General features: G+C 45.0%; 6 protein-coding genes across 9 annotated transcripts in view; 1 reads left to right on the top strand and 5 right to left on the bottom strand.

Moving 5' to 3' along the window:
• Window positions 1-21,702, bottom strand: part of LOC133543804 (nardilysin-like) — a 46,583-nt gene extending 24,881 nt beyond the window's left edge. The window contains exons 1-10 of the mRNA XM_061888598.1: window positions 21,574-21,702; window positions 19,157-19,369; window positions 18,862-19,096; window positions 18,673-18,754; window positions 13,397-13,550; window positions 13,262-13,335; window positions 13,073-13,168; window positions 2,445-2,567; window positions 2,310-2,367; window positions 1,488-1,561 (exon numbers count right to left, since the gene is read on the bottom strand). Of these exons, the coding sequence (XP_061744582.1) occupies window positions 1,488-1,561; window positions 2,310-2,367; window positions 2,445-2,567; window positions 13,073-13,168; window positions 13,262-13,335; window positions 13,397-13,550; window positions 18,673-18,754; window positions 18,862-19,096; window positions 19,157-19,359 (1,099 nt within the window). The 5' untranslated portion in view covers window positions 19,360-19,369; window positions 21,574-21,702. The remainder of the gene's footprint in view (window positions 1-1,487; window positions 1,562-2,309; window positions 2,368-2,444; window positions 2,568-13,072; window positions 13,169-13,261; window positions 13,336-13,396; window positions 13,551-18,672; window positions 18,755-18,861; window positions 19,097-19,156; window positions 19,370-21,573) is intronic.
• Window positions 21,703-23,194: 1,492 nt separating this feature from the next.
• On the bottom strand, window positions 23,195-50,213 carry rab3b (RAB3B, member RAS oncogene family). Its single transcript, XM_061888234.1, has 5 exons — window positions 49,976-50,213; window positions 47,697-47,921; window positions 39,546-39,664; window positions 39,365-39,489; window positions 23,195-24,967 (listed from the first exon to the last, which is right to left on the bottom strand). Exons 2-5 carry the CDS (start codon window positions 47,919-47,921, stop codon window positions 24,783-24,785), a joined length of 654 nt encoding a protein of 217 aa, XP_061744218.1. The 5' UTR covers window positions 49,976-50,213; the 3' UTR covers window positions 23,195-24,782.
• Window positions 50,214-59,609: 9,396 nt separating this feature from the next.
• si:ch73-389b16.1 (coiled-coil domain-containing protein 18) lies at window positions 59,610-60,221 on the top strand. The gene is made up of 2 exons (XM_061888300.1): window positions 59,610-59,836; window positions 59,896-60,221. The coding sequence occupies exons 1-2, from the start codon at window positions 59,662-59,664 to the stop codon at window positions 60,111-60,113; spliced, it is 393 nt and encodes a 130-aa protein (XP_061744284.1). The 5' UTR covers window positions 59,610-59,661; the 3' UTR covers window positions 60,114-60,221.
• A 2,389-nt stretch (window positions 60,222-62,610) lies between these two features.
• Window positions 62,611-100,821, bottom strand: LOC133543863 (NACHT domain- and WD repeat-containing protein 1-like). 2 transcript variants are annotated; one of them, XM_061888720.1, is made up of 20 exons: window positions 100,675-100,821; window positions 100,194-100,388; window positions 94,804-94,889; window positions 94,617-94,733; window positions 94,201-94,555; window positions 92,728-94,015; window positions 91,764-91,967; window positions 91,537-91,690; window positions 91,359-91,476; window positions 90,730-90,894; window positions 90,464-90,661; window positions 89,860-89,982; window positions 88,526-88,725; window positions 88,200-88,460; window positions 88,055-88,145; window positions 87,836-87,984; window positions 87,435-87,699; window positions 73,720-74,276; window positions 73,551-73,656; window positions 62,611-63,191 (listed from the first exon to the last, which is right to left on the bottom strand). In XM_061888720.1, exons 2-20 carry the CDS (start codon window positions 100,306-100,308, stop codon window positions 62,893-62,895), a joined length of 4,851 nt encoding a protein of 1,616 aa, XP_061744704.1. In that variant the 5' UTR covers window positions 100,309-100,388; window positions 100,675-100,821; the 3' UTR covers window positions 62,611-62,892. The 2 variants fall into 2 exon arrangements, with proteins under 2 accessions (XP_061744704.1, XP_061744705.1); XM_061888721.1 differs by having other exon boundaries at window positions 100,194-100,391; window positions 100,675-100,820.
• Window positions 100,822-100,858: 37 nt separating this feature from the next.
• On the bottom strand, window positions 100,859-120,475 carry LOC133543864 (thimet oligopeptidase-like). Of its 2 annotated transcripts, XM_061888723.1 has the most exons (14): window positions 120,320-120,475; window positions 119,404-119,610; window positions 118,846-118,994; window positions 117,123-117,230; window positions 116,893-116,995; window positions 116,660-116,817; window positions 116,459-116,594; window positions 113,475-113,617; window positions 108,147-108,370; window positions 107,872-108,073; window positions 104,101-104,287; window positions 101,381-101,509; window positions 101,179-101,315; window positions 100,859-101,118 (listed from the first exon to the last, which is right to left on the bottom strand). In XM_061888723.1, the coding sequence occupies exons 1-14, from the start codon at window positions 120,330-120,332 to the stop codon at window positions 100,957-100,959; spliced, it is 2,058 nt and encodes a 685-aa protein (XP_061744707.1). In that variant the 5' UTR covers window positions 120,333-120,475; the 3' UTR covers window positions 100,859-100,956. The 2 variants fall into 2 exon arrangements, with proteins under 2 accessions (XP_061744707.1, XP_061744706.1); XM_061888722.1 differs by lacking the exons at window positions 100,859-101,118; window positions 101,179-101,315; window positions 101,381-101,509 and adding an exon at window positions 102,021-103,297.
• Window positions 120,476-130,581: 10,106 nt separating this feature from the next.
• Window positions 130,582-133,051, bottom strand: LOC133543472 (receptor expression-enhancing protein 6-like). Of its 2 annotated transcripts, XM_061888048.1 has the most exons (7): window positions 132,817-133,051; window positions 132,571-132,664; window positions 132,365-132,503; window positions 132,125-132,293; window positions 131,009-131,142; window positions 130,902-130,924; window positions 130,582-130,835 (listed from the first exon to the last, which is right to left on the bottom strand). In XM_061888048.1, the coding sequence occupies exons 1-6, from the start codon at window positions 132,947-132,949 to the stop codon at window positions 130,910-130,912; spliced, it is 684 nt and encodes a 227-aa protein (XP_061744032.1). In that variant the 5' UTR covers window positions 132,950-133,051; the 3' UTR covers window positions 130,582-130,835; window positions 130,902-130,909. The 2 variants fall into 2 exon arrangements, with proteins under 2 accessions (XP_061744032.1, XP_061744031.1); XM_061888047.1 differs by having other exon boundaries at window positions 130,902-131,142.
• Window positions 133,052-144,179: the final 11,128 nt, after the last annotated feature.

Raw genomic sequence — 144,179 nt, 5'->3', positions numbered from 1 at the left:
CTGCGCTGCTGATCAGCCTCCGCTTGGGATGGTTTCCTACTGGCTCCGCTGTGAACGGGACTCTCGCTGCTGTGTTGGATCCGCTTTGGACTGGACTCTCGCGACTGTGTTGGATCCATTATGGATTGATCTTTCACAGTATCATGTTCTCATATGTTCTCATAGTCATCAGTATCATCAGTATCACAGTATCATGTTCTCATAGTCATCATTGTCACCGACGTCCCACTGGGTCATTATTGTCACCGATGTCCCGCTGGGTGTGAGTTTTCCTTGCCCTTATGTGGGCCTACCGAGGATGTCGTAGTGGTTTGTGCAGCCCTTTGAGACACTAGTGATTTAGGGCTATATAAGTAAACATTGATTGATTGATTGATTGATCCATCCATCCATCTTCTTCCGCTTATCCAAGGTCGGGTCGCGGGGGCAGCAGCCTCAGCAAGGAAGCCCAGACTTCCCTCTCCCCAGCCACTTTGTCCAGCTCTTCCCGGGGGATCCTGAGGCGTTCCCAAGCCAGCTGGGAGACATAGTCTTCCCATCGTGTCCTGGGTTTTCCCCGTCGCCTCCTACCGGTTGGACGTGCCCTAAACACCTCCCTAGAGAGGCGTTTGGGTGGCATCCTGACCAGATGCCCGAACCACCTCATCTGGCTCCTCTCGATGTAGAGGAGCATCGGCTTTACTTTGAGTTCCTCCCGGATAGCAGAGCTTCTCACCCTATCTCTAAGGGAGAGCCCCGCCACCTGGCAAGGGAAACTCATTTAGGCCGCTTGTACCCGTGATCTTGTCCTTTCGGTCATGACCCAAAGCTTGTGACCATAGGTGAGGATGGGAACGTAGATCGACCGGTAAATTGAGAGCTTTGCCTTCCGGCTCAGCTCTTTCTTTATCCTCTGTGATAAAGAGGAGATAAACAAGGCAGCCCTTCTTTAGTTGCCACCTTGTTTTATAAGATAGTATTGCCTTTGCACATGTCAAGTGTTTAATATCAACACAAAAACCGGGCTTTGGAGCAATGTTCATGGACTGTAGTATTTGGCTTGTTAGCTTCCCTTCGCAGGTAAGCGATGATGGTCATGGAAAGAGTTGTTTGTTGCCAAGTATTGAACATTTTCTGGCATCCAAAATCAATCAGTTTAAATGCATTGTTGCAGCTCAATGATCTATGAGCACGTCATGTAATGCGCATTTGCGAGACTGGCGGATGTAGACCGCGGCTGTTTGGGGGGTTGTGTCCGCTGTGTGGAGAATCTGCCAGTCATTCTCCAGGTGGGTGTGTCACTGCTGTAATATTCTTTTTTTTTTACATATATATTTTCGCGATCCACCTGTCGGGTCCCAAATATCAACTGGTCAATTGCGCTCCACGGGTTGGCGACCCCTGCTGTTCACTATATAACTGTGATGCAAACCATTTTACGCTGCATTTCAAGTGTTCTAGTCTTAGTTTACCCTGGAGGCAGTAACGCCTAAAAAGACATGTCATACCTTTGTACAGTTTGTTGAAAGCCGGCGTGTCGAAGGGCCGCTGCAGGTGAGAAAAGTCGACTGAAGGTTCCGCGCTGCAAAAACAGCAACATTAAGCAATTATTGTTTTCCTGATGTCAAGGATTAGTATTTTGCTTTGTTTCTTCTTTTGTCCAGTGCAGTAATATTTTAAAGTGTAAATGCTAGGAGTGAAATGTATAAACATAACAAGGTTTCATAAACAGTTTCAAAAACACAGCTGAGGTTTCTCAAAAAGGTTCATTATGTCTTCTTACTGAAAATACTTTTTAGTTTCTTCTTGTCGGACAAGATATATCGTATTTTTTTGACTATATGTCACAGTTTTTTCATAGTTTGGCCAATGCGACTTATACTCAGGAGCAACTTATGTGTGAAATTATTCACACATTACCGTAAAATATTAAATAATATTATTTATCTCATTCACGTAAGAGACTAGACGTATAAGATTTCATGGGATTTATGGATTAGGAGTGACAGATAGTTTGGTAAAGGTATAGCATGTTCTATGTGTTATAGTTATTTGAATGACTCTTAGCATAATATGTTAGGTTAACATAGCAGGCACCTTCTCAGTTGGTTATTTATGCCTCATATAACGTACACTTATTCAGCCTGTTGTTCACTATTTTTTATTTATTTTAAATTGCCTTTCAAATGTCTATTCCTGCTGTTGGATTTTATCAAATAAATTTCCCCCAAAAATGTGACTTATACTCCAATGCGACTTATGTGTTTTTTTTCCTTCATTATTATGCATTTTCGGGAGCTGAGAGTGATGATGTTATGAAAGCTTCTTACTTGTTGGGGATATGAATGAAGATCTCTCTAACCCACTGCTCCAGTGTGTCCAGTGTCTCTGAACAGGAAGAAGATGATGTCAATGGATGGTGGCAGGCCTCTCTGGAGGAGGTGTTGGTGTTGGCAAAAACAAACCTTTAGACTGAACAGCGAGCGTCATGTAATGAGCGGAGTAGTATCTCCTCCAGAAGTCTCGCAGCCGCTGGTACGTGTTGATTCCCTTCTCTTTGGGCTCCTGTTTCAATGTCTGAGCATTTCCTAAAAGGAAATCACACTTTTTTTGTCATTCCACCACAAAGCAAGATTGGGGAGAAAGTGTGCATGCGAGGCAGCTGCAGGGCGGAGAATCTTTCACACAAGACCAAAGGCAGCGAGACAGTCTTATTTTGTGGTCTAAAATTGTTGGCCTTAGTTATCGTCAATGACTTATTTTCCACTAATTAAATCAGGAGGATAACTAATCAAAACATACTGCACCTAATTACTGTTACTCTTGAAGACTGTAGAGCAGGAGCAAGACAACTTACTTTACCACTACTTTTGTAGTAAACCATGGGCGAGCTTGCCTGTCAATTTAATGAGTGCACTTTAACTGATGTGTTTGGCACACTGTTGAGCAATTATTTGCACAACGCAAAAGAGCAGATTTGTCATTTTTGTCACAAAGAAAGACGGGTATGTGAGATATATATATCTAATCAGGTCCTAGATCTACAACACTGGTTGCTGTACTTAAACAGGACAGTAGCCAAGACACAAATTGTGAACACCCTGGGTAGTTATACACGAGGGCTGGGAATCTTTGGTCATTCAATGCAATTCCATTCTTGGGGTAACGATTTGATTCAGAATAGATACCTGATTCAAAACGATTCTCGAGTCACAATCCATACTTTTTAATGCTATTGGGAGCCAGTTCTATGATTAACTACATTTCTCCATAAAAAAGATAAACAGCTGGAATACATTTCTATATTACTTAGAAAAAGATATTTTTTGTTGAATACAATTTTACCCAAACATCTAATAAAGGCAAATAATAGTAAGGCAACAAGAGAAGTATGCAACACTTCTCCTTTTCTAAACTAAATCTGTACCTTCAAACAACATGGACATCCACATCAACAATAGGATTTGCCTGAGATGCTGCACAGGGCAGATCAAATACACAAACACATTTTTTGTTTTTCTCGATTAAGAATCATTACAAATAAGAATCGCGACTCAACCGCAAATCTATTTTATTTTATCTTGTGACACCCCTGTTAAAACTAGTTTATTTCTTGGTAGGACTATAATACATGCACTGTACACTGGCATTGGGAGGGATCTTTTTGTCTTCAACTCCTAATTAGCTAAATAACTAGTAGACCTACATGACAGAATGTACACATTACATTTCAATGATAGAACAGAAAATAGGTAGTGCCTGAACATCATAGTCATACTTGCCAACCTTGAGACCTCCGATTTCGGGAGGTGGGGGCATGGACGTGGTTAAGACTCAAATATTGAATATATATATATAAGAAATACTTAACTTTCAGTTTCAATTCTAGCTATATATATATATATATATATAAATAAAAGAAATACTTGAATTTCAGAGTTCATTTATTTACACATATACACACACAACACTCATTTACTCATTGTTGAGTTAAGGGTTGAAATGTCCATCTTTGTTCTATTCTCTGTCTATTCTACATTCTATTCTATTCTATTCTATGTACAGTAGATGGCAGTATTGTCCTGTTTAAGAGTGTCACAAGTTCACAACATTGCTGTTTAGGCAGACGAACTGCTTTACGGTAGACGAAAAAACGTGACTGCTGTTGTTGTGTGTTATTACCGGGCTGGGAGGACTTTAAAGGGGAACATTATCACCAGACCTATGTAAGCGTATGCAGAAAAAAATACCTTTTTTTTAAACCGAATTCCGAAAAATCTTTTCTCTCGGTTTAGCTCGGTTGGTAGAGTGGCTGTGCCAGCAACTTGAGGGTTGCAGGTTCGATCCCCGCTTCCGCCATCCTCGTCACTGCCGTTGTGTCCTTGGGCAAGACACTTTACCCACCTGCTCCCAGTGCCACCCACACTGGTTTGAATGTAACTTAGATATTGGGTTTCACTATGTAAAGCGCTTTGAGTCACTAGAGAAAAAGCGCTATATAAATATAATTCACTTCACTCTTGCACTCACCGAGGGTGGACGCTCCCCTTTCCTCTCCCTTATCTCTCCTGCTTGCTTCTTTGTTTTGTCTTGTCTTAAATTTCTTGTTGCCTCTTTTTTGCACTGCTCTCCAAATCTAAACATTGGAACTATTTAACTGGCCTCAACAAAATTGACAAGATCTTGGGTTTGGGGGAACCTGCTGTCGTGACGAAGCGGTTGTTGCTGGACACACGACGGACTCTTGGGAGAAGAAGGAGGGCCGCGTGCCTGGCGACACTTTTCTGTCGAGGACGTGAAGATATCCACCTATTCGGAATGATGACAACAGGACATCTGCTGATTGGAGTAAGCGTTGCTCTGGTTTTTCCAAAAATTGGAAGTTGCTGGCAGTCTTCAAAGTACCCCAAAGCTGCCACAAATGATTGGAGGATGCGGGAAGAACTGTGGATTACATCGGACTGTCTACCCCACAGTTTTTGAGGACCAGTCATAGACAATTTTAGAGTGAAAAGCAAATTTTGTTTCCACTCGCATACAAATCATTTTAACTTGGATTGTTTCCCTGGCGTCGAGACTCTACCGAAGATCGCTGCAGCGAAGACACAACAAACTCCCTTTTTCGTCTCTCATGGACACACACCTGTTGTTTTGAACTTTGGATTAGTGACGGAAAATACATCAAGGCCGCGGAACAGAGACACATTATGGGCTTATACACACACACACACACACACACACATCCACAAAAAAATATACGCCACACGTACTCCCCCCCAACCCCCTAATCCCCCTATTCCAACGCCCTCGACGCAAATCCCGCTAAAATTCGCTCCATTCTGTCCACTAAAGACGCTGAGATCATTATCCATGCGTTTGTAACGTCTCGCCTCGATTACTGTAACGTATTATTTTGGGGTCTCCCCATGTCTAGCATTAAAAGATTACAGTTGGTACAAAATGCGGCTGCTAGACTTTTGACAAGAACAAGAAAGTTTGATCATATTACGCCTATACTGTATATACCTTTATATACATACATATATACCTATACTGTATATACCTTTATATACATATATACATACATATATACCTATACTGTATATACCTTTATATACATACATATATACCTATACTGGCTCACCTGCACTGGCTTCCTGTGCACTTAAGATGTGACTTTAAGGTTTTACTACTTACGTATAAAATACTACACGGTCTAGCTCCATCCTATCTTGCCGATTGTATTGTACCATATGTCCCGGCAAGAAATCTGCGTTCAAAAGACTCCGGCTTATTAGTGATTCCTAGGGCCCAAAAAAAGTCTGCGGGCTATAGAGCGTTTTCCGTTCGGGCTCCAGTATTCTGGAATGCCCTCCCGGTAACAGTTCGAGAATGTACCTCAGTAGGAGCATTTAAGTCTCACCTTAAAACTCATTTGTATACTTTAGCCTTTAAATAGACCTCCTTTTTAGACCAGTTGATCTGCCGCTTCTTTTCTTTTTCTCCTATGTCCCACTCTCCCTTGTGGAGGGGGTCCGGTCCGATGACCATGGATGACGTACTGGCTGTTCAGAGTCGGGACCCAGGATGGACAGCTTGCCTGTGTATCAGCTTGGGACATCCCTGCGCTGCTGATCAAATTATTACCAATTATTACTTTGATCCGCCTCCGCCTGGGATGGTTTCCTGCTGGCTCCGCTGTGAACGGGACTCTCGCTGCTGTATTAGATCCGCTTTGGATTGGACTCTCGCGGCTGTGTTGGATCCATTATGGATTGAACTTTCACAGTATCATGTTAGACCCGCTCGACATCCATTGCATTCGTCCTCTCCAAGGTTCTCATAGTCATCATTGTCACCGACGTCCCACTGGGTGTGAGTTTTCCTTGCCCTTAAGTGGGCGTACCGAGGATGTCGTAGTGGTTTGTGTTGTGGTTTGTGCAGCCCTTTGAGACACTAGTGATTTAGGGCTATATAAGTAAACATTGATTGATTGATTGATTGATGGTCAGCGCCTGAGAGCTGCGACCTACCACCATGACCTTGAACTACCTTCCCTCTGTTGCTAGATATCTGGAGATGTATGTTGTAGTATGTATATGTGCTTTGCTATGGAGGTTTTTTCTCACTCCGAACTGGGCCCCCTTAGTAGCCCTGTCTGGATTGTGTTTTTTTACTCATCCTTCCCCAGCATTTACCTTTTTCCCATCTTTTACGGGGCGCCTCACGGCGACCCATCAGCGTTCTTGTTCTGTAACCCTGTACACTGTTTGTTTGTCTAATCTGGAACAGGTTTGTGCTGAAAACAAAGTTTTGTTGTACTTGTTGCAATGACAATAAAGACCTACCAACCTGAACTCTGAATGGGTGAATTTTGGCGGAATAAACGCCTTTCTATTTATCGCTCTCGGAGCGATGACGTCAGAACGTGACGTCACCTAGGTAGTCAATCGGCCATTTTGTCAACCACATTATACACATCGAGTCAAATCAGCTCTGTTATTTTCCATTTTTTCGACTGTTTTCCGTACCTTGGAGACATCATGCCTCTTCGGTGTGTTGTCGGAGGGTGTAACTGTTAACATGTTTCTCCATATACTGGGTTAACGCATGCGCAGTGTTTATGGGCGGGATACGGAGTTAACGCATGCGCAGTGTTGATTGGCGGGAAGGAAAAAGTGTTTCCGGTTTTTCCTCTGTGCGGCAGTTGATTAAAAGTTGTGAACCAGAATAGACGTCGTGTTTATTCACCCATATTTAACATTGGTAGCAGAGGATGGTTGAGGATGGCTGCAAACTATAAAATACCGCCGAGGTTTGACGAGTCCAAGCCATACGAGTGCTGGAAAAATGAAGTTAACATTTGGATGCGCGTTACAGAACTCAATAAGAAAAAGCAAGCACTGGCTGTGGCTTTGGGACTTGAAGGGAGAGCCAGAGAAATCGCAATGGAGATATCTGCGGAGGAGTTGGACAATGACAACGGTATGACGACATTATTTGCAAAACTGGATGACGTTTTCCTGAAAGAGGAAAAGGATCGTGCATATGAAGCATACACGTACTTCGACCGCATCACCAAAAATATTTCCGTTTCAATGGTGGACTATATTATTGACTTTGAACAGCACTACAAGCGGATGAAAATGTACAATATGACACTCCCTGATGCGGTGTTAGCCTTCAAACTTCTTGACACAGCCTGCCTCGATGAGAAAGACAGGCAGCTAGCACTGACGGCTAACACGGAGCTAAGCTTCTCGTCAATGAAGTCCGCTCTCAAACGGATATTCGGAGGCAAAACAACGGGCAAGTCAAGCGAGATACAACTGAACCAGGACACAGCTTTCCTCACAGAACAGCCACAATGGAGAGGAAGACCAAACACACCGTTTCCACGTGGTCAACGAAGATCGGTGACGCCGTTACCGGGTACAAACCCACTGGATAAGTACGGTAAACGATCACGATGTGCCGTCTGTCAAAGCACATGCCACTGGGCAAAGGACTGCCCGCACAAAAAGCACGAACAAGTAAGATTGACTGAAAATGACAATTTGGATGAAGTTAATATCACGCTGTTAACGAATGATCCCCAGTCTAAAGCTGAGATTTCTATGACTGAAGCAGCAAGCTCAGCGATCATAGACACCGCCTGCACTCGCACAGTGTGTGGAGAAAAGTGGCTTGAAAGTTTTGTACAAAATCCCAATTAAAAGCAGGTAAATAAGCTAAGAAGTACAGAAAGGTCTAGCAACAGAATGTTTCGTTTTGGAGATGGAAATGTGATTCATTCCACCAGAAAAGTGCATCTACCTGCTAAAATAGGATGGACAAAGTGTAACATTGAGACAGAAGTCGTCAAAGTCAATATTCCACTCCTGCTGAGTAAAACATCATTAAAAAAGGCAGGAACTACGTTAGACATAGAAAACGACAGGGTAGTGATGTTTGAGCAGCAGATACCTCTTCAGTTTACCAGCTCAGGACATTACTGTGTAGACATAAGAGACAAAGATGACATGGAATATCAGATTCAAGATTTATGTGCTGAAGATGAAGTCCTGATTGTAACAGAAAACATGTCCACAATCAAGAAGAACAAGGTCCTCCTTAAACTTCACAGACAATTTGGCCATGCATCAGCAGATCGCCTGCATAGGCTAAATCAAAGTTCAGGGAACAAAGACCAGGACTGTCTCAATATTTTGCAACAAATAGTGGATGCATGTCACACGTGCCAAAGATATAGCAAGACAAAGCCAAAGCTAGATGTTGGTTTGCCTCTTGCTTCGGAATACAATGAAACTGTGGCGGTGGACCTGCACGAGCTTGAGTCAGGCATTTGGTATTTACATATAATGGACCATTTCACACGTTTCAGCGCTGGAAATATTGTGAAAACCAAGAAATCTTCTGTAATTGTCAACTCTTTCATCCACACATGGATAAGTGTCCTTGGTCCTCCCAAGAAGCTCTTCAGTGACAACGGAGGAGAATTTAACAATGTAGAGTTCAGGGACATGGCAGAAAACTTCAATATCGAGATCAAAACAACCGCAGGATACAGCCCATGGAGCAACGGACTGTTGGAACGTCATAATCAGACACTCACGAACATCATCCAGAAAGTTAAACACGAAAAAGATTGTGACTGGAGTACTGCCTTGGACTGGGCCTTAATGGCTAAGAACTGCATGCACAGTGTACATGGTTATAGTCCACATCAACTGGTATTTGGTCAAAATCCTAATCTTCCCAATGTATTGGTAAATGAGCTACCTGCACTACAGTGAGCACAAGAGTAGGAGAACACATATCAGCTCTGCATGCCTCAAGGAAGGCTTTTACTGAAGTTGAATGTCCAGAGAGGATAAGAAGGGCATTAAGAAAACAGCTTAGACACACAGATGAAAAATATGAGACAGGAGAAAAGGTTTACTATAAACGAGGAGATAGTGCAGAGTGGAAGGGACCAGGAGTGGTGATTGGTCAAGATGGAGCTGTTGTGTTTGGAAGACATGGAGGTACTCTAGTTAGAGTTCATCATTCACGACTTGATAAGGTGCACACACAGATTAAAGACAAGGAAATGACACAAAGTAAAGTTCACACTGAAACAGGATGTGAAAAACATGAAGAGAACATAACCGCTGATAGTGACACAGATGCTTTACACATACCATCATGTAGCTCAGATAATGAAAAAAACACAGACAGTGAAAGTGAACATGACAGTGATGGAGAGGGAAACACAAGTGAAGGTGTAATTCAAAGTGATGCACCTCAAATTAATCACAGTGCCTGTGATAATCTTCTCCCTGCTTCTAATGTGAAGTTTAAAACAGGACATATTGTAACTTACGTGAAAAGAGATACAAGTGTAACATGTAGGGCTAAAGTACTCAGTAGAGCAGGTAAAGCAACAGGAAGCTATAAAAACTGGTATAATGTGCAGCATATTGAGCCGGATGGCAGTACTGGACTAAAAGAGGCTGTTGACATGTCGTGTGTACAGCATCTTAACACTGAGTCAGCTGTCGGGGAGGCTGATGTACTCATAACAAAAGACATATCATTTGATGCAGCCAAACAGGCAGAGATAGAAAGCTGGAAAAGCAATAATGTTTTTGAAGAGACTGAAAATACAGGACAAAAGTGTATCTCCACTAGGTGGGTCTGTAGTCTCAAAGAAAGTGACACTGGTATTGTACCCAAAGCCAGACTTGTAGCAAGGGGGTTTGAAGAACTTAATTTAAAAAATCTACAAAAAGATTCACCAACCTGTGCTTCTGAATCTCTACGGCTATTGCTAAGTGTCATTTGTCAAAATCATTGGAAAGTCCATTCCATGGACATTAAGTCTGCCTTTTTACAGGGTATGGAGTTGTCGAGAGACATTTATGTCCACCCTCCTCCAGAAACTAACTGTAAGGGGGTTATTTGGAAACTAAAGAAGTGTGTGTATGGGCTTGCTGATGCATCTCTCTATTCATACAACAAGGTGAAGGAAATCATGCTGAGCACAGGTGGTAAAGTGTCACAGGTAGACCCAGCAGTATTTTATTGGCTGGATGATGAAAACACAGTGACAGGTGTACTCGCATGTCACGTAGATGATTTTATGTGGGCAGGCTCATCAAACTTTTCAGAAAATGTGATCCCTAAACTGAAGTCTGAGTTCCAAGTGGGACGTGAGGAACATGACAATTTCTGCTATTTGGGAATGGATATTGAAACTGTTAATGATTGTGTAGAGTTGCATCAGCACAGCTACATTGAAAGTCTGCACCCCATTCACTTACAGCCAGTCCGTGCTCTAGAAAGAGATGCTCCTCTTAATGAAACAGAAAAAGAACAACTCAGATCAAAAATAGGACAGATACTCTGGGTTGCAAAACAGACAAGACCTGACGTAATGTTTGATTCTTGTAGTCTGGCCTCTAGTCTAAAGAATGCGACTGTGCAATCAATTCACAATGCTAATAAGTTAGTTCGTAAACTTAAAGCTGAAAAAGTGACTTTAAAATTTCAACATTTGGGAAATGATAGTGCCTTAAACCTAACTGTATTCAGCGATGCTTCATTAGGAAATCTTCCTGATGGAGGTACACAAGAGGGCATGTTGATCACCCTAATGGGAAAAGGAGGTAAATTCTTCCCCCTTTTCTGGCAGTCCAAGAGAATTCGACGTGTGGTTCGAAGCACCCTTGCCGGAGAAACTTTGGCCATGTCGGATGGAATAGACAATGCAGTGTTTCTTGCCACCCTCTATTCTGAGCTCACTACTGGCACCGCTGGTCTAAATGCTCCAGCGTTACTTTGTGTGACTGATAATCATTCTCTCTATGATGCTCTTCGATCAACAAAACAGGTAACAGAGAAAAGGCTTCGGTTAGATATAAGTGGCATCAAAGAACTTATTCACAACAAAAAAAATACAAAAGGTACTTTGGTCAGCAACAAAAGCTCAACTGGCTGACTGTCTTACGAAAAAGGGGGCATCACCCTTGATGCTTTCGAAAGCATTGAGTGAAGGAAGATGGGTTCTTACCTAAGTTGATTGTATTGTTTCTGTTGTTTAAAAGACATGTATTTGTTCTTAAGAAACATGTGCTATTTATTTTTTTTATATAAAAGATAGGGAGATTGTTAACATGTTTCTCCATATACTGGGTTAGCGCATGCGCAGTGTTTATGGGCGGGATACGGAGTTAACGCATGCGCAGTGTTGATTGGCGGGAAGGAAAAAGTGTTTCCGGTTTTTCCTCTGTGCGGCAGTTGATTAAAAGTTGTGAACCAGAATAGACGTGTTTATTCACCCATATTTAACAGTAACAACACCATCAAGGACGGATTCAAGTTGATTTACGTAGAATGTGCATCGATTAGCAAGGCATGCTAATCGATGCTAACATGCTATTTACCGGCGATGCTAAGACAGACATGGCACAGAGATGTATGGATAACCTGCAGATACATTTCCAACGATAAAGTCAAATAAATCACAAAGGTGAGTTTTGTTGATGTTGTTGACTTATGTGCTAATCAAACATATTTGGTCGCTGCATGACTGCTATTTAGGCTAGCTGCATGTACATTTGTAGCTATATTTACATCCAGCGTTTCCTTCCACCCACATTTAATGCCAAACAAACACTTACCAATCGACAGATTTAAGTTGATCCAGTGTCACAAGATGCGAAACTTCCGATCGTTGGTCTGCACATTTTACCGGCGATGCTAAGGCAAACATGGTCGAAGAGCGTCAATAGCTATTCGCTCAATAGCTTCCGTTTCTTCTTCAATTTCGTTTTCGCTATCTGCCTCCATACTCCAACCATCCGTTTCAATACATGCGTAATCTGTTGAATCGCTTAATCCGCTGAAATCTGAGTCTGAATCCGAGCTAATAGCTTGCTGTCCTATCCACCATTTGTTTGTATTGGCATCGCTATGTGACGTCACAGGAAAATGGACAGTATCTTCGCAGATAGCGAAAATCAGGGACTTTAAAGCATTTTTTAGGGATATTCCGGGACGGGTAAAATTTGGGAAAAAAATTCCAAAAATAAAATAAGCTACTGAGAACTGATTTTTATTGGTTTTAACCCTTTTGAAATTGTGATAATGTTCCCCTTTAATGAAACTGCCTAACAATAAACCCACATAAGAAACCAAGAACTCGCCCTCGATCATTCTAGTTATGACGTCATTGGGTAGGCTTGCTCTTCATATTGTGGGAAAGACTGTCGACGCGTCACTCAGGTCGCATGGAGCTGAAGGGGGTGTGGCCTCCAGCTCCGCCTGAATTTTGGGAGATTTTCAGGAGAGGCGCTGAATTTCGGGAGTCTCCCGGAAAATCCGGGAGGATTGGCAATTATGATCATAGTTCACATAGGATTTCTCCAAGTTGTGTACTCCAAATTGCCAACAGTTAACGTATACAACTTTTTAATGCTCAACTTTATATTTTAGTCGACTAAAACTTGACTAAAGCTACAGTAAATCCATTTAGATGACTAAAATATGACTGAAACATTTTTGTGGCTAAAATCTGCTGTCACAACTAAGATGACCAAGCGGTTCTTACCCCAGCAGAACTTGCTCATCGGATGTCCCGGGACGGCCAAGCTTCCAAATAACATCTCCTTACGATGTGAGTCCGAAGGCCTGGCTAACTGATATTCTGAGCACGACAGGAGAGAATACACAACCTTAAAAAGGTATTACATGCATGCCGTAAGTGGACCGACAATGAATGATGTCATCACGGACTAACCGCTGTCCACCGCCTCCACCTCCCTGTCGATGGCGTCTTCAATCATCAGAGGACAGATGAAGAACTGCGCCCACCTGGAACACAAAAAGGTATCCAGCAGACACTAGTAAGTTCTGGAGGAGGTGGCGAGCTCACCTGTCGAGCGCCTCCCTGAAATGTTTCTTCTGTACGTCAAACTGGAAGATGGTTCTCTCGCAGTCCGTGGAGGCATTGTCACTTCCACCGTGCTTCTTGAGGAAGGCGTCGAAGCCGTTCTCCGCCGGATACTTCTCGCTACCCATGAACACCACTGAAGAGGAAGAGAAGGGAAAATGAGGAGGTGAAGGAACAGAGGAACGACGCCACTGCATATATTGAAGACAGTCTGAGGCCATTAAATGGCAACAAGGACTTTAGATTGAAGATGTTCCTCTTTAACAAGCCTGATATTTTTTACAATGACTAAATCTTCTTCCTTGGCCATTATTTTCCACAACAAAAATAATAACTTAATAAAAGAGATTTATGTCCACGCTCTTCCAATTGGCTAACCATGGCTTGTCCACCTAGCCCAAAATCCAAACCAAAAGTAGCCGCTGCCTTAACATTTACATGTGACAAAAAGAAAAATAGGCGCTAAAGGTTTTTAATCTTGACGACAAAAACAGTAAACACTTGGTTCATGCGCAAATAGCAAATCAAAAGAAAGTTGTTAGTGGATGTGGTAAAATCATGCTGTGCGACAAGGCAGTAGTAATTTCAACTTACAGGGTTTCCCTTTAATGTAATTGAATGTGGCGCATTTTTATTATCGCCACACCTTGAAAATAAGGGCTTTTTTCTACTCAAAAACTAATTCAAGTAATATATTGTAACCCCCAGAAGAAATCACACAAAGTCTTATGCTATTTTTAACTTTTATTACCAATCTTACGGCCCAACTCCAACAGGTTTTACCGCCCATGAAAAGACTTTAGTTTCCTTCCCCGCCGGACACACAACAACACATCCTCATTCTCCGCTAATCACCTTTCAGGCACAGACGGTGTTTTTGTAAACATGGGACAAACTGACATCTAATCCAAACCACACGAACATAAAACGTCAACATTAGCTGGTCATTACAGTATGATTTGATATACACATAGCCTATTATTTGTGCACTATTGAAACTTGACCACCAAAAAAAGACTTTGATCACCAAAAACCATGCTACCGAAACCGAATGTAAAAAAAAAAAAATGCACTGGAGCGTTGTCAGCATGTCTGCAATGTGGACGTGATTTTTATATATATTGCAGATATACCTGCACGTAGGGTGTGGCGGTATATGGAGTTTGTAAGATATATATATATATTTTTTTTAAACGAGATATGAATTAAGAAAATATCGTAATACCAATATCATTTATTTCACGTTAAAATGACCAATATAAGGGAATATTCAAGCAAGCGATTTATATGTTTAAAAAAGTAGTGGAATATGGCAATACAGTGACATTAAAAAATATTTTTTATTAATTTGTCAATAAAATTGTTATATCTAAACCTCTGTATAACAACATAAGCTTATTAAGCTTAAAAGAAACAACACAGCAGTCTTTCCTGGTCTCCCAGCGTGGTTCTAGTGAAGCTAGGTGCTACACACGCTCCATCATATCCTGCTATGGCAAAAACATCATTGTCCCTGAGGTCACAAGTGGTCATTAAAAGTCATTAAAAGTCTGTCAACACTTGAAAAAATCTCAATAAAGTACCTTGTACAAAAAGCAGCAACAATTGAAAAGCTAGCAAAATTATTTCAAATAGTGTGTCAAACAAGTGACTGATTATTTTTTGGGAGAGGGGTCAAGTTATACCAGGGATTGGCAACCCAAAATTTTGAAAGAGCCACATTGGACCAAAAATACAAAAACACATCTGTCTGGAGCCGCAAAAAATGAAAAACCGTATGTAAGTGTTAAAATGAAGTAGGGGTGTAACGGTACACAAAAATTTCGGTTTGGTACGTACCTCGGTTTAGAGGTCACGGTTCGGTTCATTTTCGGTACAGTAAGAAAACAACAAAGTATACATTTTTGGGTTATTTATTTACCAAATTTGTAAACAATGGCTTCATCCTTTTAACATTGGGAACACTATAATAATTCTGCCCACGTTAATCCACATTAAACTGCCTCAAGTTGTTGCTTTGATTAAATACAATGGCAAAAAACTTTCTTCTACATATAAAAAGTGCAACATTAAACAGTTTCCATTGAAACTGTTTAATGTCAACTCATCATGCTTAATTTATTACAGCATTTGGGAAGCCTGTAGTTGACTTTTATTATGTAAATGTTGTATTTTTATCAACATGTGATAGCAGGGACCATGCTATTCAAAACTAGGCTGCTACATTACTAATGATTCATGTAACTATAGCTGCAAAATAGTACAATAGAAATAGGAGAGACTATTCATCCCTAAACACAATAGAGTTCAATGAAATAACAGACAGACAGGGCTTTGCTACCCCTAACACACACACACACACACACACACACACACACACTGCTGCTCCTAACAGACACACACACACACACACACACACACACACACACACACACACGCACGCACACACTAACACACACACACAGCAAAATGAGCTAACGTTACGCTAAAAGCTAATTAGCCTTCACCTCAAGCCTATACTGTGAGCTAGCTGAGCTGCAGTTTAAGTTTCTAGAAGGTCAACGGGCTCATAGTGATGTTTGTAATAGTTGTGACTGGGAAGTGTTTAGTATAATTTGGGTAGAGTCCGCTGCTCCCCTGCTAAAGAAATATCTGCTCGACGCTAAAGCATGGACTACATCGCTCTGAAAATGCACTGCTGATTGGCTTTGTATGTAACCAATCAGATGGTTGTGTGGGCGGGACAATGCTGGGTGCTCACTACTCAGACAGAGGCAGAAAGCAGAGCAGCTTGTGAAGACTTCTGCTTCCAAACTCGTTCCGTACGCCCGCCTGCCGAACTGAAACCCCCGTACCGAAACGGTTCAATACAAATACATGTACCGTGACACATGATGTAAGTGTCCATATTAGCGTACTATCAAAATGCCTTTGATGATGTAAGTGTCTATATTAGTTATATTAGCCTACTATCAAAATGACTTTAAAAGTCTTATATAAGTGTTATAATGAAGACAACACATGATGTAAGTGTCTATATTAGCCTACTATCAAAATGCCTTTAAAAGTCTTATATAAGTGTTATAATGGCTATGAGTTGTTGTTTTTTTCCCTTGGCCTCAGTCTGCACCCCCACTCCAGGGCCTAGGCTAAGACCGATTTTTTATTTTATTTTAATCTTCTATTTTTTCCTCCTCCCCCCCTTGTTTACCTGTATGTCATCTTTTTTGTAAGGGGCGCTGGAAGCTGGCAGACCCGTCAGCGATCCTGTTCTGTCTCCCTGTAATGTTTGTCTGATCTTGAATGGGATAGTGCTGAAAATTGTAATTTTCCTGAAGGAACTCTCCTGACGGAATAAATAAAGTACTATCTATCTATCTAATGAAGACAACACATGATGTAAGTGTCTATATTAGCCTACTATCAAAATGCCTTTAAAAGTCTTATATAAGTGTTATAATGAAGACAACACATAATGTAAGTGTCTATGCCCTGTCATGGTCCAAGTGTAATGCCCCCACTCGACATCTATTTCATAAATATCATCTCTTAAGACAGACAGAGTTCAATATTTATCAAAATGCTTGTTTAACCTATCAAGTCATTTACAGGCTGAATCTTAGGCTCTGTAGTTTGGTTCCTATCTACCATCCCCAGCATGCCCACAACACTCCTAACTTAGATCTGATAACAGGTAAACATGGTCTACTGGCTTGTACCGCTCACAGTGTCGTATGCAGGGGACCAAAGATCTGGAACCAGCTTAATGAGAGCCTCAAGATGCTGTATCCATTCTCCAACTTCAAAAAGAAACTGAAAACTTACCGATTAACCACATATCTTTAATGCCTCATGTGGGGTAGACTGCTGTTGGGTTTTGCATGGTTGAATGAATGTATGTATGTATGTATGTATGTATGTGTGTGTGTGTGTGTGTATGTATGTATGTATGTATGTGTGTGTGTGTGTGTATGTATGTATGTATGTATGTATGTATGTGTGTGTGTATGTATGTATGTATGTGCTTGCTTTGGTACTATTATCTTGTGTTTATCATATAGCGTTGTTGTTGTTTTGTTTTTGTTGTTGTGCTTGCTACCATGTTTCATCTTTCCATGTATATACTGTCCTTTGGACCCCCTGTCAAAAGCTTCTTCTCGCTTATTTGGGGGACCCTTTCACGTACCAACATCTTTAAATGATGACATTCACCACTATTGTAAATGTTGTATGGTTTTGTGAATAAACTTGTAAACTTATATTGGCCTACTATCAAAATGCCTTTAAAAGTCTTATATAAGTGTTATAATGAAGACAACACATGATGTAAGTGTCTATATTAGCTATATTAGCCTACTATCAAAATGATTACAAGTCGCAGGCTGACGCAAATCTTCGTTGACAGAAAGGTTGATATGTAATATTTATTCTACACATTTTTTCAACATTGGAACCCATTAGCAAATCAGAGGCTAATCAGAAGGTGAGATAACTCCTGCAAATGAGTGTCTCAGAATGGCTAAAGGTATAGATGTGTGTGTCCAAGTTAAAGAAAACAGCGGACTGTCTTCTTCTAATATATTAGTTACAATCTTTGCAAGCAAGGTAACGTATGCTGTGGTCTGGAACAACATGGCACACAAACAACTATGAGAAACGCAGACAATATAATACAGATAATGTGTCATGACACATGCAAATATAAATTACACACAGAGAGGATAAAAGTAAAGGATATTAAATGAGCTCAATTATAGCTAAAAACGAGGCATAATGATGCAATATGTACATACAGCTAGCCTAAATAGCATGTTAGCAGTGAATAGCTTGCAGTTTTGCAGTGACCAAATATGTCTGATTAGCACTCCAACAAGTCAATAACATCAACAAGGTTCAGCTTTGTGCATTCAGGCACAGCATAAAACGTTTGGTGGACAAAATGAGACAAGGAACGAGTGCATGTAAACAAACTGTTGCATCACAGTCCATACTATGGTGAGTTCAAGGACCGCCAAAAGGAGGACAAAAGTGTGATGAGTGAAGCAGACACACCAACATATTCAACAGTGCTAGCTCTAACAATTGGGAAGCTTTGTGTCATGTTTGTTCTCAAACTAAAAACAAAAACATAATTTTTCCGCCATCTTTTTCTATTTTCAATCCTTTTTCAAAAATGCTCCAGGGAGACACTGGGGCAGCACTAAAGAGCCACGGGCTGCTTTGTGGGAAGTGTGAATGATTTATGGAGCAGGACTTACTGTGCTCAAGGAAGTGGGCGAGGCCAGGGAGGTCGTCAGGGTCACTGAAGCTACCCACATTGATGCACAATGCAGCCGCAGCCTGGACACACACACACACACACACACACACACACACACACACACACACACACACACACACACACACACATTAAATCTATGATAATTCATCCATTATTTGTCTCCCACCTGCTTCTCTTTCTTCTTCTTGGCTACATTGTCCTCATCCAGCTCGTCAAAGTCGCTGTCCTGTTCCTCCTCTTCATTTTCCTCCTCTTCCTCTTCTGATCCCTCACCAGAATCTTCTTCACTGTCCTCCCCCTCGTCCCCAGCCTCCCCCTGGCCCACTTCCTCTCCGTTGCCATCAGTCCTGCTGAAGTCGGAGATGAGCAAGGCTCTCAGGCCGTTACTGAGCTGGATAAATCTGCATGGGAAAGCACACACCAGATGAAGATTGCTCACTTCATCCCACGCTCCCTCCCACCTGTATTTCTTAGGGTCACTGGGCGATTTGATGATCTCCGGGTCTCCCTGGTCGTCAGACTCCGCAGTCCTAAAATCCTGCTGAGTTGGGGGCTCACCTTGGTCTGGAGCACAGACCTGCTGAGGTGGGGGTTGACCTAGGTCTGGAGCACAGACCTGACCTGACGTGTTGCCAGCGCCGACTGACTTGTTGGTCTGAGGCATTCTCACAGTGCTGCAACATGGAGAGATTCTTTACTGTTGTTTCTTACATTCTCACACAGTGCTGCAACATGCAGACATTCACACATTCTTTACTGTTGTTTCTTACATTCTCACACAGTGCTGCAACATGCAGATATTCTTTACTGTTGTTTCTTACATTCTCACACAGTGCTGCAACATGCAGATATTCACACATTCTTTACTGTTGTTTCTTACATTCTCACACAGTGCTGCAACATGCAGATATTCTTTACTGTTATTTCTTACATTCTCACACAGTGCTGCAACATGCAGATATTCACACATTCTTTACTGTTGTTTCTTACATTCTCACACAGTGCTGCAACATGCAGATATTCACACATTCTTTACTGTTGTTTCTTACATTCTCACACAGTGCTGCAACATGCAGATATTCTTTACTGTTATTTCTTACATTCTCACACAGTGCTGCAACATGCAGATATTCACACATTCTTTACTGTTGTTTCTTACATTCTCACACAGTGCTGCAACATGCAGATATTCTTTACTGTTATTTCTTACATTCTCACACAGTGCTGCAACATGCAGATATTCTTTACTGTTGTTTCTTACATTCTCACACAGTGCTGCAACATGCAGATATTCACACATTCTTTACTGTTGTTTCTTACATTCTCACACAGTGCTGCAACATGCAGATATTCTTTACTGTTATTTCTTACATTCTCACACAGTGCTGCAACATGCAGATATTCACACATTCTTTACTGTTGTTTCTTACATTCTCACACAGTGCTGCAACATGCAGATATTCACACATTCTTTACTGTTGTTTCTTACATTCTCACACAGTGCTGCAACATGCAGATATTCTTTACTGTTATTTCTTACATTCTCACACAGTGCTGCAACATGCAGATATTCTTTACTGTTGTTTCTTACATTCTCACACAGTGCTGCAACATGCAGATATTCACACATTCTTTACTGTTGTTTCTTACATTCTCACACAGTGCTGCAACATGCAGATATTCTTTACTGTTGTTTCTTACATTCTCACACAGTGCTGCAACATGCAGATATTCTTTACTGTTGTTTCTTACATTCTCACACAGTGCTGCAACATGCAGATATTCACACATTCTTTACTGTTGTTTCTTACATTCTCACACAGTGCTGCAACATGCAGATATTCACACATTCTTTACTGTTGTTTCTTACATTCTCACACAGTGCTGCAACATGCAGATATTCACACATTCTTTACTGTTGTTTCTTACATTCTCACACAGTGCTGCAACATGCAGATATTCACACATTCTTTACTGTTGTTTCTTACATTTACACACAGTGCTGCAACATGCAGATATTCTTTACTGTTGTTTCTTACATTATCACAGAGTGCTGCACATGCAGATATTCACACATTCTTTACTGTTGTTTCTTACATTCTCACACAGTGCTGCAACATGCAGATATTCACACATTCTTTACTGTTGTTTCTTACATTCTCACACAGTGCTGCAACATGCAGATATTCACACATTCTTTACTGTTGTTTCTTACATTTACACACAGTGCTGCAACATGCAGATATTCTTTACTGTTGTTTCTTACATTATCACAGAGTGCTGCACATGCAGATATTCACACATTCTTTACTGTTGTTTCTTACATTCTCACACAGTGCTGCAACATGCAGATATTCACACATTCTTTACTGTTGTTTCTTACATTCTCACACAGTGCTGCAACATGCAGATATTCACACATTCTTTACTGTTGTTTCTTACATTCTCACACAGTGCTGCAACATGCAGATATTCACACATTCTTTACTGTTGTTTCTTACATTTACACACAGTGCTGCAACATGCAGATATTCTTTACTGTTGTTTCTTACATTCTCACAGAGTGCTGCACATGCAGATATTCACACATATTCTTTACTATTGTTTCTTCGACAAACATCCCATCTTCAGTTTTCAGCTACTGTATTAAGATGCATTATATGTTTAAACGAGATGAATTGTGTAAAAAAGAAGACAAGAGGCTTGAGTTTGTCATGTTAGCTTTGACTTAATCCCGGTGCCGAATCAAGCTAGCTATCTTAAATCTGCCTTGAAAAGACGCGTGGATTCCGTGGCTCAGCAGCCTATTACGTCACATGTCGTCCACAATACGACACAGCACTTGGAAATCAATCAAATAGATCATTAAGGGACTTACCGACGATTATTTGATGTTGTTGGAGTTAAAGAAGCGCCCAGGCCAACGCAGTCAGGAGCCTCATTGGGAGCCGAAAGGAAGCCTGTGATTGGCTGAGGACGAGCCTTCTCCGCTACAAGGAAGCCTGTGATTGGCTGAGAACGAGCCTTCTCGCTACAACAAGGAAGCCTGTGATTGGCTGAGAACGAGCCATCTCGTTGCAACAAGGAAGCCTGTGATTGGCTGAGAACGAGACTTTCCTGCTACAAGGAAGCCTGTGATTGGCTGAAAACGAGCCTTCTCGCAACAAGGAAGCCTGTGATTGGCTGAGGACGAGCCTTCTCTGCTTCAACAAGGAAGCCTGTGATTGGCTGAAGACGAGCCTTCTCAGCTACAACAGGGCACCTGATTGGTGAACTGATTGACCACTTCCGCTTCTTTCTCACGATTTCAGCAGGTTTTTTTCTGGGTGTGCTTTATTTATCTATTCATTTATTTCAAGTGCAGGAATTGTCTCCAGCACTCCCGCCACCCCGAAAGTGACAAGCGGTAGAAACATGGATGGATGGAATTGTACAGAGAAAGAATTCCAATGTAAAACATGAGTACCAATTGTCACATATGCATGTCCACTAGATGGCACTATTGTCCTGTTTAAAAGGTGTCACAACATGGCTGTTTACGGCAGACCAACTGCTTTACGGTAGACGGAAACGTGACTGTTGTTGTGTGTTGTTCCCGCGCTGGGAGGACGTGAATGAAAACTGCCTAACAATACATTAATTAATGAAAACTGACTAACAATAAATTAATTAATGAAAACTGCCTAACAATAATTTAATTAATGAAAACCGCCTAACAATAAATCAATGAAAACTGCCTAACAATAAATTAATGAAAACTGCCTAACAATAAATTAATTATTGAAAACTGCCTAACAATAAAGTTTATTGTAGGCAGTTTATTGAATAAACCCACATAAAGAAACCGAGACCTCGCCCTCGATCATTCTACACTAATTATAAGATGAGAGGTGCCTTTTAATAAAGAATCACATCTATGAATGTCAAAGTCATAATGAAATAAAAAAGGTCAAATAAAATGAAAAGTTACAAATGTTAGAAGAAAAGGTCATAAATATGGAAATTATGAGATCAACAAATTTACCATTTAACATTGTAGGCAATAATCGTATATAAATTGAGTCGAAATGAAAAGAAAGTCAAGATTATGAGATAAAAAGTAAATTGTGAGATAATACATCGAAATAATGAGATAATAAAGTTAAAACTTTGAGATTATCAATCGACTTTCTTTTTTAGGGCTTCCATAGATTTTGGCTTTTCAAAATTAGGCAATTCTTATCTTATAAATTGAGTCAAAATTATAAGATAAAAGTGGACTTTGTATGACTTACTTTTAGGGTGTTTTTTTTTTTTTTTTGAGACAAAAAAATCTGACTGTGCCAACATTTTATGTTCTATTACATTTTTGGGAAAAATTAATAAAAAACATTGAAGCTCAGTTTGGTCAGAACTACCACATGAATATGAAATCATATATAAAAAATGAATTGAGGAGGATCTTTCTTCTCCTTTAAATGTACTATTTGTGTAAAAGTCAAATCAGACAAACACTACAATTAAAGATTGTTAATATTTTACTACACTGTACTAAATTGCATCTATGATATACAAACATTGACAATATTTGTACAATCACTTTGTGCTTGTCTTCCAAATGGGACTGAAACTGTAAGACAACAAGTGTACATCAACTTTCTCAACACAGCAAATAAAAAAACTTTTACAGCATTACAACTTCTAAATCTATCGTGTACAAAGTCACCGGAATGAATCAACAACATAGTCATCGGTTACGCACAAATCGTGAGCTGTGAGACGCATTTTTGGCAGAAGATTGGACCGGAAATGCACTCAAAGTTGTATCTTTTCTTTGCTGTTTTGTTAGCACACCCACGTTATTTCATCAGCTCAAAGATACTGTGCACAAACACAACAGTTAATATCAAGATTATTAAATGCAGCACACACACACACACACACACACACACAGGGAGGGAACCACAACAAGGTCTTCTCCACCGCCATGTGGACCCCAGAGTACAAGCTACATGACACTCCTCCATCGAGTTTCACGCCCTTTTTCATTCTTTGTTTGCTAAGTGTGATTATTGACGCCTGATGCGGGCTTACAATGGCGGCTGCGACTCGGCCTGAGAGTTGTGCGTTGGTGACAACCAAAGAAATGAAAAGTTTTGCCTGAAGAGACAAAAAAAGAAAGAGGGAGGCTACCCGGGCAAAAGGACAGTCAAGGGTCAACATTGCCCTGGCATTCAGGCTGACGATGGCGGCTGCGACTCGGCCTGAGAGTTGTGCGTTGGTGACAACCAAAGAAATGAAAAGTTTTGCCTGAAGAGACAAAAAAAGAAAGAGGGAGGCTACCCGGGCAAAAGGACAGTCAAGGGTCAACATTGCCCTGGCATTCGGGCTGAGGATGGCGGCTGCGACTTGGCCCGAAAGTTGTGCGTTGGTGACGCGGCCTGAGGGCGCCCTTCAAGTCGAATAAGGATTGTTCTAAAACGTGGCGGCCAGTCAAAATGCGGAAATAGTATTTGTCCTTTTGTTGGTTTGTTTTAAGTTTGCTCCAAAACAAACAAAGAAATGATAAGTTTTGCCTGAAGAGACAAAAAGAAGAAAGAGGGAGGCTACCCGGGCAAAAGGACAGTCAAGGATCAACATTGCCCCGGCCTTTGGGCTGAGGATGGCGGCTGCGACTCGGCCTGAGAGTTGTGCGTTGGTGACGCGGCCTGGGGGCGCCCTTCAAGTCGACTACGGATTGTTCTAGAACGTAGCTCAGTGAGAAGCGGCCAGTCAAAGGGTGAAAACAGTATTTCTCCTTCCGTTGGTTTGTTCTAAGTTTGCTTCGTTTTTCAAAAATGGCGCGAGAATAAGTTCAATGAGTTCCTATGGCGTGAATGTGAAGACAAAAGCTTTTTTGATTCGTCTCCTTGGCCAGCTCGTCGGCCATCTTTCCCTTCCTCATTGGAACAAATTGAAGTGGCGGATGAAGTAACTTGCGTTGTTCCTCGGCGGAGGGAGGCTGACACAATGACAACAACAAGAAGACAGATGGCAGGCAAACAAGTGGAAGTGTGTGTGAGACTGAGGAATGTGAGCACACTTGATCCACGCCATGGCGGCGACTCATCAGCAGCACTTCTGAGGTAGCTGGGCCGGCTTGTCGCTCAGTCTGGCCGTCTTGGTGCCGGGGGCCGCCGGGGCCTCCACGTCCACCCGCTCGGACATCTTGACGCAGATGACGTCCACCAGGCGCTCGAAGACTTGCCGCACGTTGATGTTCTCCTTGGCGCTGGCCTCGTAATATTCCAGACCTGGATGCACAAAGACAACGTGGCCCCCCGCTGGTCAGTGCTGGGAACTTCATGCTGACGCTAAAGTCCTGGGTTGGTTTTTGTTCATTTATCACGGCTGACACAAGTCTCTCACACCCACATATGAACAACACAAGTCTCTCACACCCACATGTGAACAACACAAGTCTCTCACACCCACATGTGAACAACACAAGTCTCTCACACCCACATATGAACAACACAAGTCTCTCACACCCACATATGAACAACACAAGTCTCTCACACCCACATGTGAACAACACAAGTCTCTCACACCCACATATGAACAACACAAGTCTCTCACACCCACATGTGAACAACACAAGTCTCTCACACCCATATATGAACAACACAAGTCTCTCACACCCACATATGAACAACACAAGTCTCTCACACCCACATATGAACAACACAAGTCTCTCACACCCACATGTGAACAACACAAGTCTCTCACACCCACATGTGAACAACACAAGTCTCTCACACCCACATGTGAACAACACAAGTCTCTCACACCCACATGTGAACAACACAAGTCTCTCACACCCACATATGAACAACACAAGTCTCTCACACCCACATATGAACAACACAAGTCTCTCACACCCACATGTGAACAACACAAGTCTCTCACACCCACATATGAACAACACAAGTCTCTCACACCCACATGTGAACAACACAAGTCTCTCACACCCACATGTGAACAACACAAGTCTCTCACACCCACATGTGAACAACACAAGTCTCTCACACCCACATGTGAACAACACAAGTCTCTCACACCCACATATGAACAACACAAGTCTCTCACACCCACATATGAACAACACAAGTCTCTCACACCCACATATGAACAACACAAGTCTCTCACACCCACATTAGAACAACACAAGTCTCTCACACCCACATATGAACAACACAAGTCTCTCACACCCACATGTGAACAACACAAGTCTCTCACATCCACATGTGAACAACACAAGTCTCTCACACCCACATGTGAACAACACAAGTCTCTCACACCCACATATGAACAACACAAGTCTCTCACACCCACATATGAACAACACAAGTCTCTCACACCCACATGTGAACAACACAAGTCTCTCACACCCACATATGAACAACACAAGTCTCTCACACCCACATATGAACAACACAAGTCTCTCACACCCACATATGAACAACACAAGTCTCTCACACCCACATATGAACAACACAAGTCTCTCACACCCACATATGAACAACACAAGTCTCTCACACCCACATGTGAACAACACAAGTCTCTCACACCCACATGTGAACAACACAAGTCTCTCACACCCACATGTGAACAACACAAGTCTCTCACACCCACATGTGAACAACACAAGTCTCTCACACCCACATATGAACAACACAAGTCTCTCACACCCACATATGAACAACACAAGTCTCTCACACCCACATATGAACAACACAAGTCTCTCACACCCACATATGAACAACACAAGTCTCTCACACCCACATATGAACAACACAAGTCTCTCACACCCACATATGAACAACACAAGTCTCTCACACCCACATATGAACAACACAAGTCTCTCACACCCACATATGAACAACACAAGTCTCTCACACCCACATATGAACAACACAAGTCTCTCACACCCACATATGAACAACACAAGTCTCTCACACCCACATATGAACAACACAAGTCTCTCACACCCACATATGAACAACACAAGTCTCTCACACCCACATATGAACAACACAAGTCTCTCACACCCACATATGAACAACACAAGTCTCTCACACCCACATGTGAACAACACAAGTCTCTCACACCCACATATGAACAACACAAGTCTCTCACACCCACATGTGAACAACACAAGTCTCTCACACCCACATATGAACAACACAAGTCTCTCACACCCACATATGAACAACACAAGTCTCTCACACCCACATGTGAACAACACAAGTCTCTCACACCCACATATGAACAACACAAGTCTCTCACACCCACATATGAACAACACAAGTCTCTCACACCCACATATGAACAACACAAGTCTCTCACACCCACATGTGAACAACACAAGTCTCTCACACCCACATGTGAACAACACAAGTCTCTCACACCCACATGTGAACAACACAAGTCTCTCACACCCACATATGAACAACACAAGTCTCTCACACCCACATATGAACAACACAAGTCTCTCACACCCACATATGAACAACACAAGTCTCTCACACCCACATTAGAACAACACAAGTCTCTCACACCCACATATGAACAACACAAGTCTCTCACACCCACATGTGAACAACACAAGTCTCTCACATCCACATGTGAACAACACAAGTCTCTCACACCCACATGTGAACAACACAAGTCTCTCACACCCACATATGAACAACACAAGTCTCTCACACCCACATATGAACAACACAAGTCTCTCACACCCACATGTGAACAACACAAGTCTCTCACACCCACATATGAACAACACAAGTCTCTCACACCCACATATGAACAACACAAGTCTCTCACACCCACATATGAACAACACAAGTCTCTCACACCCACATATGAACAACACAAGTCTCTCACACCCACATATGAACAACACAAGTCTCTCACACCCACATGTGAACAACACAAGTCTCTCACACCCACATATGAACAACACAAGTCTCTCACACCCACATGTGAACAACACAAGTCTCTCACACCCACATATGAACAACACAAGTCTCTCACACCCACATATGAACAACACAAGTCTCTCACACCCACATATGAACAACACAAGTCTCTCACACCCACATATGAACAACACAAGTCTCTCACACCCACATGTGAACAACACAAGTCTCTCACACCCACATGTGAACAACACAAGTCTCTCACACCCACATATGAACAACACAAGTCTCTCACACCCACATGTGAACAACACAAGTCTCTCACACCCACATATGAACAACACAAGTCTCTCACACCCACATATGAACAACACAAGTCTCTCACACCCACATGTGAACAACACAAGTCTCTCACACCCACATATGAACAACACAAGTCTCTCACACCCACATATGAACAACACAAGTCTCTCACACCCACATATGAACAACACAAGTCTCTCACACCCACATGTGAACAACACAAGTCTCTCACACCCACATATGAACAACAAAAGTCTCTCACACCCACATGTGAACAACACAAGTCTCTCACACCCACATATGAACAACACAAGTCTCTCACACCCACATATGAACAACACAAGTCTCTCACACCCACATGTGAACAACACAAGTCTCTCACACCCACATGTGAACAACACAAGTCTCTCACACCCACATGTGAACAACACAAGTCTCTCACACCCACATATGAACAACACAAGTCTCTCACACCCACATATGAACAACACAAGTCTCTCACACCCACATGTGAACAACACAAGTCTCTCACACCCACATGTGAACAACACAAGTCTCTCACACCCACATATGAACAACACAAGTCTCTCACACCCACATGTGAACAACACAAGTCTCTCACACCCACATATGAACAACACAAGTCTCTCACACCCACATGTGAACAACACAAGTCTCTCACACCCACATATGAACAACACAAGTCTCTCACACCCACATGTGAACAACACAAGTCTCTCACACCCACATGTGAACAACACAAGTCTCTCACACCCACATGTGAACAACACAAGTCTCTCACACCCACATGTGAACAACACAAGTCTCTCACACCCACATATGAACAACACAAGTCTCTCACACCCACATATGAACAACACAAGTCTCTCACACCCACATGTGAACAACACAAGTCTCTCACACCCACATATGAACAACACAAGTCTCTCACACCCACATATGAACAACACAAGTCTCTCACACCCACATGTGAACAACACAAGTCTCTCACACCCACATATGAACAACACAAGTCTCTCACACCCACATATGAACAACACAAGTCTCTCACACCCACATGTGAACAACACAAGTCTCTCACACCCACATGTGAACAACACAAGTCTCTCACACCCACATATGAACAACACAAGTCTCTCACACCCACATATGAACAACACAAGTCTCTCACACCCACATATGAACAACACAAGTCTCTCACACCCACATATGAACAACACAAGTCTCTCACACCCACATGTGAACAACACAAGTCTCTCACACCCACATGTGAACAACACAAGTCTCTCACACCCACATATGAACAACACAAGTCTCTCACACCCACATATGAACAACACAAGTCTCTCACACCCACATATGAACAACACAAGTCTCTCACACCCACATGTGAACAACACAAGTCTCTCACACCCACATGTGAACAACACAAGTCTCTCACACCCACATGTGAACAACACAAGTCTCTCACACCCACATATGAACAACACAAGTCTCTCACACCCACATATGAACAACACAAGTCTCTCACACCCACATGTGAACAACACAAGTCTCTCACACCCACATGTGAACAACACAAGTCTCTCACACCCACATGTGAACAACACAAGTCTCTCACACCCACATATGAACAACACAAGTCTCTCACACCCACATATGAACAACACAAGTCTCTCACACCCACATATGAACAACACAAGTCTCTCACACCCACATATGAACAACACAAGTCTCTCACACCCACATATGAACAACACAAGTCTCTCACACCCACATATGAACAACACAAGTCTCTCACACCCACATATGAACAACACAAGTCTCTCACACCCACATGTGAACAACACAAGTCTCTCACACCCACATGTGAACAACACAAGTCTCTCACACCCACATGTGAACAAGAAAAGAAAGACGGTGTTGCTAACAAAATTGGTTCTAATGCTAAACAGTTTTAATAATAAATGTTGACCCTTAAAATCGGTTTTGTTTTATTTTGTTGTATGTGAATGCATGGTGCAATGATAAGTTCGCAATATGTGTCCAGCAGGGGTCACCAACCTTTTTGAAAGCAAATGCTACTTCTTGGGTACTGATCAGGGGCGTCGCCAGACATATTTCACTGGGGCACGTGCCCCACTGTTGATCTGCAGTGCCCCAGTAAAAATTTCACCAATAAAAAAAAACAAAACGCTTCAGAGTTTTAAGTCTACATAACATAGACAACAGCACACATACTACTTAGTATGGTCATTGATTGCTACTGTATTCACTTCACTAACAATGAGCACATGGCTAATTAATATGGTAATTTATTCACGTGTGGATGAGACTTCGAGAGAGAGTGAGAGAGAGAGAGAGAGAGAGAGAGAGAGAGAGAGAGAGAGAGAGAGAGAGAGAGAGAGAGAGAGAGAGAGAATGAGAATCACTGCTGAGGTAGGTAACGTTAGCCAACAACAATTTGTTAATTACATTATTTTGATTTTGATTTGACTCAAACTGTAACTCCTAGATGGAATTAAGAAAGTTATTGTCCCGCAGCAGAGAAGAAGCAGCAGGAATGAGAGATGTAAGTGAAGTCCTAGCTAGCTACGCAACATCATTGTCTTAAGTTGATGCTAAGTTAGCTAACATTATTCCTTGTATCAAGACAAACATATTTATTAAGTTGATGCTAAGTTAGCAAACATTATTCCTTGTATCAAGACAAACATATTCATTAAGTTGATGCTAAGTTAGCTAACATTATTCCTTGTATCAAGACAAACATATTCATTAAGTTGATGCTAAGTGAGCTAACATTATTCCTTGTATCAAGACAAACATATTCATTAAGTTGATGCTAAGTTAGCTAACATTATTCCTTGTATCAAGACAAACATATTCATTAAGTTGATGCTAAGTGAGCTAACATTATTCCTTGTATCAAGACCAACATATTCATTAAGTTGATGCTAAGTGAGCTAACATTATTCCTTGTATCAAGACAAACATATTCATTAAGTTGATGCTAAGTGAGCTAACATTATTCCTTGTATCAAGACAAACATATTCATTAAGTTGATGCTAAGTTAGCTAACATTATTCCTTGTATCAAGACAAACATATTCATTAAGTTGATGCTAAGTGAGCTAACATTATTCCTTGTATCAAGACAAACATATTCATTAAGTTGATGCTAAGTTAGCTAACATTATTCCTTGTATCAAGACAAACATATTCATTAAGTTGATGCTAAGTGAGCTAACATTATTCCTTGTATCAAGACAAACATATTCATTAAGTTGATGCTAAGTGAGCTAACATTATTCCTTGTATCAAGACAAACATATTCATTAAGTTGATGCTAAGTGAGCTAACATTATTCCTTGTATCAAGACAAACATATTCATTAAGTTGATGCTAAGTTAGCTAACATTATTCCTTGTATCAAGACAAACATATTCATTAAGTTGATGCTAAGTGAGCTAACATTATTCCTTGTATCAAGACAAACATATTCATTAAGTTGATGCTAAGTGAGCTAACATTATTCCTTGTATCAAGACAAACATATTCATTAAGTTGATGCTAAGTGAGCTAACATTATTCCTTGTATCAAGACAAACATATTCATTAAGTTGATGCTAAGTTAGCTAACATTATTCCTTGTATCAAGACAAACATATTCATTAAGTTGATGCTAAGTGAGCTAACATTATTCCTTGTATCAAGACAAACATATTCATTAAGTTGATGCTAAGTTAGCTAACATTATTCCTTGTATCAAGACAAACATATTCATTAAGTTGATGCTAAGTTAGCTAACATTATTCCTTGTATCAAGACAAACATATTCATTTGCTGTACGAGCTGTCGGGGGAATTTCCAATGAAGATGAAACATCATGTTGGTTATTGTCTGCTGCTTCTGCATCAAAGATGATTTGGAGTCAGCATGTGTGAGTTGAGTGCTTCTCAAATGCTTTATCTTCAGGAAGAAAAACATTTTTCCATATCATCAAGTCGTGAGCCAAATTTTTAAATCATTCATGTTTATTTCCCAGAAAAATAGCAGAGTAGACTTGTCTTGTTAATCGCTGTGACTTTGACTAAAATAATCTTGTTTTGTCAGCAGAAAAATGGCTACAGCTAAAGCATCTGCTTTTGTTTCCAGAAAAAATAGTAACATTTCTGTATTTGTTTTCAGAAAGATGGCTGAAAATATCGGGTTTTGTTGCCCCATTTAGATTTTTAAACAATATATTTCCATGTCTGTCCTGAGTCCTCCTCCAACTTGTTAGTCGCTTTGCCTTTTGCTAAAATACTCACTAATAGTCATTAGAAAAATGGCTAAAAATATCTGGTTTTGTTGCCACAATTTGATTTTTTTCTCCCTAAACTTTTTTTTTTCATGCACACATGTGACTGCGACTCACTGAAAATGACACACAATCCACTTTTATGTCGCGTCACAGCAGTTGGGAACCACTGGTCAACTGTATAACAGTTACTGTAATATTTGCATGTCTGTCCAGAGTGATTGAGCACTTTGCAAAAATGAAAAGGAGACGTTACAGTGGGGCGGCATAGCTCGGTTGGTAGAGCGGCTGTGCCAGCAACTTGAGGGTTGCAGGTTCGATTCCTGCTTGTGCCATCCTAGTTACTGCCGTTGTGTCCTTGGGCAAGACACTTTACCCACCTGCTCCCAGTGCCACCCACACTGGTTTAAATGTAACTTAGATATTGGGTGTCACTATGGAAAGCGCTTTGAGTCACTTGAGAAAAGCGCTATATAAATATAATTCACTTCACTTCACTTCTCAGAAAATGATTCCCTGAACAGACACACAACAGTTGTTCATTTATTCTACTACTGTGGCTTTATTGTTTTGTGAATATTTGATAGTTTTGTGTATCTGAAATAGGATTAGCCACATTGCCAGAAATGGAAATTAAATAATATAAAAGAACTCAGAGATGTAGGGCTGCTTTATTTTTTGTTTTACTTTTGTAGATGTTAAATTTGCAGATGATTACTGCAATAAATATTTCAAAAAGATTCATTGCTCTTCCTTTTTGCTTTTACCAGTAGCAGTTTAGAAGTCTGGAGTCAAAAAGTGCACAAGTAGGTCAAATGCATGAGTTCATTTCAGGTGGTTCATCAAAGATCCATACAACAAAAAGCACTATTTATGTATTTTTTATGATAAATAAGTGCTAAAAATGTTTTTGCTTGCGCGCTTTGCACGCTCACATGAATTGTTTGTGCCCCAGGTGTGCCCCAGGTGTGCCCCAGTCCAGTATTAGGTCTAGTGACGCCCCTGCTACTGATTCATGCCAAGGACTACAAGTTTGATACACACTTAAATAAATTGCCAGAAATAGCCAATTTGCTCAATTTACCTTTAATAAATAAATCTATAAATATAAAAAAAATGGGTACTTCTGTCCGTCATTCCGTTGTACATTTTTATTACTTTTACAGAAGGTTTTTTGTAGAGAATAAATGATGAAAAATTGAACGGTTTAAAAGAGGAGAAAACAAGGGATAAAAAGAAAATTAAATTTTGAAACATAGTTTATCTACAATTTCAACTCTTTAAAATTCAAAATTAAACCGAAAAAAAGAAGAGAAAACTAGCTAATTCGAATCTTGTTGAAAAAAAAAAAAAAATAATTTATGGAACATCATTAGTCATTTTTCCTGATTAAGATTAATTTTAGAATTTTGATGACATGTTTTAAATAGGTTAAAATCCAATCTGCACTTTGTTAGAATATATAACAAATTGGACCAAGCTATATTTCCAACAAAAACAAATCATTATTTCTTCTAGATTTTCCAGAACAAAAATTTTAAAAGAAATTCAAAATACTTTGAAATAAGATTTAAATTTGAGTCTACAGATTTTCTAGATTTGCCAGAATATTTTTTGGGAATTTTAATCATAACATGTTTGAAGAAATATTTCACAAATATTCTTTGTCGAAAAAAACAGAAGCTAAAATGAAGAATTAAATTAAAATGTATTCATTATTCTTTACAATAAAAAAATAAAAGTACTTGAACATTGATTTAAATTGTCAGGAAAGAAGAGGAAGGAATTTAAAAGGTAAAAAGGTATATGTGTTTAAAAATCTTAAAATAATTTTTAAGGTTGTATTTTTTCTCTAAAGTTGTTTTTCTGATAGTTATAAGAAGCAAAGTAAAAAAATAAATGAATTCATCCAAACAAGTGAAGACCAAGTCTTTCAAATATTTTCCTGGATTTTCAAATTCTATTTGAGTTTTGTTTCTCTTAGAATTAAAAATATCGAGCAAAGCGAGACCAGCTTGCTAGTAAATAAATACAATTAAAAAAAATAGAGGCAGCTCACTGGTAAGTGCTGCCATTTGAGCTATTTTTAGAACAGGCCAGCGGGCGACTCATCTGGTCCTTACGGGCAACCTGGTGCCCGCGGTCATCGCGTTGGTGACCCCTGCTGTATGGTATTTTTCAGACCGTAGAGCGCATTAAAAAGGTCACAATATGATTATTTTCTAAATGTAAAAGACTTGCTTGTGGTCTAGATAACATGTAATGGTGCTTCTTTGCTCAAAATGTTGCATAGATGATGTTTTACACATCATCTTCAAGCCGCTTCAAGGTGCGCCTTTTTGTGGGCGGTCTTATTTACGTGCCTCTACTTGGACAGCGTCATCTTTATTGTAGCGGTGTAGCGTGCAAGGACGGGAGTGGAAGAAGTGTCAAAAGATGGAGCTAATAACTGTTTTAAAGATATTCACACTTTACTTCAATCAATAACGGAGCAGCATCTCCTCATCCGCAAACAACAACACAGGAAATGTGTCCCGTGAAAAAACGTCCGACCGGAACTCTCTACTAACTAAAGTTCCTTGGGTGAATAATGTAAAGTCACTATACCGGTTATTTTTTTGTGCTTTTTTGGTGAGTTTACTGACAGATATAAGTAAGAACTTGACACTACTTTATATTAGAAATGGCAACAGTGGAGGATGAATGTCACAAAAGGAGAAAATAGAGAAAAAGAAGAAGATTATCCACTACGGTGTCAGCACGGACTACAAAGGCCGACTACAATTGCAGTCTACACGTATCTCTTATGTGTGACTGCCATCATAGTGCAGACTGCATGTATCTCTTAGGTGTGACTGCCATCACAGTGCAGTCTACATGTATCTCTTATGTGTGACTGCCATCACAGTGCAGTCTACATGTATCTCTTATGTGTGACTGCCATCATAGTGCAGACTGCACGTATCTCTTAGGTGTGACTGCCATCATATTGCAGTCTACACGTATCTCTTATGTGTGACTGCCATCATATTGCAGTCTACACGTATCTCTTATGTGTGACTGCCATCATATTGCAGTCTACACGTATCTCTTATGTGTGACTGCCATCATAGTGCAGCCTACACGTATCTCTTATGTGTGACTGCCATCATATTGCAGTCTACACGTATCTCTTATGTGTGACTGCCATCATAGTGCAGTCTACACGTATCTCTTATGTGTGACTGCCATCATAGTGCAGACAGCAACTTATCTCTTATGTGTGAGTGCCATCTACTGGTCACACTTATCATTAGACCATGTACCAAATAAAATAGCTTCCAGGTCGGTAAGCACAACCAAAATCATTCCGTACATTAGGCACACCAGGTTATAAGGGGCACTCTCCAGTTTTGAGAAAATGTAAATATTTTAAGTGCGCCTTATAGTCAGAAAAAAACGGTATGTATTTCTGGCCTAAATTAGGCATTTTCAATCATACATAAAAAAGGCTAAATGGAGTAAAACTAACACTACAGTATTGTGGGCTCATTGTCTCAGCCTCTGGCAGTATCACTATAACAGATTAAAGGACAGTAAAGGTGACCACGGTCTTGTTTGCACTGCAGGTCAATTCCAATTTTTGAAATGATTTTCCTCCTGGCTGTGTCTTTAGGATGCACAGTTTTTGGAGCAGCCTTATTTACGTGCCTCCACTTCGACAGCGCCCTCTCGCCACCATTTTTGTGGTAGTATTTATGGCTTCCGGAGCAAGTCTACTGACTGTTCAGCAGTTGAGAGCACAAATGAGGACCTAAAAGAGAACCCTGAGGAATGGCACTACTATGATTTGATGAGCTGAACAAATGAAAAGGTTTTGCAGCCGAAGTAAACAAAGTACAGTAGTTAGATAAATCCCATGAAGAAAAGATGTGTAACGATGATAAAAGGGAGCCTTGAGGTCAAGTCAACCACAAGTCTGGACCCAGGTTCCATGTTTGCTAGCAAGGTCAACGTAAGGAAGTGCCAATAATGAGTTCCCACGGGTCCAAGCAGTAGCACTCTAGTCTTTTTAGGAATTTGCTGCAAAAATATTTCTCTTCCAACTTTTCAACGGAACTATGGTGTCATTCGCTGGTGGGATTTGGCCCCCAGGCCACTAGTTGAATAAAGTTTTGCTGCATATCTTCAGCGTTATAAAAGGCCCTCTGAGGGCAGCCGTGAATAATAATATGGCCATCAATAGGAAAAAACTTTAAAAGCAAAGCGGAGGAGAAAGTCCACACAACTCCCAGTAGATCACCAAAACACCACCGGACAATTCACTTTGATCTTGTGCAATAAAATAATGTTACGTTATCATTATTATTGTAGTATTGGCATACATTTAACCCAACAGCAGTCAAGTGGTCAGCTTGTGTAAATGCTAAAGAAAAAGAGAATACGACAAATACTTTTCAACTTATATTTAATTGAATAGACTGCAAAGACAAGATATTTCATCTTCACACTGACAAACTTTGTTATACTTTGCAAATATTAGCTCCTTTGGAATTTGATGCCTGCAACATGTTTCAAAAAAGCTGGCACAAGTGGCAAAAAAGAGAGAGAAAGTTGAGAAATGCTCATCAAAGACTTATTTGGAACATGCCACAGGTGTGCAGGCTAATTGGGAACAGGTAGGTCCATGATTGGCTATAAAAGCAGCATCCATGAAATGCTCACTCGTTCACAAACAAGGACGGGGCGAGGGTCACCACTTTGTCAACAAATGCCTGAGCAAATTGTTTAAGAACAACATTTCTCAAGCAGCTATTGCAAGGAATTTAGGGATTTCACCATCTATGCTCTGTAATATCATCAAAAGGTTCAGAGAATGTGGAGAAATCACTGCACATAAGCGGCATGGCTGAAAACCAACATTGAATGCCCGTGACCTTTGATCCCTCAAGCGGTACTGCATCAAAAAGCCAGAACAGTGTGTAAAGGATATCACCACATGGGCTCAGGAACACTTCAGAAAAGCACTGTCAGTAACTACAGTTGGTCGCTACATGTGTAAGTGCAAGTTAAAACTCTACTATGCAAAGTCAACAACACCCAGAAACACTGCCGGCTCCGCTGAGCCCGAGTTCATCTAAGATGTACTGAAGCAAAGTGTTCACTGGTTTTGTATCATTGGTGGAGCATTAGTGTGGTATAAGTAGTATTGACATAGTACATATGGATGTATACTTCAGCAGTACTGTGTTGCACTTCATGTGTACTGTGTGCATATCTGTGTTGCACTTCATGTGTACTGTGTGTATGTCTGTGTTGCACTTCATGTGTACTGTGTGCATGTCTGTGTTGCACTTCATGTGTACTGTGTGCATGTCTGTGTTGCACTTCATGTGTACTGTGTGCATGTCTGTGTTGCACTTCATGTGTACTGTGTGTATGTCTGTGTTGCACTTCATGTGTACTGTGTGCATATCTGGGTTGCACTTCATGTGTACTGTGTGCATGTCTGTGTTGCACTTCATGTGTGCTGTGTGTATGTCTGTGTTGCACTTTTTGTGTACTGTGTGTATGTCTGTGTTGCACTTCATGTGTACTGTGTGTATGTCTGTGTTGCACTTCATGTGTACTGTGTGCATATCTGTGTTGCACTTCATGTGTACTGTGTGTATGTCTGTGTTGCACTTCATGTGTACTGTGTGCATGTCTGTGTTGCACTTCATGTGTGCTGTGTGTATGTCTGTGTTGCACTTTTTGTGTACTGTGTGTATGTCTGTGTTGCACTTCATGTGTACTGTGTGTATGTCTGTGTTGCACTTCATGTGTACTGTGTGCATATCTGTGTTGCACTTCATGTGTACTGTGTGTATGTCTGTGTTGCACCTCATGTGTACTGTGTGCATGTCTGTGTTGCACTTCATGTGTACTGTGTGTATGTCTGTGTTGCACTTCATGTGTACTGTGTGCATATCTGTGTTGCACTTCATGTGTACTGTGTGCATATCTGGGTTGCACTTCATGTGTACTGTGTGCATGTCTGTGTTGCACTTCATGTGTACTGTGTGCATGTCTGTGTTGCACTTCATGTGTGCTGTGTGTATGTCTGTGTTGCACTTTTTGTGTACTGTGTGCATGTCTGTGTTGCACTTCATGTGTACTGTGTGTATGTCTGTGTTGCACTTCATGTGTACTGTGTGTATGTCTGTGTTGCACTTCATGTGTACTGTGTGTATGTTTGTGTTGCACTTCATGTGTACTGTGTGCATGTCTGTGTTGCACTTCATGTGTATTGTGTGTATGTCTGTGTTGCACTTCATGTGTACTGTGTGCATGTCTGTGTTGCACTTTATGTGTACTGTGTGTATGTTTGTGTTGCACTTCATGTGTACTGTGTGCATGTCTGTGTTGCACTTTATGTGTACTGTGTGCATGTCTGTGTTGCACTTTATGTGTACTGTGTGTATGTCTGTGTTGCACTTTATGTGTACTGTGTGTATGTCTGTGTTGCACTTTATGTGTACTGTGTGTATGTCTGTGTTGCACTTTATGTGTACTGTGTGTATGTCTGTGTTGCACTTCATGTGTACTGTGTGTATGTCTGTGTTGCACTTTATGTGTAGTGTGTGCATGTCTGTGTTGCACTTTATGTGTACTGTGTGCATGTCTGTGTTGCACTTTATGTGTACTGTGTGTATGTCTGTGTTGCACTTTATGTGTACTGTGTGTATGTCTGTGTTGCACTTTATGTGTACTGTGTGTATGTCTGTGTTGCACTTTATGTGTACTGTGTTGTGCTGGGAATGCTAACTTAAATTTTTTTCTTAAACTGCAGCTCTCAGCTGATTTTTTTCCGCTAAATATTCCACACAGTATTATCTGTTTTTCATTTTAGCTTTACTTCTATTTCATTTGTGTACTTAGTTGACTTCATGTTTGCAACCTGTGCCTTTTGCTGCTGTGATGTTGTACATTTCCTGGTTGTAGATGATCTCATCTTATCTTTTCTTGGCGCCTTGCAAAGTATTAAAGCATGAAGCAGCTGGCAACAAAATGTGTGTAAAAAGATGAGAAGAAGGCCAGCCAGCCAGGAAGTGAAATGAAAAGACTCTCATGCTCCTCACCCAGTTGGTCCGCCAAGTGTTTCCCTTTCTCAGGGGCGACCACTCTCTCCTCGTCCATGTCGCACTTGTTGCCCACCATGATGACCTGGGCGTTGTCCCAGGAGTACGTCTTGATCTGAGTGGCCCTGGAAGACAAAAGACGTGAAGAAGCAGGACACCCGTGCAGGGAGCCGTCACGCACCAGTCCTGCACGGCGTTGAAGGACTCCTCGTTGGTGATGTCATACATCAGGATGAAGCCCATGGCGCCGCGGTAGTACGCCGTGGTGATGGTGCGGTACCGCTCCTGTCCCGCCGTGTCCTGCACACACAAACACCAAGGATGGACCCATCATCCAACAGCTACTCCTCACGACCTTTCTGGAACATTCCTGGCTAACGTTCCTGAGGTCCAGGACACCGCCGCGTCATCAATATCAATGCTACATCAATAATACATGAACGGTGTACAAATACTACATCCATGCTATTCATACCACATCGGTACTACATTAGCACAACATCAATATCAATGCTACATCAATAATACACAAACGGTGTACAAATACTACATCCATGCTATTAATACCACATCAATACTACATTAGCACAACATCAATATCAATGCTACATCAATAATACACAAACGGTGTACAAATACTACATCCATGCTATTAATACCACATCAATACTACATTAGCACAACATCAATATCAATGCTACATCAATAATACACAAACAGTGTACAAATACTACATCCATGTTATTTATACCACATCAATACTACATTAGCACAACATCAATATCAATGCTACATCAATAATACACAAACGGTGTACAAATACTACATCCATGCTATTCATACCACATCAGTACTACATTAGCACAACATCAATATCAATGCTACATCAATAATACACAAACAGTGTACAAATACTACATCCATGCTATTAATACCACATCAATACTACATTAGCACAACATCAATATCAATGCTACATCAATAATACACAAACAGTGTACAAATACTACATCCATGCTATTAATACCACATCAATACTACATTAGCACAACATCAATATCAATGCTACATCAATAATACACAGACAATGTACAAATAATACATCCATGTTATTTATACCACATCAATACTACATTAGCACAACATCAATATCAATGCTACATCAATAATACACAAACAGTGTACAAATACTACATCCATGCTATTAATACCACATCAATACTACATTAGCACAACATTAATATCAATGCTACATCAATAATACACAAACAGTGTACAAATACTACATCCATGCTATTAATACCACATCAATACTACATTAGCACAACATCAATATCAATGCTACATCAATAATACACAAACGGTGTACAAATACTACATCCATGCTATTAATACCACATCAATACTACATTAGTACGACATCAATATTAATGATACATCAATAATACACAAATGGTGTACAAATGTAATAGTGTGATGTTGTTGCGCTATATTATGAACGAGACAGGGCGTTATGTTTTATTTTGAAGTATTTGTTTTATTTTGAAGAACCGGATGTCTGGTGCGGGAAGTGACTTTGCTGTTTTTTCGGCTATTTACTTCCTCTTCCTCCGGTCTTTTGGATGAGAAGGTAATAGTTCTTCACTGCTTCATGTTTCTTAGTGTAAATATTCTTTCTAAACGTTCTTAATACTTGAAAAGTTAAATCATTAATTTTGTAGGTATAAGTGATTGTTGTTTGAAGTACTTTTTTATGCACAAATTTGTTAATTAAGGAATAGAGCGTCGACTGTTTGGATTGTTTGGTCGTATTTACGCCACACAGGAGCAGATATCAGTCCGCCAGAAAGTAGACACCTGTGTATGTGTTTGGTGTTTTCAACACAGGTATGTGGATTTGTGCATTTTTTTTTTTTTGTGATAAAACATAAATGAACGTTGTTTATTTCCTCTTCTTTCGGACTTTTGGATGAGGAGGAGCAGATATCAGTCCGCCAGAAAGTAGACACCTGTGTATATGTTTGGTGTTTCCAACACAGGAAATGGCCAATAAATAATGAAACCACGGAACGGTGGAGTGTCTTTTATTCAAAAAAACTACACAAAGCAGAATAAGACTCACTACACAAATACAACATCCATGCTATTAATACCACATCAGCACTACATTAGCACAACATCAATTACTGCATAAATACTATCTATCAACACTACATCATTACTGCGTCTATACTATATCAACAATACAGCATTACTACTATCCATCCATCCATTTTCTACTGCTTATTCCCTTTGGGGTCGCGGGAGGCGCTGGTGCCTATCTCAGCTACAATTGGGCGGAAGTCGGTGTACACCCTGGACGAGTCGCTACCTCATCACAGGGCCAGCATTACAACATCAATACTGCATCAACACTACATCAGTACTGCATCAATAGTATATCAAAACTACATCAGTACTGCATCAATACTATATCAACACTACATCAGTACTGCATCAATACTGCATCAACACTACATCAGTACTGCATCAATAGTATATCAACACTACATCAGTACTGCATCAATACTATATCAACACTACATCAGTACTGCATCAATAGTATATCAACACTACATCAGTACTGCATCAATACTATATCAACACTACACCAGTACTGCATCAATACTATATCAACACTACATCAGTACTGCATCAATACTATATCAACACTACATCAGTACTGCATCAATACTATATCAACACTACATCAGTACTGCATCAATAGTATACCAACACTACATCAGTACTGCATCAATACTATATCAACACTACATCAGTACTGCATCAATAGTATATCAACACTACATCAGTACTGCATCAATACTATATCAACACTACATCAGTACTGCATCAATAGTATATCAACACTACATCAGTACTGCATCAATACTATATCAACACTACATCAGTACTACATCAATACTACATCAACACTACATCAGTACTGCATCAATACTATATCAACACTACATCAGTACTACATCAATACTACATCAACACTACATCAGTACTGCATCAATACTATATCAACACTACATCAGTACTGCATCAATATTATATCAACACTACATCAGTACTGCATCAATACTATATCAACACTACATCAGTACCGCATCAATACTATATCAACACTACATCAGTACTGCATCAATACTATATCAACACTACATCAGTACTGCATCAATACTATATCAACACTACATCAGTACTGCATCAATACTATATCAACACTACATCAGTACTGCATCAATACTATATCAACACTACATCAGTACCGCATCAATACTATATCAACACTACATCAGTACCGCATCAATACTATATCAACACTACATCAGTACTACATCAATACTACGTCAACACTACATCAGTACTGCATCAATACTATATCAACACTACATCAGTACTACATCAATACTACGTCAACACTACATCAGTACTGCATCAATACTATATCAACACTACATCAGTACCGCATCAATACTATATCAACACTACATCAGTACTGCATCAATACTATATCAACACTACATCAGTACTGCATCAATACTATATCAACACTACATCAGTACTGCACCAATACTATATCAACACTACACCAGTACTGCATCAATACTATATCAACACTACATCAGTACTGCATCAATACTATATCAACACTACATCAGTACTGCATCAATACTATATCAACACTACATCAGTACCGCATCAATACTATATCAACACTACATCAGTACTGCATCAATACTATATCAACACTACATCAGTACCGCATCAATACTATATCAACACTACATCAGTACCGCATCAATACTATATCAACACTACATCAGTGCTGCATCAATACTATATCAACACTACATCAGTACTGCATCAATACTATATCAACACTACATCAGTACTGCATCAATACTATATCAACACTACATCAGTACTGCATCAATACTATATCAACACTACATCAGTACTGCATCAATACTATATCAACACTACATCAGTACTGCATCAATATTATATCAACACTACATCAACACTACATCAACACTGCATCAACACTACATCAACACTACATCAACACTACATCAATGCTACATCGACGCTACATCAACGCTACATCGACACTACATCAATGCTACATCAACACTGCATCAACACTACATCAACACTACATCAACACTACATCAACACTACATCAACACTACATCAACGCAACATCAACACTACATCAACACTACATCAATGCTACATCAACACTGCATCAACACTACATCAACGCTACATCAACACTACATCAACGCTACATCGACACTACATCAACACTACATCAATGCTACATCAACACTGCATCAACACTGCATCAACACTACATCAACGCTACATCAACACTACATCAACGCTACATCAATGCTACATCAACACTGCATCAACACTACATCAACACTACATCAATGCTACATCAACACTGCATCAACACTACATCAATGTCAGCATCATCAACACAACTCTTAATACCACTTCAATATTACATCAATCCTACAAGCCTGCACAATGAAACTATAACAACACTACATCAACGCTACATCAACACTACATCAACACTACATCAACACTACATCAACACTACATCAACACTACATCAATGTCAGCATCATCAACACAACTCTTAATACCACTTCAATATTACATCAATCCTACAAGCCTGCACAATGACACTACATCAACACTACATCAACGCTACATCAACGCTACATCAACGCTACATCAACGCTACATCAACACTACATCAACACTACATCAATGTCAGCATCATCAACACAACTCTTAATACCACTTCAATATTACATCAATCCTACAAGCCTGCACAATGACACTATAACAACACTACATCAACGCTACATCAACGCTACATCAACGCTACATCAACGCTACATCAACACTACATCAACACTACATCAACACTACATCAACACTACATCAATGTCAGCATCATCAACACAACTCTTAATACCACTTCAATATTACATCAATCCTACAAGCCTGCACAATGACACTATAACAACACTACATCAACGCTACATCAACACTACATCAACACTACATCAACACTATATCAACACTACATCAACACTACATCAATGTCAGCATCATCAACACAACTCTTAATACCACTTCAATATTACATCAATCCTACAAGCCTGCACAATGACACTACATCAACACTACATCAACGCTACATCAACGCTACATCAACGCTACATCAACGCTACATCAACACTACATCAACACTACATCAACACTACATCAACACTACATCAATGTCAGCATCATCAACACAACTCTTAATACCACTTCAATATTACATCAATCCTACAAGCCTGCACAATGACACTATAACAACACTACATCAACACTACATCAACACTACATCAACACTACATCAACACTACATCAACACTACATCAACACTACATCAATGTCAGCATCATTAACACAACTCTTAATACCACTTCAATATTACATCAATCCTACAAGCCTGCACAATGACACTATAACAACACTACATCAACACTACATCAACACTACATCAACACTACATCAATGTCAGCATCATCAACACAACTCTTAATACCACTTCAATATTACATCAATCCTACAAGCCTGCACAATGACACTATAACAACACTACATCAACACTACATCAACACTACATCAACACTACATCAACACTACATCAACACTACATCAACACTACATCAACACTACATCAATGTCAGCATCATCAACACAACTCTTAATACCACTTCAATATTACATCAATCCTACAAGCCTGCACAATGACACTATAACAACACTACATCAACGCTACATCAACGCTACATCAACACTACATCAACACTACATCAACACTACATCAACACTACATCAACACTACATCAATGTCAGCATCATCAACACAACTCTTAATACCACTCCAATATTACATCAATCCTACAAGCCTGCACAATGACACTATAACAACACTACATCAACACTACATCAACGCTACATCAACACTACATCAACACTACATCAATGTCAGCATCATCAACACAACTCTTAATACCACTTCAATATTACATCAATCCTACAAGCCTGCACAATGACACTATAACAACACTACATCAACGCTACATCAACGCTACATCAACGCTACATCAACACTACATCAACACTACATCAATGTCAGCATCATCAACACAACTCTTAATACCACTCCAATATTACATCAATCCTACAAGCCTGCACAATGACACTATAACAACAATACATCAACGCTACATCAACACTACATCAACACTACATCAACACTACATCAACACTACATCAACACTACATCAACACTACATCAATGTCAGCATCATCAACACAACTCTTAATACCACTTCAATATTACATCAATCCTACAAGCCTGCACAATGACACTATAACAACACTACATCAACGCTACATCAACACTACATCAACACTACATCAACACTATATCAACACTACATCAACACTACATCAATGTCAGCATCATCAACACAACTCTTAATACCACTTCAATATTACATCAATCCTACAAGCCTGCACAATGACACTACATCAACACTACATCAACGCTACATCAACGCTACATCAACGCTACATCAACGCTACATCAACACTACATCAACACTACATCAACACTACATCAACACTACATCAATGTCAGCATCATCAACACAACTCTTAATACCACTTCAATATTACATCAATCCTACAAGCCTGCACAATGACACTATAACAACACTACATCAACACTACATCAACACTACATCAACACTACATCAACACTACATCAACACTACATCAACACTACATCAATGTCAGCATCATTAACACAACTCTTAATACCACTTCAATATTACATCAATCCTACAAGCCTGCACAATGACACTATAACAACACTACATCAACACTACATCAACACTACATCAACACTACATCAATGTCAGCATCATCAACACAACTCTTAATACCACTTCAATATTACATCAATCCTACAAGCCTGCACAATGACACTATAACAACACTACATCAACACTACATCAACACTACATCAACACTACATCAACACTACATCAACACTACATCAACACTACATCAACACTACATCAATGTCAGCATCATCAACACAACTCTTAATACCACTTCAATATTACATCAATCCTACAAGCCTGCACAATGACACTATAACAACACTACATCAACGCTACATCAACGCTACATCAACACTACATCAACACTACATCAACACTACATCAACACTACATCAACACTACATCAATGTCAGCATCATCAACACAACTCTTAATACCACTCCAATATTACATCAATCCTACAAGCCTGCACAATGACACTATAACAACACTACATCAACACTACATCAACGCTACATCAACACTACATCAACACTACATCAATGTCAGCATCATCAACACAACTCTTAATACCACTTCAATATTACATCAATCCTACAAGCCTGCACAATGACACTATAACAACACTACATCAACGCTACATCAACGCTACATCAACGCTACATCAACACTACATCAACACTACATCAATGTCAGCATCATCAACACAACTCTTAATACCACTCCAATATTACATCAATCCTACAAGCCTGCACAATGACACTATAACAACAATACATCAACGCTACATCAACACTACATCAACACTACATCAACACTACATCAACACTACATCAACACTACATCAACACTACATCAATGTCAGCATCATCAACACAACTCTTAATACCACTTCAATATTACATCAATCCTACAAGCCTGCACAATGACACTATAACAACACTACATCAACATTACATCAATATTACACTTGCTACTAGAGCAGAGAATGGAAGGATGGTGCGGTCGGGGTCAAAGGTCACAGCTATATTCCAGAACAAAGGCTGTGAAGGAGTTGATGTATGCAACAAGACCCACCCCCACCTACAAAGGCTTATTAAAGTGATAGCAACACACTGCGTGTCTGTGTCTGTGTGTGTGTGTGTGTGTGTGTGTCTGTGTGTGTCTGTGTGTGTGAGAGTGAGAGCTGCTGCCATGGCAACAACATCCCCATCCAAGCTGTGCAGTGATCACTGTGAAGTGTGTTACATTCATAAAGTCACACCAAGAGGTCACATGACACCATACAAACAGCAGTGTGTGTGTGTGTGTGTGTGTGTGTGTGTGTGTGTGTGTGTGTGCACGCTCACCCAAATCTGCAGCTTGATCCTCTTGTCGTTGCGGTAGACAGTCTTCACCTTGAAGTCGATGCCCACCGTGCTGACGAAGGAGTTACTGAAGGAGTCGTCGGCGTAGCGAAAGAGGAAGGAGGTCTTTCCCACACTGCTGTTGCCGATGATGAGCAGCTTGAACATGTAGTCAAAGTTCTGGTCCGAGCCGTCCCGCTGACCGTAGCGCTGGTCCGCTTTGGCCATCTGCCGTTTGGTGGAAACACAGAAAGGAAGACTTTCAGCAGCACTCCTCTTTCAGTCTATCTTCATGTTTACTACATCTACTTCATGTTTACTACATCTACTTCATGTTTACTACATCTACTTCATGTTTACTACATCTACTTCATGTTTACTACATCTACTTCATGTTTACTACATCTACTTCATGTTTACTACATCTACTTCATGTTTACTACATCTACTTCATGTTTACTACATCTACTTCATGTTTACTACATCTACTTCAGGTTTACTACATCTACTTCAGGTTTACTACATCTACTTCAGGTTTACTACATCTACTTCATGTTTACTGCATCTACTTCATGTTTACTACATCTACTTCATGTTTACTACATCCACGCGTCCCAACCTGTTAGCATTGAGCTAGCTCTGCAATGCACTTAATGACTTTAAAGGAGCATTTGTGTAATTTAACAAGATGGCGACCTAGCTTGTCAAGGAGCACAACAATGCTAATGTTGTGCTAACATCTACCAACCTTAAACTTCTTTCTGCTAAGTTAGCAAAACATGCTAAGTCATGTGGTAGTAAACAAAAGCACTGCCATCAGTAATTGTGTGTTTTTACGACATTTGACTTGCACTACATCCCCCATGATGCACCTGTGTACCTTGAGCATGAAATGTGTTTTTACGACATTTGACTTGCACTACATCCCCCATGATGCACCTGTGTACCTTGAGCATGAAATGTGTTTTTACGACATTTGACTTGCACTACATCCCCCATGATGCACCTGTGTACCTTGAGCATGAAATGTGTTTTTACGACATTTGACTTGCACTACATCCCCCATGATGCACCTGTGTACCTTGAGCATGAAATGTGTTTTTACTACATTTGACTTGCACTACATCTCCCATGATGCACCTGTGTACCTTGAGCATGAAATGTGTTTTTACTACAAATGACTTGCACTACATCCCCCATGATGCACCTGTGTACCTTGAGCATGAAATGTGTTTTTACGACATTTGACTTGCACTACATCCCCCATGATGCACCTGTGTACCTTGAGCATGAAATGTGTTTTTACTACATTTGACTTGCACTACATCCCCCATGATGCACCTGTGTACCTTGAGCATGAAATGTGTTTTTACTACATTTGACTTGCACTACATCTCCCATGATGCACCTGTGTACCTTGAGCATGAAATGTGTTTTTACTACAAATGACTTGCACTACATCCCCCGTGATGCACCTGTGTACCTTGAGCATGAAATGTGTTTTTACTACAAATGACTTGCACTACATCCCCCATGATGCACCTGTGTACCTTGAGCATGAAATGTGTTTTTACTACAAATGACTTGCACTCCATCCCCCATGATGCACCTGTGTACCTTGAGCATGAAATGTGTTTTTACTACAAATGACTTGCACTACATCCCCCATGATGCACCTGTGTACGTTGAGCATGAAATGTGTTTTTACTACATTTGACTTGCACTCCATCCCCCATGATGCACCTGTGTACCTTGAGCATGAAATGTGTTTTTACTACAAATGACTTGCACTCCATCCCCCATGATGCACCTGTGTACCTTGAGCATGAAATGTGTTTTTACTACAAATGACTTGCACTACATCCCCCATGATGCACCTGTGTACCTTGAGCATGAAATGTGTTTTTACTAAAAATGACTTGCACTCCATCCCCCATGATGCACCTGTGTACCTTGAGCATGAAATGTGTTTTTACTACAAATGACTTGCACTCCATCCCCCATGATGCACCTGTGTACCTTGAGCATGAAATGTGTTTTTACTACAAATGACTTGCACTCCATCCCCCATGATGCACCTGTGCACGCAGAGAAACAAAAGTATCATTGTCACAGAGCCTCTGATTGGCTCACACGGCTGCACGTGACCTTCCTGTGCATCTGATGACAGCCATGGCGTCTCCATGGCAACTGGACACCTGCTGAGGTGACATCATCACCTATGGCTGCTACAAGAGCAGTGTGATGATGAGGTTATTATGGGATGCACACACGTGTCCTACCTCTGATGGGCGTGTCTGCGAGGCAACAACGACGGTGCGCGAGTGGCGGGAAGCTGGCGTCGTCTGGCGGGTCTCCAGGCTCCCAAACGGCGGGGAAAAAGGTTCGCCTGCACGCGGGCTGAAGGTGGGGCGCGGGAACGGTTGCCTCCCTCCCACTTTGGCCCGCGGCGCGCGTGCACGGGGCTCCTCCTCTTTTACCAATGCGCGCTCCCGTGAGCAGGTGCTCGCGCGCCGATGTGACTCATCAGGTTGTGCGCATGCGCGGCGCAGGAGATGGAGCTCGTCAACGTCATGCTAAATAGAATGTTAAGAAGATGAACATTTCGGCCAGCATGACAAGTACGCACGTGACGAGTTACTTCTAAATAAAAATATTTCATATCGCGTCACGCCACCTTTCTTTGTACCACGTGACCCAATCATCCGCAGCTGCGTGCTGATTCTTTCAGAACATTCTGGAGGCTCGATCACGTGACTACTTTTTCAAGTTGAACAAGTGACGTATGTGAGGAGAAGTGTCCACGCGTGACAATTGACATGCGGGACACTTTAATGCTTCTTCTCATCTATTTATCTATCTGGAGTTGTATGTGAGGAGAAGTGTCCACACGTGACAATTGACATGCGGGACACTTTAATGCTTCTTCTCATCTATCTGGAGTTGTATGTGAGGAGAAGTGTCCACGCGTGACAATTGACATGCGGGACACTTTAATGCTTCTTCTCATCTATTTATCTATCTGGAGTTGTATGTGAGGAGAAGTGTCCACACGTGACAATTGACATGCGGGACACTTTAATGCTTCTTCTCATCTATTTATCTATCTGGAGTTGTATGTGAGGAGAAGTGTCCACGCGTGACAATTGACATGCGGGACACTTTAATGCTTCTTCTCATCTGTTTATCTATCTGGAGTTGTATGTGAGGAGAAGTGTCCACACGTGACAATTGACATGCGGGACACTTTAATGCTTCTTCTCATCTGTTTATCTATCTGGAGTTGAGCAGCATGACCTCCGCCAGGGGGAAGTGTCTTCTGAAGACAGTAAATGTCATTAATAAATGACAGCACATTACCTCTTAAAGGTAATTCCTTACAGTGCATTAACTTCACTGTTTATAATAAGTGAAAATCACATTCTTAAGTTAATGTTTGTGGTTAACAGATACTCCTCAGGTTAATTAAAGAAGCATATAACAATCAACTTAGATGATTTAACATCCTCCTTATTGTCCTTAATCCCTGCAACCCCTTGGCGTCCTACTTGTGTGCCCTGAGCGTCTCAAAGTCCTTGTCTCTGGGTCAGGTGGCCCAGGTTGGTCCAGCAGGAAAAGCGGTGGCCAAGGTACAACTCCAAAGTCACTCTCCTGCTCGGCTGACCGAGTTGCACCTTCAGGTTTCAGGATCAGGAAGGCCCTGAGTGTAGCGAGGCCTGAGCTGGTCCTCGTGGTGTCTGCACACCTGGTCAGTGGACTGGATCCTTGTACACTTGGTCAGTGGACTGGATCCCTGCACACTTGGTCAGTGGACTGGATCCTTGTACACTTGGTCAGTGGACTGGATCCCTGTACACTTGGTCAGTGGACTGGATCCCTGCACACTTGGTCAGTGGACTGGATCCCTGTACACTTGGTCAGTGGACTGGATCCTTGTACACTTGGTCAGTGGACTGGATCCCTGCACACCTGGTCAGTGGACTGGATCCCTGCACACTTGGTCAGTGGACTGGATCCTTGTACACTTGGTCAGTGGACTGGATCCCTGCACACCTGGTCAGTGGACTGGATCCCTGCACACTTGGTCAGTGGACTGGATCCCTGCACACTTGGTCAGTGGACTGGATCCCTGCACACTTGGTCAGTGGACTGGATCCCTGCACACCTGGTCTGTGGACTGGATCCCTGCACACTTGGTCAGTGGACTGGATCCTTGTACACTTGGTCAGTGGACTGGATCCCTGCACACCTGGTCAGTGGACTGGATCCTTGTACACTTGGTCAGTGGACTGGATCCCTGCACACCTGGTCAGTGGACTGGATCCCTGCACACTTGGTCAGTGGACTGGATCCCTGCACACTTGATCAGTGGACTGGATCCCTGCACACTTGGTCAGTGGACTGGATCCCTGCACACTTGGTCAGTGGACCGGATCCCTGCACACCTGGTCAGTGGACTGGATCCTTGTACACTTGGTCAGTGGACTGGATCCCTGCACACCTGGTCAGTGGACTGGATCCCTGCACACTTGGTCAGTGGACTGGATCCCTGCACACTTGATCAGTGGACTGGATCCCTGCACACTTGGTCAGTGGACTGGATCCCTGCACACTTGGTCAGTGCACTGGATCCCTGCACACTTGGTCAGTGGACTGGATCCCTGCACACTTGGTCAGTGGACTGGATCCCTGCACACTTGGTCAGTGGACTGGATCCCTGCACAATTGGTCAGTGGAGTGGATGCCTGCACACTTGGTCAGTGGACTGGATCCTTGTACACTTGGTCAGTGGACTGGATCCCTGCACACCTGGTCAGTGGACTGGATCCCTGCACACTTGGTCAGTGGACTGGATCCCTGCACACTTGGTCAGTGGACTGGATCCCTGCACACCTGGTCAGTGGACTGGATCCCTGCACACTTGGTCAGTGGACTGGATCCTTGTACACTTGGTCAGTGGACTGGATCCCTGCACACCTGGTCAGTGGACTGGATCCTTGTACACTTGGTCAGTGGACTGGATCCCTGCACACCTGGCCAGTGGACTGGATCCCTGCACACTTGGTCAGTGGACTGGATCCCTGCACACTTGGTCAGTGGACTGGATCCCTGCACACTTGGTCAGTGGACTGGATCCCTGCACACCTGGTCAGTGGACTGGATCCCTGCACACTTGGTCAGTGGACTGGATCCTTGTACACTTGGTCAGTGGACTGGATCCCTGCACACCTGGTCAGTGGACTGGACCCCTGCACACCTGGTCAGTGGACTGGATCCCTGCACACTTGGTCAGTCGACTGGATCCCTGCACACTTGGTCAGTGGACTGGATCCCTGCACACTTGGTCAGTGGACTGGATCCCTGCACACTTGGTCAGTGGACTGGATCCCTGCACACTTGGTCAGTGGACTGGATCCCTGCACACTTGGTCAGTGCACTGGATCCCTGCACACTTGGTCAGTGGACTGGATCCCTGCACACTTGGTCAGTGGACTGGATCCCTGCACACTTGGTCAGTGGACTGGATCCCTGCACAATTGGTCAGTGGAGTGGATGCCTGTACACTTGGTCAGTGGACTGGATCCCTGTACACTTGGTCAGTGGACTGGATCCCTGTACACTTGGTCAGTGGACTGGATCCCTGTACACTTGGTCTGTGGACTGGATCCCTGTACACTTGGTCAGTGGACTGGATCCCTGTACACTTGGTCAGTGGACTGGATCCCTGCACACCTGGTCAGTGGACTGGATCCCTGCACACTTGGTCAGTGGACTGGATCCCTGTACACTTGGCCAGTGGACTGGATCCCTGTACACTTGGTCAGTGGACTGGATCCCTGCACACTTGGTCAGTGGACTGGATCCCTGCACACTTGGTCAGTGGACTGGATCCCTGCACACTTGGTCAGTGGACTGGATCCCTGCACACTTAGTCAGTGGACTGGATCCCTGCACACTTGGTCAGTGGACTGGATCCCTGCACACTTGGTCAGTGGACTGGATCCCTGCACACTTGGTCAGTGGACTGGATCCCTGCACACTTGGTCAGTGGACTGGATCCCTGCACACTTGGTCAGTGGACTGGATCCCTGCACACTTGGTCAGTGGACTGGATCCCTGCACACTTGGTCAGTGGACTGGATCCCTGCACACTTGGTCAGTGGACTGGATCCCTGCACACTTGGTCAGTGGACTGGATGCCTGCACACTTGGTCAGTGGACTGGATCCCTGCACACTTGGTCAGTGGACTGGATGCCTGCACACCTGGTCAGTGGACTGGATCCTTGTACACTTGGTCAGTGGACTGGATCCCTGCACACTTGGTCAGTGGACTGGATCCTTGTACACTTGGTCAGTGGACTGGATCCCTGCACACTTGGTCAGTGGACTGGATCCCTGCACACTTGGTCAGTGGACTGGATCCCTGCACACTTGGTCAGTGGACTGGATGCCTGCACACTTGGTCAGTGGACTGGATCCTTGTACACTTGGTCAGTGGACTGGATCCCTGTACACTTGGTCAGTGGACTGGATCCCTGCACACTTGGTCAGTGGACTGGATCCCTGCACACTTGGTCAGTGGACTGGATCCCTGCACACTTGGTCAGTGGACTGGATGCCTGCACACTTGGTCAGTGGACTGGATCCTTGTACACTTGGTCAGTGGACTGGATCCCTGTACACTTGGTCAGTGGACTGGATCCCTGCACACTTGGTCAGTGGACTGGATCCCTGCACACTTGGTCAGTGGACTGGATCCTTGTACACTTGGTCAGTGGACTGGATCCCTGCACACTTGGTCAGTGGACTGGATCCTTGTAGACTTGGTCAGTGGACTGGATCCCTGCACACTTGGTCAGTGGACTGGATCCCTGCACACTTGGTCAGTGGACTGGATCCCTGCACACTTGGTCAGTGGACTGGATCCTTGTACACTTGGTCAGTGGACTGGATCCCTGCACACTTGGTCAGTGGACTGGATCCTTGTAGACTTGGTCAGTGGACTGGATCCCTGCACACTTGGTCAGTGGACTGGATCCCTGCACACTTGGTCAGTGGACTGGATCCCTGCACACTTGGTCAGTGGACTGGATCCCTGCACACTTGGTCAGTGGACTGGATGCCTGCACACTTGGTCAGTGGACTGGATGCCTGCACACTTGGTCAGTGGACTGGATCCTTGTACACTTGGTCAGTGGACTGGATCCCTGCACACTTGGTCAGTGGACTGGATCCCTGCACACTTGGTCAGTGGACTGGATCCTTGTACACTTGGTCAGTGGACTGGATCCCTGCACACTTGGTCAGTGGACTGGATCCCTGCACACTTGGTCAGTGGACTGGATCCCTGCACACCTGGTCAGTGGACTGGATCCCTGCACACTTGGTCAGTGGACTGGATCCCTGCACACTTGGTCAGTGGACTGGATCCCTGCACACTTGGTCAGTGGACTGGATCCCTGCACACTTGGTCAGTGGACTGGATCCCTGCACACTTGGTCAGTGGACTGGATCCCTGCACACTTGGTCAGTGGACTGGATCCTTGTACACTTGGTCAGTGGACTGGATCCCTGCACACTTGGTCAGTGGACTGGATCCTTGTACACTTAGTCAGTGGACTGGATCCCTGCACACTTGATCAGTGGACTGGATCCCTGCACACTTGGTCAGTGGACTGGATCCCTGCACACTTGGTCAGTGGACTGGATCCCTGCACACTTGGTCAGTGGACTGGATCCCTGCACACTTGGTCAGTGGACTGGATCCCTGCACACTTGGTCAGTGGACTGGATCCCTGCACACTTGGTCAGTGGACTGGATCCTTGTACACTTGGTCAGTGGACTGGATCCCTGCACACTTGGTCAGTGGACTGGATCCCTGCACACTTGGTCAGTGGACTGGATCCCTGCACACTTGGTCAGTGGACTGGATCCCTGCACACTTGGTCAGTGGACTGGATCCCTGCACACTTGGTCAGTGGACTGGATCCCTGCACACTTGGTCAGTGGACTGGATCCCTGCACACTTGGTCAGTGGACTGGATCCCTGCACACTTGGTCAGTGGACTGGATCCCTGCACTCGGTACGACAGTGGGCCATTCTGTTGGCTCACCACTCCTGGGATCCATGTTTGTGTCTCCTCCACATCAAAGTCCCTCCCAGCAGCCCGACTTTCACACTCCTCTTTCTGTCCTCACCTTCTCTGACATGCTTGCTTCCACAAGTCCAGCCGTGTAGCCTAGGGGTGTAACCGTACTCAAACATTTTGGTTCGGTACGTACCTCGGTTTAGAGGTCACGGTTCGGTTCATTTTCGGTACAGTAAGAAAACAACAAAATATACATTTTGTGGTTATTTATTTACCAAATGTGTAAACTGTGGCCTAACATACAGATATACACACAGGCTCCACCGCCAGGGTTCATCTGCTCAACTTATATCAAATAAAAACTAAATAAGATAAGGCTCAGAATGGTTTCTTAACAAAACCTTTCTACATATAAAATGTTTTTTTTGATTGATTGATTGATACTTTTATTAGTAGATTGCACAGTACAGTACATATTCCGTACAATTGACCACTAAATGCTAACACCCCAATAAGTTTTTCAACTTGTTTATGTCGGGGTCCACCTTCACCATCTCCACACTTCTCCAGGGAACTCCCAGGGGTGCAAAGGGACTTGGTGTGGCGTGCACTCTTCTAACTGCCACCTTTCACATTCTTTGCTGACCATTTCCACGTCCATGCCAACATTGGACCACCAGACATGTTGCCGTGCAACCGCTTTCATTTCCACCATGCCAGCTTGCTACCAGGAATTGATTAAAGGGAACCCCCGATCAAGTTGAAAAACTTATTGGGGTGTTAGCATTTAGTGCTCACTTGTAGGGAATATGTACTGTACTGTGCTATCTACTAATAAAAGTATCAATCAATCAATCAAACTAGGGTGCCTGCTGTGGAGCTCATTCAGCACGGCTTTTTCTTTTTTACTTTTGCAGGTACCACAACTCTAGTATTCCACAAAACACATCCCTGCTCAACAGATAACTTCTTACATGGTTAATGCTCATGATCATGTTCACTATTCTCATTAATGCTCATGATCATGTTCACTATTGTGGCTACTGTTAGCATGTTTTCTTACATGGTTAATGCTCATGATCATGTTCACTATTCTGGCTAATCTTAGCATGTTTTCTTACATGGTTAATGCTCATGATCATGTTCACTATTCTCATTAATGCTCATGATCATGTTCACTATTCTCATTAATGCTCATGATCATGTTCACTATTCTCATTAATGCTCATGATCATGTTCACTATTCTCATTAATGCTCATGATCATGTTCACTATTCTCATTAATGCTCATGATCATGTTCACTATTGTGGCTACTGTTAGCATGTTTTCTTACATGGTTAATGCTCATGATCATGTTCACTATTCTCATTAATGCTCATGATCATGTTCACTATTGTGGCTACTGTTAGCATGTTTTCTTACATGGTTAATGCTCATGATCATGTTCACTATTCTCATTAATGCTCATGATCATGTTCACTATTGTGGCTACTGTTAGCATGTTTTCTTACATGGTTAATGCTCATGATCATGTTCACTATTCTGGCTAATCTTAGCATGTTTTCTTACATGGTTAATGCTCATGATCATGTTCACTATTCTCATTAATGCTCATGATCATGTTCACTATTCTCATTAATGCTCATGATCATGTTCACTATTCTCATTAATGCTCATGATCATGTTCACTATTCTCATTAATGCTCATGATCATGTTCACTATTCTCATTAATGCTCATGATCATGTTCACTATTGTGGCTACTGTTAGCATGTTTTCTTACATGGTTAATGCTCATGATCATGTTCACTATTCTCATTAATGCTCATGATCATGTTCACTATTGTGGCTACTGTTAGCATGTTTTCTTACATGGTTAATGCTCATGATCATGTTCACTATTCTGGCTAATGTTAGCATGTTTTCTTACATGGTTAATGCTCATGATCATGTTCACTATTCTGGCTAATGTTAGCATGTTTTCTTACATGGTTAATGCTCATGAGCATGTTCACTATTCTCATTAATGCTCATGATCATGTTCACTATTCTCATTAATGCTCATGATCATGTTCACTATTGTGGCTACTGTTAACATGTTTTCTTACATGGTTAATGCTCATGATCATGTTCACTATTCTGGCTAATGTTAGCACGTTTTCTTACATGGTTAATGCTCATGATCATGTTCACTATTCTGGCTACTGTTAGCATGTTTTCTTACATGGTTAATGCTCATGAGCATGTTCACTATTCTGGCTAATGTTAGCATGTTTTCTTACATGGTTAATGCTCATGAGCATGTTCACTATTCTCATTAATGCTCATGATCATGTTCACTATTCTCATTAATGCTCATGATCATGTTCACTATTGTGGCTAATGTTAGCATGTTTTCTTACATGGTTAATGCTCATGATCATGTTCACTATTCTGGCTAATGTTAGCATGTTTTCTTACATGGTTAATGCTCATGAGCATGTTCACTATTCTCATTAATGCTCATGATCATGTTCACTATTCTCATTAATGCTCATGATCATGTTCACTATTCTCATTAATGCTCATGATCATGTTCACTATTGTGGCTACTGTTAACATGTTTTCTTACATGGTTAATGCTCATGATCATGTTCACTATTCTGGCTAATGTTAGCATGTTTTCTTACATGGTTAATGCTCATGATCATGTTCACTATTCTGGCTAATGTTAGCATGTTTTCTTACATGGTTAATGCTCATGAGCATGCTCACTATTCTCATTAATGCTCATGATCATGTTCACTATTCTCATTAATGCTCATGATCATGTTCACTATTGTGGCTACTGTTAGCATGTTTTCTTACATGGTTAATGCTCATGATCATGTTCACTATTCTGGCTAATGTTAGCATGTTTTCTTACATGGTTAATGCTCATGATCATGTTCACTATTGTGGCTACTGTTAGCATGTTTTCTTACATGGTTAATGCTCATGATCATGTTCACTATTCTGGCTAATGTTAGCATGTTTTATTACATGGTTAATGCTCATGAGCATGTTCACTATTCTCATTAATGCTCATGATCATGTTCACTATTCTCATTAATGCTCATGGTCATGTTCACTATTGTGGCTACTGTTAGCATGTTTTCTTACATGGTTAATGCTCATGATCATGTTCACTATTCTGGCTAATGTTAGCATGTTTTATTACATGGTTAATGCTCATGATCATGTTCACTATTCTCATTAATGCTCATGATCATGTTCACTATTCTCATTAATGCTCATGGTCATGTTCACTATTGTGGCTACTGTTAGCATGTTTTCTTACACGGTTATTGCTCGTTAGCATGCTCACTATTGTGGCTAGCTTGTTCTCTGACGTGGCTAATGTTTGTTAGCATGTTTACAATTTGGATGTCAGTGTGTTCTCTCGCATGATTTTTGCTCGATAGCACGCTCGCTATTGTGGCTAACGTGTTCTCTGACGTCACTAATGTTTGTCAGCAAGTTCAATGTTGTGGCTAATATTTTCTAGCATGTTCTCTAGCATGTGGCTAGCGTTAGCATGCATTGTAGCTAAGCAAGTGCAGATGTATCGTTGTAAAAGTGCTACGTCAAATCTTGTGGATGAGAAGATAAAAGTTGGAGGTCAGGAAGGTTCCTGACCAAGGTTTACAGAAGACTTTGTGTGGACCAAAGATCCTGGAATGGGAAGAACATGTGCTGGAGGCTTAGTAGAGCAGATCTCATGATGAGCAGGGACTGAGCAGAGACTGTTCGAAAGACCTCGGGATATGAGGGGGAGGGGCGTATAAGAACACAAAGATGACACAAGTCCACAGTCTAGCAGAATCTACAGAGAGTCCTAGGCTCCGAAAGGCAGACATGGACAAGTACGACGGAGAACCGAGTCCCAGAGAGCGAGAACGGCTGAAGATCCGCCGGGACAGCGACTCCAAGGCGGCACAACTGGCCAAGATGGAGAAGTTGATGCAGCAGACCAAAGACCTGATGGACAAAAGGACAGAGTCCGGGTCGGAGAAGGTCCAAGAGAACCTGGGTGAGTGCTTTTTCACCAGGTGTTCCCGGGCGGGGGTCACCAGTGTTGTGTGTGTGCAGTGGAGGACCTGGAGGAGAAGGTGCGCTCCAGCCGGCGTCACAGGAGGAACTCTCTGCACCAGACTCAGATGCTGGAGAGCCAGATGAAGACGGTGAAGGGGGAGCTGGTGGGGACCCTGGACCACCTCCAGGAGCTGCGCAACGTCCTGCAGCGCTCGCAGCAGAAGGCAGAGGAGCGCAAGGCGGCCATGGAGAAACTGGCGGCCGGCCTCAGGTGAACACCAGGAGCGTCTGGGACTTACCTACTCACTTACTTACTCACTTACTTACCACCGCGGACTTTTGCCACAAACCTTATTTTGGAGAAATAAATGCAACCAAAGACATTTTGCTCTCCTTTCATAATTCTTCCATGCTGATCATTAGTCCAATAAAGCAGCATGCTAACACATTACATGATGCTAAGATAGCATGTTTACCAATGGGGCATGCTACCCTGCTAACACCATTAGCTACATCCATCCATCCATCCATTTCTACCGCTTATTCCCTTTTGGGGTCGCGGGGGGTGCTGGCGCCTATCTCAGCTACAATCGGGCGGAAGGCGGGGTACACCCTGGACAAGTCGCCACCTCATCGCAGGGCCAACACAGATAGACAGACAACATTCACACACTAGGGACCATTTAGTGTTGCCAATCAACCTATCCCCAGGTGCATGTCTTTGGAGGTGGGAGGGGCCTATCCCCAGGTGCATGTCTTTGGAGGTGGGAGGGGCCTATCCCCAGGTGCATGTCTTTGGAGGTGGGAAGAAGCTGGAGTACCCGGAGGGAACCCACGCATTCAGGGGGAGAACATGCAAACTCCACACAGAAATATCCCGAGCCTGGGATTGAACCCAGGACTGCAGGACCTTCGTATTGTGAGGCACATGCACTAACCCCTCTGCCACTGTGAAGCCCGCATTAGCTACATATAAAGTAAATATGCTAACACCATGATATATTAGTTAGCATTTTCACCAATGTGGCAAATGCTAGTATGCTAACACATGGGGCGGCATAGCTCAGTTGGTAGAGCGGCCATGCCAGCAACTTGAGGGTTCCAGGTTCAATCCCCACTTCCGATATCCTAGTCACTGCCGTGGTGTCCTTGGGCAAGACGCTTTACCCACCTGCTCCCGGTGCCACCCACACTGCTTTAAATGTCACTTACATGTTGGCTTTCACTATGTCAAGTGCTTTGAGCCACTAGAGAAAAGAGCTATATAAATATAATTCCCTTCACTTCACTAACACGATGCTATGTTAGTGAGCTTAGTCACTAATGTGGCTAATGCTAGTATGCTAACACAATGCTACATTAGTAAGCTAAATGGTCACTAATGTGGCTAATGCTAGAATGCTAACTCGATACTTAATTATTAAGCTGCATGGTCAGCAATGTGGCTAATGCTAGAATGCTAACTCGATACTTAATTAGTAAGCTGGATGGTCAACAATGTGGCTAATGGTAAAATGCTAACACAAGTGTCAGTTAGCATGGTCAGTAATGTGGCTAATGCTAAAATGCTAACACAAGAGTGTCAGCTAGCATGGTCAGCAATGTGGCTAATGCTAAAATGCTAACACAAGAGTGTCAGCTAGCATGGTCAGCAATGTGGCTAATGGTAAAATGCTAACATAAGAGTGTCAGTTAGCATGGTCAGCAATGTGGCTAATGCTGAAATGCTAACACAGGAGTGTCAGCTAGCATGGTCAGCAATGTGGCTAATGCTAGCATCTTCCCCAGCTTTGTTTTCATGTTTTGGTGGCACTGAGGCCGAGCTAACAGGCATGTTTATTTTTAGCGCGCTGCAAGCGTGTTCTGGAATATTCTGTGGCGTGATCCAAAGCCTCTTTGTGGGTGGCAGCCGTGGCCAAGACATAAAAAGATCACATGACTCTCCTCCAACTCTCTCTCCCCGAGGCAGAAAAGACACAAAAGGAAGCTTTAACGTAATCACTAAGCTCAAACTTCTTGAAATAATTATTCTCTTTGCAATGTTTAGTTAGCCAATAGCAATGTTCGATAATCAGTAATCACACTTCTTCATGTGTTGTGCAATAGCATTGATCAATAATCAGTAATCACACTTCATGTATCGTGGAATAGCATTGATCAATAATCAATAATCACCAAAGTGTGTCATGCAATAAAAGATGAAAAGATGATGAGCAGACATTTAGCTAAAGTGCTTACAGGCGGAGTCATCTTCAGGAAGTTAGGGTTTACTTCCTGTTTAAATTCCCCAACAGGAAGTGTTTTCCTTGACTGTTGTGTACATGGTGGATGTATGTTTGTTGTTTTCCTTGACTGTTGTGTACATGGTGGATGTATGTTTGTTGTTTTCCTTGACTGTTGTGTACATGGTGGATGTATGTTTGTTGTTTTCCTTGACTGTTGTGTACATGGTGGATGTATGTTTGTTGTTTTCCTTGACTGTTGTGCACATGGTGGATGTATGTTTGTTGTTTTCCTTGACTGTTGTGCACATGGTGGATGTATGTTTGTTGTTTTCCTTGACTGTTGTGTACATGGTGGATGTATGTTTGTTGTTTTCCTTGACTGTTGTGTACATGGTGGATGTATGTTTGTTGTTTTCCTTGACTGTTGTGTACATGGTGGATGTATGTTTGTTGTTTTCCTTGACTGTTGTGTACATGGTGGATGTATGTTTGTTGTTTTCCTTGACTGTTGTGTACATGGTGGATGTATGTTTGTTGTTTTCCTTGACTGTTGTGTACATGGTGGATGTATGTTTGTTGTTTTCCTTGACTGTTGTGTACATGGTGGATGTATGTTTGTTGTTTTCCTTGACTGTTGTGTACATGGTGGATGTATGTTTGTTGTTTTCCTTGACTGTTGTGTACATGGTGGATTTATGTTTGCTGTTCAAGAAATATTGAAATAAAAATAAAAAGAAAAGAGGTAAAAAATGTAAATAAATGTATAAACTCAAACATGCTAGCATGCTAACCCCACCTGACTCCACCCCTCAGCACTTTACTTGCACCTTCAGAGGAGGACACAGGTGGGTGAGGGCGGAGCTTTGCAGTCGAGGGTGAAATGGGCGGGGTTAAAGTCCTGCGGGTGGGACACGCCTCCCCGCTGCCCGGCGCCGCCCTGGTGGGTGGAGGTGACGCGGTACCGAGCCTTGACCGTCCTCAGCGGGTTGTAATCGGGCGCCACGCACTGGGGACTGCGGAACACTTCCTGGATGACCACGCCGCGCTGCGCCAGCGCCACAAAGCCGTTCCGGAAGGTCACCATGGCGACCACGGCGGACTCCACGGACTGGACCAGCAGGAGGTTCCCTGATGACACACGGTCACACGGTCTCATGGTCTCATGGTATATGTCACCTGGTCACATGGTCACACAGTCACCTGGTCACACGGTCACACGGTCACCTGGTCACACGGTCACCTGGTCACGCGGTCACGCGGCCACGCGGCCACGCGGCCACGCGGTCACGCGGTCACGCGGTCACGCGGTCACGCGGTCACGCGGTCACGCGGTCACGCGGTCACGCGGTCACCTGGTCACGCGGTCACCTGGTCACCTGGTCACATGGTCACACGGTCACACGGTCACACGGTCACACGGTCACCTGGTCACATGGTCACATGGTCACATGGTCACACGGTCACACGGTCACACGGTCACCTGGTCACACGGTCACCTGGTCACCTGGTCACGCGGTCACGCGGCCACGCGGCCACGCGGTCACGCGGTCACGCGGTCACGCGGTCACGCGGTCACGCGGTCACCTGGTCACGCGGTCACCCGGTCACCCGGTCACATGGTCACACGGTCACACGGTCACACGGTCACCTGGTCACACGGTCACCTGGTCACATGGTCACATGGTCACACGGTCACACGGTCACACGGTCACACGGTCACACGGTCACACGGTCACACGGTCACCTGGTCACACGGTCACCTGGTCACATGGTCACATGGTCACACGGTCACACGGTCACACGGTCACACGGTCACACGGTCACCTGGTCACATGGTCACCTGGTCACACGGTCACCTGGTCACCTGGTCACATGGTCACATGGTCACATGGTCACACGGTCACACGGTCACACGGTCACACGGTCACACGGTCACACGGTCACACGGTCACCTGGTCACATGGTCACATGGTCACATGGTCACACGGTCACACGGTCACACGGTCACACGGTCACACGGTCACACGGTCACACGGTCACCTGGTCACCTGGTCACGCGGTCACCTGGTCACGCGGTCACACGGTCACACGGTCACCTGGTCACACGGTCACACGGTCACCTGGTCACATGGTCACACGGTCACACGGTCACACGGTCTCACGGTCACACGGTCACACGGTCACACGGTCACACGGTCACCTGGTCACCTGGTCACGCGGTCACCTGGTCACGCGGTCACACGGTCACACGGTCACACGGTCACACGGTCACACGGTCACACGGTCACACGGTCTCGCGGTCACGCGGTCACGCGGTCACGCGGTCACGCGGTCACACGGTCACCTGGTCACCTGGTCACGCGGTCACCCGGTCACGCGGTCACACGGTCACACGGTCACCTGGTCACACGGTCACACGGTCACACGGTCACACGGTCACACGGTCACACGGTCTCCTGGTCACGCGGTCACACGGTCACACGGTCACCTGGTCACACGGTCACACGGTCACACGGTCACCTGGTCACACGGTCACACGGTCACACGGTCACACGGTCACACGGTCACACGGTCTCCTGGTCACGCGGTCACACGGTCACACGGTCACACGGTCACACGGTCACACGGTCACACGGTCACACGGTCACACGGTCACACGGTCACACGGTCACACGGTCACCTGGTCACACGGTCACACGGTCACACGGTCACACGGTCACACGGTCACACGGTCACACGGTCTCGCGGTCTCGCGGTCACGCGGTCACGCGGTCACGCGGTCACACGGTCACACGGTCACCTGGTCACCTGGTCACGCGGTCACCTGGTCACGCGGTCACACGGTCACACGGTCACCTGGTCACACGGTCACACGGTCACACGGTCACACGGTCACACGGTCACACGGTCACACGGTCACACGGTCACACGGTCTCCTGGTCACGCGGTCACACGGTCACACGGTCACACGGTCACACGGTCACACGGTCACACGGTCACACGGTCACACGGTCTCCTGGTCACGCGGTCACACGGTCACACGGTCACACGGTCACACGGTCACACGGTCACACGGTCACACGGTCACACGGTCACGCGGTCACGCGGTCACGCGGTCACGCGGTCACCTGGTCACCTGGTCACGCGGTCACCTGGTCACGCGGTCACACGGTCACACGGTCACACGGTCACACGGTCACACGGTCACACGGTCACACGGTCACACGGTCACATGGTCACACGGTCACACGGTCACACGGTCACACGGTCACACGGTCACACGGTCACCTGGTCACCTGGTCACGCGGTCACCTGGTCACGCGGTCACACGGTCACACGGTCACCTGGTCACACGGTCACACGGTCACCTGGTCACACGGTCACACGGTCACACGGTCACACGGTCACACGGTCACACGGTCACACGGTCACACGGTCTCACGGTCACGCGGTCACGCGGTCACGCGGTCACGCGGTCACGCGGTCACACGGTCACCTGGTCACCTGGTCACGCGGTCACCCGGTCACGCGGTCACACGGTCACACGGTCACCTGGTCACACGGTCACACGGTCACACGGTCACACGGTCACACGGTCACCTGGTCACATGGTCACACGGTCACACGGTCACACGGTCACACGGTCACACGGTCACACGGTCACACGGTCACCTGGTCACCTGGTCACGCGGTCACCTGGTCACGCGGTCACACGGTCACACGGTCACCTGGTCACACGGTCACACGGTCACCTGGTCACACGGTCACACGGTCACACGGTCACACGGTCACACGGTCACACGGTCACACGGTCACACGGTCACACGGTCTCACGGTCACGCGGTCACGCGGCCACGCGGTCACGCGGTCACGCGGTCACACGGTCACCTGGTCACCCGGTCACGCGGTCACCCGGTCACGCGGTCACACGGTCACACGGTCACCTGGTCACACGGTCACACGGTCACACGGTCACACGGTCACACGGTCACACGGTCTCCTGGTCACGCGGTCACACGGTCACACGGTCACCTGGTCACACGGTCACACGGTCACACGGTCACACGGTCACACGGTCACACGGTCACACGGTCACACGGTCACACGGTCACACGGTCACACGGTCTCCTGGTCACGCGGTCACACGGTCACACGGTCACCTGGTCACACGGTCACACGGTCACACGGTCACCTGGTCACATGGTCACACGGTCACACGGTCACACGGTCACACGGTCACACGGTCACACGGTCACACGGTCACCTGGTCACACGGTCACACGGTCACACGGTCACCTGGTCACCTGGTCACACGGTCACACGGTCACCTGGTCACACGGTCACACGGTCACACGGTCACACGGTCACACGGTCACACGGTCACACGGTCTCACGGTCTCACGGTCACGCGGTCACGCGGTCACGCGGTCACGCGGTCACGCGGTCACACGGTCACCTGGTCACCTGGTCACGCGGTCACCCGGTCACGCGGTCACACGGTCACACGGTCACCTGGTCACACGGTCTCACGGTCACGCGGTCACGCGGTCACGCGGTCACGCGGTCACACGGTCACCTGGTCACCTGGTCACGCGGTCACCCGGTCACGCGGTCACACGGTCACACGGTCACCTGGTCACACGGTCACACGGTCACACGGTCACACGGTCACACGGTCACCTGGTCACATGGTCACACGGTCACACGGTCACACGGTCACACGGTCACACGGTCACACGGTCACACGGTCACCTGGTCACCTGGTCACGCGGTCACCTGGTCACGCGGTCACACGGTCACACGGTCACCTGGTCACACGGTCACACGGTCACCTGGTCACACGGTCACACGGTCACACGGTCACACGGTCACACGGTCACACGGTCACACGGTCACACGGTCTCACGGTCACGCGGTCACGCGGCCACGCGGTCACGCGGTCACGCGGTCACACGGTCACCTGGTCACCCGGTCACGCGGTCACCCGGTCACGCGGTCACACGGTCACACGGTCACCTGGTCACACGGTCACACGGTCACACGGTCACACGGTCACACGGTCTCCTGGTCACGCGGTCACACGGTCACACGGTCACCTGGTCACACGGTCACACGGTCACACGGTCACACGGTCACACGGTCACACGGTCACACGGTCACACGGTCACACGGTCACACGGTCACACGGTCTCCTGGTCACGCGGTCACACGGTCACACGGTCACCTGGTCACACGGTCACACGGTCACACGGTCACCTGGTCACATGGTCACACGGTCACACGGTCACACGGTCACACGGTCACACGGTCACGCGGTCACGCGGTCACACGGTCACACGGTCACACGGTCACCTGGTCACACGGTCACCTGGTCACATGGTCACATGGTCACATGGTCACCTGGTCACATGGTCACATGGTCACATGGTCACACGGTCACACGGTCACACGGTCACCTGGTCACACGGTCACCTGGTCACCTGGTCACGCGGTCACGCGGCCACGCGGCCACGCGGTCACGCGGTCACGCGGTCACGCGGTCACGCGGTCACGCGGTCACGCGGTCACCTGGTCACGCGGTCACCCGGTCACCCGGTCACATGGTCACACGGTCACACGGTCACACGGTCACCTGGTCACACGGTCACCTGGTCACATGGTCACATGGTCACACGGTCACACGGTCACACGGTCACACGGTCACACGGTCACACGGTCACACGGTCACCTGGTCACACGGTCACCTGGTCACATGGTCACATGGTCACACGGTCACACGGTCACACGGTCACACGGTCACACGGTCACCTGGTCACATGGTCACCTGGTCACACGGTCACCTGGTCACCTGGTCACATGGTCACATGGTCACATGGTCACACGGTCACACGGTCACACGGTCACACGGTCACACGGTCACACGGTCACACGGTCACACGGTCACCTGGTCACATGGTCACATGGTCACATGGTCACACGGTCACACGGTCACACGGTCACACGGTCACACGGTCACACGGTCACACGGTCACCTGGTCACCTGGTCACGCGGTCACCTGGTCACGCGGTCACACGGTCACACGGTCACCTGGTCACACGGTCACACGGTCACCTGGTCACATGGTCACACGGTCACACGGTCACACGGTCTCACGGTCACACGGTCACACGGTCACACGGTCACACGGTCACCTGGTCACCTGGTCACGCGGTCACCTGGTCACGCGGTCACACGGTCACACGGTCACACGGTCACACGGTCACACGGTCACACGGTCACACGGTCACACGGTCTCGCGGTCACGCGGTCACGCGGTCACGCGGTCACGCGGTCACACGGTCACCTGGTCACCTGGTCACGCGGTCACCCGGTCACGCGGTCACACGGTCACACGGTCACCTGGTCACACGGTCACACGGTCACACGGTCACACGGTCACACGGTCACACGGTCACACGGTCTCCTGGTCACGCGGTCACACGGTCACACGGTCACCTGGTCACACGGTCACACGGTCACACGGTCACCTGGTCACACGGTCACACGGTCACACGGTCACACGGTCACACGGTCTCCTGGTCACGCGGTCACACGGTCACACGGTCACACGGTCACACGGTCACACGGTCACACGGTCACACGGTCACACGGTCACCTGGTCACATGGTCACACGGTCACACGGTCACACGGTCACACGGTCACACGGTCACACGGTCACACGGTCTCGCGGTCTCGCGGTCACGCGGTCACGCGGTCACGCGGTCACACGGTCACACGGTCACCTGGTCACCTGGTCACGCGGTCACCTGGTCACGCGGTCACACGGTCACACGGTCACCGGTCACACGGTCACACGGTCACACGGTCACACGGTCACACGGTCACACGGTCACACGGTCACACGGTCACACGGTCTCCTGGTCACGCGGTCACACGGTCACACGGTCACACGGTCACACGGTCACACGGTCACACGGTCACACGGTCACACGGTCACACGGTCACACGGTCACCTGGTCACATGGTCACACGGTCACACGGTCACGCGGTCACACGGTCACACGGTCACCTGGTCACACGGTCACACGGTCACACGGTCACACGGTCACCTGGTCACATGGTCACACGGTCACACGGTCACACGGTCACACGGTCACACGGTCACACGGTCACACGGTCACCTGGTCACCTGGTCACGCGGTCACCTGGTCACGCGGTCACACGGTCACACGGTCACCTGGTCACACGGTCACACGGTCACCTGGTCACACGGTCACACGGTCACACGGTCACACGGTCACACGGTCACACGGTCACACGGTCACACGGTCTCACGGTCACGCGGTCACGCGGCCACGCGGTCACGCGGTCACGCGGTCACACGGTCACCTGGTCACCCGGTCACGCGGTCACCCGGTCACGCGGTCACACGGTCACACGGTCACCTGGTCACACGGTCACACGGTCACACGGTCACACGGTCACACGGTCACACGGTCTCCTGGTCACGCGGTCACACGGTCACACGGTCACCTGGTCACACGGTCACACGGTCACACGGTCACACGGTCACACGGTCACACGGTCACACGGTCACACGGTCACACGGTCACACGGTCTCCTGGTCACGCGGTCACACGGTCACACGGTCACCTGGTCACACGGTCACACGGTCACACGGTCACCTGGTCACATGGTCACACGGTCACACGGTCACACGGTCACACGGTCACACGGTCACACGGTCACACGGTCACACGGTCACCTGGTCACACGGTCACACGGTCACACGGTCACCTGGTCACCTGGTCACACGGTCACACGGTCACCTGGTCACACGGTCACACGGTCACACGGTCACACGGTCACACGGTCACACGGTCACACGGTCACACGGTCTCACGGTCACGCGGTCACGCGGTCACGCGGTCACGCGGTCACGCGGTCACACGGTCACCTGGTCACCTGGTCACGCGGTCACCCGGTCACGCGGTCACACGGTCACACGGTCACCTGGTCACACGGTCACACGGTCACACGGTCACACGGTCACACGGTCACCTGGTCACATGGTCACACGGTCACACGGTCACACGGTCACACGGTCACACGGTCACACGGTCACACGGTCACCTGGTCACCTGGTCACGCGGTCACCTGGTCACGCGGTCACACGGTCACCTGGTCACACGGTCACACGGTCACCTGGTCACACGGTCACACGGTCACACGGTCACACGGTCACACGGTCACACGGTCACACGGTCACACGGTCACACGGTCTCACGGTCACGCGGTCACGCGGCCACGCGGTCACGCGGTCACGCGGTCACACGGTCACCTGGTCACCCGGTCACGCGGTCACCCGGTCACGCGGTCACACGGTCACACGGTCACCTGGTCACACGGTCACACGGTCACACGGTCACACGGTCACACGGTCACACGGTCTCCTGGTCACGCGGTCACACGGTCACACGGTCACCTGGTCACACGGTCACACGGTCACACGGTCACACGGTCACACGGTCACACGGTCACACGGTCACACGGTCACACGGTCACACGGTCTCCTGGTCACGCGGTCACACGGTCACACGGTCACCTGGTCACACGGTCACACGGTCACACGGTCACCTGGTCACATGGTCACACGGTCACACGGTCACACGGTCACACGGTCACACGGTCACGCGGTCACGCGGTCACGCGGTCTCGCGGTCTCGCGGTCACGCGGTCACGCGGTCACACGGTCACACGGTCACCTGGTCACCTGGTCACGCGGTCACCTGGTCACGCGGTCACACGGTCACACGGTCACCTGGTCACACGGTCACACGGTCACACGGTCACACGGTCACACGGTCACACGGTCACACGGTCACACGGTCTCCTGGTCACGCGGTCACACGGTCACACGGTCACACGGTCACACGGTCACACGGTCACACGGTCTCCTGGTCACGCGGTCACACGGTCACACGGTCACACGGTCACACGGTCACACGGTCACCTGGTCACATGGTCACACGGTCACACGGTCACACGGTCACACGGTCACACGGTCACACGGTCACACGGTCACACGGTCTCACGGTCACACGGTCACACGGTCACACGGTCACACGGTCACACGGTCACACGGTCACACGGTCACACGGTCACACGGTCACACGGTCACACGGTCTCACGGTCACACGGTCACACGGTCACGCGGTCACGCGGTCACCTGGTCACCTGGTCACGCGGTCACCTGGTCACGCGGTCACACGGTCACACGGTCACACGGTCACACGGTCACACGGTCACACGGTCACACGGTCACACGGTCTCACGGTCACACGGTCACACGGTCACACGGTCACACGGTCACGCGGTCACGCGGTCACGCGGTCACCTGGTCACCTGGTCACGCGGTCACCTGGTCACGCGGTCACACGGTCACACGGTCACCTGGTCACACGGTCACACGGTCACACGGTCACACGGTCACACGGTCACCTGGTCACATGGTCACATGGTCACACGGTCACACGGTCACACGGTCACACGGTCACACGGTCACACGGTCACACGGTCACACGGTCACACGGTCACCTGGTCACGCGGTCACCTGGTCACGCGGTCACACGGTCACACGGTCACCTGGTCACGCGGTCACCTGGTCACGCGGTCACACGGTCACACGGTCACCTGGTCACACGGTCACACGGTCACACGGTCACACGGTCACACGGTCACACGGTCACACGGTCTCACGGTCACACGGTCACACGGTCACGCGGTCACGCGGTCACGCGGTCACGCGGTCACGCGGTCACCTGGTCACCTGGTCACCTGGTCACGCGGTCACCTGGTCACACGGTCACACGGTCACACGGTCACACGGTCACACGGTCACACGGTCACACGGTCACACGGTCACACGGTCACCTGGTCACATGGTCACATGGTCACACGGTCACACGGTCACACGGTCACACGGTCACACGGTCACACGGTCACACGGTCACACGGTCACACGGTCACCTGGTCACCTGGTCACGCGGTCACCTGGTCACGCGGTCACACGGTCACACGGTCACCTGGTCACACGGTCACACGGTCACACGGTCACACGGTCACACGGTCACACGGTCACACGGTCACACGGTCACACGGTCACCTGGTCACCTGGTCACGCGGTCACCTGGTCACGCGGTCACACGGTCACACGGTCACCTGGTCACATGGTCACATGGTCACACGGTCACACGGTCACACGGTCACACGGTCACACGGTCACACGGTCACACGGTCACACGGTCACACGGTCACACGGTCACCTGGTCACCTGGTCACGCGGTCACCTGGTCACGCGGTCACACGGTCACACGGTCACCTGGTCACACGGTCACACGGTCACACGGTCACACGGTCACACGGTCACACGGTCACCTGGTCACACGGTCACCTGGTCACATGGTCACATGGTCACACGGTCACACGGTCACACGGTCACACGGTCACGCGGTCACACGGTCACCTGGTCACCTGGTCACGCGGTCACCTGGTCACGCGGTCACACGGTCACACGGTCACCTGGTCACACGGTCACACGGTCACACGGTCACCTGGTCACCTGGTCACGCGGTCACCTGGTCACGCGGTCACACGGTCACACGGTCACCTGGTCACATGGTCACACGGTCACACGGTCACACGGTCACACGGTCACACGGTCACCTGGTCACGCGGTCACCTGGTCACGCGGTCACACGGTCACACGGTCACACGGTCACACGGTCACACGGTCACACGGTCACACGGTCACACGGTCACACGGTCACACGGTCACACGGTCACACGGTCACCTGGTCACCTGGTCACGCGGTCACCTGGTCACGCGGTCACACGGTCACACGGTCACACGGTCACACGGTCACACGGTCACCTGGTCACACGGTCACACGGTCACACGGTCACACGGTCACACGGTCACACGGTCACACGGTCACACGGTCACACGGTCACACGGTCACACGGTCACACGGTCACACGGTCACACGGTCTCATGGTCTCATGGTCACACGGTCTCACGGTCACACGGTCACACGGTCACACGGTCACACGGTCACATGGTCTCATGGTCACACGGTCACACGGTCACACGGTCACACGGTCACACGGTCACATGGTCACACGGTCACACGGTCACACGGTCACACGGTCTCACGGTCACACGGTCACATGGTCACATGGTCTCATGGTCACACGGTCTCACGGTCACACGGTCACATGGTCACATGGTCTCATGGTCACACGGTCACACGGTCACACGGTCACACGGTCACATGGTCACACGGTCACATGGTCACACGGTCACACGGTCACACGGTCACCTGGTCACCTGGTCACGCGGTCACCTGGTCACGCGGTCACACGGTCACGCGGTCACATGGTCTCATGGTCACATGGTCAAAGCACGACAGTAAGTTCCCGGTACCTGAGGTCACGTCCCAAACCTTGATGGTTTTGTCCCGTGATCCCGTGAAGACCACCTGGTCGCTCTCCGAGAAGGCGGCGCACGCCACGCCCTCCGAAGACACACCCTGCACACAGGATTGTGATGTCACTTCCTCTTTGATGTTTGACCTCCTGTGTGCGCGTGTGACCTTGTACTCCATGACGTGCTTGACAGCGAGCGGCTTGAGGCTCCACAGTTGTTGCACGGCGTCCTGGGAGCCCACCAGGAAGTGCGTGCCCCAGTTGCTGGGCGTCAAACAGGTGATGTTGCTGCGGTGTCGCTCCAAAGTGGTGGTGGCGCCGCCCCGGGCGCCATCATAGAGCGTCACGCCGCCACACTCCGTCCCGTAGAGCAGGCGGCGGTCCGACAGCAGCGCCACGGCGCTGAGCGTGCCGTCCTGCGCCGACAGCTGCACGCGCTCCAGGGGGCCCTCCACCGAGGGGTAGCGCTCCCTGGTGGTGATGTGGAAGACGCACAGCGAGTCCTCGTACGCCACCACCGCACATGTCTCCTGCACGCTCAGCGCCACCTGCAGCACGCCGCGCAGGCTCTCCGGGGGCGGGATGGCCAGCGTCTCCTCGGGGAGGTCCAAAGGATAAATGAGCACGGCGCCGCTGCTCAGGCCAACCAGCAGGAGGCGCTTGTGCTGCGCCAACGCCAGGCAGCTCGCCGCCGCCGACAGCGCCAGGTGACCCGACGCTTTGCCTGCAAGCCAGCCAACAACAACACGCTAACTCAGAAAAACATGCTAACTCAACAACACACAAACTCAACATAATGCTAACTCCTCAACAACGCACTAACATAACACGCTAATTTATTAACAACACACAAACATAAAAACTTGTCAACAACACGTACTCATTAACAACATGCTAACATGTCAACAACACACTGACTCATTAACAACATGCTAACTTGTCAACAACACACTGACTCATTAACAACATGCTAACTTGTCAACACACTGACTCACTAACAACATGCTAACATGTCAACAACACACTGACTCATTAACAACATGCTAACTTGTCAACACACTGACTCACTAACAACATGCTAACTTGTCAACACACTGACTCACTAACAACATGCTAACATGTCAACAACACACTGACTCATTAACAACATGCTAACTTGTCAACAACACACTGACTCATTAACAACATGCTAACTTGTCAACAACACGTACTCATTAACAACATGCTAACATGTCAACAACACACTGACTCACTAACAACATGCTAACATGTCAACAACACACTGACTCATTAACAACATGCTAACTTGTCAACACACTGACTCACTAACAACATGCTAACTTGTCAACACACTGACTCACTAACAACATGCTAACATGTCAACAACACACTGACTCATTAACAACATGCTAACTTGTCAACACACTGACTCACTAACAACATGCTAACTTGTCAACAACACACTGGCTCATTAACAACATGCTAACTTGTCAACACACTGACTCACTAACAACATGCTAACTTGTCAACAACACACTGACTCATTAACAACATGCTAACATGTCAACAACACACTGACTCATTAACAACATGCTAACTTGTCAACACACTGACTCACTAACAACATGCTAACTTGTCAACAACACACTGACTCATTAACAACATGCTAACTTGTCAACACACTGACTCATTAACAACATGCTAACATGTCAACAACACACTGACTCACTAACAACATGCTAACTTGTCAACAACACACTGGCTCATTAACAACATGCTAACTTGTCAACACACTGACTCACTAACAACATGCTAACTTGTCAACAACACACTGGCTCATTAACAACATGCTAACTTGTCAACAACACACTGACTCATTAACAACATGCTAACTTGTCAACACACTGACTCACTAACAACATGCTAACTTGTCAACAACACACTGGCTCATTAACAACATGCTAACTTAACTAAACTGCACGCTACCTCATCAACAACATGCTAACTTGTCAACACACTGACTCATTAACAACATTCTAACTTAACTCAACCGCACGCTACCTCATCAACAACATGCTAACTTGTCAACAACACACTGACTCATTAACAACATGCTAACTTAACTAAACTGCACGCTACCTCATCAACAACATGCTAACTTGTCAACACACTGACTCATTAACTACATTCTAACTTAACTCAACCGCACGCTACCTCATCAACAACATGCTAACTTGTCAACACACTGACTCATTAACAACATTCTAACTTAACTCAACCGCACGCTACCTCATCAACAACATGCTAACTTGTCAACAACACACTGACTTATTAACAACATTCTAACTTAACTCAACCGCACGCTACCTCATCAACAACATGCTAACTTGTCAACAACACACTGACTTATTAACAACATTCTAACTTAACTCAACCGCACGCTACCTCATCAACAACATGCTAACTTGTCAACAACACACTGACTTATTAACAACATTCTAACTTAACTCAACCGCACGCTACCTCATCAACAACATGCTAACTTGTCAACAACACACTGACTTATTAACAACATTCTAACTTAACTCAACCGCACGCTACCTCATCAACAACAAGCTAACTTGTCAACAACACACTGACTTATTAAATAAATAAATAAATAAATGGGTTGTACTTGTATAGCGCTTTTCTACCTTCAAGGTACTCAAAGCGCTTTGACACTACTTCCACATTTACCCATTCACACACACATTCACACACTGATGGAGGGAGCTGCCATGCAAGGCGCCAACCAGCACCCATCAGGAGCAAGGGTGAAGTGTCTTGCTCAGGACACAACGGACGTGACGAGGTTGGTACTAGGTGGGATTTGAACCAGTGACCCTCGGGTTGCGCACGGCCACTCTCCCACTGCGCCACGCCGTCCCCAACAACATTCTAACTCACCAACATGCTAACTCAACTATATGCTAACTCCTCAACAACATGCTAATTCACAACAACATGTAAACATTGTATTGCTGCATTGTTGACATGTTATTTGTATGTTGTTGATGAGTTGGCATGGTTGACATGTTGGTTGCTGCGTTGTCCACACGCAATCAGGCCAAAAATGCAGCGGCATGCGATCAATACACGCATCAACACAGTAACACACCAACAACACGCTAAAACGCCAACAACACGCTAAGAGGCCAACAACACGCTAGGAAAACAACAACACGCTAGGAGAACAACAACACGTTAGGAGAACAACAACACACTAGGAGAACAACAACACGCTAGGAGAACAACAACACGATAGGAGGTCAACAACACGCAAGGAGAACAAGAACACGCTAGAACAACAACACGCTGGGAGAACATCAACACGCTAGGAGGCCAACAACAACAACACGCTAGGAGAACAAGAACACGCTAGGAGAACAAGAACACGCTAGGAAAACAACACGCTAGGAGAACAACAACACGCTAGGAGGCCAACAACACGCTAGGAGAACAACAACACGCTAAGCGAACAACAACACGCTAGGAGAACACGCTAGGAGAACAACAACACGCTAGGAGAACAACACGCTAGGAGGCCAACAACACGCTAGGAGGCCAACAACACGCTAGGAGAACAACAACACGCTAAGCGAACAACAACACGCTAGGAGAACACGCTAGGAGAACAACAACACGCTAGGAGAACAACACGCTAGGAGGCCAACAACACGCTAGGAGGCCAACAACAACAACACGCTAGGAAAACAATAACACGCTAGGCAAACAACAACACGCTAGGAGAACAACAACACGCTAGGAGAACAAGAACACGCTAGGAAAACAACAACACGCTAGGAGAACAACAACACGCTAGGAGGTCAACAACACGCGAGAAGAACAACAACACGCTAGGAGAACAAGAACACGCTAGGAGAACAAGAACACACTAGGAGAAAAACAACACGCTAGGAGAACAACAACACGCTAGGAGAACAACAACACGCTAGGAGAACAAGAACACGCTAGGAGAACAACATCACGCAAGGAGAACAAGAACACGCTAGGAGAACAACATCACGCAAGGAGAACAAGAACACGCTAGGAGATCAACAACACGCTAGGAGATCAACAACACGCTAGGAGAACAACAACACGCTAGGAGAACAAGAAAACGCTAGGAAAACAAGAACACGCTAGGAGAACAAGAACACGCTAGGAGAACAACACGCTAGGAGAACAACAACAACACGCTACGAGAACAACAACACGCTACGAGAACAACAACACGCTAGGAGGTCAACAACACGCTAGGAGGTCAACAGCACGCTAGGAAAACAACAACACGCTAGGAGAACAACAAAACGCTAGGAGAACAAGAACACGCTAGGAGAACAAGAACACGCTAGGAGAACAAGAACACGCTAGGAGAACAACAACACGCTAGGAGAACAAGAACACGCTAGGAGAACAAGAACACGCTAGGAGAACTACAACACGCTAGGAGAACAAGAACACGCTAGGAGAACAACAAAACGCTAGGAGGTCAACAACACGCTAGGAGAACAACAACACGCTAGGAGGTCAACAACACGCTAGGAGAACAACAACACGCTAGGAGAACAAGAACACGCTAGGACAACAACACGCTAGGAGAACAACAACACGCGAGGAGAACAACACGCTAGGAGAACAATAACACGCTAGGCGAACAACAACACGCTAGGAACAACAACACGCTAGGAGAACAACAACACGCTAGGAGAACAACAACACGCTAGGAGAACAACACGCAAGGAGAACAAGAACATGCTAGGAGAACAAGAACACGCTAGGAGAACAACAACACGCTAGGAGAACAACAACACGCTGGGGGAACAAGAACACGCTAGGAGAACAACAACAACACGCTAGGAGAACAACAACAACACGCTAGGAGGTCAACAACAACACGCTAGGAGAACAACAACACGCTAGGAGGAGAACAACACGCTACGAGAACAAGAACACGCTAGGAGAACAAGAACACGCTAGGAGAACAAGAACACGCTAGGAGAACAACAACACGCTAGGATGTCAACAACACGCTAGGAGAACAACAACACGCTAGGTCAACAACACGCTAGGAGAACAACAACACGCTAGGAGAACAAGAACACGCTAGGAGAAAAACACGCTAGGAGAACAACAACACGCTAGGCGAACAACAACAAGCTAGGCGAACAACAACACGCTAGGAACAACAACAACAACACGCTAGGAGAACAAGAACATGCTAGGAGAACAACAACACGCTAGGAGAACAACAACACGCTAGGAGAACAAGAACACGCTAGGAGAACAACACGCAAGGAGAACAACACGCAAGGAGAACAACACGCAAGGAGAACAAGAACAAACTAGGAGAACAAGAACAACACGCTATGAGGTCAACAACACGCTAGGAGAACAACAACACGCTAGGAGGAGAACAACACGCTAGGAGAACAAGAACACGCCAGGAAAACAAGAACACGCCAGGAGAACAACAACACGCTAGGAGAACAAGAACACGCTAGGAGAACAACAAAACGCTAGGAGAACAACAACACGCTAGGAGAACAACAACACGCTAGGCGAACAACAACACGCTAGGAGAATAACACGCTGGGAGAACAACACGCTAGGAGAACAACAACACGCTAGGAGAACAACACCACGCTAGGATGCCAACAACACGCTAGGAGAATAACAACAACAACACGCTAGGAGAACAAGAACACGCTAGGAGAACAACAACAACACGCTAGGAGAAAAAGAACACGCTAGGAGAACAAAGAACACACTAGGAGAACAACACGCTAGGAGAACAAAAACACGCTAGGAGAACAACACGCTAGGAGAACAACAACACGCTAGGATGTCAACAACACGCTAGGAGAACAACAACACGCTAGGAGGTCAACAACACGCTAGGAGAACAAAAACAAGCTAGGAGAAAAAGAACACGCTAGGAGAACAAGAACACGCTAGGAGAACAAGAACACGCTAGGAGAACAAGAACACGCTAGGAGAACAAGAACACGCTAGGAGAACAAGAACACGCTAGGAGAACAACAACATGCTAGGAGAACAAGAACACGCTAGGAGAACAACAACAAGCTAGGAGAACAACAACACTCTAGGAGAATAAAAACAAGCTAGGAGAACAAGAACACGCTAGGAGAACAAGAACACGCTAGGAGAACAAGAACACGCCAGGAGAACAACACGCTAGGAGAACAACAACACGCTAGGAGAACAAGAACACGCTAGGAAAACAAGAACACGCTAGGAGAACAAGAACACACTAGGAGAACAAGAACACGCTAGGAGAACAAGAACACGCTAGGAGAACTACAACACGCTAGGAGAACTACAACACGCTAGGAGAACAAAAACACGCTAGGAGAACAAGAACACGCTAGGAGAACTACAACACGCTAGGAGAACAAAAACATGAAAGGAGAACAAGAACACGCTAGGAGAACAACAACACGCTAGGAGGTCAACAACACACTAGGAGAACAAGAACACGCTAGGAGGTCAACAACACGCTAGGAGAACGACAACACACTAGGAGAACAACAACACGCTAGGAGAACAAGAACACGCTAGGAGAACAAGAACACGCTAGGAGAACAACACGCTAGGAGAACAACAACACGCTAGGAGAACAAGAACACGCTAGGAAACAAGAAAACGCTAGGAGAACAAGAACACGCTAGGAGAACAAGAACACGCTAGGAGAACAAGAACACGCTAGGAGAACAACAACACGCTAGGATGTCAACAACACGCTAGGAGAACAACAACACACTAGGAGAACAACAACATGCTAGGAGGTCAACAACACGCTAGGAGAACAACAACACGCTAGGAGAACAACAACACGCTAGGAGAACAACAACACGCTAGGAGAACAACAACACGCTAGGAGAACAACTCGCTAGGAGAACAACAACACGTTAGGCGAACAACAACACGCTAGGAACAACAACAACAACACGCTAGGAGAACAACAACACGCTAGGAGAACAAGAACACGCTAGGGGAACAACAACTCGCTAGGAGAACAACAACACGTTAGGCGAACAACAACACGCTAGGAACAACAACAACAACACGCTAGGAGAACAACAACATGCTAGGAGAACAAGAACACGCTAGGGGAACAACAACAAGCTAGGAGAACAACACGCTAGGAGAAAAACTCGCTAGGAGAACAACAACACGCTAGGTGAACAACAACACGCTAGGAGAACAACAACACGCTAGGAGAACAACAACACGCTAGGAGAACAACTCGCTAGGAGAACAACTCGCTAGGAGAACAACAACACGCTAGGTGAACAACAACACGCTAGAAACAACAACAACACGCTAGGAGAACAAGAACATGCTAGGAGAACAAGAACACGCTAGGAGAACAACAACACGCTAGGAGAACAACAACACGCTAGGAGAACAAAAACAAGCTAGGAGAAAAAGAACACGCTAGGAGAACAAGAACACGCTAGGAGAACAACAACACGCTAGGAGAACAACAACACGCTAGGAGAACAACAACACGCTAGGAGAACAACTCGCTAGGAGAACAACAACACGCTAGGCGAACAACAACACGCTAGGAACAACAACAACAACACGCTAGGAGAACAAGAACATGCTAGGAGAACAACAACATGCTAGGAGAACAAGAACACGCTAGGAGAACAACAACACGCTAGGAGAACAACAACACGCTAGGAGAACAACAACACGCTAGGAGAACAAAAACAAGCTAGGAGAAAAAGAACACGCTAGGAGAACAAGAACACGCTAGGAGAACAACAACACGCTAGGAGATCAAGAACACGCTAGGAGAACAAGAACACGCTAGGAGAACAAGAACACGCTAGGAGAACAACAACACGCTAGGAGAACAAGAACACGCTAGGCGAACAAGAACACGCTAGGAGAACAAGAACACGCTAGGAGAACAACAACATGCTAGGAGAACAACAACATGCTAGGAGAACAACTCGCTAGGAGAACAAGGACACGCTAGGAGAACAAGAACACGCTAGGAGAACAAGAACACACTAGGAGAACAAGAACACGCTAGGAGAACAAGAACACGCTAGGAGAACAAGAACACGCTAGGAGAACAACAACACGCTAGGAGAACTACAACACGCTAGGAGAACAAAAACACGCTAGGAGAACAAAAACACGCTAGGAGAACAAAAACACGCTAGGAGAACAAAAACACGCTAGGAGAACCAAAACACGCTAGGAGAACAAGAACACGCTATGAGAACAAGAACACGCTAGGAGAACAACAACACGCTAGGAGGTCAACAACACGCTAGGAGGTCAACAACACGCTAGGAGAACAACAACACGCTAGGAGAACAACAATACGCTAGGAGAACAACACGCTAGGAGAACAACAACAAGAACACACTAGGAGAACAAAAACACGCTAGGAGAACAAGAACACGCTAGGAGAACAAGAACACGCTAGGAGAACAACAACACGCTAGGAGAACTACAACACGCTAGGAGAACAAAAACACGCTAGGAGAACAAAAACACGCTAGGAGAACAAAAACACGCTAGGAGAACAAGAACATGCTAGGAGAACAAGAACACGCTAGGAGAACAACAACACGCTAGGAGAACAAGAACACGCTAGGAGAACACGCAAGGAGAACAACACGCAAGGAGAACAACACGCAAGGAGAACAAGAACACGCTAGGAGAACAAGAACAACACGCTATGAGGTCAACAACACGCTAGGAGAACAACAACACGCTAGGAGGAGAACAACACGCTAGGAGAACAAGAACACGCCAGGAAAACAAGAACACGCCAGGAGAACAACAACACGCTAGGAGAACAACAACACGCTAGGCGAACAACAACACGCTAGGAGAATAACACGCTGGGAGAACAACACGCTAGGAGAACAACAACACGCTAGGAGAACAACACCACGCTAGGATGCCAACAACACGCTAGGAGAATAACAACAACACGCTAGGAGAACAAGAACACGCTAGGAGAACAAGAACACGCTAGGAAAACAACAACACGCTAGGAGAAAAAGAACACGCTAGGAGAACAAAGAACACACTAGGAGAACAACAACACGCTAGGAGAACAAAAACACGCTAGGAGAACAACAACACGCTAGGAGAACAACAACACGCTAGGATGTCAACAACACGCTAGGAGAACAACAACACGCTAGGAGGTCAACAACACGCTAGGAGAACAACAACACGCTAGGAGAACAAGAACACGCTAGGAGAACAACAACAACAACACGCTAGGAGAACAAGAACACGCTAGGAGAACAACAACACGCTAGGAGAACAACAACACGCTAGGCAAACAACAACACGCTAGGAACAACAACAACAACACGCTAGGAGAACAAGAACACGCTAGGAGAACAACAACATGCTAGGAGAACAAGAACACGCTAGGAGAATAACAACAAGCTAGGAGAACAACAACACTCTAGGAGAATAAAAACAAGCTAGGAGAACAAGAACACGCTAGGAGAACAACAACACGTTAGGAGGTCAACAACACGCTAGGAGAACAACAACACGCTAGGAGAACAAGAACACGCCAGGAGAACAAGAACACGCCAGGAGAACAACAACACGCTAGGAGAACAACAACACGCTAGGAGAACAAGAAAACGCTAGGAAAACAAGAACACGCTAGGAGAACAAGAACACGCTAGGAGGTCAACAACACGCTAGGAGAACAACAACACGCTTGGAAGTCAACAACACGCTAGGAGAACAAGAACACGCTAGGAGAACAAGAACACGCTAGGAGAACAAGAACACACTAGGAGAACAAGAACACGCTAGGAGAACAAGAACACGCTAGGAGAACTACAACACGCTAGGAGAACTACAACACGCTAGGAGAACAAAAACACGCTAGGAGAACAAGAACACGCTAGGAGAACTACAACACGCTAGGAGAACAAAAACATGATAGGAGAACAAGAACACGCTAGGAGAACAACACGCTAGGAGGTCAACAACACACTAGGAGAACAAGAACACGCTAGGAGGTCAACAACACGCTTGGAGAACGACAACACACTAGGAGAACAACAACACGCTAGGAGAACAAGAACACGCTAGGAGAACAAGAACACGCTAGGAGAACAACACGCTAGGAGAACAACAACACGCTAGGAGAACAACAACACGCTAGGAAACAAGAAAACGCTAGGAGAACAAGAACACGCTAGGAGAACAAGAACACGCTAGGAGAACAAGAACACGCTAGGAGAACAACAACACGCTAGGAGAACAACAACACGCTAGGATGTCAACAACACGCTAGGAGAACAACAACACGCTAGGAGGTCAACAACACGCTAGGAGAACAACAACACGCTAGGAGAACAAGAACACGCTAGGAGAACAACAACAAAAACACGCTAGGAGAACAAAAACAGCTAGGAGAACAAGAACACGCTAGGAGAACAAGAACAACAACACGCTAGGAGAACAACAACACGCTAGGAGAACAACAACACGCTAGGTCAACAACACGCTAGGAGAACAACAACACGCTAGGAGAACAAGAACACGCTAGGAGAACAACACGCTAGGAGAACAACAACACGCTAGGCGAACAACAACACGCTAGGAACAACAACAACAACACGCTAGGAGAACAAAAACAAGCTAGGAGAAAAAGAACACGCTAGGAGAACAACAACACGCTGGGAGGTTAACAACACGCTAGGAGAACAAGAACACGCTAGGAGAACAACAACACGCTAGGAGAACAACAACACGCTAGGAGGTTAACAACACGCTAGGAGAACAAGAACATGCTAGGAGAACAAGAACACGCTAGGAGAACAAGAACACGCTAGGAGAACAAGAACACGCTAGGAGAACAAGAACACGCTAGGAGAACAAGAACACGCTAGGAGAACAAGAACACACTAGGAGAACAACAACAACAACACACTAGGAGAACAAAAACACGCTAGGAGAACAAGAACACGCTAGGAGAACAAGAACAACAACACGCTAGGAGAACAACAACACGCTAGGAGAACAACAACACGCTAGGTCAACAACACGCTAGGAGAACAACAACACGCTAGGAGAACAAGAACACGCTAGGAGAACACGCTAGGAGAACAAGAACACGCTAGGAACAACAACAACACGCTAGGAGAACAAGAACACACTAGGAGAACAAGAACACGCTAGGAGAACAAGAACACGCTAGGAGAACAACAACACGCTAGGAGAACTACAACACGCTAGGAGAACAAAAACACGCTAGGAGAACAAAAACACGCTAGGAGAACAAGAACACGCTATGAGAACAAGAACACGCTAGGAGAACAACAACACGCTAGGAGGTCAACAACACGCTAGGAGGTCAACAACACGCTAGGAGAACAACAACACGCTAGGAGAACAACAATACGCTAGGAGAACAACAACAACAACACACTAGGAGAACAAAAACACGCTAGGAGAACAAGAACACGCTAGGAGAACAAGAACAACAACACGCTAGGAGAACAACAACACGCTAGGTCAACAACACGCTAGGAGAACAACAACACGCTAGGAGAACAAGAACACGCTAGGAGAACAACACGCTAGGAGAACAACAACACGCTAGGCGAACAACACGCTAGGAGAACAAGAACACACTAGGAGAACAAGAACACGCTAGGAGAACAAGAACACGCTAGGAGAACAACAACACGCTAGGAGAACAACAACACGCTAGGAGAACTACAACACGCTAGGAGAACAAAAACACGCTAGGAGAACAAAAACACGCTAGGAGAACAAGAACACGCTATGAGAACAAGAACACGCTAGGAGAACAACAACACGCTAGGAGGTTAACAACACGCTAGGAGGTCAACAACACGCTAGGAGAACAACAACAACAACACACTAGGAGAACAAAAACACGCTAGGAGAACAAGAACAACAACACGCTAGGAGAACAACAACACGCTAGGAGAACAACAACACGCTAGGTCAACAACACGCTAGGAGAACAAGAACACGCTAGGAGAACAACACGCTAGGAGAACAACACGCTAGGAGAACAACACGCTAGGAGAACAACAACATGCTAGGAGAACAACAACACGCTAGGAACAACAACAACAACACGCTAGGAGAACAAAAACAAGCTAGGAGAACAAGAACACGCTAGGAGAACAAGAACACGCTAGGAGAACAAGAACACGCTAGGAGAACAAGAACACGCTAGGAGAACAAGAACACGCTAGGAGAACAACAACACGCTAGGAGAACTACAACACGCTAGGAGAACAAAAACACGCTAGGAGAACAAAAACACGCTAGGAGAACAAGAACACGCTATGAGAACAAGAACACGCTAGGAGAACAACAACACGCTAGGAGGTTAACAACACGCTAGGAGAACAACAACACGCTAGGAGAACAACACGCTAGGAGAACAACAACACGCTAGGAGAACAACACGCTAGGAGAACAACAACATGCTAGGAGAACAACAACACGCTAGGAGAACAACAACACGCTAGGTCAACAACACGCTAGGAGAACAACACGCTAGGAGAACAACAACACGCTAGGAGAACAACACGCTAGGAGAACAACAACATGCTAGGAGAACAACAACACGCTAGGAACAACAACAACAACACGCTAGGAGAACAAAAACAAGCTAGGAGAAAAAGAACACGCTAGGAGAACAAGAACACGCTAGGAGAACAAGAACACGCTAGGAGAACAAGAACACGCTAGGAGAACAAGAACACGCTAGGAGAACAAGAACACGCTAGGAGAACAAGAACACGCTAGGAGAACAAGAACACACTAGGAGAACAAGAACACGCTAGGAGAACAAGAACACGCTAGGAGAACAAGAACACGCTAGGAGAACAAGAACACACTAGGAGAACAAGAACACGCTAGGAGAACAAGAACACACTAGGAGAACAAGAACACGCTAGGAGAACAAGAACACACTAGGAGAACAAGAACACGCTAGGAGAACAAGAACACGCTAGGAGAACAACAACACGCTAGGAGAACAACAACACGCTAGGAGAACAACAACATGCTAGGTCAACAACACGCTAGGAGAACAACAACACGCTAGGAGAACAACACGCTAGGAGAACAACAACACGCTAGGCGAACAACACGCTAGGAGAACAAGAACACACTAGGAGAACAAGAACACGCTAGGAGAACAAGAACACGCTAGGAGAACAACAACACGCTAGGAGAACAACAACACGCTAGGAGAACTACAACACGCTAGGAGAACAAAAACACGCTAGGAGAACAAAAACACGCTAGGAGAACAAGAACACGCTATGAGAACAAGAACACGCTAGGAGAACAACAACACGCTAGGAGGTCAACAACACGCTAGGAGAACAACAACACGCTAGGAGAACAACAATACGCTAGGAGAACAACAACAACAACACACTAGGAGAACAAGAACACGCTAGGAGAACAACAACACGCTAGGTCAACAACACGCTAGGAGAACAACAACACGCTAGGAGAATAAGAACACGCTAGGAGAACAACACGCTAGGAGAACAACAACACGCTAGGCGAACAACAACACGCTAGGAACAACAACAACAACACGCTAGGAGAACAAAAACAAGCTAGGAGAAAAAGAACACGCTAGGAGAACAAGAACACGCTAGGAGAACAAGAACACGCTAGGAGAACAAGAACACGCTAGGAGAACAAGAACACGCTAGGAGAACAAGAACACGCTAGGAAAACAAGAACACACTAGGAGAACAAGAACACGCTAGGAGAACAAGAGCAGGCCAATAAAAGTGTGACACACCTGTGTTGTTGTTCCAGCTCACCACTTGCGAGGGTCGATGGCCGCTCACGTAAAACACCTGCTCTGCGTCTTTAGTGACGGCCACGTGGGCGGAGCCTGCGGGGATGTGGGCGGGAGGCTTGTGGTGATTGACAGCCCACACGTGCAGGCAGGAGGCAGCTGCACACGTGGACACAAGGAAGCGCTCGTAGAAAAGGACACGCGTGATCGGAGCCTCGGAACCGCAAAAAACGTCCAGCAAGGCTCCGGTGGTCAGCGACCACACCTGAGAGAGACACACACACACACACGCACACACGCACACGCACACGCACAGACACACACACGCGCACACGCACACGCACACGCGCGGAGTTGGATCCAAGACAAAGTCAAAAGAGTGCGCGTGTGCGGCGTCACACTCGTATGAGCTGGTCGACGGCGCCGGTGGCGATGAGTCGTGCGTCGGACGAGACGCGAGCACACAGGACGTCGGCGTCATGTTTGAGTTGGAGAAAACTATGGATGGAGTCAATGTGGATGTTGAAGAGGCTCAAGGTGACATCACTTCCTGTGAGATCACATGACACACGTTTTACAGCAAGCTAAGACGCTTCCATTAGCTTCAGTGCTAACTTTACCCGCTAAGAGGATTTTCTCATCAGCAGTGACAGAAAACAAAGATGGCCGTAGAGGAAAGTGGACACGCGAGTGCTTCCCCGACCTGGAGATCTAGAGTCACATGTTGAGGATGAGGGCGTGTCACCTGAGCGCAGGAGAACACACCTGGTAGAGAAAGCCTTGAGAGGAAAGCAGGAAGACTTGTCCTCGCTCGGGGAGTGTGACGCTGTTGACAGCCGTCAAAGTCCGCCCCCACTCTTCCAGCTGGATGGCCACACCTGAAGCCCCGCCTCCAGGCCCCAATATTCTCACCTGGCCCGACTGGGACAGGACCATCACGGAATCCTCCAGAATTCCCAGACACAGCGAGCCTTCATGGGCGGCGAGCGGGAGCGTGGGCACGCCGTCTGACGTCAACATGGACACCTGCACGGGGGGAGGGGGAGGGGGAGGTGGAGGCGGAGGAGGAGGAGGCGGAGACTGTGTCTTACATGCGTCCTGTTGTAGGCGAAGATCAGCTGACCACACAGGTGCAAGTGGACTGGTGAGGGGGTGTGGTCTACAGGCCACGCCTCTTGAACGCAGAGCAATTGTTGGCCGCTTGTCAGGCTCCACCTCTTCAAAGAGCCATCAGCACCCAATGAGAGGCAGTGGGCGGGGCTTTGGATCAGCTTCAGTGACAAGATGGCCGCTGCGGGAGCAAAGTTTGTTTACTGCTTAAAGTCCTACTGAAATGAGATCTTCTTATTTAAGCGGGGATAGCAGCTCCATTCTATACGTCATACTTCATCATTTCCCCATATTTTTGCTGAAAGGATTTAGTAGAGAACATCCACGATAAAGTTTGCAACTTTCGGTGCTAAAAGAAAAGCCCTGCCTGTACAGGAAGTCGCAGACGATGATGTCACATGTTTGATGTCTCCTCACATATTCACATGGTTTTTAATGGGAGCCTCCAACAAAAAGTGCAATTCGGACCGAGAAAACGACAATTTCCCCATTAATTTGAGCGAGGATGAAAGATTCGTGTTTGAGGATATTGATAGCGACGGACTAGGAGAAAAAAAAATCAAGTTAAAAAAACAAACGCGATTGCATTGGGACAGATTCAGATGTTTTTAGACACATTTACTAGGATAATTCTGGGAAATCCCTTATCTTCCTATTGTGTTGCTAGTGTTTTAGTGAGTTTAATAGTACCTGATAGTCGGAGGGGTGTGTCCACGGGTGTGTTGACACCAATGTCTCAAGGAAGTCGACGGCAGCTTTATGGACGGCACAAGCTCAGCTGATCTCCGGTAAGAAGTGACTTTTTATCACAATTTTCTCACCGAAACCTGCTGGTTGACATGTGGTCGGGATCCATGTTGGCTTGACCGCTCTGATCCATAGTAAAGTTTCACCTCCAGGAATTTTAAACAAGGAATCACCGTGTGTTTGTGTGGCTAAAGGCTAAAGCTTCCAAACTCCATCTTGCTACTTTGACTTCTCCAATATTAATTGAACAAATTGCAAAAGATTCAGCAACACAGATGTCCAGAATACTGTGTAATTATGCGATGAGAAGAGAGGACTTTTAGCTGTGTGTGTGTGCAGCGCTCATACTTCCTAAAAACCTGTGATGTCTTGCGTACACGTCATCATTACACCACGTTTTCAAGATGAAACTCCCCGGAAATTTTAAAATTGCAATTTAGTAAAGTAAAGCGGGCGTATTGTCATGTGTTGCAATGTTAATATTTCATCATTGAATTATAAACTATGTGACTAGTAGTGGGGGTCAGTAGGCCTTTAAGGAAGATGGCGTGATTTGACTTCCACCAACCCGTGTGCGCGCTCAGAGTGCGTTCAAGATGTCCATCAGCGAGGCTCCAGACCGCCACCGCGCCTTCGTCTGAACCGGCGACTAGAAGCTCCGCCTCCACGCTGAGGTCCACGCAGACCACACCTGAAGACACAGCGAGGGAGTGATGCAAGTGCAGGGCGGGGTCACGCCTAATTTCTTCCCCCTTACAAAAACCTCCCCCATTTACTTCCGGGGTCATGATTAATACGGACGTTTTGTTAACGCTATATTATAAAAATATAATGGTATATTATAAAAATATAACACTATATTATAAAAATACAGATGTTTTGTTAACGCTATATTATAAAAATATAATGGTATATTATAAAAATACAGATGTTTTGTTAATGCTTTATTACAAACAAGCTACGGGATGACCCATTTACTTCCGGGGTCACGTTTCCTCTTACGTCATCCCATAGTTTGTGTTTGTAAATAGTTTTATTTATTTATTTTTTTATTTATAATATAGCGTTAGCAAAATGTCTGTATTAATCATGACCCCTGAAGTAAATGGGGGGGGAGGTGTTTGTAGGGGGAAGAAATTGGGCGTGACAGCGGCAATGCTGTGACCTCTGACCTCCTCGCAGGCCCGCCAGCGTGTGCTGCAGCGCCCCCCCTGGCGGCGGCAGGAAGCTGCACTTGGGGATGAGGACGGGCTCGGAAGACGTCAGCAGGCACTCCTCACACTGGCTGCACAGTCGGCCAATCAGCGAAGGGAAGGGCGTGGCTAAGTGCCGCAGTCGCGCCAGCAGCTCCGTGTACAAGTGCGACGCCCCTAGGGTAGGAGGGAGAAGAAAATGTCAGCCGGCGTGGAGACACGGGCGGGAGCTTGATGGAACGGACCCACGTGACCGCCCAGGAAGTCCAGACCGGGCTCCATGAGGACCAGAGCGTCCCGCAGGAGGCGGGTCTCGGTGCAATCCATGTAGAGGGAGCACTGGTCCAAGTCCTGGATGACACTGGACACGCCCATCACGGCGCTCTTACAGAAAAGCCACTCGGCGCTGCCTGAGGCACACAGGAAGTGACAAACAGGTGTAGTGGAATTTCTGACTTTATACCATATTTTGTGTCTGTTTAAGTCCAAAAAAGAAAGTCTATCTCTGAATCACTGGGAAGCAAAATGCAAGGGAAAGTTGAATTTGGGTCGCGCCAAGCAGTCCTAGAGATGTGATGAATGCTTGTTATGACCAGCAGATCCAGGATTGTGCTGGGGCCAGCAGTGGCAAAACAACTCCAGCTTGACCCATGAGGAGTCAGATAAAAGGGAGATGATTTGCATGTTTTTCGTTTGATTCTGCATCCTCTGGAGGACAGTATCTGTCTGCAGGGGCAATTTAATCCAACTTGTACTATTTTGATTAATGGGTAAATAAAACTTTTGTACTAAAACCACTTTGTCGCCAGTTGAGTTTGGGACCATTCCACCACACAGGAAGTGGTTGTCTTTCTCAGTTCTGACAAGGACCCACCGATGACGTCCCGACGTAGCTCCTCCCACAGGCCGGCGTGCAGCAGGTGGTACGGCAACTCCTGAAGCTTCCTGACGTTGGCTAATTGTGGAGTAAACCACAGCGGCTGGGGCGGGACCTGACACATGCCACAGCCAATCAGGTGAGAGATCCAACGCCAGCCTCCTCAACTCCGTACCTTTCTGTCGGCGACCAGCAGCGTCAGGCCCGGGAGAGCCACCGGCTTCAGTTTGCCACACCACACTCCCTGAAAGTACTCGGCCATGATGGTCAAGCTCCGCCCCCTGCGCTCCATGGTCAGGTAGCGTGCTGACACCGCCTCCAACAGACGCCTGATTGCATCAGAGACAAGATTAGGTCTTTGAGGAGACATCTGATGTAATGCTTAAAAAAAGCCGTCATCACCGCTCCCTGAAGGCGATGGCGGCCACGCCACACGTCCATCGCTCTTCCAGGTGGTCCTCCAGGTCCCTTTGGAGGCGGGACCACAGCATGGGGGGAAACCGAATCAGGGCGGGCGTCTGGGGGAGGGAAAACTTGTACACCTCGCTGATGACATCATTGTCCAGCGACATGATGTCACGTAGCTCCGCCTCCAGTAGGCCTTCCCTTTGGTCACATGATGATGTCACCGCTTTTAAGGCTCTCAGCATTAGCATTACCAAACAGGCTAGGCTAACATTAGCATTACCACCACTCAACTGAGAACAAAAGACTTGTTTGTCGTGTCAGTGATTCTCAAACTGTGCTACACTGAATCACTTCATTAAATATTCAAACACAGTGTGACTGTTCAAACTGTGCGTAAGGTTAGTGGCCAAAATAATATACGTATCAAATAAAAAACCTACCTGGCTTTTAATGAATAATTAGGTCTACTACAATACTGTATTTAATGTTGTCATGATGGTGGTACTTAATGAATACTTAGGTCTACTACACTACTGTATTTAATGTTGTCATGATGGTGGTACTTAATGAATACTTAGGTATACTACACTACTGTATTTAATGTTGTCATGATGGTGGTACTTAATGAATACTTAGGTCTACTACACTACTGTATTTAATGTTGTCATGATGGTGGTACTTAATGAATACTTAGGTCTACTACACTACTGTATTTAATGTTGTCATGATGGTGGTACTTAATGAATACTTAGGTCTACTACACTACTGTATTTAATGTTGTCATGATGGTGGTACTTAATGAATACTTAGGTCTACTACACTACTGTATTTAATGTTGTCATGATGGTGGTTAGCGTGTTTTCAGAGGTGGTATGCAGTGAAAAGTTTGAGAACCATTGATTTATGCTAATGAGTGACCGAGACACATTATGGGCGTGGCCAGATTGACAAAACTCACCTGGCTAGTGCGATGTAGCCCAACGCCCCGCCCACCATCTCTCTGCCGTGTTTCTCTTCCAGCATGAGAAAAAGCTCCGCCATCATTTCCTGTGCGTTGGCGCCCAAGCAAAGCCGCGTCAGCGGGGTGGAGGACGTCCAGCGTTTAGCGGCAGACACAATAAGTCGGAGGTGAACGGGACACCCCGTGGAGTGGAAACACTGCAGTGCGGCGCCGGCCTGCTCGGGGGTCAAAGTTCGCTGGCACGCGCTGAGCTGCGACTCCATGACGCGTCGGCCGTCTTCGCGCGTCAGACGGTCCACTTGGAAGAAAGGTTCCACAGAGTTGAGCTTGAAGCGCGCGGCCACGAAGGCCTCGCTGTTGGTGTCCATGGAGATGACAAGGTGGACGTTGGGCGGCAGCTCTCGGGGCAGCCAGCAGAGGGCGCCATGGCGCTCGCACAGTTGGTCCACGCCATCCAAGACCACCAGCAGCACGCCGCCCTGTTGGGAAACCGAGAGCAAAACTTCTTGAAAGAAGCTGACTATTTCCTGGTGCGTGCTCAGCGAGGTGGGCGGGGCCAGAGCACAGGCCAGACAGATCTGGAGGCAGACACTGAGGAGGAGACGGTCGATGTCTTCTCTCTGGAGATGGCGAGCACCCAGCAACCTGACCACCAGCGTGGCCCGCGCCTCCATCACGCTGCGCATCTCCTGCGCCAGCTTACATAAGAGCGCCGTCTTACCCATCCCGGCGGCACCGTGCACCACCAGCGGCCCGTGACGGACATTGGTGGCCTCCCACATGGCCAGGCACAGCTTGGCCAGAAGCCCCTCCCTACCGTGGAGGCCGCGGCACAACTGGCCGCTCAAGGCAAGATGGCGGCTGACCTCTTCCGCCAGCCGCCCATGTTTGGTGTCTTCCGTGCTTCCCCAAACTTTCCTGGGCCCGCCCCCCTTCACAACTTGTAGTGCCGCCGTGACCCTGGCCTTCATCTGACACACAAACTGCTGGCTGATGGCGTCCAGGTACTGAGCGTGCTCCTTGCGTCTGGGCTCGATGGCCCCCCTGCTGAGCTCCACCCAGTGCACGTTCACCATGTCCTTGCACGAGGCGTAGAGGCGGGACTTGAGGCCGGCAAGGAGGCCCTGTGCTTCCACATCCAACAGCCCGTCGCCCGTGGCGTCCATGAACCTGGCCAGACGTCTCGGCCCGCCCTTCGCCAAGCGGGGCACCTCACGGATAAAGAGCAGGGCCGAGGTGCCGTCGGCGTCCTTCTCCAAGCCGTGCTCCAACTCTTGCTCTGTGACTGCAAACCACAGGACCACACATTAGTTAGCCCGCTCTTTCTTACCACTTTTGATCCCTCAGCCCCTCCTAGAAAAACATCCAAAATATCTCTTCTCCAGCTGTGGTCCGGGTGGGTCACAGCGCCACCCCCTTGTAATACACTTTGGTATATGTACATATATGTGTGTGTGTGTGTAATCTGACCCGATGTGAAGAAGACGCTTCGCTCCTTCGCCGTGATGTCGCCGGCGGCCTCAGCCTCGCCAGCAGCGAATCGCAGGTGCTGCAACAAGCGCGCCTCAATGACACGCCAAGAAGCCCCCTCCTCATCACACCGCGCTGCACGCTCAGGCTGGAGGTCGCTGTACTGGAGGAAGTGAGTCGTGACCGGCTGCAGGAAGTAGGTGGGCGGGACCGCGTTGTCGTCCCTCATGTACCAGTTAGTCAGAAGACTAACGGCATCGGGTTTGTTAGCCAGTTTCGACACAAGCAGCTCAAACTGTTTGTGCAGGATCCCAGCAGGAAGTGGTCGCTGGCCGTAGCGGTTCCCCAGCAGAGCCTTGGGAACCCAAACAGGAAGTAAAATGCAGGGACGCACGGGGAGCGCCCCCAACACTCACCACAAAGGCGGGACCGGCAGACTTCTTCTTGCTGATGGAGATCTCTCGCAGGGAGAGCTCACAGATGTCGTGCTCCCCCGACGTCACCTTTCCAATCCCCCAGCCCAGGTCCACCACCTAAACAGGAAGTGACATCACTGAATGAGCCACGCCCACCACCGTGGCTTCCAGATGGAGGCGGACTGACCTCAAACGCCAAGCCCATGCTGCGGCAAAAAGCGAGGACTTGTGGGTATGCTTTCTCCAGGAGAGCCCTCCTCTCGCCGCTCATGTCTGCAAGTCACAGACTGCAAGGGTCAAGCAAGGGTGTCCACAGACTGCAAGGGTCAAGCAAGGGTGTCCACAGACTGCAAGGGTCAAGCAAGGGTGTCCACAGACTGCAAGGGTCAAGCAAGGGTGTCCACAGACTGCAAGGGTCAAGCAAGGGTGTCCACAGACTGCAAGGGTCAAGCAAGGATGTCCACAGACTGCAAGGGTCAAGCAAGGGTGTCCACAGACTGCAAGGGTCAAGCAAGGGTGTCCACAGACTGCAAGGGTCAAGCAAGGGTGTCCACAGACTGCAAGGGTCAAGCAAGGGTGTCCACAGACTGCAAGGGTCAAGCAAGGGTGTCCACAGACTGCAAGGGTCAAGCAAGGGTGTCCACAGACTGCAAGGGTCAAGCAAGGGTGTCCACAGACTGCAAGGGTCAAGCAAGGATGTCCACAGACTGCAAGGGTCAAGCAAGGGTGTCCACAGACTGCAAGGGTCAAGCAAGGGTGTCCACAGACTGCAAGGGTCAAGCAAGGGTGTCCACAGACTGCAAGGGTCAAGCAAGGATGTCCACAGACTGCAAGGGTCAAGCAAGGGTGTCCACAGACTGCAAGGGTCAAGCAAGGGTGTCCACAGACTGCAAGGGTCAAGCAAGGGTGTCCACAGACTGCAAGGGTCAAGCAAGGATGTCCACAGACTGCAAGGGTCAAGCAAGGGTGTCCACAGACTGCAAGGGTCAAGCAAGGGTGTCCACAGACTGCAAGGGTCAAGCAAGGGTGTCCACAGACTGCAAGGGTCAAGCAAGGGTGTCCACAGACTGCAAGGGTCAAGCAAGGATGTCCACAGACTGCAAGGGTCAAGCAAGGGTGTCCACAGACTGCAAGGGTCAAGCAAGGGTGTCCACAGACTGCAAGGGTCAAGCAAGGGTGTCCACAGACTGCAAGGGTCAAGCAAGGGTGTCCACAGACTGCAAGGGTCAAGCAAGGGTGTCCACAGACTGCAAGGGTCAAGCAAGGGTGTCCACAGACTGCAAGGGTCAAGCAAGGGTGTCCACAGACTGCAAGGGTCAAGCAAGGGTGTCCACAGACTGCAAGGGTCAAGCAAGGATGTCCACAGACTGCAAGGGTCAAGCAAGGGTGTCCACAGACTGCAAGGGTCAAGCAAGGGTGTCCACAGACTGCAAGGGTCAAGCAAGGGTGTCCACAGACTGCAAGGGTCAAGCAAGGGTGTCCACAGACTGCAAGGGTCAAGCAAGGGTGTCCACAGACTGCAAGGGTCAAGCAAGGGTGTCCACAGACTGCAAGGGTCAAGAAGCAAAGGTGTCCACAGACTGCAAGGGTCAAGAAGCAAAGGTGTCCACAGCGTGGCCCGCAGCTCATGTCTTAATGCCCGCCGCACAATAGAAAAACACTACTACAAAACACAAAGTGGCATAAAAGAGCAAACAGGTGAAATGTAACAGGAAAACATGGCAATATCGACACTAATAACACAGAGCTCTTTTTTTTTTACTTTAAAACTGTTATTGCTCAAAATATAATAACCAATCAAAATCAATGTTGTCTTGGATTATTGATTTACAGAAGACTCAGTTCAGGTCATTTATTTCTTTCATTCGTAAAAAATCAAACAAAGGAATAAAATAAAAATAATCAACTGCTGCCCCTGCGACCCGACCTCGGCTAAGCGGAAGAACATGGATGGATGGATGGATGGATGGATGGATGGATGGATGGATGGATGGATGGAACATAACATTCAAGTAAAAGATGAAACAGGTCATTTATGTTTTGCACATTATGTCAATTTAGATTTGGAGATGATTTTATACAACTGATTAAGATGCTTTATAAGATGCCCATGGCATCAGTCAAAACCAATCATATTGCAGAACCTTTTTTGTTAAAAAGAGGAGTAAAACAGAGATGTCCTGCATCTGGATTATCATCTAATTTGGTTATTGAACCCTTAACTGCAAAAATAAGAAGTGAAAATAATATTCATGGTATAAAAATTGGCTCTCAGTATAATAAGCTATCGATGTATCGTGACAACATAATTCTCTACCTGTCACATGTTAACTCCTCTCAATAATGTCATCACTGAATATGGCTGTTTATCAGGATATAAGGTCCATTGGGACAAATGTGAAATATTACCACTTAATAAACACTGCAAGAAATCACAAGTTCAGAACTCCAAAATTCAATGGAAAGATGCAGAAATCATATATCTAGGAAAACATGTTACACCAAACCTTGATACAAGCAAAGCTCTAAATCTTAAACTTTTCAAAAATAAGATAGAATACAAAATGGAACGCTGGTCACGTCTCCAAATATCACTTTGGGGTCGGGTGAACATAGTTAAAATGAGTATACTGTCAGCAGTTAATTATATACTGAAAATAATGCCTGTCCTAATGAATAAAAGTTGGTTTAAGAAAATACACACAATGATATCACATTTTATGTGGTGTGGAAAGAAGGCCAGATGTTCATACTTAAGGTTGTCTTGTACACAAGATAAAGGAGGACTACAATTACCAAACTTCTTACATTATTATATCTCCTTCGCTTGTGAACAAGCAAGCCACGCATTTCATTCTTCTGCAGAAAAAAATATGTTAATGAATTTGGACATTGATGTGGGGAGTTTATATTATATTAAAAAGATACCTAACGAATTGAGGCAGAGCCCAATAGAAGCCACCTTTAACATTCTAAAACTGTGTCAGAAAATAATAAGAATCAACCCAATGACATCTGTCAATCAACCGCTTTGGTACAATCCTAATATCATAATTAATAAAGATGTGGTTAAATGGACAACATGGAAAGACAGAGGTATTACTAAACCTCATCATATTATTAATAAAAACTCTTTTAAACCGTTCAATGATTTAGTTGATCAATATAATGTACCCAGAAATCTTTTTTTAAATTTTGTCTCTTTAAAACACGCTGTAAATAAATGCATATTCTCTGAAAGTATGTCCTTAAATAGCCATGAACTGGAAGATGCACATTTTCAGCAAGATACATTTAAGAAATTAATTCAACTATTATGGAATAATAAATGAACACCACACTAGAAATGCAAATGATGCATGTGTTAGGAAATGGATGATGGACTTAAACATTTGAGATGAAAGAGACAAATCATGGAATGATATTTGGAAAAATGCCAATAGGCCCTTTAGAAACATTAAAGATAAGCTGACTCAATTTAAGATATTGAATAGATTGTATTTGACATCTTCTCAGCTGTTTTAAATTAGTGTAGTAGATAGCAAGTTATGTAGCAAGTGTCAGGAACTCTTGTTCATTTATTGTGGGAATGTCAGAAAATAAAAGAGTTATGGTTGAAAACGACAAAAGAAGCAATCACATTCCTTAATATAAACATCCCAATGACATTGCAAACTTGTATTCTTGGGGATCTCCATCAATTTAATAGCACGTCATCAAAGAGTAAAAATGCATTTCTTTCAATATGCATAATAACAAAACGGGTAATATTATAAAATTGGATAGATGACTGCTATACACAAGCTATGGAGATGATATCAGTAGAAAAAACTGCTTTTAGTTTAGATAATAATGAGTCATATATTGGAATATGGGATCCATTATTGAAATGTGTTTTAAGTATTAAATGAACCAAAATAGGACTTATTTATCTTTGTGTAAAATATTGGACACAGTGTGTTATCAAGCTTTGGAGATGCGATGCATTCTTCATTTTTTAAATTATTTTTTGTATTAACATTTTTAATGATGATATCAATGAGGGATTTTTAATCACTGCAATTTTGAAATTGTTACTAATATTGATAATGTTCATTTTTGTTTCACTACTTTTAGATTGTACCGTGTCATGTTTGTGTGTCCTCAATTGCTCTGTTTGTTGCTATTCTGAGTGTTGCTGGGTCGGGTTTGGGTTTGGAATTTGATTGCATTATGATGTGTTGTTTTGTTGGATTGATTAATACATAAAAAAAAAAAAGTAAAATATGAATGAAAAGGAGCAGAAAGAAGGTAAAACCTGATATCTTCCCCCTATTTTCACGAGTACAACAATTGACATTTAATGTTGGCAACTACAAAGCCATATTTTCATTTTACAACAATGAAAGCAATAATTCTACACATTGGTATCTTTTCATCATCATTATTTTACTTTTTTTTTTAATACAAAAAGAGATTTACATTGTTTGTATTTGTTCAGACTGCTCAACTGCACCGCTGATTAACACTCATCACAATTGCACAAAACCGCACGCACAATATCACTTTATTTACCACTGTAATTACCAGACTACAATACTTTTCATTCAATGATTGTAAATAATGTAAAAACAAGAGTATAAAGACGTCATACTGTTACCTTACCTTTGTTCATACTACTGTCACTACTCAATTGCCAAAGAACTGTAGACACCTTCATATTTGTTCCTTCCTATACTGTATATACTGTTACACTATTTGATCTTGGACTGGTACTGTATTTGACTCCTGTACTTCTACTTGTACTGATACGTCTACCATAACTTCTGTGACTTATTGTGCAACTTAATTGTCTTGTAATTAATGTACATCAGAGATATTCAGTTGTTTGTATTTAGTGTCTTAGATTCTGCAACTAGTCGCAATATGTGAAGAGCATGGAAAAAAGCATTTCACTGTGGTGTAGTCTGCATCATGTGACAAATAAAACTTAAACCCTTGAACCCCCCTTTTATTCCATTGTCAAGTTTGTTCCATAAACTAACTCCCTGATTAAAAGACTTCTTGCCATCATCACGGTTGTAAATCCAGATTTATTCTATTTTTTTTTTAAACATTTTAAAAAATGTAAGAAAATGTTATCGACAGATCTGAAGTTGACTTCCAGGTTTAAGCGTTCAAAGAAAATATTATATGACTTATTTTTTGACATTTTTATGACCAAGACCCTTCTGGGTCCCCGGGACCAAACTTGAGGGGGGCCCTAAAGGTAAAAAAAATGTTTTTATATTTTGGATTAGTTTTGAAACCTTTAGGGCCCCCCTCAAGTCTTCATTTTTCATTGCGATGCCCTCAGTGGAAAAAGTTTGGACACCCCTGAACTAAAGAGAAATCATCTGTTCCAAGGACAATTGCATGCATGTGGGAGGCCAGTCTCTTCTCACAAAACACATCTGACCTTACTAATAACATTGTCACATACCCAGATTCTTTTGTGATAATTACAGCAAAAAAGTCAAAGATAAAGCAAGCCTGACAAGAAATGCATCACGATGATCACGCCGACATCTACCGTGTGTGTAAGAGACATTTTCTGACCTGTGAAGGCGGAGCTGATGAACACACGGATCATGTTGCTGGTCTTCATGGTGGGAGTCCAATGTCCTCTCAGGATGTCCTGCACGTCTCTATCAGCGGCCACCGATGCTGCCATGGTGTCCTGATGCCTCTGGTCTCGCTGCTTCTCTTGTGCTCCGGCAGCGTGTGCAACAGTATGAAGGCTTTAAGGTTGGCCTGCTGAGTGTGGACGTCACCTGAGAGTTAGCAGGTGCAAGGGGGGGACCCAAGGCGCTAATTACACTGGCAACATGGCCGCCATCTCATGCATGACAATAACAAGGCCATGGCAAAGCCAGGGAGCTTCAAAATGCTGACATCATCCACACACACACACACACACACACACACACACACACACACACACACACACACACACACACACACACACACACACACACACACGAGAGAGAAAGCATCAACAAATGTCTTGTTAGACTTTCCCAGTAAGAGGCAGCGTCACCCTGCAGGCTCCCCTCCGGCTGTTTTTGTCAACTCTTCACTCCCACTGGACCCCCTTTCCTCACGCCCGTCAGACGTCCACAGAAGTAGAGGACGACACTTGGCGGCATCACAGCCAGGAAACAAACTGCAGTTGCGAGTTAGATGACAGAGGAGGTTGTGCCAGAAAACAAACACACAGGAAGTGCTTTCAGTTCCTTTTATTTGCTTCCATGTCAGCAATGTTTCCCCAGTCCTAAGTTGTGTAAACCCCAAAGGGGGAGGGGCAGAAGGACGTGGTTGGTCAGCAGGGACACGGCGTGCCGGCCTCCAGGTCCACTGTCAGTCCTTTGCTCAGCAAGAAGGCTTCTTGTCTCGGCTCGCGCCCGAGGAACTTCTTCAACATGGCTGACGCGTCCACGGAGCCGCCGGGCCGCAGGATGCATTTCCTGTAGTCCATGCCCACCTGCGGGACACGCCCTGTTTAAGCTTGGACTTCCAAAGAGAGGACAGTAGAAGTGCTCACCTTGGGATTCATGATTCCCTCCTGCTTGAAGCGAGTGTAGAACATGTCCATGGAGAAGACCTCGCTCCACAGGTAGCCGTAGTACTGAGCGTCGTAACCGCCCGCCAAGTGGCCGAATGTCGCCGGCATGTTGGTCTCTGAAGACCACGCACACGGTCACGTGACCACTGGGTCGGTACATCTGCTAACAGAAGCGTCTCACCTGGTGAAGCAGGAATTCCCAGGACTTCCTGGCAGAGACGTGCGTACTCCTCTGCCGGGTCCAGGCCGGTTCTGGTGTGAAGAGCCTGATCCACTTTAGCCAGAACGATCTGCCTCAGGTTGAAGAGACCTGCACACATGCAACACTTCAGCGTCATGTCAGCGTTGACCACCTCTGTTAAGTGCTGTGAGGCAGGACCCCAAGACCCGAGGCGGATTGCTTGCAAAAAATGTGACAGCAGCAGACGAGGCAAATTGGCAAAAAGTAACAGACGTCAAAGCATTAGGCTTGAAGGAAAAAGTACAACATAAGCTAAAAAAAGCTGTACTCCAATATAAAAAGCAAAACATTGGAAGCAAAAACTAGAAACAAAACCTAGACGAAGGACCTAGAAGTAGTTAGACCGCTAAATATACAAAAGCAGTGAAGTTGTCACATTGTGTAAATGCTAAATAAAAAGAGAATACAACAAATCCTTTTCAACTTATATTCAATTGAATAGACTGCAAAGACAAAATATTTCATGTTCATTTTTTTTTCTTCAAATAATCATGAACTTAGAATTTAATGGCAGCAACACATTGCAAAAAAGTTGTTGCAGGGGCATTTTTACCACTGTGTTACATGGCATTTTTTTTACCCCAAGATGGCACCACTATAGTGTTTGGAGAGACTGGAGGAGATGTGGATGAAGAGACAGGACTGCAGAGTTTGGAGAGACTGGAGGAGATGTGGATGAAGAGACAAGACTGCAGAGTTTGGAGAGACTGGAGGAGATGTGGATGAAGAGACAAGACTGCAGAGTTTGGAGAGACTGGAGGAGATGTGGATGAAGAGACAGGACTGCAGAGTTTGGAGAGACTGGAGGAGATGTGGATGAAGAGACAGGGCTGCAGAGTTTGGAGAGACTGGAGGAGATGTGGATGAAGAGACAGGACTGCAGAGTTTGGAGAGACTGGAGGAGATGTGGATGAAGAGACAAGACTGCAGAGTTTGGAGAGACTGGAGGAGATGTGGATGAAGAGACAAGACTGCAGAGTTTGGAGAGACTGGAGGAGATGTGGATGAAGAGACAGGACTGCAGAGTTTGGAGAGACTGGAGGAGATGTGGATGAAGAGACAGGGCTGCAGAGTTTGGAGAGACTGGAGGAGATGTGGATGAAGAGACAGGACTGCAGAGTTTGGAGAGACTGGAGGAGATGTGGATGAAGAGACAAGACTGCAGAGTTTGGAGAGACTGGAGGAGATGTGGATGAAGAGACAAGACTGCAGAGTTTGGAGAGACTGGAGGAGATGTGGATGAAGAGACAGGACTGCAGAGTTTGGAGAGACTGGAGGAGATGTGGATGAAGAGACAGAACTGCAGAGTCTTGAGAGACTGGAGGAGATGTGGATGAAGAGACAGGACTGCAGAGTTTGGAGAGACTGGAGGAGATGTGGATGAAGAGACAGGACTGCAGAGTCTGGAGAGACTGGAGGAGATGTGGATGAAGAGACAGGACTGCAGAGTCTGGAGAGACTGGAGGAGATGTGGATGAAGAGACAGGACTGCAGAGTCTGGAGAGACTGGAGGAGATGTGGATGAAGAGACAGGACTGCAGAGTCTGGAGAGACTGGAGGAGATGTGGATGAAGAGACAAGACTGCAGAGTTTGGAGAGACTGGAGGAGATGTGGATGAAGAGACAGGACTGCAGAGTCTGGAGAAGATGTGGAGAGCTGGACAAGCTTCACAGTGTCTTGGCTAAAAGAGCAGGTATCTGACACCTCGGTCTCCTTAGACGTATCCTCGCTCATCCATGCGGACTGGACACTGGCCGAGAGTTGGTGGGCAGCTGAGGGTGGAGTTGGCTTTCTTGGTTGCTTTGTTGAGTCTGCTCCTGTCTCTGGCCATGCTCCCCCTACCCCAGCAGACAATACTGTGTGGAACACAGCAGAGGCCACCAATGTTGAAATAATGTTTTGGTTTGGTTGCTTGTTAATGCATGGTGCAATTGTGTGTGCGCAATGTATTTTGTGGCACTGCTGGAGTGGCAGCTGGTTGCCTCTTCTCTCCTCTTTTAATGTCTTTACTGTCCTTTAGTGTTACCCTATGGCTATGAGTTTTTTTTCTTCCTTGGCCTCACTTTGGACCCCATCTCCAGGAGCACAGGCTCAGACTGAATTTTTTTTCTCACCCCCCCCCCCCTAATGCTTACTTGTTTCCTCACCTTTTTTTTAAGGGGTGGAGGAAGTTGGCAGACCCGTCAGTGATCCTGTCTCCCTGTAATGTTTGATCTTGTTCTGTCTCCCTGTAATGTTTGTCTGCTCTTGAATGGGATTGTGCTGAAAGTCTTAATTTCCCCTCGGGGATTAATAAAGTACTTCTGATTCTGATTTCCTTTTAACAACACTCAGTAAATGTTTGGGAACTGAGGAGACCAATTTTTGGAGCTTTTCAAGTGGGATTCTCCTACAAAACAGACCATTCTGAAGCGACAGTCAGGAAGCGGCTTTAAGAGGGTCTGTAAAACCAAATCTATGCAAAATGATGTAGACCGTTTTAGAACTGTTTTAAATGGAAAAAAGAACATCTATATGACGCTAAGAAGGCCTAATTGCCTGATGTGACGCATCAGGCCCAGTAATGTCTACAAACCAAAAACAGGTGAAAAACAGAATGCAAACCCCCAAAAGTCACAACATAACACTGTTTGCAATCCACTTCCTGTCTGGCACCCACCTGTGTTGGCCAAGCGGGACTTGATGAGTTTGTCGAGCAGCTCGTCGGGAATAGCGCCTCCTGTCTTGTAGTGACGTGACATCCTCTGCAGAGGCTCCTTCTCCCACACCCAGTTCTCCAACATCTGGGACGGAGCCTCAACAAAGTCCCGCTCCACGTGAGTCCCGCTGAACATAGCGTAGTCTGCCTGCAGTCAAATGACTTATGAGCTGCTACTACTTATAACATGTACTAAAGACAACTCACATGTATATCTCAGGAGTTGAATCAGCGCAAAAACAAAAAGTATGTTACAAAAATATCTAAATTAAAAAATAAAACATACATTAAATAAATTAGCAGGTAGTTTGTTCTCCCTCTAGGGATGAATAGTTCAGTCACAAAGACATTCTGTGCCTGCCTGCAAGTCTGCATTGAGGGCATGCACCACAAAGTGAGACTAAAGACTGTCACTCAAGTACCTGCTCCTTCTAAATGTTGTTTTTCTGTTAGCCATATTTCTCTAGTTTGTTCTTCTGGGTTCCCTTTCCAACTAGGAAGAGGCATAATGCTGATTGGACATGATCTAAGTCTCACGCACACACAAAGATTGTCTTGTGCAGGATTATACTAAGTACTGCTGCATCACTACTGTGGTATTGTCTAACAGTCATGTTTCATCCACTTATTTTATGGGAACAGCTGATCATCGTGATCAACCTGCAATCAATCACCATCATATGTTTGCCTAGCCCTACTCTGGGTTTCCCCTCAATTGCCAAAATACCTGTGGCAGTGGGGGCGTGGACACCATGACGACGTCGTCGTGTAATTTGCAGTTATAAGATTTTCTTTAAAAAGGCAAAAAAAATCCCGACATACATTAAAAAAATAACCTGTTTTAGTCATTGGGATTAACATATAATGTTTTATATTATATTTAGGGACCGATGTCCCTTTGGGACAGAGGACCCTATTGAATTTCTAAGGTTTTATTATTATTCTTTATTATTATTATTATACCGCCGCCTATTTGAGCTGTAATTTGACCCCCTTAACATGCTTCAAAACTCACCAAATTTGACACACACATCAGGACTGGCAAACATTGCGATCTAATCAAAAAACCAAACCCCAAAACTCAAAATTGCGCTCTAGCGCCCCCTTGGAAGAAAAAACAGATAAAACTGTCTAACTTCCAGTAGGGATGTCGTAGAAACATGAAACAAAAACCACCACATAGGTCTCAGTTAGACCTATATTTCATACACTGACAGCTCCCGGCTAAAAGGAAGTTTGTTATTCCCACTTCAATACAAAAGTTGGCTTCAAATAAACACACAAGAGAGATTGAACCCTTCTGATTAAAAGTTGATGAAAGAGTTTAAATTCATACCGTGGTTTGGATTTTATGAGCCCGCAAAGAACTGGTGCGCTAGTGCTGGAGCACTGCTGCTGTCACAAAATGGTGTCTTCCTGCTCAGACAAAACTGCTTCTAACTCACTGTAGGACTGTCATACACATATGAAACAAAAACCTCAATATAGGTCTCACTGAGACCTATATTTCATACACTGACCACCCGCAACTAAAATCAACAGGAAGTTTGCTATTCCCACCTCAATACAACAGCTGCATTCCTTTCACAATGCATTAGTCTCTCAAAATGGCGGCACCAAGGCATCCTTATAAATGCCCAAGCCACTTTACAACTGTTATTACTATGAGACTGATGTATAACACATGTGTATACACCTTTTTTCTGTGTAATAATCCATCCATCCATCTTCGACCGCTTATCTGGGCTTGGGTCGCGGGGGCAGCAGCCAAAGCGGTACAGTCCATCACTGCTTGCAGCTTTAATGTTTTAATTGTTGCTGCTTATTGTAAAACATACTTTGTTGAGATTTTTTGAAGTGCCTAGAGCCGTTTTAATGATTTTTTCTTTAGCAACATATTTGGCATCTTTTTCTATTATAGACTGTACTCGTGTTTAGAAACTAAAGTCCAGTTGGACATTCTCTCTTTAAAAGCTGCCACATTATGTAGATGGTTGTATGCCGGTATATCTGGGATCCATCAAATTACATCAACATCGCAGACATGCTGACTACACTGCAGACATTTGCGTGCATCTTATCTACTTCGTCACAACATCCCTTTTCAGCAGCGCTGTTTCGGATTGGCGGAGAATAATAATAATAATAATAGATTAGATTTATATAGCGCTATTCTAAGAATAATGGATTAGATTTATATAGCGCTATTCTAGACACTCAAAGTGCTTCACAGAGAAGTGAGAAGCCGTCATTGGTTGTAAACTACTCCGACCACCACCTATCATTCATCATTCATCATTCATTCACCAGTGTGAGCGGCACTGGGGGCAAGGGTAAAGTGTCCTGCCCAAGGACACAACAGCAGTGATTTGGATTGCAAGAGGCGGGGAGCGAACCTGCAACCCTCAGGTTTCTGGCACGGCTGCTCTCACCACGCCATGCAGCCCCAAGAGGAAGTGTTGCTTGTATGGGGAAGCACGGACACAAAAGTAAAACCTGTTGGAATTGGGCCGGTTGTTATTAGATTGGCAATAAAGGTTAAAAATGGCTTTGGACTTAGTGTGACTTCTTCTGGAGGCTACAATACTTTATATTACTTTAATTTGGTTTCTCGTAAAAAAACAAAATAAAAACTTATTTTCAAGCTGTAGTGGCTATGATTTTGCTGTGGCACTGCACCATGTTTAGTGACATTAAGGAGGAAATCTGCAACTGTATGTTATATATTAGTTGTTACACCACTTTGCTAAAAGCTACTTTGCCCACATAAGGTTGTACACGGCACACTATTGGTTGAGAAGGACCAACCAGCGGACTGTATCCTGCGAGCTGATTGGCTCAGCTACTGTTGCATCAGTGGTGTAACTTCCATATCCATATCCATCCATCCATCTTTTTCCGATTATCCGAGGTCGGGTCGCGGGGGCAGCAGCCTAAGCAGGGAAGCCCAAACTTCCCTCTCCCCAGTCACTTCGTCTAGCTCTTCCCGGGGGATCCCGAGGCATTCCCAGGCCAGCTGGGAGACATAGTCTTCCAAACGTGTCCTGGGTCTTCCCCGTGGCCTCCTACCGTTTGGACGTGCCCTAAACACCTCCCTGGGGAGGCGTTCGGGTGGCATCCTGACCAGATGCCTGAACCACCACATCTGGCTCCTCTCCATGTGGATTTACCGGTCGATCTACGTAGATCGACCGGTAAATTGAGAGCTTTGCCTTCTGGCTCAGCTCCTTCTTCACCACAACGGATCGGTACAACGTCCGCATTACTGAAGACGCCGCACCGATCCGCCTGTCGATCTCACGATCCATTCTTCTCCCACTCGTGAACAAGACTCTTAGGTACTTGAACTCCTCCACTTGGGGCATAGAATAATATAATTTATTTATTTATTTGTTTCAAGCCCTACTGCGTTTCCCAAAAGTTCTGTGCCTTCTAAATATTCTGGTGCCAAACTTAAGCGCCGGAGGAAGTTGTGTGCCATCTCCCAGAAAAGGTGAACTTTCTCAATGCTATGATAAAAAGGAACTAGCTAGACGACTGTATGCTACATCTATGAATCCTTGGTTCCCTACATCAAGAACCAAAATGATATACAATGACGACAAGGGCAGCTCGGACTGAATGGAACAAACCGGAGATGACTGTATATATGTATTCCCACCCTCTGGTGGTTGTTGCGAAGCATTACATCGCCATTGCTTTAAGATGTAGTGTGACAACGTAAACGCTAACCTCAGCACACAGCTGATGCATGACGTGTCCAAACTCGTGGAAGTATGTCTCCACCTCGTCGTGCTGCAGCAAGGACGGAGCGTCGGCCGTGGGTTTGCTGAAGTTGGCCACCATGGCCGCCACCGACATCTGCCGAGCGCCGTTTGGCAGCAGGCAGCCAGGCTGCAGGCCAAAACAGGCGGCGTGCCCGTACTTGCCCTCCCTGGTGGAACACAACAAAAGACTCAGAAGACCAGTGCTGGTGCCAGCTGACCCTGGGAGATCTCGGTCATCACCTCGGGTAGAGGTCCAGGTAGAACTGGCCAACCTCGTGACCTAAGCTGCGGTCTTTCACGGAGTAGAGCTTCACATCTGGGTGCCACACGGGGGCGCCATCCACCAGCTCAAAGGTCAAAGCCAGAAGCTCCTGGTAGATGTCCAACAGTCCCTGAGTCACCACCTCCATGGGAAAATACTCCTTCAAAAGGTTCTGGTCCACCACGTACTGCGTCTCCTCCACCTGGAAGAAGGAAGCAGCAATGAGATAAAACAAGCGCATTGTTGTGTTTCAGATCTGCATCTACCAAGCTCACAAAGACTATACATCAGGGTTATCTAGGGGTGTTCCTATATGGATTTTATTCTGCCCATTACAATAATCTATGAGTGGGATCGTCCGAGGCCAATCTCATGTATTAACTGTAATTTTTTTCAATTTATTTATGGTGAGTGTTATCGACAGATTAACAATATCAATACGATATTTAAACTAGTTGCCCATTTTCTTTCTCTGTGCGTAACACATTTATCTTTGTCTTCAAGTGATTGTGATACTTAACATACAAAGACATGCAGTTTATTTGCCATACATTTTTTTTCGCCGATACTACCAACGTGGCTACTGATCCTTCAAATTTTCAAAAATAATCAGAGATTGGTAGCTGGTAGAAAAAAGGTTTAAAAGAGTTCCGGCACTAGCAGTGCAGTGCAGCGTCGGTAGTACATGGATGGAAGACAGTTTACCACTATTGCAGATTGGAAAAGAACCACAGTAAGAGTATTATTAGTTCAGAGTGTTATAAGTGACCGTGTATCATTTCGTTTAAGTTTAGGACATTTGGGCTCTTCACGTTGCCAGGATACGTGAAGTGCATGCTAACGGCTAGTAAGCTAACCGCAGCTAGCACTTGTGTTTGTGCGCTGCACTGTGACTTAAAGGGAAACATTATCAGCAGACCTATGTAAGCGTCAATATATACCTTGATGGCGCAGAAAAAAAACCATCTATTTTTTTAACCGATTTCCGAACTCTAAATGGGTGAATTTTGGCGAATTAAACGCCTTTCTGTTTATCGGTCTGGAGGCGATGACGTCAGAATGTGACGTTGCCGAAGTAACACACCCACCATTTTCCTTTATCAACACATTACTAACACCGGGTCTCAGCTCTGTTATTTTCTGTTTTTTTGACTATTTTTTGGAACCTTGGAGACATCATGCCTCGACGGTGTGTTGTCGGAGGGTGTAACAACACTAACAGGGAGGGATTCAAGTTGCACCACTGGCCCCAAGATGCCAAAGTGTCTGCCGCCAGACCCCCATTGAATGTACCGGAGTGTCTCCACATTTGACCGGCGATGCTAAGACAGACATGGCACAGAGATGTATGGATAATCTGTAGATGCATTTGCAACTATATTATGTTTCCTTCCACCCACTTTTAATGCAAAAAAAACACTTACCAATCGACGGATTTAAGTTGCTCCAGTGTCAAAAGATGCGAAAGTCCTGATCGTTTGGTCCGCACATTTTACTGGCGATGCTAACGCAGCTATTCGGCCATGCTATGGCTATGAATAGCGTCAATAGCTATTTGCTCAATAGCTTCAGTTTCTTCTTCAATATTTTCATACTCCAACCATCTGTTTCAATACATGCGTAATCTGTTGAATCGCTTAAGTCGCTGAAATCCGAGTTTGAATCGGAGCTAATGTCGCTATATCTTGCTGTGGTATTCCCATTGTTTGTTTACATTGGCAGCACTGTATGACGTCACAGGGAAATGGCCAGTGTCTTCGCAGAGAGTCGAAAATAAGGCACTTTGAAGCTTTATTTAGGGATATTCCGAGACCGGTAAAATTTTGAAAAAAACTTCAAAAAAATACAACAAGCCACTGGGAACTGATTTTTATTGTTTTTAACCCTTTTGAAATTGTGATGATGTTCCCCTTTAACTAACGGCAGATTTAGTGACGTTTATCCTTAAGTATGTTAATATAGACCCGCTCCCCGGTGACTGTATAGTTTGGAGAGCGAGTGTGGGACAGTATAGCGAATTTAGTTGTGTGCTACTGTTGCTACGATGGACGTGGACACGCGAAGTTGGCGTGTCCATTGCACGCACTCAGGGACTTGTCGACAGAGAGGTGACCCACGACGAGGCTGGTTCTCCTCTCGCTGCAGACTAGACCTCCTGAGTCGTGCTAACGGAAGCACGGCCGTGCTTTCCCCCGCCATCTCTACTCCACAACGGGAGGTGTCCCCCCTCTCCAACGCCCCCTTTGCATCCAGCAGTTGCAACTCACTACCCCTAAGTGCACCACCGATTCATCAGGACCGCAAAGGACAAAGGGGCCCAGGTTGGACTGTGTGTGTGTGTTGTGTGATTGGTTTAGTGTGGGTTGTTCTACTGGGGAGGTAGCGTGTGAGTGGGGAAAGTGATTGAAGTGTAATTAATGTCTGATTATTGTATGTTTAATTGGGTATATAGTAAATTGTTAAACTTTATAAGCCGCCTCCTCTCACTCTCTCTTAGATTAGATTCTTAAATAATAGTGTATAATTCGAGTCATCCCCCTAAGGTGAAAAATACAGTCCTTTACAGGCTCCCGTACAAAAACAAAGGATGTCGGTGTAACAATAACATTTAAATATTTAATTTATTTTCTACTACTGGCCCTAATCTTTAGGGTTTTTAACTATAAAATCCTCCTATCTCAACATATTTCCTTAATTTGTTAACAATAACAAAATGAAAAAAAAAAGGTTTTTGATAGTAAAGAATATTGATCTAACCACTGTGGTATTGATCTGATACGATACTACTTGTATTGTTACTGTCGATATACTGTAAATACTGGACTGTAAGCCGCTACTTTTTTCCTAAACTTTGAACCCATGCGGTTTATACGATTGAGTGGCTAATTTATTGATGTTTCTGCGCTAACAGCAGTAATAAAAATAATAACAAAAATAAAAAAAATAGGCAAAAACACTCAAAGGGTGTTTTGTTTGTAGTATGGCACCATCTTTTGGACAAATGTGCTCACTGTAGGTGCTGCAGTGTCCTTCCATTTATTGGTAGTGTGTTTTGTTTTTTTTCAACCGTCTTGCCGTTCAGTCTTCTAGCCATGCCTGGCGTTTATACCGTTATGGACTCTTCGTTCATCAATCCAAGAAATGTTTGTAAGTTTTACAGTATAGGTAAAATTGTTTATACTTACTAAACTGTCCCATGTGTGATGTCTATAGTAGTGTTTTCATGCATATTTGTATGTGCAATCGTGATGTAATGAAGCTAATGTCAAATGTATATCAATTGTATCGTACAAACCCCGTTTCCATATGAGTTGGGAAATTGTGTTAGAGGTAAATAAAAACAGAATACAATGATTTGCAAATCCTTTTCAACCCATAAGCAGTTGAATGCACTACAAATACAACATATTTGATGTTCAAACTCATAGACTTTAATTTTTTTTGCAAATAATAATTAACTTAGAATTTCATGGCTGCAACCCGTGCCAAAGTAGTTGGGAAAGGGCATGTTCACCACTGTGTTACATCACCTTTTCTTTTAACAACACTCAATAAACATTTGGGAACTGAGGGAATTAATTATTGAAGCTTTGAAAGTGGAATTATTTCCCATTCTTGTCTTATGTAGAGCTTCAGTCCTTCAACAGTCTGGGGTCTCCGCTGTCGTATTTTACGCTTCATAATCGCCACACATTTTCCATGGGAGACAGGTCTGGACTCCAGGCGGGCCAGGAAAGTACCCGCACTTTTTTGTTACGAAGCCACGATGTTGTAACACGTGCTGAATGTGGCTTGGTATTGTCTTGCTGAAATAAGTAGGGGCGTCCATGAAAAAGACGGTCCTTAGATGACAACATATGTTGTTCCAAAAGCTGTATGTACCTTTCAGCATTAATGGTGCCTTCACAGATGTGTAAGTTACCCATGCTTTGGGCACTAATGCACCCCCATACCATCACACATGCTGCCTTTTGAACTTTGCGTGGATAACAGTCTGGATGGTTCGCTTCCCCTTTGGTCCGGATGACACGATGTCAAATATTTCCAAAAACAATTTGAAATGTGGACTCCCAAAAACAATTTGAAATGTGGACTCGTCAGACCACAGAACACTTTTCCACTTTGCATCAGTCCATCTTAGATGATCTCGGGCCCAGAGAAACCAGCAGCGTTATTAGATGTTGATAAATGGCTTTCGCTTTGCATAGTAGAGCTTTAACTTGCACTTACAAATATAGCAACAAACTGTATTTAGTGACAGTGGTTTTCTCAAGTGTTCTTGAGCCCATGTGGTGATATCCTTTAGAGATTGATGTCGGTTTTTGATACAGTGCCGTCTGAGGGATGGAAGGTCAGGGCCATTCAGTGTTGGTTTCCAGCCATGCCGCTTACGTGGAGTGATTTCTCCAGATTCTCTGAACCTTTTGATGATATTATGGAGCGTAGATGTTGAAATCCCTAAATTTCTTGCAATTGCACTTTGAGAAATGTTCTTAAACTGTTTTGACTATTTGCTCACGCAGTTGTGGACAAAGGGGTGTACCTCGCCCATCCTTTCTTGTGAAAGACTGAGCATTTTTGGGGAAGCTGTTTTTATAGCCAATCATGGCACCCACCTGTTCCCAATTAGCCTGCACACCTGTGGGATGTTCCAAATAAGTGTTTGATGAGCATTCCTCAACTTTATCAGTATTTATTGCCACCTTTCCCAACTTCTTTGTCACGTGTTGCAGGCATCAAATTCTAAAGTTAATGATTATTTGCAAAAAAAAAAAAATGTTTATCAGTTTGAACATCAAATATGTTGTCTTTGTAGCATATTCAACTGAATATGGCTTGAAAATGATTTCCGTTTATATTTACATCCAACACAATTTCCCAACTCTTATGGAAATGAGAGTTTGTATATACCATGAATTGATTAACGTGGACCCCGACTTAAACAAGTTGAAAAACTTATTGGGGTGTTGCCATTTAATGGTCAATTGTACAGAATATTTACTGTATTGTGCAATCTACTAATAAAAGTTTAAATCAATTTCAATCAATCAAGTACATCATCCATCACCCTAAATGGAGGTGATTATTATTATTATATACTACCTTAGAGGGGCAGTGTATGGAAACACATGATTAGCTGCTAACTTTTTGTAGGCCGGGGGACTAAAAATAAATATGCCAGGCAACAAGGTAGCATTTTTAGGAATTAGCTGCAAAAATGTTAAAGTATCTCTGAAAATTTTCAACCGAACACAGAGGCTTGACTAGTGTGATTCCTGCCCTCCATGGTTCACAAAAGGCCTCACCTGGGTCATGAAGTAGCGAGTATCCCAGGCGTGCAGGTCTCCACTGAAGACAAGATCTCTCTTCTTGCACTCTTCCTCCTTCAGTTTGAGAAGTACAGCACGTTCTTCTTCACCCAGAGACTTAAGCTTACGGGCCAGTTCCTCTGAGAAGAATGAGATGAGAAAGCTTTGCGAGCATCCGGATTCAGGTTCAAAACAGACGACACGGAGACGTTTGAGGCGGGCTGGCCGATAAAACAATATTAATTTATACTGCGACAGACATGCAATCAATATCAATTTAAAGGCCTACTGAAAGCCACTACTACCCACCACGCAGTCTGATAGTTTATATATCAATGATGAAATATTAACATTGCAACACATGCCAATACGGCCTTTTTACTTTACTAAATTACAATTTTAAATTTCCCAGGAATTTTTTCTTGAAAACGTGGTGTAATGATGACGTGTACGCGTGACGTCACGGGTTTATAGGAAGTATGAGCGCTGCACACACACACAGCTAAAAGTCGTCTGCTTTAACCGCATAATTACACAGTATTTTGGACATCTGTATTGCTAAATCTTTTGTAATTTGTTCAATTAATATTGGAGAAGTCAAAGTAGAACGATGGAGCTGGGAAGCTTTAGCCTTTAGCCACACAAACACACGGTGATTCCTTGTTTAAAATTCCCGGAGGTGAAACTTTACTATGGATCAGAGCGGACATGGATCCCGACCGAATGTCAACCAGTAGGTTTCGGTGAGAAAATTGTGGTAAAAAGTCGCTCCTTACTGGAGATCAGCTGAGCTTGTGCCGTCCATAGCTGCCGTCGACTTTCATCAGACACTGCCTCAAAACACCCGGCCGTGGAGACACACACCTCCGACTATCAGGTACTATTTAACTCACTAAAACACTAGCAACACAATAGAAAGATAAGGGATTTCCCAGAATTATCCTAGTAAATGTGTCTAAAAACATCGGAATCCGTCCCAATGCAATTGCGTTTTTTTTTGTTTTTTTTTTCTAGTCCACTGCTATCAATATCCTCAAACACGAATCTTTCATCTTCGCTCAAATTAATGGGGAAATTGTCGTTTTCTCAGTCCGAATAGCTGTTTTTGTTGGAGGCTCCCATTAAACACAATGTGAATATGTGAGGAGCCATCAAACATGTGACGTCATCGTCGGCGACTTCCGGTAAAGGCAGGGCTTTTCTGTTAGCACCAAAAGTTGCAAACTTCATCGTGGATGTTCTCTACTAAATCCTTTCAGCAAAAATATGGCAATATCGCGAAATGATCAAGTACGACACATAGAATGGACCTGCTATCCCCGTGTAGATAAGAAAATCTAATTTCATCCATCCATCCATTTCCTACCGCTTATTCCCTTTCGGGGTCGCGGGGGGCGCTGGCGCCTATCTCAGCTACAATCGGGCGGAAGGCAAGGTACAGTAGGCCTTTAAAAATGCATTCAATATTTTTTTTCCTTCTATAGCGGAAAAAACTGAAGGTTGCCAAGCGAGGTTGTGAGCATTAAAAAAGGCACACCTGCTCTGGCAACGAAGGAAGTGATCATTGATCAGGAAACAATATCAACTATCAAGTTTGGTTGCGCCATCTCGTTGTGTCGCGGTTGATTCTTTGCATCAGGACATATGTTGAAAGAGCCATACTGGACAAAAGAAAAACTAAAAATCTGTCTGGAGCAGCAATAGCATCAAATAAGCCCTATGTAATAAGCCTTAGAATGAAGGCTGGCACAGCTATTTGTTTTGTTTGCCACAGCCACCTGCCTGGCACCACACTGTGCTGAAGGAAAGGCGTGTGTCGCAGGCTGAAGCAGATCTTAAGCCACAGAAATGTTAACATTTCATATTTATTCTGCACATGTTTACAGCATTTGAAAACATTCACAATGTTTGTCCTCATACAGAAACCATATCAAAACAAAAAATATAGTTTTTCCCCAATGTTTTTACATTTTCATACATTTGTGAAAAAGCTCCAGGCAGCAAATAGGGCGGCGTGGCGAAGTTGGTAGAGTGGCTGTGCTAGTAATCTGAGGGTTACTGGTTCAATCCCCACCTTCTACCATCCTAGTCACGTCCGTTGTGTCCTTGGGCAAGACACTTCACCATTGCTCCTGATGGGTCAAGGGGAGCGGAGCGCCTTGCATGGCAGCTCCCTCCATCAGTGTGTGAATGGGCGAATGTGGAAATACTGTCAAAGCGCTTTGGGCTCCTTAAAAAGGGGTACAAAAGCGCTATACAAGTACAACCATTTAATGATCCGCGGGTTAAGAAAAGTAAAAATGAGTGCTGCAGATTGCCGAAAAAACAAGAAAAGTCACTTTGACAGTAAGGCCAAGTATTTTAGGGATTTTTTCAAACGGATAATCTCTTTTATTTTTCAATCCGTGTCCATTCTCTGTTTGGTGCAACAGGTAGGAACTAAAGTGCAGCACTGTATAAATACAATTAATGACAAAATATAACATACCTAAAAATAATAGTAATTTGGTCCAGTGATATCAAAATAATAATGACTTCATAGCATCAATTCATTTCCATACTTTAATAAGAATAACAGATCAAATAAATGTTACACAGGGGTAACTTCCTGGCACTAAACCTGCAAAAAATAATTATTTTCAGTTCTCTCTATGTATCAGTTTGAAAGGTTGCACTATTTTCAACAATTATTTTTGCACCTTAATTTTAAGAGGGCATTGTTAATTGTTCTATGTAATTTTAGAACTTTGTTCACATTGAATGTTTTCCAAGTTTGTGTTGACAATTCCTTTCGTTTCTGAAACGATTTTAATCAAAGGAAGGTTACATTTGAAATAAAAAAATATTACATTTAATATACTATTCTGTTCATCCTTAATTTCGATAGGCCATAAAAAACGATCGATAGACCGATATTCAACACTTATATCGTGATAGTTTTCCGCCCTATGGCCCAGCCTTTTTTGAGGCGTGATCCTTACCTAGGAAGGCGGCCACCTGCTTGCCAGACTTGGCCATGTTCATCTCCAGCACAAAGTCGGCGTGGGTGCTGAAACCAAGCAGAGAACTCTTGCGGGCTCGAAGCTCCACCAACTCTTTCAGGATGACAGAGTTCTCCTGCACACACACACCAAAAACACGCGTCATGTCCTGTGGCGTCAAGAAGGAGTTGAGGAATCCACCTCTCTGCAGCGCGAGTTGAAGGCCTCCTCCAGTTTCTTGCGGGTTTCTGGGACGAAGCATTTCTTCATGGTGGGGAAGTAGTGTGGATACTTCAGGGTCAGCTTCAGATTGTCTCCATCTTTCTCCAGCGAGCTCAGGAAGTCCTCCGGGAGTCCGCCTGCACCCAGCAAAGGAACACACACTTAGGAGAATCGCTCCAGGCGGCAGCTATAACCAGACACCCGGTTCTCACCCAGTTCCTCCCTGCTGAAGGACAGACTGGTGGTGTCCTCGTTCAAGTTCTTGTTGAAGTCGATGCACAGGCTGCTCAGCTTCTTCTTGATGCTTTTAATCTCCTACGCCAGCACACGCACGCACACACACACACACACACACACACACACACACACACACACACACACACACACCACATTCAGTCAAAGACTACAAGAGCTTTCAAGACCAAAACCCAATATGGTCCACCTCTTGCGTCTCTTTAGGCAGGTGGAGTCCATTTCTCTTGCCCAATTTGATGAGCCGCTCCATGTAACGCTTGGACTCGGAAGTCAGGCTGCTGGTTTCGGTCTTCTTCTGCGGACAAAAAGGTCCTGGACTAATAACTAGTGACTGCTTGGGATGGGCATCGTTCACATTTGAAACGATACAGTGCAGACACCCGGTACCTGAGAATCAATGCCAGTACTAGTCTTTGGTACTTCTGTGTGTGCTAATAAATACATTTTGTTGGCATTGAAAATTACAACATTACCTAGAGCAGTTTTTTCCAGCTAGGGCTGTATTCAGAAAAATTAAAGGATGTGGGAGGCTACTTTGAAACATTTTGTACAATTTAAATGCTAAAAGCAAACCATCCACCCATCTTTTACCGCCTATTCCCTTTGAGGTCGCGGGGGCACTGGTGCCTATCTCAGCTACAATCGGGCAAAAGGCGAGGTACACCCTGGACAAGTCGCCACCTCATCGCAGGGCCAACACAGATAGACAGACAACATTCACACTCATATTCACAAACTAGGGACCATTTAGTGTTGCCAATTAACCTATCCCCAGGTGCATGTCTTTGGAGGTGGGAGGGGCCTATCCCCAGGTGCATGTCTTTGGAGGTGGGAGGAAGCCGGAGTACCCAGAGGGAACCCACGCATTCACGGGGAGAACATGCAAACTCCACACAGAAAGATCCCGAGCCCAGGATTGAACCCAAGATTACTCAGGACGTTCGTATTGTGAGGCAGACGCACTAACCCCTCTCCCACCGTGAAGCCCCAAAAAAAGCAAACCAGTGTACGTTAATACGAGCTGAACAAATAATCCACTTTAGCTTTGTGTTATAGGTGACAAAGGAGATTAGTGTAATAGTTAATAATTAGGGCTGTCAAAAAGAATTTAACTCATGCAATTAATCACTAAAAATATTGCGGATTAATTGCACAATTTCTTTTTGCACTATTAAGTTTTAATCTATTCTAACAATAAAATCAGACTTGTTCAAATATTGGGTATTTGTTTTGTTGATTTAAGTTATTTCAAATTATGCACGCAGGTAATAGTACTAATTATACTTGAGATTTATCATGATTAATCCAAATTTAAAAGTGCCATTAGTCTGAAGGTAGATAAAAGGAAGAAGCTTATCGGCTACGGTATCGTCACGGACTACAATGGCGAATGTGCGCACATTTTCAGGACTTATGCAGATCCCAAATACACGTCAGCAGGTACCAGAAGGTAAGAAAAGTTGGTTTTGAAGTCGGTAAGCACAACCAAAAATATTCCCTACATTAGGCGCACCGGGTTATGAGGCGCACTGTCGATTTTTAAGAAAATTAAAGGATTTTAAGTGTGCCTTATAGTCCGAAAAAAATACGTTAATTTTATTTAAAAAATCTGTTGAAGGTCAATAAAAAACAGCTGCAGGCTAATATAGGCCCCCAAGCCGCACTTTAGTCACCCGTGACATAGAGGTAGTTTGGCTGAGTCTACTCTCAGTGCTGCTGGAGTGATCACCAAGTGCTGAATTGCAAACCGGGCGTGATGTCGTGTGCAACACAGATACCGTTGGATTTTACCTGAATCTCTGCCCGCAGGATTTGGTCTATGCCAAAAAAATACCCGATTTGGTACCCATCTTAGCGGCTGCTCCTTTTTTGGGTAAGGTTGATGCCTGACAGGACAGTCGCTAGCTCACCTCCAGGGCCACGATCCTCTGGTACACGTCTTCCCTCATGCTCATTTCCACGTCGAACTCTGACAGCTGCTTGTCCGCCGCCGTGCTCGCCGTACGCACTTCCTTGTTCGGCGAAACGTGCTGCGGGAAGTCCAGCATGTTCCTCTGGACTGGGACATGAGTGGAACTGGGTTAGAAACACACTTATTGCTAGCATCACTGCTCATCATGCCAACAATGTGTGTGTTTTAATCAATGTTTTAAATGAGTGTGTTCATACAGCAGAATAAAAATGGAGTCAAAAGCTTGTTTTTGTTGGTGGCTGAACAAAGCGCTGATTAGGATGGGCTTTACATCGCTGCGCCAAACGCCAACTCAGCGATCCTGCCTGGCTCAACGACTGCGCTTACACATTGTTTGCCTTTGTGTGGCCTTTCTTTACATTCGTGTGGACTGTGCACGGAACCATCGGGACGCACGCCACATCACCAAACACCAGCAAGACAACTGTTATTGAAATTAAACCTGCCCCAAGTTTGACTTGATCCTGCGTTGCCACGGTGACGGGCGAATACTGACCCGTGTACTCCACCTCCACGTCGGCGAGCACCTTGAGCGTGTTCTCGAAGGTGACTGCGTCCAAGGCCAGAGCGCCGACGCGGTTGTAAGCATCCTCGGTGCTGGCGATGAGCTCGTCGGCCTTCTTGAGGATCTCTTCTGCGCCCAGATCCCATCGCAGGCGGTTCTGGGAGCACACGAGGGTTGGAGCACCCATCACCACTTCACCTGCAAGAGATCACATGACCAGCGCCTGATGACAATAATACATGCCATTCTCTACAATACTATGTGTTGAATTATATCATTAAGCAATTATCGTGCATGTCTTATTGTCATTTGAAGCTTCCTGTAATATAACATGTTTAATGTTTACACAAACCAATCTATGAAATAACTGAAATAGACTGTTAAACACATTTAAATGAGCAACTTCAGTAATATTAGGAAATCATCCACTATTTCCCTAACAGGATGAACTAGATATACTTCTGTAGGATGAATAACATATATATCCATCAGTTATCTTGATTTCAAAGACATTTTGTACGTAACGTTGTCTTTGTAAATGCAGCAAGCTTGCTTCATCGTCATGGCAGCTAGCTACTTTTTCTAGGCAACTTTGTCTTAGTAAATGCAGCGGAGGCAGCAACTTTGTCTTTGTAAATGCAGCGGAGGCAGCAACTTTGTCTTTGTAAATGCAGCGGAGGCAGCAACTTTGTCTTTGTAAATGCAGCGGAGGCAGCAACTTTGTCTTTGTAAATGCAGCAATTAGCTCGCTACATCGTCATTACAGCTAGCGACATAGCGGCTAACAGTTTTAAAAGACTGACGCAACCTTAAGAAGACAAAAATACAAAAGTCAAGCTGACAGGCCAGATTTAGTTTTAGGGATTTTTTTGTTTGTTTGTTTGAAGAATGTTACTTTAGCACTGACCTGTCGGCCCCATATCGACGAGTTGATTCCAAGAGTCACTTATCAGTGCGTGTGTCACAAAGCGCCATGAGGCGAGAAAACGTGAGCCCGGGGTGTTCCGGTTTTCATTTCAAAATAAAACTCGAAAGGCTCCAAAATACCCGGAACATCGGTACGGATGTGTTATACATACAAAAGAGCGCTTTGATTGATTGATTGATTGATTGACACTTTGCACAATACAGTACGTAGTCCGTACGATTGACCATTAATTGGTAACACCCAATAAATATTTCCAACTTCTTTAAGTCAGGGTAGACACTTCCGGTATAGATTTTTTTTTTTAAAACCTGAAATGCTATAATGTACGTATAAAGTACACTTTTTTTTAATTTGTCGTCATGTTATCGTGTTTATGTTTTAAAGTTATTTAATGAGGATTTGCTCGGACAACAACAGAGAGATCCCGTAGGTGGGTTGCAATCACGTGACAGAGGCACATCCGGGCTCTTCTGACCTTTGGGTCCCATTAAGCTACTGTTTGTTTACTTGAAACAGTGCAAATGTGGCTGTCATGTGAAAGGGTTACATGCTGTATAAGCGATCATGAAAAACATATTTAAAAACAGGATGGAGTGGATTCATACATACTTAAGAAAATTATTTTTTATAATTGACTTAAATCCTTTTTCATCACCTGTCACAACTTCACTTTATTTGACAATCACTGTGTTTAAAAAATCAACTATTGGCGAAACATCCCGTCCTTACATACGCAAATTAAACATTAATCCATGAAAGACGCAATTGAACTTATTCGTGCATCACAACGTACCGTATTTGATTGACATAACGAGGGCCGTGCTGCCGTGATGGTGACGCTAATGAGAAAAAATGCTTGGAAATTGCAGTTGATTTCCTGCTACGGATATTAGTCTCATCTACAATTCACGTCTGCAGTTGTTTTAATGCTGTGAAGAATACTTTGTCTCATTATTTACTTGTATATGTCCCTGTTGTTCAGCAATGTTTGCCAGCGATATCAAGATTCAGTTTACGATGTCTAGCCTACGAGAGTTTTATTCATACTATTAGGGATATTTTCTTGATGCTAACAAATATCACCAAAGACGCTATAAAAGAGGTGGCAAAGTGGTTTTCACTGAGGGCCACATGGCAGTTATGTTTAGCCCCGAGGGCCGCTTCTAACAGTCAATACTATTATCACACCATTTTTTTAATGCATTCTATGAGTAGATTTTTTTAAACTATAGTATAAAAAAAAATATGGTAAGTTGCAATAATGTCACCTCATAATGTAGTGTATATTACTGTAAATGGAAAAACAGTACTGTTGTTTTTATGGTTAAAAATGGCAGCTCAATTGCCAGAATAATACTGTAAAATTTACATTTGTTTTTTTTACTATGAATTAAAAAAAACTGCAATTTTATTATAAAATTTTTGCACTTGAGCAGCCAGTTTTTTTTATTTTTTTTACCACAAATCAACAACTGTATATTATTTGTGTATTACTGTAAATGTCAAAACGGCACCACAGTTAACTACAGTAAAACAAAAAGTATTTTTTTTCATTTGGAGAAAAATGCTGTAAAAAGCACAGTAAATTTCATAATTTGAGCATGAAATCTATTGCTACTTTGACATTGCACAATTTGATGGATAACTTGTTTTGGAATCATTATTAGTATTTATTTCTATTTAAAAATGGTTTGAATGTTTGATAATATATTTTTGCATAATTAGACAATATTGAAGTTAACATAATTTGCGATTACATGGAGTACATATATTTTTTTCTCCCAAAATAGAAATAAAACAATACATCTAGTAAGAAAAGTGACAGTACTTTATTGACACATGTTATTTCCAGGCCTTGGAGGGGCAAATAAAATTAAAGCTGCAAGCAGCGTTGGTCGGGTCCGCCTTTGGCTGCTCCGCTTTGGCTGCTGCCCCCGCGACTGAAGCCCTGGTCTTAGTCAGACCAACATAGAGGTCTTTGTTTCATGTCTGTCCGACATTCCTACCAGAAGTTACAAGCAGTTTTATCTGTTTCCTCTTCCTAGGAGCAGTTTTTTCTGTGTTTTATTCAAAAATTGCAATAGAGCGCAATTTTGAGTTTTAAGGTTTGTTTTTTTCACTAGATCACAATTTCTGCCAGTCCTGATGTGTGTGCCAAGTTTGGTGAGTTTTGAAGCATTTTAAGGGGGTCAAATTACAGCTCAAAGAGGCAAAAATAGCGTTTTTTGCGAAAAAGTTGCTTTGAATGAGTTTTTGCAAAATTTCAGTTGATTTTGGGTATAGACGTTTTTTATTGGAAATGTAGGTCTAAGTCAGACCTACACAGAGGTTTTTGTTTCATGTCTCTACGACATTCCTAACGGAAGTTACAAGCAGTCTGTTTTTTGTCTCTTCCTAGGGGGCGCTAGCGTGCAATTTTCATTTTTGGGGTTTGGTTGCTTAATAAGTTGGTCTGCCGCTCCATACCGATGTGTGTGTCAAATTTGGTGAGTTTTGAAGCATGTTAAGGGGGTCAAATTAGGGTGCGAAGGTGCGAGCGCGCCTTTGGCTGCTGCCCCCAAGCCCCACAGTAGAAAACGCCTTTGTGCCACTATTTAATGCATTGTGAAAGTAATGCAGTTGTTGTATTGAAATGAAAATATCAAACTTCCTGTTCATTTTTGCCAAAGTATGTTAATTATTCAAATGTAGGTCTAAGTCAGACCTACATAGTGGTTTTTGTTTCATGTCTCTGTGACATTCCTACTGGAAGTTACAAGCAGTTTTGTCAGTGTTTTCTTCCTAGGAGCAGTTTGTCTGTGTTGTATTCCTAGGGGGCGCTAGAGCACAATTTAGAGTTTTGGGGTTTGGTTTTTTTATTAGCTCGCAATTGTTGCCAGTCCTGATGTGTGTGCCAAGTTTGTTGAGTTTTGAAGCATTTTAAGGGGGTCAAATTACAGCTCAAAGAGGCAAAAATTACATTTTTTAGGAAACTTTGCGCAGGGGTTCTTTGAAGGCGCGTAAAATCAAAACCGGAGCAGTAATCAAAATTCTGATCCATATTTTTAATCAGAAGGGTCCAATCTCTCTCCTGTGCGAGTTTGAAGCCGAAACTACAAACGCGCTCGGAGGAGATAACTTTTGAAAAAAGGTGACAGTTGTTTACAAAACTTTTATTTTGAAGGGGTAATATTTAACTTCCTGTTGATTTTTGCTGAAGAATGTCAATTATTAAAATTTAGGTCTAAGTGAGACCTACATAGAAGTTTTTGTTTCATGTCTATCTAACATTCCTACTGGAAGTTACTAGCAGTTTTGTCTGTTTTCTCATCCTAGGAGCAGTTATTTCTGTGTTTTATTCAAAAATTGCGCTAGAGCGCACTTTTGAGTTTTGGGGTTTGGTTTTTTCGTTAGATCGCAATTTCCGCTGGTCCTGATGTGTGTGCCAAGTTTGGTGAGTTTTGGAGCATTTTAAGAGGGCCAAATTACAGCTCAAAGAGGAAAAAATTGCATTTTTTGCGAAAATTTTGTTTTGAAGTGGTTTTTGCCAACTTCCTGTTGATTTTTTTCCCGAGAATATACATTTAGGAAATGTAGGTCTTGGTTGGACCTACGTAGAGGTTTTTGTTTGATGTCTCTACGACACTCCTCTCTGAGCTGCTACCTTACCGTGGTAGAGGAGTTTGCGTGTCCCAATGATCCTAGGATCTATGTTGTCTGGGGGCTTTCATGCCCCCTGGTAGGGTCTCCCAAGACAAACAGGTCCTAGGTGAGTGATCAGACAAAGAGCAGCTCAAAGACTTCTATGGAATTACAACAAAATGAACTCAGATTTCCCTCGCCCGGACGCGGGTCACCGGGGCCCCGCTCTGGAGCCAGGCCCGGAGTTGGGGCACGATGGCGAGCGCCTGGTGGCCGGGCCTGTCCCCATGGGGCCCGGCCGGGCACAGCCCGAAGAGGCAACGTGGGTCATCCCTCCAATGGGCTCACCACTCATGGGAGGGGCCATAGAGGTCGGGGGCATTGTGAGCTGGGCGGCAGCCGAAGGCAGGGCACTTGGCGGTCCGATCCTCGGCTACAGAAGCTAGCTCTTGGGACGTGGAACGTCACCTCACTGGGGGGAAAGGAGCCTGAGCTAGTCCGCGAGGTAGAGAAGTTCCGGCTGGATATAGTCGGACTCACCTCGACGCACAGCAAGGGCTCTGGAACCAGTTCTCTCGAGAGGGACTGGACCCTCTTCCACTCTGGCGTTGCCGGCAGTGAGAGGCGACGGGCTGGGGTGGCAATTCTCATTGCCCCCTGGCTCAAAGCCTGCACGTTTGAGTTCAACCGAGTGGACGAGAGGGTAGCTTCCCTTCGCCTTCGGGTGGGGGGACGGGTCCTGACTGTTGTTTGTGCTTACGCACCAAACAGCAGTTCAGAATACCCACCCTTTTTGGGCACACTCGAGGGAGTACTGGAAAGTGCTCCCCCGGGTGATTCCCTTGTCCTACTGGGGGACTTCAACGCTCATGTTGGCAACGACAGTGAAACCTGGAGAGGCGTGATTGGGAAGAATGGTCGCCCGGATCTAAACCCGAGTGGTGTTTTGTTATTGGACTTTTGTGCTCGTCACAGTTTGTCCATAACAAACACCATGTTCAAACATAAGGGTGTCCATATGTGCACTTGGCACCAGGACACCCTAGGCCGCAGTTCCATGATCGACTTTGAAGTTCTGTCATCGGATTTGCGGCCTTATGTTTTGGACACTCGGGGGAAGAGAGGGGCGGAGCTTTCTACCGATCACCACCTGGTGGTGAGTTGCCTGCGATGGTGGGGGAGGATGCCGGACAGACCTGGCAGGCCCAAACGCATTGTGAGGGTCTGCTGGGAACGTCTGGCAGAGGCTCCTGTCAGAGAGAGTTTCAATTCACACCTCCGGGAGAACTTTGAACATGTCACGAGGGAGGTGCGGGACATTGAGTCCGAGTGGACCATGTTCTGCACCTCTATTGTCGAGGCGGCTGATTGGAGCTGTGGCCGCAAGGTAGTTGGTGCTTGTCGGGGCGGAAATCCTAAAACACCTTGGTGGACACCAGCAGTGAGGGATGCCGTCAAGCTGAAGAAGGAGTCCTATCGGGTTCTTTTGGCTCATAGGACTCCGGAGGCAGTGGACGGGTACCGACGGGCCAAGCGGTGTGCAGCTTTAGCGGTCGCGGAGGCAAAAACTCGGACATGGGAAGAGTTCGGGGAAGCCATGGAAAACGACTTCCGGACGGCTTCGAAGCGATTCTGGACCACCATACGCCACCTCAGGAAGGGGAAGCAGTGCACTATCAACACCGTGTATGGTGCGGATGGTGTTCTGCTGACTTCGACTGTGGATGTTGTGGATCGGTGGAGGGAATACTTCGAAGACCTCCTCAATCCCACCAACACGTCTTCCTTTGTGGAAGCGGTGCCTGGGGAAGCTGCAGTAGACTTTACTATTTCTGGGGCTGAGGTCGCTGAGGTAGTTAAAAAGCTCCTCGGCGGCAAGGCCCCGGGGGTGGATGAGATCCGCCCGGAGTTCCTTAAGGCTCTGGATGCTGTGGGGCTGTCTTGGTTGACAAGACTGTGCAGCATCGCGTGGACATCGGGGGCGATACCTCTCTTTAAGAAGGGGGACCGGAGGGTGTGTTCCAACTCTCGTGGGATCACACTCAGCCTTCCCGGTAAGGTTTATTCAGGTGTACTGGAGAGGAGGCTTCGCCGGATAGTCGAACCTCGGATTCAGGAGGAACAGTGTGGTTTTCGTCCTGGTCATGGAACTGTGGACCAGCTCTATACTCTCGGCAGGGTTCTTGAGGGTGCATGGGAGTTTGCCCAACCAGTCTACATGTGCTTTGTGGACTTGGAGAAGGCATTCGACCGTGTCCCTCGGGAAGTCCTGTGGGGAGTGCTCAGAGAGTATGGGGTACCGGACTGTCTTATTGTGGCAGTCCGCTCCCTGTACGATCAGTGTCAGACCTTAGTCCGCATTGCTGGCAGTAAGTCGGACACGTTTCCAGTGAGGGTTGGACTCCGCCAAGGCTGTCCTTTGTCACCGATTCTGTTCATAACTTTTATGGACAGAATTTCTAGGCGCAGTCAAGGCGTTGAGGGGTTCCGGTTTGGTGGCCACGGGATTAGGTCTCTGCTTTTTGCAGATGATGTAGTCCTGTTGGCTTCATCTGACCGGGATCTTCAGCTCTCACTGGATCGGTTCGCAGCCGAGTGTGAAGCGACCGGAATGAGAATCAGCACCTCCAAGTCCGAGTCCATGGTTCTCGCCTGGAAAAGGGTGGAGTGCCATCTCCGGGTTGGGGAGGAGACCCTGCCCCAAGTGGAGGAGTTCAAGTACCTAGGAGTCTTGTTCACGAGTGGGGGAAGAGTGGATCGTGAGATCGACAGGCGGATCGGTGCGGCGTCTTCAGTAATGCGGACGTTGTATCGATCCGTTGTGGTGAAGAAGGAGCTGAGCCGGAAGGCAAAGCTCTCAATTTACCGGTCGATCTACGTTCCCATCCTCACCTATGGTCATGAGCTTTGGGTCATGACCGAAAGGATAAGATCACGTGTCCAAGCGGCCCAAATGACTTTCCTCCGTGGCGGGTCTCTCCCTTAGAGATAGGGTGAGGAGCTCTGCCATCCGGGAGGAACTCAAAGTAAAGCCGCTGCTCCTTCACATCGAGAGGAGCCAGATGAGGTGGTTCGGGCATCTGGTCAGGATGCCACCCGAACGCCTCCCTAGGGAGGTGTTTAGGGCACGTCCAGCTGGTAGGAGGCCACGGGGAAGACCCAGGACACGTTGGGAAGACTATGTCTCCCGGCTGGCCTGGGAACGCCTCGGGATCCCCCGGGAAGAGCTGGACGAAGTGGCTGGAGATAGGGAAGTCTGGGCTTCCCTGCTTAGGCTGCTGCCCCCGCGACCCGACCTCGGATAAGCGGAAGATGATGGATGGATGGATGGTCTCTACGACATTGCTACTGGAAGTTACAAGCTGTCTGTTTTTTGTTTCTTCCTAGGGGGCGCTAGCGCGCAATTTTGAATTTTGGGGTTTGGTTGCTTAATATGATGGGAAGGCACACAGTACCGATGTGTGTGTAAAATTTGGTGAGTTTTGAAGCATGTTAAGGGGGTCAAATTACAGCGCGAACGAGCGGAATAATAATAAAGAAAAAAGAATAAAACGCACGAGATTCAATAGGGTCCTTGCCTATGGCAAAGGACTCCTGTGGAGTCCTTTGCCATAGGCAGGGCGGACCCTAATGAAGTGGCGGGCCACATCTGGCCCCCGGGCCTTGACTTTGACACCGGTGCGCTCTAATGTGGTCATCTGTGTCGAAAAAAGCACATTGCTTTCCAGCACAACAACAACAACCAAGCTTTTAGTTTCTGTTATGGACCAACAATCATAATATTTATCACTAGGACTTAACATGACGTTAGTTTATTTGCACAAGCAGGTCTTTGTAGTTACATTTAGGAATAACCACAAACTAATGAGATCTCTTGTCCTTTTCTTACATTTGGTTCTGCTCTCAAACACTACTATTATAATAGACATTAGACCTCAATTGCATCACAGAAAGTTTGTCAAACAAATCAAATGTTCAAACATTTTACAAAGTGATCACTGCAGACACACACATGTTCCGATTGTATTCCACAAGATGATATTTTAACAGCCATTTCCTTTGACACATTTTAGTTTTTCCCCTGACTTTATTACTTCATGAGCCACTTCATACGAGATTCTATGGAAGCCGTTTCCCATCTCTCTATTTGAACGACTGGAACAGCCAAGATCAGAACAGCAATACTGCATTTTCTGCTCGATCTCTCTCACTTGTTTTAATGCTACGCTCAAGCTGCTTGACCTTTGTGTGAATTGAGCAGCCAAGAAGAAAACAGATGTTATGTCATATGCAACTGTGGAGAATGCATATATGTTTAAGAGTTCTTTCTTTATACGTAGTCATGTTTAAAGCAGCTAGTGTTTTTCCATTTGTACTCTATTTTTCCAGGAATATGTCCGCAAGTAAACTGTGTGTGTTACCTTGAAGGTTTGCAATGTAGGGGTTGGAGTACTCCCTTAAATATTATCTGTAGTAGAACAATGAGCCTGTATTCCTTTCTGGAAAGGGTGGGGGCTGTTTGCATATTGAAGAAGTTGTCTCTTCCTGTTTGAATGTTAGACACGAGATGACGGTATGACTGTATTGATGTGGGCTGGTTTCCTGAAGCTTCAGTAAAACATGATAATATTCCTATTCTGTCTTCTTCTTCTTACTCTGCATGTATGTCATCTGAAAGCACTTGGGATTGACCAGTGACTTTAATTCCCTGAGAGGTAGAAGGTCAGACGCAACACAACCCAGCTATTTATTACTTAGTTTATTTTGTCCTCGTTATCCTATTTTTTAAAAATGATTATTTAATCCAAATTTTATCAGACAAGGGTAAACCGATTGACATTGTGAATACCACAGGCCTCTTTACACACAGAAATGCATAGTGCCGCCTCAGAAATACTGTAATGCTTGTATTCCGTCACGTGGCTTCTTCCTACAAGTAAAGAAAGTGGAGGTTCATCAAGCCAAAGTGCGCAAACTCTCTGAGTATGATAGGGGCCTAGATTTTCCTGCAAAAAGCAGATACGTGCGCAAAAAAAAAAATCAAACTATTCAATGGAATGGAGAAAAAGATTTGCCGAGTGATATCAAGGATTATCCGTCGGTCGCGTTTCTAGACGTATCAAACTATCTTGTGCTCCAGACTTCATTCTGCACGACAAAACAGATGGAAACTTGGAAAAGCATGGAGGACATGGGTATCAAAACTCTCTCGGATAAATCGTGAATCGCGTTTGCTCGAGTAAGGTTGTATTTTACGATTTAACTTTACCTCTTGCAAGGACACGTCCATGTAAACCAGGGATGTCCAAACTAATGTTATGGTTTACTAAGTGGAGGTGACGGCAAACAGACACCAGGTGGCAGTAATGAACAGAGATAGCTGCTTGATATTTCTGATTGATTACAAAACTTTAAGGAAGCCGTCACAAAGGTAAACGAGGTAATAATTATTAATTAAATATTCATTATATGTACACATTTATATGTATAGGCTATATGTATATATATATATATATATATATATTTATATATACATACACACATTCTTCCATCCGTCCATTTCCTGCCGCTTATTGGGGGGCGCTGGTGCCTATCTCAGCTACAATCGGGCGGAAGGCGGCATACACCCTGGACAAGTCGCCACCTCACCGCAGTATATACACACATATACATATTTACATATATATGTATATATATACATATATATGCATACATACATATATTTACATATATATTTACATATATATATACACACACACACACATATATATATATATATATATATATATATATATATATATATATATATATATATATATATATATATATATATATATATATATATATATATATATATATATATATATATACACACACATACATATACATACATACATATATTTACTTTGCATACAGTTGACTTTCGGCCCCGGTCAATTTTTTTCAGCCCAATGCCGCCCCCCCAGTCAAAAACTGTGATGAGCAGCACCTGATAGCCTTGCCCTGTACTGTAGTTTTGCATATTGGCTTTAGGTGAAGCACTCACAGAGATCATCAGAGACGCCATTGAAGACCTGGCAGGTTGTGAAAAAAGAGCGGGAAGTGACCACCACAGCGCCTGGTTGTTGCTGCACATGTTCTTATGTTTGGAAGTCATCACCTCATTTGAACGCAATAAAAACATTTGAAAACATCAACAAATGGAAATGGAAGAAGATGAACATATTTAAACATGTGGTTGTTAGGGCTAGTGCAGCCATTCTTTCTGCTGCCCTTTGTTTGTGTTGAAGATTTACATTCAATTACATTTAGTTGTATTTATTTTGTTTTAGTCCATGTTGAGGCTTGTGGCAGTGGTTTTGGGGGCTGGCGATCTTGCCAGCTTCGTTCTCTTTTGTTGTGGGGTTGTTGGGCTTGTCGGGTGTCGGCCCAGGCTTGCCCTCGCCTCATTCACGCCCAGTGTCGTGCCGCCGTCGAGGTGCTGGCCTGTCCTTGTGTTTGCACAAATGGCCCCCGGGCCACACTTTTCACACCCCTTATTATGTGTGAATGTAACACTAAGTCCACTAATTGTTAGACTCCTGGTGGTGGATACACTGTGTCATTCACCACTGCTGCAAAACGATTGACACTTTATTATGTAAATAACCATTTCCTCCTTTACTCAAACAACAAGAATAAGAAAAACACCATTTCAAAAAGGTGTATGAAAAAAAGGACAGCAGGCCTATTTGTCTTACAAACGTGAGCATTACTGCAGACAGCAAAGCTGTTCCATTGTGTTGTGGTGATGTGTGCACATTTATGCACGTTATTTGAAAGTTGTTTGCACAAAGTCCTCCTCCATCCTCCAAGATCACCACTTCTTCACAAGCTGAAGATAAAAGAAGTGTTTAGTAAAGCTTGGGGAGCTATGCTAGCATGCTAAGTCCTAGCTTACCTTGCTGGTTAGCCCAGGAAAGGCTGAGGTCGGGGAGCGGGTGTGCATGTTAATTGATGACACCTTCTTAGGACTCCTAACCTTTGACCTGTGCTGGACTCACGTACCTGTCGCGCCTCGCTGGACTGCGATGGATTTATTCCGCTGGTAGAACCTTCCCCGGACGGACTCGGCAAACTTTTGGTTTCGGGCGGAGCGGCCGGGGTCACCAGAGCTTTATTCTTCATCAGCGTGGACAGAACTGAGGAAGAGGAGGAGATCATCACTCACATGGACTCAGTGGTGCTTCTAGCTCTAATTGCACCCTGGGTGAGAACCCCTTCTTTTGGAAACAAGGCACTGAGTAAAAAAAAATGGTGGGGCCCCTAAAGCCTGAATCAGACTATAGTAAACTGCTGTAGTTATAGAGCTCAGGTGTCAAAGTCAAGGCCAGGGCGCCAGATGTGGCCCACCACTTCATTTTATTTGGCCCTGGAAAGCCTGGAAATAACATGTATCACTAAAGTATATATATATATATATATATATATATATATATATATATATATATATATATATATATATATATATATATATATATATATATATATATATATATATATATATATATATATATATATATATATATATATATATATATATATATATATATATATATATATATATATATATTCATTTGTACTTAAAAGGAACAAAAGCGTTGGTGAATTAATTTGTTCAAATGTATTATTTTGGTTACGATTGACACACATATATACATATAGATATATATATATATACATATACATATATACATATATATATATATATATATATATATATATGTAGGTGTAGGAAAAATCAAAAGAACTGTTTCATGAGGGGTTCCCTCAATCATCTCCTGATGATTGAGGGAACCCCTCATGAAACAGTTCTGTAGAGATGAAGTAGTCTTGTGATTTTTCCCACACCTACATATTGCGCTGTACCACGGTATCGAGCACTATTCTCTGGATAATCCAATCAAGACATACATATATATATATATGTATATATATATATATACATATATATATATATATATATATATATATATATATATGTATGTCTTGATATATATATATATATATATATATATATATATATATATATATATATATATATATATATATATATATATATAATGAATGACAGACAGACAGAACCAGACTCTGTGGTTCTGGTCAAATCGAGCACGCCATTACCTTCTCTGGTGAGGTTTTCCGCAGCATTCATGGCCTTGCCACTCAGATCACTGACCATGTTGTCCACGGTGGCCTCGTGGCGCAGGAAGATGGGCCGGACCACGCGGTCGTAGATGACCCGCGATCCGTTCCAGGACATGGGAGCCATGCACCACAACAGGAAGAGACACTGCTCGGACAACGGGGGAGTACAAATGAGAAGGCGTGGAAGAGAAAGCAGGTCAACGTGACGGCGGCCACCTTGAAGGCGTAGTAAAAAGGGAACCAGTAGAGGAAGATGTCGGAGAAGAACTCTCCCAGGCTGAAGACGCCATACACCACCCAGTAGGTCAACCATTTTGTGTCATCTTCTTTGCTGGGACTCTCGATGGCTTTGACTCTGCACACACACACACCTGACGCTACTTCCTGTCTGAAATGTGAGGGATAGACCAGAGAGAACTCACGAGAAGTACGCCGGGTACACAAAACCAATCAGGTTGCAGACCAGCGAGGCGCCGTAGCCGTAGACCAGGTAGAGTCCCGTCGCTGACACAGCACCTGAAGGCCACACATGACTTTACCTAGCTTAGCATGTGGGATTAGCATGTCCACACTATGGCCGCTAATGTGTGCGTGTGTGTGTGTGTTTGTGTTCAGCAGATTAACTGAATCCTCTGGTGAGCTCAACGCAACACAACATACTGCAGTACCCGCGGCAAGGATCTTCTTCTTGATGCCAGTCTTCTCTTCCAACTTCCCCAGGAAGTCTGTGACCACGTTCTTCTCGTTGAGGAAGTTCTCTGCTCGCTCCTTGAGCGAGCAGAGGAAGGTGAGCAGGCCCATGTCCGCAATGGCACCCGAGTGCAGGCTGCAGGCGAGAGGAAGACAAGGGCAGGGACTCAGGACTAATCCTTCACGTCCACCTGCTGCCCGCAGGGGGAGGAGACCAGGCAGGAAAGGGCGCAGTCTTCTGCTACTAAGTATGCGTCGTATTTCATTTTAATCAATAATCAAACCAGCCAATTCCTGGAGGAATGCATGTGAATGCTCCAATGCTGAAGTTCAAGTGAAATGCTGAGAGAATGTAGTATGAATGGAAGAATAGTTTGAATGTTGGAATGCTTTGAATGTTGAAGAGTTTGAATTTCCAGGGAAACCGGAATTTGGTTCCAATCAGGCTGCATATTTTCAAGTTCCAACAATTTGAATCAGGTGGAAAATGTTGGAGTTGTGGAACTTTGAAGAATGCCCCAATGATTTCAATGGGAATGTCGGGAAAAGAGGGATTTTTTTGGAGCTTAGGAAAAAAAGTAGTACAAGTATTTTAAAGGTGGAATGGTTTGAATCAGTTGAAAAATGGACAATTAATTTTGAATAGAAAAATGTCCCAGAATACTTGGAATTCTGGGAATTTGTCAAAGGAAAGCCCACAATTCAGGGGAAGAAGAAGTAGAGGAATTTTGGTGTAGAAAAGCATGCGAGTGAATGCATTCACACATGAAACAACTAGTATGCAGCGGAACATGCTTCAAATGAAAAGATCAAGGAGTATACAAAACATATGCCATCAAATATTGGTTCGATTGAAGTTTCACATCAATTCACGTCCATCATGCAGAGTCTTTAACTTTGCAGCCATTTCTTCCTCTTTTCTTTCGGCCTGCAGCGAAAAGCACAACATTTTCTCTTCAAAAAATGATACATTGCAGGGTTTTCCTTAGATTGCAAACATACCCATGGCGGTAAGTGTGGTGGGGGCGTGGTCAACATGACGCCATTTTATAAATTGCATAATCTGCTGTAAATCATATATTATAATAAATATACACAAACTATTATCTAGCTATAAATATATATTGCTATACGTAGATGTATGGCAATAGATATACATGATATAGATGTACCGGTACCAAAATGTATTTTAGAAGCTGTGTAGTGCCGAATACGATTCATTGGTATTGCGGTACCCGAACCTGGCCGACAGTAAACAGGACCCACTTACGCCGTTTCCACAGTACTAAGTGGGGTCATTTTCACTTGCACTCTATTCTACCTTCTAGAGTTGATAGATTTGTTTGGAATACAGTTCTAATATACAGGTAATTTACAATTAAGTACAGATGTGTTGACACAACTGCAAATGAGATATTCGTACAAAAGCATTTAAGCATAATGTAATTTTGTTAGCATTTCCTCCTGTAAATAACTGTTGGTTCAAATATGACAAGGTCAAATAAAACTGGAACACAAATTATACTGATGTGTATTTCTGGTCTTATCATCCTCTTCCGGACCGAAGGACAACACGGCAGTGCGGCTGGATCAAAAGAGACGTCTGAGACGCTTTACTCAACCAAAAGTTGCTTTACTACAAGCGAGATTCATTATACAGGACTGCAGTACCCCGGAGGAGGTCAGGTCAAGAAAATGAGGCACTCCTAAACTGGAGAAGCCAAACCATCAGTTTTGTATTCCTCCTTCCTGTCTGTGTATGCCAAGTCAGGGGAGCACATCCTAACCATAAAAGGAGATGTTGGTGTGGAAAACAACTGCTTGACATGTAGTCTCTCCTCATGGATAGGGCTATCACTTTTGCATTCCGATGTCCCAATCAGGGCCTCTTTCCCTCAAGAAATGATCCAATCCACCTGGGAATATCTAACTAAGTCATCATAGTAACCATTTAGATGGTCATAGTAACCAATTAGATGACCATAGTAACCAATTAGATGACCATAGTAACCAATTGGATGACCATAGTAACCATTTAAATGATCATAGTAACCATTTAAATGATCATAGTAACCATTTAGATGATCATAGTAACCAATTAGATGACCATAGTAACCAATTAGATGAATATAGTAACCAATTAGATGATCATTGTAACTGTTGCTACTAGTAATTATTATAATTTGTTTTATTTCTCTAAAAACAGAATACGTTAAGTTCATAAAAGGGAATTTAAATCAAAATGTATAAACGTTCATAAGAAAGCTTTATTTAAGTTACTATAGTTAAAAATGCAATTTCATGCCTTTTTGTTTGGCTTTGTGGGCATGTGTTTGTTTTGAAGTGTCTCGATTGGTCTGTGAAGGGATATAAGGAAGCTACTTCCGGGTATGAGGAAAATCTGTTTGATGCAATGAGAAGGGATAAAGAGAGCGACTGATGGTAACAAGGACTAAAAAGTGTCACAAGGACGTTCAGCGTTTGGGCTATGACAGCCAGAAGATCACAATTTCCTCCTAAAGGAAGCATGCAGGCCAACGAGGTATTTGTCATTTATGTTTGTATTTTACTTCGGTAAAATGTTTGAGCCACATGCTGTGCATGTTATTTTTACGTTTGTAACGTGCTTTATTTTATTAACAGTTTTCACGGTGAATTGAAGGGAAAGAAAGCCTTCAAGAAAGCCATTGTGTCAGTGCTATGTGGAGGGAGTTACAATCATAGTAACCAATTAGAGGATCACAGTAAACATTTAGATGAGCATAGTAACCAATTAGATGATCATAGTAACCAATTAGAGGATCATAGTAAAGAGTTAGATGAGCATAGTAAGCATTTAGATGATCATAGTAACCAATTAGAGGCCCACACAGCAGGAGACTCCTATACGGATCCGTCTTCAAGTCGCCCAACACGCGTTACTGTCACATTCGTTTTGGCTCTGCCTAGAGAATCCGCTCCGCCTCTGAAAATTGTACGGTCAGACAGCGGATCCTGAGCTGACCCGTGTCTGACCCGCGTACGCGGCAAACTAAAGGGGTGTGCGCCTACCAATGTCTGATCCCGGACGTGGACACGCCTGGGTGCGTGAACTAGCTAGTTCAAGCTACGCGCATGAGCCAAGATCGATCATTGCTGTACTTTCTTTGCTGAAACTCGACGAAAGTGTAGGTTTATTGATTTATTGCTACATTCACAGTAAAGATCGGCCTTTGTGTTTCTATCATCACTTATGTATTGTAATGACGTTGTTTGATAGGACTAGCTGTAAAACTTTGTATTCTGTAAAAAAAAGGCTATTTTATTTCAAATGCAATAGCAATTTGGGCAGAATATGTTCTGGTAGTTAAGTAAAGTTTCTTTGCTGTGTATTTTTCTTGATGCGACGCTGTTACAGGATGATTGTATTGACATGCGGCGCCACCCTGTGGCAGCCACGGTGCCCGCACCTATAACTTGTCACTGTGTCACGTGTGTTTACCTCCGTTGTACTTCCTACATGCAGCCTGAATACACGGTACTGAGCCACAGCAGGACTCTTGTCGTCTTTATAATACAACACACACTATAACATGGTGTCAGAAGTCCAAGCAGGATCCGATTATGCCCCACATTCTGTCCGTTGTTGAGACAGTGTGCATTTATCTGTTTTGGTGAGTTTTAGCAGTTTCAGTTAGCCTGTTAGCTTTAGCACCGCGTATGTATAATGGCATCCAACATCCCGCCTCCGGATCCCATGAAGATGGCTGGAGACACTCACGGCAACTGGAAAAACTTCCGAGCATAGTTTGAGGATTATCTGCTGGCGACGGGGCTCAACGAGAAGGAGAAGCCCGTCCAAGCAGCGGCGCTGAGACGGCTAATGGGGAACGGCTGCCTCCATGTTTACAAATACAACCTGGGACTCACTGTCGACCAACAGAAAGATGCCGATGCTATTCTGGAGGCACTGGAGGGATACTTCACCCCCGCGAAGAATGTCACATTCGAGAGGTATGTTTTTGGAAACTTAAAGCAAGAGGAAGGAGAACCCATAGATGCTTTTGTTACAAGGCTGCGAGAAAAGGCTGCCTCTTGTGAATATGGAGCTATAAAAGATGAACTCATAAAGGACAAGCTTGTCCTTGGCATTGCTGATGAGGGCGCCAGACGTCGTTTGCTGAGAGAAAATGATCTCAAATTGGATCAAGCAATCATGATCTGCCGTGCAGCTGAGGTCATGGACAATAAATTAAAGACAATGTCACTGGGCAACTCTGGGCCTGGAGAGAGCATCAATGCCGCGCAGGGGGGACAAAGATATGGACGCAGGTCTGCCGGTAGGTCATCTGAGCCCACCAACACCAGTGCACAGCTCCAGAGAATGACAGACACAGTGGAATGCAAGTACTGTGGTACAAGACACGCACGTGGGCGAGACCAGTGCCCTGCATTTGGTAAATCCTGCCGCTCTTGTGGCACTGCCAACCCTTTCGCCAAAGTATGCATGAAGAGGGGTCAGCACGCACGCCAGTTGAATGCTGTGGATGACCCGTCAACAGGGGAACAGGAGGACAGTGATGAAAGAGATGTGTACATAGCAGAGAGCTTGGGAGCTGTGAACACGCAAGGGAAAAAGTGGTTTGTCAATCTGCCACTGGGGTCCAGAGGTGCCAGCTCGACTCGGGAGCCACCTGCAATGTGATTAGCATGAAGGACAAGATGAGACTGGCGCCCAGAACGCCTCTTCAGAAGAGTCTCACCAGATTGAAGCTGTACAACAGTGAGTGGATGAACTCGCTCGGGTTGTACAGCACACAGTGTGTCATTAGGGGCAGAACACACAAGCTGGACTTTGAGGTTGTGCATACAGGCCAAAGGCCCTTGCTTTCGGGGGAGACATGTGAGAGGCTAGGCCTGATACGATTCACCATTCCTGAGGAGCTAAATAAAGTGGAACACTGCAGGAGGGGAGACCTGACCAAAGAGCGTCTCATCAACACATACCACGACGTGTTCACCAGCCCAGTCGAGTTCCTGCCTGGTGATGTTCATTTTGAGCTGGACAGCAGTGTGGCGCCTGTGCAGTGTGCCCCCAGGAATGTTCCAGTGGCCTCTCAAGGCAGCTGTTAAAGCACAGCTCGATCAATACGAAAAGGATGGACATTTAACCACAGTCACACAGCCCACAGACTGGATTAGCAATCTGGTCATAGTGAAAAAAACGGAAAAATTGAGACTATGCATTGACCCAAAGCCACTCAACCGAGCCCTGAAACGGTCCCACTACCTCATGCCCACTTTAGATGATGTGTTGTACAAGCTGCCAAAGGCGCATATATTCACGCTGGTGGATGCGAGTGATGCATTCCTGCAGTGCCGACTGGATGAGGAGAGCAGCCTGATGACAACGTTCTGGACACCATGGGGCAGAAAACGGTGGCTGAAGCTCCCCTTTGGTGTGTCAGTTGCTCCGGAACTGTAGCAGAGAAAGCAACATGAGCTCCTAGCTGGATTAACTGGGATTGAGCCCATAGCCGATGACATCCTCATAGTTGGCTGCGGGGATACGGACGAGAAGGCCAACCGCGACCATGACACAAACCTCATTTCCCTAATGGACGGATGCAGAGAAGTTAAGCTCAGGCTGAGCCTGAAAAAGTTGCAGTTCCGAGTGAAGGAGGTCCGCTTCCACGGCCACATACTGTCTGCCGAGGGCCTCAAGGCTGACCCTGACAAGATCAGGTTGGTTCTGGACATGCCGAACCCCACAGACGCTAAAGGGGTCCAGCGGTGTGTTGGCTTTGTGAACTATCTTTCCAGATTCATGACCCGCCTGTCAGAGGTATGTGAACCATTGAGGAGGCTGCTAGACAAAGACGTGGCGTGGCACTGGCTGCCAAAACATGATGCTGCCATGAAGGAAATGAAGACACTGGTCACAGCAGTACCGGTCTTGCGCTATTATGACGCCATCAAGCCAGTCACCATACAGAGCGACTCCAGTCAGACAGGCCTGGGCTGCTGTCTGCTACAGGAAGGGCAGCCTCTCACTTTTGCTTCCCGCGCCCTGACCCAGACGGAACAAAACTATGCACAAATAGAAAAGGAGTGCCTGAGCATCGTGTTCGCCTGTCAACGCTTCCACTACTACCTATATGGACGGGGTGATGTGACAGCAGAGACCGACCACCGGCCTTTAGTGTCCATCTTCAGTAAGCCCCTCCTCAGCGCGCCCAAGCGCCTACAGAGCATGCTCCTGACACTTCAGAATTACTGCCTTACGGTGGTGTACAAGCCAGGCCCTGAAATGTACATAAGTGACACGCTTAGTAGAGCCACCACCCCGCCACGGAAGACAGACACACTGTACCGACGAGAAATGGTCTGCAGCATGCAACAGGAGCAGTGTGACGCAGCGGCCATTCAGCAGGCAGACTACCTCAATGTCAGCAGCCAACGCCTGGCACAGATCCGAGCACACACAGAGGAGGATGTGTGTCTCCAAACGCTCAAGGCAGTCGTACTGCGGGGATGGCCAGAACACAAAGAGGAAGCCCCCATACTCATCAGGGACTACTGGGCCATCAGAGATGAAATAAGCGCACAGGATGGCGTGCTTTTCAGGAGCCAGCGCGTCATCATTCCGAAAGCCATACGTCCGGAAATGCTGAGGAGGATCCACTACAATCATGTGGGTGGTGAAGCATGTTACAGACATGCTCGCGATACATTGTACTGGCCCGGCATGCAAGGGGAAGTCAAAGACTATGTACAGCAGTGTTCTGTATGTAACGAGTATGCGCACGAACAACAAAAAGAGACCATGATGTCACACCCGCTCCCCACACGTCCATGGCAGCTGGTAAGCATGGATTTGTACAGCTATGCAGCACAGAACTTTTTGCTCGTGGTGGACCACTACTCCGACTTCTGGGAGATAGACCTGCTCCCTGACTTGTTGGCCGACACCACAATCCGACGAATCAAGGCACAGTTTGCACGTTATGGCGTCCCGGACAGAGCCATCACAGATGGGGGAAGCCAGTTTGCCTGCAGTGAATTCCGGGCATTTGCAAGGGAGTGGAGCTTCGAACATGTCATGTCCTCACCGCGGCACCCAAAAGCTAATGGCAAAGCAGAGTCTGCAGTAAAGATTGTGAAAGGCTTGTGCAAAAAGGCGGACCGTGCCAAAGAGGACCCCTGGAAGGCCATTCTGCATTGGCGAAACACGCCCACTGAGGGCATACATTGTAGCCCAGCACAGCGTCTCATGTCACGAAGGCTGAGAACACTTCTTCCGGTGGCCGACCAGCTCCTTGCACCTCAGGTCATCACAGGGGTTTCCGACAAGCTGAGGGGGAAGCATCAGGCAGCGAAGTTAGTGTATGACAAATCGGCGAGGGATCTGCCGGAGCTGAACGTCGGCCAGCCTGTCAGAATGAAGCCACTCCCGGGTGACAGGACGGGCAGATGGAGGAGAGGGGTGTGCCTGCAGCAGTTGGGACTCCGGTCCTATCTGGTCGACATAGAGGGGACCACATATCGACGCAACAGAATTGACCTTAGACCGGCCGAAGCAATGCCTGAGCAACCGCTGGCTCGACCAGAATTGACCCCACAGCAGCCTGCGAGTGGCAGTGGCAACAGAGACAGTGTTGGCGGTGCTGGGGAGTCTCCAAGGTCTTCACCGGCCCCAAGGTCATCACCGTCTTCTCCGCAGGCCAGAGACACACCGCGCCGTGTGCTTCAGGGCCAGACTTTCTCCCGGAGTGGGAGGCTGATTAGGCCTCCTGACAGACTTGACCTCTTGGTCACACATGGACTGTGACACACATAAACACACACACACTCACACACTCGAATAAACATACATGGACTGTTTGCACTTTCAAACACACATGGACTGTGGATTTTGTTTAAAAAAAAAAAAAAAAAGTGATTGATGTTCTGATGGAGTGTGATTTGATGACAGGTGTGCTCTTATCCTGCTACTATGTAATGTTACGTTCTGTTTTGCCATATATTTGATATCTGATATTGGATGTTAAACCGGGTGTCGCTATCTGAGGTTGAATATGGGGTTACTAGTATGTTGATGGTCTACAGTGGATTTACAGGCAGCATTGTTCCAGTGGGGATACTTTGCTAAAGGAAGGGAGATGTTACAGGGTGATTGTCTTGACATGCGGCGCCACCCTGTGGCAGCCACGGTGCCCGCACCTATAACTTGTCACTGTGTCACATGTGTTTACCTGAGTTCTACTTCCTACATGCAGCCTGAATACACGGTACTGACACACAGCAGGACTCTTGTCGTCTTTATAATACAACACACACTATAACAGACGCCTGGAGCTGGTAAATCACCTTTTTTTATGTCTTTATAATTTTTTTGATTGTCGCTCTTAAAGTATTCTATAAGAATGCACACTGTCTTGTGACTTGTTGATAAGCATGCAAGTTAAATTCCCGGATTATGGTCGTTAAATTGTTGTAAAAACCGGACTTTAATGCTAAATGCTGCCGCTAGCATTAAACTAATCCACACGGATTATTTTAGTTAATTTAATGCTTGGGGCAGTTATTACGCTGTTTCCTGGTCTCCCGAGTTTGCGCACGGGCCAAAAACTCCGCTGCGTGTCCGTGTGGACATCTTGTGTGCCGCTGTGGTATTGATATGTGTATTATTTCTTTCTTTATTCTTTAGTGGAGAGAGATCCTGTTGACTGTGGACTGTGTGTGACGCACTTTTGTTTGTTTCCATTGGAAAAAAAGGTATGTCTGTCATGAGTTTTTTGGCATAGTTAATTGTAGAAAAAAATATGGAATGAGTTGATGTGAGTGGGAAAAATGAAGTATATTGCTGCACATATTAAAGATCCTTTTTCTTAATATATATTTTTGTTATTTGCTTATGTATATACCTATATACTGTTTTTAATTTAATTAATTAGAGACAATTTAATGCCTTATTTACCTTTTATAATCATTATTATCATTTTATTTATTATTTTATTATTTCCACATGTAAGCATAAATAATTGAATGAGTGCACTGACGCTCGGATGTGGAGAGAGATCATGTTTACTGTGGACTGCGTGTGAGACGCCCTGTTTTTGTTTCCATTCAAAAAAAGAAAAGGTGAATAAATCCTCCACGACTCAACTCCTGTGTTTGCATCACTATAAAAGACACAACGCAGAACAGTGACTGTTACATATATGATATATAATGTAAAGTGTATATCTGCAATCTTTATAATTAAAATGAATGAATTAGAAATTAATTATTTTAATCAATGTTTACGTAGGTTCAGACCACTGATGTATTTTTCTCCTGTTCATAATTTCTTTTGCTACTGTATGGAAGTTGGTCCCATCTTCTATTTTGTGTGTTTTGCAGCATCATCTATTGCCTGGATTTTTGCTGACAATTGCTCCTGCTGCGTTCGCTTAATCAAGTAAGATACTTTCTGGTTTGTTAAAATGTAATGTTGCTTACACATTTTTCTAGCAGCTCTTGGCCTATTCATGGGGCCGAATCAAGAAGGAACAATCAAATGCCCCAGCTCGACAAAGAGTGGTGAGGTTTCTTACTTAATATGAATGGTGCCATTAGGTTTATTAATTGTCCACGATTGTGCAAATATTCTATTGAATCAGCCCTGACAACCAGGCCTGTCCTGAACCGCCTTTTCCCAGTAGTAAGATTATGTCAGTGAGCCACAATCTGCCTGGTTTGACATCGTGTGTAAAGGTAGCATATGTCCATGAGCCAAGAGAACAGGTTCTATTTTTCTACATTTATGGACGCTTTCAACAGGAACAAAAACATTTTAAATGCAACTTAAGCTTAAAATGTTTACTTGTTTGTTTAAAGAGATGTCTTTTGCCTTTTAGATTTCTTCTTTGGCCACCATTGGAGGCCAGGATGTGAAGCAGGTGACCTGGAACACCCTGGGCAGGATCTTCACAGATGAGGTCAACAAACACGCGATCAGGTGGTTCAACCTGCCGGCGGATCGGGCAGCGAGGAGACGAGTCCCGCCTCCACCTCCACAGACAGATCAGGAGGAATAGAAATTTGTCAATAAACAACCTTTTATTGAACTTCTTGTCATTCACCAGTTATTCATTTTCTGATAGTTAGCTGTGCACAGAGCAGCATTTACTTCAAGTTGTAGCCTAATAGATTAAATATTTATATTTACTATGTTTACTATATATATATATATATATATATATATATATATATATATATATATATATATAGTAAACATAGTAAATATAAATATTTATATATATATATATATATATATATATATATATATATATATATAGTAAACATAATAAATATAAATATTTATAGAGTGAATTGACCATTTTCTGTTTCTGCCTATTGACAATATTGTTAGTTTAAAAATACAAGGCAATGCATATTTAAGCTTAGGCCTATATTGCTGTAATAGAGCCTAGTGATAGTGTTAGTTTCCTGTTTTATCCTACAGCAAGAACAGAAGGGATTTTGAAAATTAGATGGACCCGGGCCAGATTAGCCAGGGTTTTTGTGAGTCTGTTGCTGGTCCGTGGCGGATGTATGTGCGGCTGGCACATGCACACATAGAGCCCTATGGGTGCTTGAGCCCCTGCCCTTTTTTGCCTTGTCTTAAAAAGTGCCCTCTGCCTGTGTGTGTGTTTTTTTTTTTCCTTTAAACATTAATAAATTTCTGTTAGGGATTTAAAAAAACAAAACAAAACAAAACAAAAAAAACAGCGGTACAAAAGCTCCACGTTTTCTTGTAATAGCGGGTTGTTTGAGCCTGCGCTTCTGCCAGAGAGAGAGAGAGAGGGCGAGTGAGTGAGAGTAGACGCCCCTGAGGAGACGTGACAGTGGAGCAACTTGAACCTGTGAGTTATGGTCTAGTTGCCGTCCACTTATTCAGTATCTAATATGGGTAATATTTCAGAAAAACGCTGTGTTATTCTATTAATCAATGTGTCAGCTTCTGTTTATGCTGGACGTCGGAGCACGGCGCTTCAATTCCGCACAGAGCAGAGCGGATCGTGCGGGACAGGAAGTAGATTTCTACCTCTCTTCCACATCACTCCATCATCAGCAAACAATGCCACCTCCACTAACCCTTCCACTTCACTAAAAACTTCATTTATCATGATGGAAAATAGTACTGGACTTATTATACTCCCTTGTGGGGTCCCATTTTCCACTTCGTATTCTCTGCTATATTCATTCTCTATTTTTACTAATAATGTTCTACTTGTTAAAAAGTATTTTATCCATCTGTACATTCTTCTTCTAATCCCAATCTTATTTAGTTTCATCAGCAAGCCCTGTTTCCACA

The sequence above is a fragment of the Nerophis ophidion genome, linkage group LG26, assembly GCF_033978795.1.
Source record: "Nerophis ophidion isolate RoL-2023_Sa linkage group LG26, RoL_Noph_v1.0, whole genome shotgun sequence".
Classification (NCBI taxonomy): domain Eukaryota; kingdom Metazoa; phylum Chordata; class Actinopteri; order Syngnathiformes; family Syngnathidae; genus Nerophis; species Nerophis ophidion.
The sequence above is the reverse complement of the archived record's forward strand: the minus strand, read 5'-3'. Positions and strand labels throughout refer to the sequence as shown.

Coding starts and splice junctions, on each gene's coding strand:
- LOC133543472 (XM_061888047.1), bottom strand. CDS start 132,949: ATGGGCCTGCTCACCTTCCTCTGCTCGCTCAAGGAGCGAGCAGAGAAC. Junction 132,665..132,816: donor GAAGAAGATCCTTGCCGCGG/GTACTGCAGTAT, acceptor TGTGGCCTTCAG/GTGCTGTGTCAGCGACGGGA. Junction 132,504..132,570: donor GTGTACCCGGCGTACTTCTC/GTGAGTTCTCTC, acceptor GTGTGTGTGCAG/AGTCAAAGCCATCGAGAGTC.
- si:ch73-389b16.1 (XM_061888300.1), top strand. CDS start 59,662: ATGGACAAGTACGACGGAGAACCGAGTCCCAGAGAGCGAGAACGGCTG. Junction 59,837..59,895: donor GAAGGTCCAAGAGAACCTGG/GTGAGTGCTTTT, acceptor GTGTGTGTGCAG/TGGAGGACCTGGAGGAGAAG.
- LOC133543863 (XM_061888720.1), bottom strand. CDS start 100,308: ATGGCAGCATCGGTGGCCGCTGATAGAGACGTGCAGGACATCCTGAGA. Junction 91,477..91,536: donor TGCTGGTCGCCGACAGAAAG/GTACGGAGTTGA, acceptor GGCATGTGTCAG/GTCCCGCCCCAGCCGCTGTG. Junction 87,985..88,054: donor TGAGAAAATCCTCTTAGCGG/GTAAAGTTAGCA, acceptor GTGATCTCACAG/GAAGTGATGTCACCTTGAGC.
- rab3b (XM_061888234.1), bottom strand. CDS start 47,921: ATGGCCAAAGCGGACCAGCGCTACGGTCAGCGGGACGGCTCGGACCAG. Junction 39,665..47,696: donor GGATCAAGCTGCAGATTTGG/GTGAGCGTGCAC, acceptor TTGTGTGTGCAG/GACACGGCGGGACAGGAGCG. Junction 39,490..39,545: donor TTCAACGCCGTGCAGGACTG/GTGCGTGACGGC, acceptor TTTGTCTTCCAG/GGCCACTCAGATCAAGACGT.
- LOC133543864 (XM_061888722.1), bottom strand. Junction 117,231..118,845: donor AGAGGATCGTGGCCCTGGAG/GTGAGCTAGCGA, acceptor TTTTGTCCGCAG/AAGAAGACCGAAACCAGCAG. Junction 113,618..116,458: donor GCAGGTGGCCGCCTTCCTAG/GTAAGGATCACG, acceptor CATTCTTCTCAG/AGGAACTGGCCCGTAAGCTT.